The sequence below is a fragment of the Echiichthys vipera genome, assembly GCF_963691815.1.
Source record: "Echiichthys vipera genome assembly, chromosome: 2".
Lineage (NCBI taxonomy): Eukaryota > Metazoa > Chordata > Actinopteri > Perciformes > Trachinidae > Echiichthys > Echiichthys vipera.
Genome location: NC_139827.1, coordinates 23,848,466 through 23,992,644, shown reverse-complemented (window position 1 = coordinate 23,992,644; position 144,179 = coordinate 23,848,466). Strand labels below are relative to the sequence as shown.

The 144,179-nt window shown below is 40.1% G+C and overlaps 12 protein-coding genes across 13 annotated transcripts; 5 read left to right on the top strand and 7 right to left on the bottom strand.

The window, feature by feature from the left end:
- Positions 1–2,352: 2,352 nt before the first annotated feature.
- On the bottom strand, positions 2,353–7,228 carry metrnlb (meteorin like, glial cell differentiation regulator b). The gene is made up of 5 exons (XM_083934460.1): positions 6,962–7,228; positions 5,449–5,632; positions 5,130–5,355; positions 4,102–4,161; positions 2,353–3,273 (listed from the first exon to the last, which is right to left on the bottom strand). The coding sequence occupies exons 1-5, from the start codon at positions 7,051–7,053 to the stop codon at positions 2,957–2,959; spliced, it is 879 nt and encodes a 292-aa protein (XP_083790586.1). The 5' UTR covers positions 7,054–7,228; the 3' UTR covers positions 2,353–2,956.
- A 7,745-nt stretch (positions 7,229–14,973) lies between these two features.
- b3gntl1 (UDP-GlcNAc:betaGal beta-1,3-N-acetylglucosaminyltransferase-like 1) lies at positions 14,974–31,812 on the bottom strand. 2 transcript variants are annotated; one of them, XM_083931877.1, is made up of 13 exons: positions 31,675–31,812; positions 31,389–31,571; positions 30,458–30,574; positions 30,260–30,359; positions 29,424–29,488; positions 28,410–28,475; positions 26,848–26,943; positions 22,880–22,975; positions 22,170–22,294; positions 19,619–19,754; positions 18,960–19,028; positions 16,849–16,923; positions 14,974–15,749 (listed from the first exon to the last, which is right to left on the bottom strand). In XM_083931877.1, the coding sequence occupies exons 2-13, from the start codon at positions 31,476–31,478 to the stop codon at positions 15,669–15,671; spliced, it is 1,116 nt and encodes a 371-aa protein (XP_083788003.1). In that variant the 5' UTR covers positions 31,479–31,571; positions 31,675–31,812; the 3' UTR covers positions 14,974–15,668. The 2 variants fall into 2 exon arrangements, with proteins under 2 accessions (XP_083788003.1, XP_083788002.1); XM_083931876.1 differs by having other exon boundaries at positions 31,389–31,812.
- A 5,722-nt stretch (positions 31,813–37,534) lies between these two features.
- On the bottom strand, positions 37,535–45,431 carry epn3b (epsin 3b; the record flags this gene model as incomplete). Its single annotated transcript, XM_083929277.1, has 11 exons — positions 37,535–37,827; positions 37,920–38,213; positions 38,957–39,052; positions 39,164–39,334; positions 39,432–39,555; positions 40,430–40,516; positions 41,246–41,364; positions 42,898–43,195; positions 43,689–43,772; positions 44,969–45,127; positions 45,363–45,431. The coding sequence occupies 11 exons, from the start codon at positions 45,429–45,431 to the stop codon at positions 37,535–37,537; spliced, it is 1,794 nt and encodes a 597-aa protein (XP_083785403.1).
- A 5,804-nt stretch (positions 45,432–51,235) lies between these two features.
- On the bottom strand, positions 51,236–67,627 carry mycbpap (mycbp associated protein; the record flags this gene model as incomplete). The annotated part of the gene is made up of 19 exons (XM_083926545.1): positions 51,236–51,310; positions 51,790–51,969; positions 53,015–53,154; positions 53,232–53,359; positions 53,480–53,607; positions 56,469–56,567; positions 57,549–57,695; positions 58,439–58,626; positions 58,753–58,945; positions 60,348–60,456; positions 61,027–61,148; positions 63,319–63,437; positions 63,690–63,840; positions 63,944–64,059; positions 65,202–65,373; positions 65,530–65,636; positions 65,758–65,907; positions 66,069–66,185; positions 67,570–67,627. The coding sequence occupies 19 exons, from the start codon at positions 67,625–67,627 to the stop codon at positions 51,236–51,238; spliced, it is 2,499 nt and encodes an 832-aa protein (XP_083782671.1).
- An 852-nt stretch (positions 67,628–68,479) lies between these two features.
- rasd2b (RASD family member 2b) lies at positions 68,480–69,808 on the top strand (the record flags this gene model as incomplete). The annotated part of the gene is made up of 2 exons (XM_083926534.1): positions 68,480–69,092; positions 69,270–69,808. 2 exons carry the CDS (start codon positions 68,480–68,482, stop codon positions 69,806–69,808), a joined length of 1,152 nt encoding a protein of 383 aa, XP_083782660.1.
- Positions 69,809–75,919: 6,111 nt separating this feature from the next.
- Positions 75,920–78,595, top strand: LOC310958384 (GTPase IMAP family member 9-like). The gene is made up of 3 exons (XM_083929303.1): positions 75,920–75,963; positions 76,140–76,252; positions 77,329–78,595. Exons 2-3 carry the CDS (start codon positions 76,168–76,170, stop codon positions 78,126–78,128), a joined length of 885 nt encoding a protein of 294 aa, XP_083785429.1. The 5' UTR covers positions 75,920–75,963; positions 76,140–76,167; the 3' UTR covers positions 78,129–78,595.
- A 2,012-nt stretch (positions 78,596–80,607) lies between these two features.
- On the top strand, positions 80,608–83,360 carry LOC310958376 (GTPase IMAP family member 9-like; the record flags this gene model as incomplete). The annotated part of the gene is made up of 3 exons (XM_083929290.1): positions 80,608–80,673; positions 80,870–80,941; positions 82,429–83,360. Exons 1-3 carry the CDS (start codon positions 80,664–80,666, stop codon positions 83,358–83,360), a joined length of 1,014 nt encoding a protein of 337 aa, XP_083785416.1. The 5' UTR covers positions 80,608–80,663.
- A 2,383-nt stretch (positions 83,361–85,743) lies between these two features.
- On the bottom strand, positions 85,744–90,957 carry LOC310956327 (GTPase IMAP family member 7-like; the record flags this gene model as incomplete). Its single annotated transcript, XM_083926523.1, has 3 exons — positions 90,918–90,957; positions 90,091–90,812; positions 85,744–85,761 (listed from the first exon to the last, which is right to left on the bottom strand). Exons 1-3 carry the CDS (start codon positions 90,937–90,939, stop codon positions 85,744–85,746), a joined length of 762 nt encoding a protein of 253 aa, XP_083782649.1. The 5' UTR covers positions 90,940–90,957.
- Positions 90,958–92,291: 1,334 nt separating this feature from the next.
- On the bottom strand, positions 92,292–93,471 carry LOC310958399 (GTPase IMAP family member 7-like). The gene is made up of 2 exons (XM_083929327.1): positions 93,420–93,471; positions 92,292–93,314 (listed from the first exon to the last, which is right to left on the bottom strand). The coding sequence occupies exons 1-2, from the start codon at positions 93,439–93,441 to the stop codon at positions 92,509–92,511; spliced, it is 828 nt and encodes a 275-aa protein (XP_083785453.1). The 5' UTR covers positions 93,442–93,471; the 3' UTR covers positions 92,292–92,508.
- Positions 93,472–94,730: 1,259 nt separating this feature from the next.
- Positions 94,731–96,055, bottom strand: LOC310958393 (GTPase IMAP family member 7-like). The gene is made up of 2 exons (XM_083929318.1): positions 95,922–96,055; positions 94,731–95,816 (listed from the first exon to the last, which is right to left on the bottom strand). The coding sequence occupies exons 1-2, from the start codon at positions 95,941–95,943 to the stop codon at positions 95,011–95,013; spliced, it is 828 nt and encodes a 275-aa protein (XP_083785444.1). The 5' UTR covers positions 95,944–96,055; the 3' UTR covers positions 94,731–95,010.
- Positions 96,056–97,644: 1,589 nt separating this feature from the next.
- Positions 97,645–101,212, top strand: LOC310958410 (claudin-4-like). Its single transcript, XM_083929338.1, has 2 exons — positions 97,645–97,746; positions 97,952–101,212. The coding sequence occupies exon 2, from the start codon at positions 98,182–98,184 to the stop codon at positions 98,845–98,847; it is 666 nt and encodes a 221-aa protein (XP_083785464.1). The 5' UTR covers positions 97,645–97,746; positions 97,952–98,181; the 3' UTR covers positions 98,848–101,212.
- A 5,771-nt stretch (positions 101,213–106,983) lies between these two features.
- On the top strand, positions 106,984–122,017 carry slc25a10b (solute carrier family 25 member 10b). Its single transcript, XM_083925798.1, has 11 exons — positions 106,984–107,583; positions 112,146–112,265; positions 113,648–113,762; positions 113,996–114,044; positions 114,141–114,182; positions 114,271–114,314; positions 114,404–114,474; positions 118,859–118,951; positions 119,042–119,119; positions 119,230–119,286; positions 120,009–122,017. Exons 1-11 carry the CDS (start codon positions 107,494–107,496, stop codon positions 120,108–120,110), a joined length of 861 nt encoding a protein of 286 aa, XP_083781924.1. The 5' UTR covers positions 106,984–107,493; the 3' UTR covers positions 120,111–122,017.
- Positions 122,018–144,179: the final 22,162 nt, after the last annotated feature.

Sequence of the window (144,179 nt, the reverse complement as noted above, 5' to 3'; positions counted from 1 at the left end):
TAATGTCTCCCTCCACGTCTTATTCTCCTGCCTTCTTTTCTACCCATTCATGTGAATTCGTAAGTTTTATTAGCATTAGAAAAAATCCTTTTAACTCAACAAATTGACTGCTACATCTACTTTTTTATTTTTTTTACATAAAGTGCTCGTGTTACAAAGTGAGGGCACTGAGTTTGAATGATGTTGGGTGTTCACCAGGTTAGAGGTTCTAACAAAATACACAAATTAGTTGCATTATGAGAAGCTCTCTGTTTGAACGCGTGCAGGATGTCTCAGCCTCAGCTCTTTCGATGTTGACCTTGAGCCAAAAAAGCAGCACCAGTTTCACCCACCTGCATGCTGAAAAAGATGCTGGTCAGGTTTTAAAAAACCCTGGTTCTCCTGTTTCAACACCTGCTCCCGCACTCACTTGAAGCTCTTTTATTTAGTCAAAGTTTCAGTCTACTACTGGGTCCTTATGAAGGTCAATAGGCCGAAACGTTGACTAAATAAAAAAGCTTTGAAGTGTGTGTGCGAGCAAGTGTTGCTTTTTTATGTTCCTGTTGTACAGCCATAGACTGTATTAAAGAAGTGGACTAAGTCACCCTGATGTCACCCATTGGTTTGCCGACTACAGTTTTGAAGTGCTATTTTGTATCCCACTGCTTCATTTGGAAAGACAAGCCCACCTGAACTATCGTGACTTTAACCACTTGAGATCAATGCCTAACCTCAACCATCTGCCTAACCGCTCAGCTGCTATACGCAGGGCGTGTCTTGCCAAGAGAGAGATTTATGATAACGTCGTATTTGAAGTTTGGCATTGTGGCCATTGCCCTCTTGTTTATTTGGAGCCAGAAGTGACTGTTGTCATTACAAGATCCATACCAGAAACCCGAAACATTTTTTACCTATCCCCTGACCAATAGGGTAACCTGACCCTAACAATTCAAGGTCAATGCCGAACCTTAACCGGTTTACGGTAAGGATAAACTTCGTATGAGAGGGTGGGACATGGGAGGAAAGGCGTGCTCGCTTAGAAGACTTAGAAGCTGAACCTGACTGAGGACACTCATTTAACTGCTACTCGTCATTCCTATGGTAGTATATCAAAGCATGGGACCCCCTAGAAAACATGAAGGTAAATGTCAAGGTTTTTCTCCTAATAAATACATGTGATCATAATAACTTGCTTCCCCGCAACCAAACCCCGAATAAGCGGTTAAAGATGAGATGAGATCATCTGATTTACTCTGAATGTGATGATTATTTACAAAACAAACATTGTGCTGTATAGACTACAGTCATTTTCGGATTTACTTCTTTATGCAACCAGTGGAGTCGTCCCCTGCTGAACATTAGAAATTATGCAGGTTTAAGGCACTTCCACATTGACTTTACTTTTCAGGCCCGGTTGCTGCTTGAGTAGCCTACAGCAGACATGGTCTGTCGTTTACAGATGGAGGTGTTGGTCTTTGTGTGTGTGTGTGTGTGTGTGTGTGTGGGAGGGGACATTCCATCCATTCTTGTTCTTCCTGAGGAAAGATGGAAAGCATCACACACAACTGCTGACAGCAGACGAGGGAGAGGTACATATACACCCCTCTAAGGTCACTCACACATCTCACTCTTCTTTCAGCTCTCCACAGTAGTTTTCATTTTGACAGCTGAAAATGCCTCCGTGAAAAAAAGAGATGTTGGTCTGAGTCGCATTTATGCTCACAGTTTAAGCTTGTTTGATAATTCAGGCCTCAGGAGTCTACTTCAATGAAAGTCATGGAGGAAAAAAACATAGCACATTAGCTGTTGAATTGGACCTAGTAGGCATAGTTGGAAAATCTAATTGCTCAGATGTGAATGCATCTCACACACACACACGCACGCACGCACACACACACACACACACACACACACACACACACACACACACACACGCACACAATGCCAACCAGAACAGTGGCTCCTCAAAGCCCCACAGGGGTATCTACGTCAGCACTGACGCACTGCTGCTGTCCTGCCAGCTAATGGTCACTGAAGACTCATAATAGTTTTTTCTTTTGGGGAGGATAATATCACTTTGTGTGCAGCAGAGAGGCTGGTAACATTTGCTTCTTTTCCTTTTTTTGTTCCTATTAACTAATAAATTCCCTTCATATCTGTTTTTAATTATCCGCACCTTAACCACACTCAGCCTCAGTGTGCCATACATTATGTGACACAAAGGGACACTTTATAATATAGTGCAGGGTCCCTACATCAGGACATACAAGGTTCACTCAAAGAGAGAAATAGATAGAGCAAATGTATACCTTTAAACAGAAAGACGGTAGGCTGGAACAATGGCTTTTTATTTTTTGTAAAGACAGACCCTCTGAACTCACGCGCGCTCTCACACACACACACACACACACACACACACACACACACACACACACACACACACACACACACACACACACACACACACACACACACACACACACACACACACACACACACACACACACACACAGAGTACATAACTACTCACAGAGCTGCATACTGTACACTTCTGTCAGAAGACTCCTAATTTTTACAGAAAGCTTTTTACAAAGCAAACATTCATTTTTGAGCAGTATCATCACAAGAATAAAAACAATTGACCTGTTAGGCACAAAATTAAGTTAATCTCATCATTCATTCATTTGCTGTCTCACTCACTGCACAAACACAGTATACAGTCCAATGAGGACCTTGGGTTGTAGTTTAGGCAGCACATTAGTTGCTAAAATGTTCAAACTGCCCCACTGTCTTTTCTGCTGCAGGGCAACAATAAGTAGCACAGCATTGCAGAAGTAGCCTTTAATAATGACCATCAGTCTGTTTATCTTTCTGACAGGCTTGAAGGTAATGTTCTAGATCTTGGTCTGCTCCTCTTCGCATCTTCCTCACTGTGTATGAAAAGCACTCCATCCCGTTTGAACCATGAAGAGATCTCTTAGTCCATGTCTATTTCACAGGGGTTTGTTCCCGCTTTCTGTGCTCTGATGTACAGCTTCAGGAAGTCCTTGTAGCGAGGTGCGCAGCCAAGCCAGGCTTCGCCAAAATGGACAGAGCCAGTCAAAAGGTACTCATCCCCTCCAGGATGCACACTGCACTGTGCGGGAATATTGACACGTCCACCCCATCCCCGCCCTCTGGCTCCACCCGAAGCAAACACCCTGCTCTTCTGGTGGAACAGTCGACTCAGAGTCACCGAAACAGGGGATTGGTTCTTAGTACCAAATGCTACACCTCGAAAGATGCCACTGCCAGCTGGACAGAAAGGAACAGGAGAGATAAACAAAAGGAGTTGAGATGAATGAATCAAAGATAGCTAAAATTAAAGTGTGCGCATTAAAGTGGGGCTATGTTGAAAACTGACATAACACTTTCTTCCTCTTACAAACATGAATATGAATATGAATCAATAAGCAATAAAACATACCCTTACTTAGTTCAAAACAATCAAGGATTTTCAAGGATTTTGCTGATACAGCCTTACAGTAGCTAACTGTGGCTAATTTTAGCAAAGTTACGATAGATAAAGTGTTGCCACTGAGTCAGTTTGCTTACGTTCTAACACTACTTGTGCTACCGACGATGTTTTAGCTCTTTCAGAGGACACAATGCTAAAGTCTTTCAATAAATTGACTCAAGAGAGTCTTGATAAATGTAGGAAAATTCAATGGGCCATTATTATCCTGTTTTTGCACAAGTGGCCAGTGTTCACTAAAAGTTCATTATTTTCTTTCTTGTCCACAGTTACAGGAGAAAACACCACTCTCTTGTCTGTATGGTAAAGATGAAGCTAGAGTGAGCCAGTTAGCTTAGCTTAGCATAAAGACTGAACATGGTAACTTGGCCTGGTCCTGGTTCCTGGTCCTGGCCAAGAAATAGTCTGGCAAGACATACCATATAAATACTAATATACGTATATTCCCCATGTTTCCAGTCTACATGCTAAGCTAAGCTAACAGACAGCTTCATATTTACCGCACATAGACGCAAGAGCGGTATTTATCTTTTTTGTCTAATAAGCATATTCCCAAAATCTCAAACTATCCTTAAAATGTGTACGTATGTGTTAGTGTGTATATTTACCAAAGTCGCTGGTACACACCCCCATAAGGACCTCTTCATCTGAACAGGGTTTACAGGTAACTAAAATGGAAAACATGGGAAAAGAAAACATTAGAATGAGCAACCACTAAAGTTCTTATTGTTACAATTCATTTTCTTTCCCCCGTTAGCTTCAACCATCCTGTGAGTTTTTTCAGCCTGTGTCTGTGTTTAGTTTTTCTCTGTATTGGCGGGTGTTTATGAGACAAAAGAGTATGTGAATGAGAACAGCAGGTGAGGGCTGAGACATAATCACAGAACTACCCCTTGACCCTGTCGGCTATAAAACAGCTATAAAAGGGCCAGACACAGACAGATAGGCTTTCTTCCGTCTCATTAGTAAAGCAGCCCAGCCTTCCTCTCCACCCGCCGTCCCTCCCCTCTACCAGACCGTTTTACTCATATGGGTGGGCTACCCAAAATCCTCTGCTTTGCCGGCTGCTTTTGATTGACAGTAGAGAGACGATTGACTGACCCTTGTGCTTGACCCTAGCGTGACCTTTTGATTGGCCTGCTTGTTTTCATAAGTCTGGCTGAGACAAGGGAATGTGGGAGTGAGGAAGTGGGGGGAGGAGAAGGTGTCAGAGAGGGGCAGTGTGTAGGTGAGATGAAGAAACGGGGGTGAAACAGTAACATGGCCTTTTGTCACCTTCACTTAATGTCAGTGAGTAGACACCCTGTGTAAGGCCTGAGGGGTTTGACACACCACTTTAACCAATCAAAGAACCCATATTATAAAAAGTGAGATTTCCATATCTTTTTCATTATAAAGCAGGTGGAGGTGCTGTATAAATACTGTGAAAGTATTAAAACGCTTAATCCACAGAGAAATGCGCACAGACTGAATTCAGAAACTGTGTCCCTAAACCAGCTGTCAGGACTTCTGTACAGTTGTGACGTCCCAACTATTCTATATATAGCATAATATGTCCCCTTTAAAATTGTACCTAAGCACCATACTTGAGCGTAAATGTACATACATTGAAGGATGGGTGCATGCTTTCTCTTACCTAAACCAGGGTTCAGGTATGGGTACATGTGTGCCCCAGGCCCCTGACTGGACACCAGCTCGTATTGGAAAGCTGTGATCCTCCGGCTGATGTCCGTCTGGGGGATGGCCTCCACAAAGAGAGCCCCCTCCACCAGACTGAAACAGTGTACCTTGTCCTGAGCCTGGTCCTTCTCTGCCAGCAGCATCCTCAGATCTCCGTTATGCTCCAGATACACATGAGAACCCTGAACATGAAGGGGCCAGGAAGGACGCATGTAAGCTTTATCCATGTGATACATCAAACTGCGATATTCATATATTCTGGTGTCATACTTTACCTGGGAGTAAGTGTGAGGTTTGATGCACACATGGAGACCTGACACGTGTCCCGAGGAGGGCTCCGTGTTTGGGCGCAGGTTCACAATAATAGCTCCGGTGGGGTAGAGCCACTCCAGAGACCCCTGAGAGCAGCGTAGGTAGACCTGCTCCACATCTCTGCGATGAGACTCATGGCTCAAACCACTGCAAACCAGGAGATAGATTTTCTTTTCACATTTTTTTTGGTCTCTTATCTTTTGAGGAACAAGATCAAATGCCCAAAATGATCAAAAGGACTAACAAAAAGGAAACTTGGACACAGAGTGCTAAACATGTTTCTATAAAAAAAAATCTATAACAACACACTAGAAAGAGCAACTCTGGCGCAGCTGCCTGCCAACAGATCTTTCACTTTGGACGGATGTGGTCGCTTGTCTCTGATGTGCATAAGCTACCTCGACACCAGGAACTGATTGGGCTATTAAGTTGTTAGAAGTTTAAGGCCGGTAAACTTTACAGCACACACTGCAGAGTGTGGGCTTTCATATTTTATGACTTAGGGACTTGGAGGAGTGATCAAAGGGGCCATAAAGCTGTATTTGCTTAAGTTAGGAACTGAAGCAGAGACATTCCTCTGATCATAAGTAATTCTTCACAAATCTTAAAGGGAGCATATTTTAGGTGGACTGTGGAGAACCTCTCAAAGTCACATTAAATCACCTCCTATCGCATTTAATTAGTATTGGTCATGAGTCCTTTTCCTGTGAAATTAGATTCTAATACAGATATGCATATGAATTACTGGGATCTGATATCATAGAGTGTCTGAGTAGTAACCACAAGTGATGGTACACAGAAAAGCATCCTTTAGGCGGATGTGCACCAGGATATGAAAGACACATTTCATTCTGACCCTCTATTATCCTTCCTGAAGATGACATGAAATCTAAATCAAGGCTTAATCAGCATGAACATTCTTCTTTGGGGTGGTGCTGGGAACAGATCCCCAGTCAAGTTCAACATAAAAAATAAACACTTGGTCCCGCACTCACTTGTAGCTCTTTTATTCAGTCTTTGGTCGACGTTTCGGTCCATTGACCTTCATCAAGACCCATTCGAAAGAACGAAGCGTCGACCAAAGACTAAATAAGTGAGTGCAGGATCAAGTGTTTATTTTTTATATTAAATCTTAATCAAACGTCCATAGGTCTGATTACTCCGTTGAGCCCTCTGAAATCCCGAGTAAAGCACAGCAGAGCCACTTCAAAGACAAAACCTCCCTCTCACTGTTCCTTTTATGACTCCTCTGCATTTCCACAGTGTAATATCGGATTAAAGTCAAAAGGACATGAAAGTGGAAGATTAAAAAACGGATAAGGCTATATTTCCTATGGACTAAGAACCCTAATAAATTGATAACATTCCTGAGTTAGGTGTGTTCTCTTTGTTGCCTGTGATATTACAATCGCTGATTCACTGGATTGTAATATCTGGCTGCTCCTAAACCTTTTTTAAATCCAGTTTAATCCTCACCTTCCTCGCCAGCTGCACTGGTCGCTGGAGTACTGTGCCACCGCTTGACACAGGAGCACAGTGATCCAGTGAGCGGTCCACGGCCGAAGCATGGTGGCCTGTCCGCCCCCGGCGGTCACTGAATCCCGCAGACAAGACCAGCAAGCCGCTGGTTGCTCCGCCGATCCCGTAAACCCTTAAGATCCCGTGAAAATGTCCCCCAGAGATCTGTTCGGCGCGCGCACGCTACATGGCCGCGTTCAGTCGAGGCTGAGTTTTCGTCCGTGGCACAAAAAACATTTTTGACAAGAGGTTTGTAAGAGAAGCAGTGGGCAGACTGTTTAAAAAACTTTGGCTCTGCGCGCTCCTCTTCGCGTCACCGCGGGGGCGCATGCCAGCTGCTGACTGCGCTTGAGGCACACGCGAGCGCTTGCTCCAAACCACTCCCACACATTTCCCTTGAAATATGTGTGTGGAGAAGAAAGACCTCGAGCCTCGAGCAAAAAAAACATCGAACTTTTACACAAAATAAATTAGACCTACCGGTAAGTGTACTGTAGATTCACCAGAGCTCGTCCTGGTTGGTGAACACAAAAGAAAATAGCAAATGACCATCGACTACCTACCTGTATAACATTAGAATTGTATTTCTTTTTAGCCAAATCTATGAGCCCAAGCTATCTTAGATCATTTCTATTCCTCCAGGTTCTTAAGATGCCAGAAAGAAACAGAACAAAAATGTGCAAATGTGTGTTGTGAGTTCGCGTTGGCTTTTTGGAAACAGATGGATCATATTATCGCAGTGAAAATGAGAGCAGCATGCAGGTCTGGAACAGGAGCATGTGACTTGTACGACTCCCCCAAACATTCGCCAAGACCTCTGCTGTCAGTGCCAACTCGTTAACACTAAGTATATTTAAGGGTATATACTTGTTTTATTTGTCACATCATTAGTCTTATTGATAGCCTTACTCATAATAATCCCCGTGGCTTGATTATTATGAGTAAGGTGTTGTTTTTTTCACTAGTCTATATACCTCCCTGGGGAAAGAAGCCCTGACCTAACAACAACTCACACATGTACTCTAAACGCCTGTTTATTTCCCGGGCGGTTTTCCCGTGAGAAAACAGACGGAACAGCAAGCATGTTACTGACTCGTCACATTCCCCCACACAGCCAGAGCTATGTAACGCATTTCGAGAAATACCGACACGCACACGCACACACACACACACACACACACACACACACACACACACACACACACACACACACACACACACACACACACACCACACACACACACACACACTGCTAATTGAAGTACCAGGGCTCATTCAAGGAACCATTGATTTTTATATAAACCACAGTTTATAATATTAATCAAACTATATTTTCCACTTCACTTTTTATTGCTATAGATGATGCTCAGTTAAATCCCAACTGACTTAACTGAAATCGTATAACAGAATTACAGAGTAAACTGAGGTACCACTTTCTAATAAGGCATGATTTACAAAGGCTTTATACAATGACTTTATTTATGATTGATAATGCTTTATAGATACCTTGTATACATCATTAAGTCCCTTTCACTTATTGGACCAATTTGGACAAAACACCTAATTTTGCATTGATTTATGACTGCACCACTGCCTGTTTTTTTTCTGCATAACTTTATCCACAACTTAAGTGCAATTATTCAATCTTACTGCTCATTTCTGTCATATACAGTCATACATGTTTTATCTTATACATTTCCTCTACGTCTAACTTATCTGATTTCATTTTCCACAAATTTCATTTTACCTGTATTCTAACATCTACTTCATATATATTTAACTAAGAGTTTATTGTTTACTGTTTATTGTTTTTTTTACACTTTCTGTATTTATTTAGCGAATAGTTTATTGGATATCTTATTCTGTATTTTTTATACCTCTCTTGTGTTTTTGTAAGCTGCTCGAAATTCAATTTCCTTGCGGGAGTCATCCCAAAGGATCAGTAAAGAGAAGTCTAAGTCTAAGTCTAAATAAAGAACAAACCAAAGCAAGAGATTTATTACAACCTTACAGCCCAAAATATGTTCTTATTAATGGCTTGTAGCATATACTCTACTGTATAAAGCATTGGCACTGGATTTAGTAACCATTGCTTTTCCTACTTATAAAGCTTTGTAAAACATGACTTCTTATGAAGTGGTTACCCATGATAATGTTTAGCTTACACTTGTGTATCAGGGCAAATTCTGTTGCTATAAAAATGATGACATCAAGTTCCTATGAGTGAAGCTCCAAAAAACACAATTTCACCATATAGATGCCTGACGCTCACACAGGCTGCAGAGGGAGCGAGTCTAATCCTGTCACCACAGCAGAGGAAGTCTGAGCTGCTGATGTGCTGTTTGACCTCATGTGCTCCTTCACCATGTGAAGTATTTACAGAGCCTCTGACCCCCCCGCTGTCACCTGGCTCCTCTCAAGAGGCCTGACAGGAGGAACGCTCCGTCTGTCCACACACCGCTTCCTCGCAGAGCCACACACACATTCCTCTGATCTCTGATTACAATCTTCATGACCTTTATTTCCCCATTACTTGTGCACAGCACGCTCCTCTCTCTCTCTGTCTTTTAAAAAAACACTTTATTTACATACAGAGGGGCCAACAGAGCAGCTCCACTGGATCTGTTGGGAGGTTGGGTGCCTTGCTCAAGAGCAGCTTGACAGCAGTTGTTAAAAAAGGAGGGAAGAAAATCACTTGCAGCGCTGACACCTTCACACTGTCCTACCATGAAGGGAGCACTAGGAAGCAGAGCAACTGAGATAAATGAAGATGAAAAACAGTTTCCAGGCTGAAGGGTTAATTGTGTAGAGATTGAACCATGCACCTTCATTTTAAACCTGTAATTAAACAGACATAAGACGTAAAGTAAATTTAGACAGCCTTCAGGGATAGACACAGTACTGTATCTACAAACAACTTGTTCTGTGAGCCTTGTTGTCCATTCAAACTAGTCTTAATTGGTTGATAGTCTCCATCTTACTGGCTTCTTTAAATCTGTAGGCAATAGTGAAAATGACGCAAATGACTCCCGGTGGTACTACTGTCTGCTTCTCCAAACTGGTGGGTCGGGCGGGGGGGGGGGGGGGGTACAACCACACTTCAAAAAAGCCAAACTATTCCTTTATGCTGTCGTCTCTCTGTTTATCTATTCACTATTCTTAATTTATATGGCATAATATTTTCTATGTGGTAAAGCAGATACCAAGTGGTAAGATTCTGGTCTTACCATAATTTTGACAAAATATGCAAAATATGTAGTCAATGAACTTTCGCTTTGTAGGGCAACGTAGCAGGGCCCTGTGTTTGAAGTCTCCTTGTCAGTGACAGACACATCTTACTTTAAAGAGAGAGAGATGTTGAAACAAAGGAATGTGGTAAAGCTCCAGGTGAATAAAAAAGCCTTCAGTGTCTGACCTCTGTGAGCTCTCTTCACCCAAACACACCCACTCTTTATCTTTCTCTTATCAGCTGCACTGCCAGAGAACAAACAGCTGCATGAGTGCATATGTGTGTGTGTGTGTTCTCGTTTTGTCTACACACGTGCAGGTTTATTTGACCAGCAGGGCAAGCAGGCTCCAGGGTCAGGGTCATTTATTGTGTGTGTGTGTGTTATCAGGTCTTATGTCTGCAGAGAGATGAAGTGTAAACACTGAGTAAAGCTCTGTTTACTCTCTTTCTGAGTCTCTTTCATAGATTCTCCATTAGAGCGCACTCTGGTCATCTACCAAGTGCTTTATCATTAGGGCAGAGTGGGTAGAGGAGACAGGATGTATTTAGACAAAGCGTGGTCTTACTTAAACAAATCACTTTGGTTCATTACATTATAAAATATATGGCGTCCATTAAGTGGAAATTTATCCAGAGCACCTTGTAGCTCCATGACTGCTTACGCTGTGAATACGAGTAGCCACGAAATAACTGTCAAGTCTTCTGTTTCGCTCTGATATTTAGTAACAGGCCTGGTGAGCAGAGGTACCGTAATACATGTGTTCAGTGGGTCGATAAAAATTCAATTCAATTCAATTTAAATTAAATTTTATTTATAGTGCCAAATCATAACAAAAATTATCTCAGGACACTTTACAGAGCAGGTAAAGACCACACTCTATGACCTATTTATGATTTACATAGACCCAACAATTCCCCCGTAGAGTACAATAGCAACAAAAGCCTTCCAGGCAGGAACAACGGACAGGCCCAGCTCTGTGGAGGACGGCCGGGCTTTGAGCTAAAAGTAAAAATGACAATGCCAACCTGTTAATGTTTGGAAGGTAGAATGTTTCATATGTTTATCACATTCATTGTCTTTTTTAATGTGTTAGCATGCTAACATTTGCTAATTAGTACCAAGCGCAGTACAGCTGAGGCTAATGGGAATATCAGTAGTCAGTAGTTCAGCAGGTAGCCTATTGGGTCATAAAAGAAAATGTATTGTGCGCTATACAATATTTACCTGATAATGGCACTAGAGGAAAGGTCAGGTATTGCAACTTATCCACTGAGAACCTTGAATGTCTGCACTAAATCGTGTGTCAGTTATTCTAGTAGATATTGAGATATTTCCCAGGATGATGGATGACCTGGTGATGGCGCTAAAGGGAAAATCCGAGGGTCACCAAAGTCATTAGGATTCACTGTCTGAGGAACATGAAAATCCACCCAATGGTTGTTGATATGTATCAGTCTGGACAAAGTGATGGACGCCGCCATCTCTAGTCTGCTGGCATAATAAAAAGGGAAAAAAACGAAATTAATTAATTTCAATCCTGCAAAGTGGAGACAAACGTTTAATCGTTGAATTGATTGACCATTTAACTGAAGATTAATTGACCTGATCTTTATTATTCAAGTCGTTTTTCAAGCAAGAAATGCAGATTACTCCCTAGTTTCAAGCTAAATTTGCTGCTTCCATGTGACAGTAAACTTAATATCTTCAAATATACATATATACACACATTTATCTTTTGAGGTTGTTGGTAAGACAAAAAAAGCTATTAGAATGTTTCACCTTGGGTTTTGGGAAAATAAAATGCATTTTGTACTTTTGTCTTTCTTTTTAAAGAGTCCCATCTCTAAAGGAAGACACCTTCTTGTTTAAATGTTTGTGTGCTGAAACAGAGGGAAGAGGGGTCTAGGTGGAGACTGAGTGCTAAGTGGATGTGATATTTTTCTCAGCTACTGCACAGCACTGTACTGTGGCAACAGCGTGGGCTTGCACCTCAAACCCCAGACTGAATCAGGGCCAAACACTCCTGCAATTTCTCAAACGCAATGCATTCAAGCCTAACCTCTAATATGGCCCCGTGATTCTGTGCATTCACACCGCTGTGCAACTGTATGTTCAGTTTATGACAACAAACAAAGGTTGTGAAAATAAAACTTTGGCAGAGCCGAAGACCCCCTTCAGTTGTTTTTACTGCCACTGCTGTGGCCAGATTTACAGTAAGGCAGACCACGTCGCCGACCCAGGAAACACCCGGGGAGATTATTTGGGGAAAGGTCTGTTTACGTTTGGGCAGAAAAACTCCACACTCTGTGAGGTAAAATAAACTTTTTGTGCGTGTTTATGTATCAGGATTTTGCTCTCTTAAAGAGGTTATTGTTCTTTAGATTTCATAAGAGACCGAGGGAAAGAAAAAAACATGTTGTACATTTGTAGAAGCTGTGTGCGTGTATTTGATTTTGCATGGTTGCATCAGAGAAGGCTGTTGAGAAATCTGTGTGATTCCTCTCATAAAACATCACACCCTTAATAAATTGAACCTCCTGTGATGACGAACGGACTCCAATCACTTCCTTTAGCGTCAACACAAGCTCAAGTGTACAGATTGGCAAATACCAATCTTGGTCCACATGGGATTAGAAAACACAATACCATTTTAGTCCTCCAATGGTCAACACTGTCATGTCCTCTTGCGTGATAGATAGCTGTCTTCCAAAATGAAAACATAAGGGCTTAATAGCATTTTCTTTCTTATTCAGTTACTAACTCATCCCTCCAGGTTTTCTTTCTTGTCATCTCTTTTAACTCTAGGTCAGGTTATGGTTAATTCTACTGTTTGAGCCTAAACACCCATGTTTAAACTTGGAATACATTGATATTTTGGGGAATATGCATATTAGCTGTATTGTCTCTAATTTGGCAAACCTTTGAATCATAAGAAAAGGCTTCTAAACCAAAAACTAATCAAACATGTTCCATGAGTAGTTTGATCTAAATTTGGGGGACAATTAACAACATCTGCAACCAAGATTACTACTCTATTATAGCATGTATTATAGCATGGCGAGCTACATATAGTATTGTATGTAAAATGTAAACACTGCAGTAACGTCAGGTACTGTAGTTTTTGTTTTAGAAGCTTTAATTGCCAATTTATCACTGAAGAAGGTGCAGCTATACTTCGTTATAATCAGTGTAACGTGTGTTGAATGGTGTTGGAGCCAAAGGGTTGACGCCTGCACAGTATGGCTGATAGACCATATCAATGTAGACGTCCAGCGGATGAGATCTAACATCTACCCTTTTTCATTAGGGGTCTTCAAGAGGCAGGCACTGAAACGGAGCGTTTCAGACACAGTCTATGGTTTCAGATAGAGGGTGAATACGGGTAAATTCAGACAGACACAGGGCTCTGAATGTCACGCATTGAGTGTGACAGTCACAGATTTTGGTCTTTTATCACGCACTCCTGACACACATTTTTTTATAATAAGCTGCAGCGCATTAGTACTGCTCTCACTATGAAATTGGCAGGAATCAAGCGCGTCTTCTCTGGGGTTCAGTTGAGTGGCCACTTACCAGCCAATCAAAAAAAAAAGGCACAATGGCCAATCAGAAAATAGCATTGTTGTATCTGGGTAAGTTTAACGCAACAACAAATGAATCATGTGATTCAATAATGATAACAATTTGGCTGGAGGTAGTACATATATCATAAATAAAACAAAACACTGAAGTACATAAATCATTACAGATCAAATTAATTACAAATGGTTTTCGTTCTCACAGCTTTGCTGTTGGTGCAGTGCTTTAGTGTGTCCACGTAGGAGTTAAAGTAAGAAATGAAAACAATAAAATTAGGTTTCTGGTTTGCAAATTTGGTGGTGTGTATAAAGAATTTCACTAATAATAAGAAAAGATTAAAAACATACACATTTTTTTAACAGGAAACGTATTTTCAAAAAGACCCCAAAAAATAAAAAGAGGGGAATTTCATGCCACAGTGTTTGACTAAAAGAGCATTCCCAAAAAAAGATGTTATGTTTTTACAACTGTGGTGTGACAAAAGGAGCAGAGAGGATCAACATTGAACAGATATCTTCCAATAACCGAATGAACAGGATGACATCTGTGCAATCATTTCAGAGACACCTCTCACACCTTATTTGAGAAAAAACTTCCTGGGTAATAACCATGGTTTTTTTACATTCTATATCAAAATACTGATTACCCAAAAAAGAAGAAGCAGGTTTACTAATTGTGCATCTTTGTATTAATTGCCTTATACATCTATTATTAGTTTTAGTTTCCTATATAAAGCTCTGGTAGAGAGGTTTGCTGGAAAGTATCTCCGATTGCAGATGAAAGAAGAGAATTTTAAGTAGAATTTTAATACCTAAATGAACTGCATCAAAGACAAGGAAGGAAGCACAGGAATGTTATTCTCTGATAAAAATGCATAAACAAATTACCCTCCTTGTTAAGCGGTTGACAGACAAGGATTATTCCATTTCAACACAATTCTTTAAAAACAATGACTTGCATTTAAAACATACATCTTGGTTATTCCAAATGTAACATCTGTAAGGGTAAAATTATGTCTATACATTAGGAACCAGCTTAAAAGTAACTTTATGGGAATCAGAAACTTTTATGGGGAGCTTTTTTATTTATTTATTTATTTATTTAGTTACATCTTATTAAAAAAATGAAATCCTCTTAAATACAATTCCATAATGAGGTTGGATTAGTTAAATGTCTTTTTAACAAAGGGGGAGAATGTTACTCTTGCCTGTCTTCAAAACTTGAGAGCCCTGCAGACAGGATGAGAAAAATAATGTGTTTTTTTTAACAAAAAAAGAAGCAGAAACCCCAGATACTATCATAAAATCAAAGTATGAACTCAAAAATATGAAGTCAAAGCCAGGAGATGGTGAGCTTAGCTTAGCGTAAAGACTGGAAACAGAGGAAAACTTGCCTGGCTCAATCAAAAGTTAACAAAATCATCCTACCAGCACCTCAAAAGCTCACAAATAACATGTTTTATCTAGTTTGTTTTATTTGTACAAAAAACAAAACCTGCCTGTTGCTTCATATTTAATGAGCAGATATGAGAGTGGTATCGGTTTTCTCATCTAAAAACAATAACTATCCCAGTGCTGTGGGAAAGAGAGGAAACAGGGCTGGGATCTGCTGTTGTGCCTTCATCTTCTGTCAATTTTGCCACCTTTGAAAACTTTCAGTTATGACACTCTTTGCTGCACACAAACCGAGTCATTTAACACTTAATCATTTTCTCTTCCCCTTGTATAGGAATATCATTGACTCTGTCCGAGTGATCAGTTCACTCTTCTGTTATCACCTGCCTATCCCTCAGTCTGTGTTCATTCCTCTGAGCCTGTTAAAGCTGCAGGGCTCCTCTTGTCTTCTCCATCACTCAGTCAGTTGAAATGGTAATAATCTGTTCCTTCCTTTAGCTGCAAAGAGTTGAGGTTTTTCTCCAGAACACCTTCGGTCATGTCCTACAGATGAAGCATAACCACAAGGGAAACAACAGGAATAGAAAACTTGGTATTAGTTTAGAAAAAATAAATCCACACAAAAAAAGCATTATTAGAACAATGATTATTTTACTTTGTATTATTTAATGAAGGTCCTGGTTATGTTTTAACGGCACTGAAAGCCGGCACTGTCAAAGCTTATAAACAAGCATACGAGACCGAGACTAACACACAGCAGCTTAAGTTTAAACCTGGGAAAAAAGTTCAAAAAATATATTATATATAATATTTGTTTATTATAGATAAATGACACAGCTGGGTATAAAAAACAAGAGTGATTGAGTCCAGGTGTTTGTGTGTGTGTGTGTGTGTGTGTGTGTGTGTGTGTGTGTGTGTGTGTGTGTGTGTGTGTGACGAGAGAGGGAGAATGACTGAGTCCAGGTCTCCTTGTCCTCTGACTATGATTACCTCTCCTAATTCCCATAATTGAGCAATTAGTAGCCCCGTAGGTGGGGTCACTCTAGATTTGACGTCTGCATCTGGCTAGGTGACAAATAGGCAATTAGTGATTTGGCTGCCAGAACTGCAGTGTGTGTGTGTGTGTGTGTGTGTGTGTGTGTGTGTGTGTGTGTGTGTGTGTGATTGTATATTAATAAAAAATGAATAAAAAGAGAGTGACGTTATCATAGTAAAAGGCTGAGCAATAGTTATGAATATTGGCAGTACAAAATGTAAAAAACTGAACAGTGACAAAAACAACAGATGTTTGTATAAGCACCATGTGATCAAAGATCAGGCCGCCGTCTCTACCCATTTCCTGACAGCATTCTCTGTGTGTGTGTGTGTGTGTGTGTGTGTGTGTATGTGTGTATTTGTGTGTGTGTGTGTGTGTGTGTGTGTGTGTGTGTGTGTGTGTGTGTGTGTGTGTGTGTGTGTGTGTGTGTGTGTGTGTGTGTGTGTGTGTGTGTGTGTGTGTGTGTGTGTGTGTGTGTGTGTTCATGTTATGTCCTGTGCCGGGCACACGCCCTTGATCATTATGTAGTTAACTTAGATTACAGACCTGAGGGACAGGCGGTCAGAAACAGCAAACATACAACACACAAACACGTTTTCTCCTCACCAGTTTAACACAGATGATGAAGGGGGCGGAGGCATCTTTGTAGTGAAGAACTGGGATTTTTGGCTTAGGCCTTTGCTGGAGGGACATCAAAAGAAAACGAGAGCCACAAACTGCATATCATTAGTGGTCACAGCTTCATAGAAATCCAAATCAGATAGAGAATGACACTAGAATGGCACTGAGAGAACGCAGACATCTGCCAGGGCCAATGGTGCAGTGCCGTGCTTGTTGGATGGTCCCTTTTTCCACACCACATGAAAGCAGCACAAACGCCCTATCTTGCAATGAAAAGTGAATAATAATGTGTATCAGTTTCAAAATGTAATGGGTACTTCTTTGGCCCATACTGCACCCTTCCACCAAGTTTCATGAAAAGCGGGTCAGTGGTTTTTCTGTAACCTTTTCCACGATATACAGTACACCTTGTGGAGGTGCTCCGCCACTGCAAGATTTTATGCGCCGCTTCAGAATTTTATGTGATGTCATGAAGTTGCAATTACACGACTCTGCGAGGGCTTCTAATTTGACAAGACAGTGACGACACATCTGCGCATTGCTGTAGAATCTGGAGGCACGCACCTAAGAGAGGCAGAGGGAGATGAGTAAAACACCGGGGGAGGTTTTTTTCATGAGATTAATTCACAAGTCAATATAGTTTTTCGACTGTTGTTTTATTTACGACTACATTCACGTAGAATGCAATAATTTCACTCGTTTTTTCGGATCAAGGCTGATTTTTCGGAGCTTTCACACCAATCGCGTTGTGTTGTTTACTTATGACGATTATAAGACAACACAAAGGTCTGCCATTAGACCTCATTCATCCATGGACCACTATAAACTATTTCTCTATTTTAACCTTGACAAAGGCAGCGCAGATAGCTCCACGACCTCCATTCCTACCTTTCACAATAAAAGCTGTAGACACACACTACCTGGTTAACTCTTTACCAGAGGGAACTTACATTCTCTCAGAGCACTGAACTGAAAGGAAACTCAATAAAATATTTACAGTTGAATTTTAGCTTTTCCTGCTTCAGCTGCCTGACTGTGGTCAGAAATCACTCATTGTCCTCTGGCCTGAGTCTCCAGAGCTAACCTTCGTCACTCCACTCAGCAGCAGAAACAACCCCGGGGCTTCTCCGCTGGTCTTTATTTGTTCTCAAACTGAAAACTGTAGCTACTGTTTATTCACTTGATATCTTCACAAATATCTTGTTAAACTATCTCTCCCCTGCTCTGAACACATCTCTTTTCACTCTCCTCTCTCTCAGTGTCCCCAGAAGAGGGAAAAAGGTAGATCTAACAAGAAAATTTAAGTTAGATAGTCTTTACAGTTTAAAAGAACCATTAATATTAATCCCTACTGGCCATGAATCTATATATCCATGGCCAACTAATTATAGCCTAGCAGTCTATACAAGTATATAGATATTTGGCAGTAAGATGTAATTGAAGGCGAGCGTGTACTTTCAGAGCCCTCCATCTTGTTATGTTCACGGTTAATATGTGTTGACTAATTATTATTAATTTATTTTTGCTCTTTTGTAAACTTTATTGAAACGCATTTACCTGTCAACTAAAATTCCAGTCCGTTCCCTATATATTACCCTCTAAATCCGTACACACCCACATTCTATTATTACAATTCTGCCCTTACTACAAGCCTGACTCTGATGTTTGAATTTCTGATTACAGGTGAACGCAGCATCACTGACATGGCGCCGTATATACATCTAGAAAGGGAATGTCGCCACAGACACTCTGATGGGAATACTCGGTAAAAAGGCAAGAAGAAGTGCTTTTCATTAGTGGGTCATCAGTCACCCTGGTTTTAAATCGCTCTTTGATAGATAGTAACTTAAAAGACAATTCAATAGATAAAAATCTTATGTAAGTGTAAATATAAGCAAGTAAAATATTATAATAATATATAATATTTTTGTTGTTGTTGTTGTTGTTGTTGACCTGCCCCTGCTGAAAAAAATCCTAGAGGAAACACTTTAGTGGTAGGGTGACTATTCATTTAAATCATAGCTCATATCCTGGACTTGCTTTCATTGAATCCCAATAAATTTTATGTACTTCGTATCCACTGTGTCTGGTCTCACCTTGGATTCCTCATATGTGTAGAAGCCTTTCTGGATCTTGTTCTCATCTACGTCACAGAAAGCCTTCACCTGGTGAATGAATCAGAATGGCGATGAAAGCACTCACATGCCACACCACGACTTTTTCCCACCAGCTCTATGACCCTGTTTACACCTTGTTTTAAAATACGTTTTGGCTGTTCAGATCACAAATGGACATTGCTAAATGCAACCGTATGAGACCACTAAGGCACTTGGTGGGACACATTTGACCACTTTTCTTTTGTAGTGTAAACACGAATACGTCCTCCTGATGCATCCCTGGCAAGGACATTATTTTTTACACAACAGTAAAAAATACGTCATCAATGCAGGACACGGTGGTTGTTTTGCTGACAGCACGTCAACTCTCAATAATTTGCACAACCGGTACATGTGACTTGCGAGAGTGTGGACCTAATAACTGTGCACAGGGGCCTTGACGTTCTCGCTAAAGTGAAGTAGGCAGTACTGAAATCTGAAAACAAATGGTCGGCTGAAGATGCACGATAGACAGAGGTGTAAACGGCAATGGTTTCTCGGCTGTCCACCTGTGTTTGCATCACCGAAAGGCATTTAAAAAAAATGTGTAAACAGTACTGAAGTGTCTCACGTCCCGCTGCATAGCTGGAGGTACATACTTTCGTCTGATTGGTCGGGCTCAGACTTCGGTACAGCTTCCTGCCCTGTTTCCCGGCGTTCCATATGGTGAAGCTCTCCCATTGGCTGAGAACTCTCTCCTGCAGGAAGTCCACTCGAAGCGTCCAAATGGTTTCCCTGGAAACAGAGAAGATGAGTGGAGCATGAGGGATGGACACAGGTAGCGTACAAGCTTAACATTAGAGATGCTGCATGAAGGCCAAAGTAAAGATTGTTTTAGTGTGAAAATGTTTAATTTTGTCTGAATAGAGATACACTGGCAGACACCCATATCATGTTTTGCTTTTTGAGGTAACTCAGATGTAAAAGAGGTCTTAAACTAATCACACTGACATATATTTAAGAAAAGGGCTGCACACTTATATAGTTTAAACCTTTTGACATTTTGGGAAATATGTTTATTTGCTTTCTTGACAAGACTTAGATAAGAATATCGATACCACTCTTACAGTGAAGTTACAGTCAGCAGCCACTTAGCTTGGCATAAAGACATCAAAGCATTGAGAAACACTTAACCTGTCTCTGACCAAAGGTAACTAAATAACCCCAGCAGCACCTGAAGTGTAGAACAGTTGTGGTTTTACTTTGACCGAGAATACTTGCTACAGTATACAGTTTTCCTGTGTATTTCAGGGGCACTTACTTTCAGTCTGTCCTCCAAATGAAGAGGTTTAGATAATTTGGCGGGCTGTTGGTTTATTTACAGTGTGTTATCACAACAGAAAGAAATTAAAGATAAAACTACAAAAAATGGTTATACATCTGAATAATAATATAATATCCCCTTTAATTTTGTTTTCTAAATGCCTTAACTGCATGTTGATATGCATTTTGATAAATAACAGTCTGATTTTTCAGTTAGATGTAATGATTGCGCCTATTTTAAATTAGTGTGTTTTCCTTTGACTGATATGCACAGCTGTGCACGGGCTTCACACACACACACACACACACACACACACACACACACACACACACACACACACACACACACACACACACACACACACACACACACACACACACACACACACACACACACACACACACACACACACACACACACACACACACACACACACACACACACACACATCTTTCCACTCAGATATGCGTCTTCACACTACTCATGTTCTTAACCTCTTCCTCCTCACTCTCTCACACACACACTAAGACATGCACTGATGTTGAGTAATTATAGAGGCATAGTCACAGGAGGTACTCCGCTCTCATCTCCTTATGCGAGCGTCTTACTGGGTCTAACAGCGGGCCTCATATGACAAACAAACCCACCACCATGAGTGAAGTGCGGGTGGTCTCCAGATTACTTTTCCTTGCATTCTTTGATTCTAAGACATGGCAGAGGTTTTCTATACATTGTATCTGTATACACATACTGAAGCTTTCATCCTCCTACTACCCTGCAGATCAAAAGTACACGCTCACATTTGTAAACACAGCCTTTCTGTGTTAAGAAGCCTCTCATCTCAGTTACTCTTTGGCACCATCGGAACTTTTTTAAAACACACTTCTCACCTCACTGACAGACCCTCTACAATTACATTGACAATTACATGATGTGTGTTTGTGCGTGTGTGCATGTGCGTGTGTGTGTGTGTGCGTATCTGTGAGTGAGAGAGAGAGGGAGAGAGAGAGAGAAGGAAGATGATGGTTTAATTTGACTGAAGAGAGGAAGTAGGTAGGCTGTGGATAAGAAGGGGTGAAAAGAAGTGGGGTAGAGTGGAAAGTAGGCAAGGCAAGCTTGAAATAGGCGTCCAAAAATAGACAGATGATAGATGAAGACAGAGAGGAGGATGATCGGTGAAGGAGTGCGTCAACACGGGCAGATATATGAGCGGTGGACAGAGGCAGGGGAGGAAGGAAGGAATGAGGAAAGGAAAGAGGGGATGAAAGGGAGGGAGGGCAGGAAAGACCTTCTACTTTGGTGTGTTTTACCATTTGAGGCACTCACACGCACCTGCAGCCACTACATGACCTTGCTGAAGCAGAGGCAACAGCAGGAGTGTCAGATCACACACACACACACACACACACACACACACACACACACACACACACACACACACACACACACACACACACACACACACACACACACACACACACACACACACACACACACACACACACACACACACACACACACACACACACACACACACACACACACACACACACACACACACACACACACACACACACACACGATTTGCTTCCCTTCCGTCAGCATCAGAGAGACACATTCCACAGAGAGAAGAAAACAGGTTGTAATTTCTGACTTATATGCTGGGAAAGTTTCTTGAATTCCAGAAACACATTCTGAAGTTCTCAAGATTATGAAAACATGCAACTCTGTGCATGTGTGTATTTGTGTGTGAGAGTACTGAGCCTTGACAAAATCTGGGATGCCAGCGGGCAGCTGTGAGTATGTGGAGGATCAACACTGTGTCCAAGTATGTGTGCGTGTGTGTGTGTGTGTAGCCGGGAAAGGAAGTGTGTGGTGAGACTGACTCTGTTACAGAGTGCGTGGCAGCCTTCTCGTGGTAACGGTACACCAGCAGGCACTGGTCGACCCTGGCTGCGCCCCCTCCATGACGAAGACTCTGGTAGAAGAAGAGCAAGTCCTCCGGTACTCCCTGTAAAGATGTGTGACATAAAGGTTGGAGATGTTCAATATAGTGATGGCTGGGCTTATTTAGGTTATGACACGATTTAAATTAAGTGAAATCAAAATGTTGTTGCATTTAAGGGAAACTCAACTAATTTTACATTTAAAGTGTGTTTAAAGGTCTTGTGGAGTACTGCTGCATATTTGCAAAAATGTGTGTAAAGCCTTTGTGTCCCCAGAGGGAGCTGTGTGAAATCTGATAAAGGGTTGGGGCTGAAGACGACACGTTTGAAAATGAAAAAAATCTTGTTCTACATCATGATGACAATTTGCAAGAGAACGAGTTTTAAACGCTTGCTCTCTGAATGGAGTTTGGATTGATCAGGGCCATGCTTTCAAGAAGAATCTCAACGCTGTTAGGCTTTTGTGTCGCAGCGTCACACAAATTTCCTTCCGTAAAAATCAGAATGACACAAATTTCAGAACCAAAAGAGTTGTCTATGTGTTGTTCGCTAGTCAAGTGTGAATGAAACAAACCGCGTCGGCACAGATTGCCTACTGGTTATAGGTGTTATACTAAATCAGTCGAGGATGTTTGGGTTTGAACTCTCACCTTGCCTCCCTCATCAAACGGTCCGACCTTCAGGTACCAGTTCCTTGAGCAGAACCATGTCGGCATGATGACTGTGGGCCCATGAGACGTGTACACCTGGGGCACGCGCACACACACACACACACACACACATGCACGCACGCACGCACGCACACACACACACAAACACACACAACAGCTTTTCGTTTCAGCTCCACTTTATAAATAATGGAACTTTTTGTTGTGGTTAGAAAACATAACATCCATCAGCTGAAACCTGACCAGGGTTTGACGGATTGCTCGGGGAAATTTCACATTTGGCGTAGGGGGATTCTGCAAGACTTCTAATCCTGAAAAACAAAATTGGTCAGGTTGTAGCCGCATGGGCTCTCTGACAGAAGTGCGTGCTTCCTCAAGTGTACAGGGGAAAGATACACACTTCTATCCTCTCGCACGATCTTTGACTAATGACTCGGTTTGGGCCTTTACTTTTCTTTCTAACCACAACCTGTTTAATACACCAGGACCACATTACGCCCCCTATATTTCTTTGTCTTATATTTGTCAAGCATGCTCTATTAAAGAAGGATTTCAAGATGTAGGCCATAAGAACAGTTTCTATTTTCATTTTAAATACTTCTTTCTCTTTTTACCCCCAACTCATTTGCTCCACTGCCGCCCACCCCTCTCTCCAGATTCCTTCGTGTCCCTCCCTTTCCTCTGAATGTGTTTTGTTCAGTGGTGTTTTGAATCAGAGGGTCATTCCAGGTTGAGCTGTTTCTGTTTCTCCAACTATGTCACTGTGTTCCACATGCTGTTTGTTGCTGTTTGTACATGTGTGCGTACATGTGCATGTGAGGGTTGAAGATGAATACTACTGCATATGTGAAACGTGTGGCAGATGAAGAAAATTGGGAAACACATCTGGATTCAGGCAGTTGAACAGCTGGACAGAATCTAGTGTGTGTGTATGTGTGTATGTGTGTCCTCTCCCTTCTGTTGTAATATTGCAACATTTTGCAGATGTAAGCTGTGGCCAAAAGCATGAATAAGAGGTAAAAGAATGAGTTCTGGGAAACAAGGGGACAGAGAGAGAGAGAGAGAGAGAGAGAGAGAGAGAGAGAGAGAGAGAGAGAGAGAGAGAGAGAGAGAGAGAGAGAGAGAGAGTCGGTATGAATGTGAGAAGTCAGGGGGTTGGGAAGGTTCGGGATAACCATATCTAATGTCCTACAGATGAACACTCAGAGTCCACTTCTGGATCAAGTTAAACGAGCCCCAACCCTTGTAAATCTCTGGTTTAACTCAGTTAGACTCTGTTTCTTGACCCAGAAACTGAAAGTAAAGACAGATAACGTGAAGAAAGAAAAAGGGGAGGGAAAGTAGCCTGTGTTAAGCCTGCAGAATCAATGCATGATCTCATTTTCATGCTCCATGAAACTTAATATCACATAAATATCCAGGAATGCCTGCTAAGGAGTTATGCAGACTGTGTGTGTGTGTGTGTGTGTGTGTGTGTGTGTGTGTGTGTGTGTGTGTGTGTGTGTCTGTGTGTGTGTCTGTGTGTGTGTCTCTGTTAGAAAGAGAGTGGGTCCAGGTTATCCTGTAGCCTTGGTGACAGTGTGTTTCAGACAGCAACAGCCGACTTCCAACTTTACATAAATAGAACTACTGCCAGTGGTGTCACATTTATATCACTAATCATTTACTATAGTGATTAATGTGACTATTTAATATGATGAAAGTATTAGCTGTAATAAGGTATGTAAAGACTTTCACACAATAACACCTTTAAGTAGCTACCGCCCTGCCAGTTTATAGCTGGGTTTTTCTGGCATGCCAAACGCCTCAACATTAACGCCAGTATTGCCAGATGCATTGTGATACTGCAGTACGCTGCATAATTACCCTCGTTCCTTCCTTCCTTCCTCCCCTGCCTGACATATTATAGTATCAAGTTAGCAAGCAAACACTATGTCAATGAAGGGTCACTGTTATCAGTTTGGTTGACTTGTGCTGCCATTATTTTTGTAATTCAAGATAGTCTGAGGCGACAATCAATCTCAGAAATCATTACTCATCTTAGGATGGGTAGGTGGAACGTAAGTTATATGATGTAAGGTTGTTAAGAATGGAACCATGAATGAGATACTGCACCAAAAGAGAAACACATTCGTAGCTTTATCTTTTTTTATCTTCATTTGATAAACTTTTTTGGTTTGTTTGTTCCTGTTTTTTGGGTTTGATTATATATTCTATTTTAATAAATGTGTATGTATGTATGTATGTATGTATGTATGTTTGTACATATGTATGTATGTATGTATGTAAATATATAGGGTTTTTGTTGAAGTTCCTTATTTAAAAAAACATGCTAGTACAGCAGTGGTATAGCCACAGCAGATATTCTATCAAATTCTGAACGATAAAAGAATGAGAATAATAAATAAATAAATAATAATCAGAATAAATCAAGAATTAATACTTTGTTCTCTAATTATGATCTCAACTGTATATGCATAGAGCATTGTGTTTTGCACACATTTTTACAAATACAGTATATACTTATGTACTTATTTTAAATGTGCTACAACTCTGCCTTGATGAATGAGTATTGCCACCACTAAGTGAAAAACATTACACAGATTGCTCCACAAAGAATGCTCCCCATACCGAAATCTTGTCCTGTTAACTACAAATTCAGCATTCAAAATGCAAATATCTGTAGAGGTTATAAGGGCTTTGCCTGAAAATTTGACTTTTTGAAAACTCATTCGCTGGGTAGGTATTTGGTGTTTAATATTGGATTTGGACATTATATTTTTTGTCTATTTTCAAAAATGTAGAATAACAGAATCCTTAAAGAATAATGCCTTTAATTTAACCAAAAGACACGAGTTGCAGCACAGTGTTTCCATATAAACTCAGTGTGAAAGTGTGTCATTCACAATCCCGTTTCACTCCTCCCACTTACACTGGGGATGGGTGCGCAGCAGGGAGCTGCGACTCAGCAGTCTGCTAACTTGTTGCTCTGTTGCCAATATTAGCTGCTCTGTCTCAACAAGGTTAGGCTTGAACAGCGGACATGCAGGCAGAAAGTTCTTAGCAGAGGAACTCCAATAGCCGCTAATTAATACACTGAAACATGCAGTGCTGTGTCCATCTTAGCTGAGAACAGGAAAATGTCTCGCTAAGTTACGCTATAACAGTGCAGTCTGATGTGTGTGGAGGTCTGTTTGGTTAAACTGCAACAGCCCGGTTGCAAATGTATGCAATTTAACAAAGATAAACGCAGTCACACCGCTCGCCGAACCCCACCTGCTGGCAAAAAATATCCGAAAAATTCCTGTTGATTAGTACCAAAATTCAAGAAAATGGTGTTCAGGACAGCCCTAAAGATTAGGCGACAATAAAGTCATAAATGTTTGCCATCACTTGAATCCTTACCATTCACAACTTTCCACCTTTATTCACTTAACCATCTACAGCAGGAAACTTTGCTCCGCCCGCTCTGGAGGAACAGCATTCTTCCGTTTTGAGCTATAAAACAACTTCTTATGAAATGCGGTGGAGTGCAGAAGCTGATGGCGAGCTTTTAAATGTTGGTCTTTCACACAGTGGTGCAGTGAAATTAGTGACCTATCAAAATATCTACAGTTGAAACAGAAACTGTCTGCAGTAAGCTCACAGTACTTTTTCCACTGCCAACAGTTTCCACCATGGACTACCCTCAGCAGACAGCTGGCAGTGCGACCTATTTCCTCTGATGGGACTGTGGTGGACAGAGAGGTCAGGAGTGATGCTGCGTCCTACGTCCAGTCTGCTGCCACATTTCCGTGGAAACTGCGGGCAGCAGGTATGCATCCTGTTTCTGTCTGACCTGGCTGCTGCCTGGCATATGACCTCTCGCTTACACACAGAAACACACACGTTCACAGGCATTTAATATGCGCCCGGACACACAGATGCTGTACCAAGATGGGGGTATTTACCTGTGTGATGAGCTGATCCTGAGTGATTGTATTGATCCAGCGAGTGTAACGCTCGGTAGATCCCTCTGGAACCCTCTGAACTTTACAGCCAATCAGCTATCATGAAAACACACATACAGTATGAGCCAGAAAATATTTTCAGGTCAGGAACTTGTGAAAATAGGGATTGTATGAGGTACTTATCAGTGAGTGTATTACCTACAGTAGATGGCGGTCTGCACGCCCCCATTTTGGAGAAGCAGGTATTCACAAAAGCTGTACTGCTGTGGATAGGGGCAGCTAAACATGTTTTAGACATCTGAAAAAAGCTATAAAAAAAACCCCAATCCATTCCATTAACAAAAACAGCACAAAACAGGAGCTGCTGGTCTACCACTGCCTCGATCGGATATTAGTGTGTAATTGTGTGACAAAACTAACAACTTAACCAACCGATCGAGGCAAAACTACTGTTTTTTTCAATGAAGTCTGTTGGCTTTGATGAGAGCATTGATAAAGGTAAGCTTAAACACGGATATCTGACGGCAAAGTAAAACTTTGATAACATTCTACATATGGCATACATAATATACATTTAAAGGTATAGGTTTTTTTTAAATTTGCTGGGCCTTTTTAAGGTGGGTTCAATACGTTTAGCTGCTGCCCTTGTCAACAGCAGTACATCGCCTAGGTTCTGCCGTCTACTAGTTAATACACTGACTACGGATAAGTACCTCATACAACCTCACTTAAAAAAATCCAAACAATCCTTTAAACCTGCAAAGATCCATTCTGGTTTGGGTTGTAAGCCTTCAGAATAAAGGTACTGATGGTGAAACACTTTAAACACTCAATTGATGATCTGTACATCTTTAGACTTTGGACAGTTTTTCAAATAAAACATTTTTTAAGACGTACCCCTTTTTGAGACGTACAGGCCAAAATTCAGAAGACCGAGATTAATGAGAAGTAAATAAGGGACAGGTTGTACACAACTAAAAAAACAAAACAGGGGACCATATTTATCCAGAAGCATAAAATATTACAGCCATAACAGAAAGAGGCAGGTTGTTTGTGCAGGGCAGCAAGCCCGCTGTCTCCATGCTGTCTCCCTCACTTCCCCTCACACACATGACCTTTGACCTCTGACCTGGCAGGCCACAGAAAGCATCAACACCGGATACTCACACTGTTCTGCATGCCAACTGCGCACACACACACACACACACACACACACACACACACACACACACACACACACACACACACACACACACACACACACACACACACACACACACACACACACACACACACACACACACACACACACACACACACACACACACACACACACACACACACACACACACACACACACACACACACACACACACACACACACACACACACACACACACTTTTGGGGAGGGACTGGCCAGATAGATAGACAGATAGTGAGAAAGAGAAGAAAGAGAAAGAGAGGGGGGGGGGAGTGAGAAGAAAAGAAGGAGGGGAGAGGTGAAGGCAGAGTGCGACAGAGGAAAGGAAGTGAGTAAGCAAATACTTGAGGGAGAACTTACAGAGTCTGGGTGGAGGACACATGCTTCATACTGCAGACCAACTCTTTGGGACAACATAACGTCATCCTGTAGTACAAAAGATATCAATTCAAACACATCATGTGACAATAAGTACACACTAGCTTCCTTTAATAAAAGTTTAAATCTATCTATAAAAGTTAAAATCTATCTATCTATCTATTCGGTTCAGAGGTGGAATGTAACTTTACACAAGTGCTGTACTTAAGTACAATTCTGATGTAATTTATTATTAGTAGCATTTCCATTTTCTGCCAACTTATACTTCTACTCGACTACATATCTGAGTAAATATTGTATTTTTACTTCATTCCACTTTATTTGACAGTTCTATATACATTATAGATTTAGATTACTTGTACAATGAATAAAAATCAACTATGAAAACATGATGTATTATTAAAGGTTAATCCAACCAGCAGGATATAAAGTCATTAAAATGAGCTCCATGTTTACCAGCTGCAACATTAAAGTGATGTACACATTCATGCATCAATAGTTATATACATCAGCATATATATTACTCTAAATGGGCTTTCTTTTCTTATCTTATCATATCTTATTCTATTAGCAGCAAGTCTTTGATAAACTGTTTGACTCAAGCAGTTAAAAATTCAATCTGAACAGAGATCTCAAATTCAGATGTTGTGGCTTTTGATTTGAAGTTCTGACAATTCAGCCTTCAGAAGAGACTGCAAAACACTTTTTCAAAGACAAAGCGACCACTCATATGAACATAAACACATAAAACACAAACATATATCAAACGCTGCTCTCAGCTCATTAGTCATGTTTTCTGACAGCTCTGTCAAACAGTCACAGAGGTCTGTGTGTGTCAATGTGTCTATGTACAGCATATATATTTGGACAAACCAATGTGATCTAATTAGTGATGACTCCCTACTGTATGAAATTAAACATGTTACACACACACACACACGCACGCACGCACGCACGCACGCACACACACACACGCGCGCACACACACACACTTACCGCATCCTGAAAGCACAGATATTGCCCACAACTCTGAAATATTGCCTTATTCTTTGCATATCCCACTGAAAGACAAAAGAACAGTTTAGGTGTGTGTGTGTGTGTGTGTGTGTGTGTGTGCGCGCACGCACGTGTTCTTGCATGCCTCTCTGTGTGCTAACTATTTCCATTTTGCCATGTGTAAGTTATTATCATATTCAAACAGTAAACAACATTTTCAGAATGTCATGCATGAGATTGTTTGTGACAGTGATGACCATGCTGTTTCATTTTTGCCAAACATCACTGTTCCCTGGTTAATCAGAAGAATATAATACTAGATAAAACATTTTTAAAAGCTTGCTGATTCAGTGACTGATATTAATAACTTTCTGAACACAGATTATAAACACAATTGTTAGAGACTAGATTAATATGTCACTAGAAAATATATTAACAACCTTTAGGGTTGTATCGTGTCTGTTGAGGTTTTTTAATGAAGCTTTGAATGTGTGTTGTCATATTTTATGACATCATCACCCTAAAAAAAAATCGTAGACCAAAATCCTCTATTTGTTAATATGAATGTAATTTATCGTTCTGCTAGACCGCCCCCAGGTGAGAGCATACCGTTTTTTTTGACCGCAATGAAAACGTTGTTTTTAAAAGGCAAAACACCAACAAATATGTACTGAAGGAAATTTTTCATTAAAATAAGATTTTATGGGTATTTTTTCACTAAGAAATAAAGGTCTGATTTGGTCATCTGGCTTCACATATAAAATAAATGAATTTGACAAAATCATCCAATCAGGACTGGGATTGATTGCTGATCAACAACTTAAAAGTCTGCTGACCTCCTCTGGGCTGGACAGAGTTGTGGCCGGAGATCACAACTGAGATGCCCCTCGCCTCCAGCCTGTCCCTCCAACCCTCCACCACTTCCCTGGAGTCATCCTAAATGACACACACAGAATTTAAATTCAACTAAGCCTTGTATTAAGAGACAAATTGCATATCTGCATGTAAATATGCACAAAAACGGACAAAAGTACAGTGCTTGCGTCGTCAAAGACAGAGAGCTCCATGGTTCCAGTGAAGTCTTGGAGTAATATGGCCTGCAGACATTCATCCAGCCAACAGGATGCATTGTACATTGGTATGACAATACTCTGAGCACAGAAACAAAGAGAGGTTACACAGTCAATGAATCGATTAATGCCTGAACAAGAAGCTATTGCTATTCCATAAAAGATAATACAAACAATCTGTACAGGGAGTAAATCATTTGTAAAAATTAGTAAAACCACTGCAGTGGTTATTTTTTTATGGATTTGTGGGACACATTCTTTACATAAGGTTGCAAATCACCAAGTTATTTTGATAGATCGCTTAAAATGAACAGTATGCCAGTGTTTACAAGAACACCTATTCCTAGTTATAGACTTGTACGGCAAGCCGTTTTACCATTTAATCGAAACACACTCATATCTATAATTACATTTTAGATATCCATAACACCATTTCCATCCATCCTCAACCGCTTGTCCCTATCAGGGTTACGGGTGTGTGTGTGTGTGTGTGTGTGTGTGTGTGGGGGGGGGGTTATTTAGTATATCTTAAATTAAAATTATGACTAGTAACAACTGGATTGTAAATATCTGAAATGGGAGCTTTTCCAAGCAAGGATGACATTACAGATATCCAGAATAATATCGAAAATAGAGTTGTGGATATCTAGAATCGAAAGCCCAATACACATGAATGGCAAAAGTGACGTCATTTGGACTACTAAGAATGCCATTGTGGATATCTGAGATATTATTTTGACCACGAAGAACTGAATTACAGATATCTGCAATACATATCCAGTCGAGCTATTCAATGTTAAAACCAATTGCCATACTCTTAACCCTTCTCGATCTTACCCTTCAGCTCAGTACATCAGTGTTAACTGTTAGCTGTGTGTATGGAAGAGGCACCCACCACATCCACTGCTCCCCTCTCCTCCTCCTGTCCTCCGGTCGGTGTCCCTGCTTCATTTTCTCTGGTGCGGAGCCGCTTCGGTTGGTTCATGCCCCTCTGCCCGGGGAGAGCCCACTACTTATCTGGGCAGCGAAACAGCCGAGAGCCGAAGTCTGACCTCGGTTTATGGGTAATAAGAAAGGGCTGGAAAATACGAAGGTAAACCAAATGGACGTTTAGAAAGACAGTCGGTGACTAGGAGTGACCCATGCGGGCTACACGTGAACAAAAATACAAGTACACGTACATGTTTTCACCGTTTTTTATGTCAAATGTATCCCCTTCAAAGAATGGCATCTCTCGAATGCTGTTCTATGCATTTTAGTAACGCTTAAAGTCACAATATCAGCCAAACGTGTAGTCTAAACTCGCAGCGCGGCAACAACTCCCCCACTTCCGCAAACAAGGAATTCCAGACGCTCATTGGCTCCTGCAAAACACGGACAGACACCGGATTCGCTGTCACTCACCGTCAATCACCTGGAAGAGTGACGTATACGGCAGCGTGTTAGAGAGCTTTAACTAGAAGGAAAAACCCTCTCTAGCAGAGCTTTATATTGGAAATCCAGGTCCTTCTTTTGGTATAAAAACTAATAGTATGTGTAAGGGAATTATTACAAAGATGCTCAGTTAGTAAACCTGCTTCTACATTTTTCTGGAGTAATCGGTATTTTGATATAGAATGGAAAAAAACATGGTTACTACCCAGGAAGTTTAAAAAAAAATCTCCAATAAGGTGCGAGAGCATTATCTGAAATGATTGCACAGATTCTGTTATTGTAAGATATCTGTTAAATGTTGATCCTCTCTGCTCCTCTTGTTGTTGTCTTCCTCTCACAGATGGAACAACACAACATCTTTTTTGGGAATGCTCTTTTAGTCAAACACTGTGGCATGAAATTACCCTCTTTTTTAACAGAAAGTTAGGTTTTCAAACTTGAACTCAAGATTGATTTTTATTTTTTTGGTTTAAAAAAATTTCCTATCAAAAATGTCTATGTTATTAATCGTTTCTTGTAATTATATGTATTATTATTAGTATTATTATACTTATTATTATTAGTATTATTATTATTATTATTATTATTATGTGTTTTGTTTTATTTATGATATATGTGCTACCCGAGTGGCACTGTTATGGTTGCTATTCTTATATTGTTTGTTGATTGAACAGTGATCACTGTTAGTATTTGTTTAAATAAACTTATAATAAACAAAACACCTAGAAGGAAAAGCTTTTTTTGCATTGAATCATTAATTAAAAAAAACCTTTTCCCCCACAATATGTGTAAACGACAGATAAGCAAAACATTAAGCACAATGTGTAGTATTCTCATTTCAAAACTGGTCATCATTTATGTTGAATTAAGATTTCATTTTAAGACCTAATTATTTTATTTCTTTTACCTGATGGTTGTATATGACAACCCCATAATTTGCAAATAAAGTAAACCTTCAGACTTTTGTTTTATAAAACACAGGAAAATTACAGTGTAATGAGAGTCAATCCATCTGCAAATGCTTGTTTGTTTTTTTCTTTTTTAATCTTGAGGTAATGTCAGATCATTTGGGATTTTAAAAAAGAAATGCTAATACTTTCATTGTTTTGTTTGGTCAGCCTTATTTTGACGACATGCAACAGAGCAGCTCTCTCCAGCTTCCCTGTCGACTGTTGAAAGAGAACCCAATCTGTGTGTTTTTTTATGTTAACATTGGCAGCTGCAGCATGGGAGGTTTGTCTTGGTGAGCAGACGGAAAAACAGGATGGGCTGAAATATTGTTTTTGACCATCAATTCATTTTCTCTCAGAAAGGAAAGTAAGTAGAGAGAGAGAGAGAGAGAGCGCGCGCGTGCCGACTGCTCTAACCACTCAGCCACCGGCTGCCCCGAGTCTATCTATTTATTGACATACCTAGGTAGAACCGAGCAGCAAGCTTGCTAGCTAGAGTACGTCCATACACCTAAAGGGAAATTACGTTTTTACAGAAGCTGTTTCACATAAATCAACAAAAGCGCGAGTTAAGTAAAATAATTTTTTTTTTTAAATGGCATACATGAATGAATAAATGAAGAAAAAAGTTAGTGAAAAAAACATTATTTTCCTGTACTTTTGACAAAACAAACATCAATAAACATCACAGCACAATGTTGAAGCAGGGATGATCCCACAGTTGAGAATGGGTAAAATAACAAAACAGGGAGACCTGACTCACAAAATGTTGCTGAAAAAAAACCAAACACAAAACGATCACTAAGAAACAGTGTAAGTTGTCTACGAACAACCTAAAATGACTCCAACCCCTGATTTTGAAACGCAAGCTTTAGAAGATGGGGGTGAACCCACCTTCACCTCCTCCTCCTACACAACTACCTGACGGGACGACCACAGTTTGTTACGGGGGACTGTGTTTCCAGGACAGCGCTGTGCAGTGTCAGGGCCGCACGAAGAACAGTTTTGGTCCCGTTCCTTTTCACCCTATATACTGCAGAATTTAAATATAAGTCGGACACATGCCAAATTCAGAAATACTCTGACAACACAGCGAGCAGAACGTAGCATGTGTGAGTGACTCTAAATTACTGGATATAAAGACAACGAAATCTACACATAAAGACTACACATGAGCACAAAGAGTTGACTACAAATAGATGTATATGTATTTTGTAATAACCACAAAATGACCACTGACGCATCAAAATACATGCAAGCGTTTGCAAAGAGCCGCAAATGACCAAAAAGTGATGTAAATCAGTCCCAGAGATGCAAAAAGACTACAAAAGGATGCAAAATGACTGTCTGGTTCATATACAGAGAGGGTCCTCTTTCATGTCTGTGCCCCGGGCTCATTTTTTCATAATCCACCCATGGTTGAATGCATGATTTGGCCAACACCAGTCCTGGATTATAAAATATCCGAACTCTGTTACCCATTAGATCTAATAGTAATTCCAGTACAGATCTCCACCTATTATCGTCATATAAATCCTAATTTTTTCTTTTTTGTTTGTGTCGTGATAAAACGATTTGTGAGCAATAAAAAGCCCGGAGGAGCATAAGCTACTTAACTTCTTTGTTATTTTTAATGAAGTCCCCAATTTGATTTCTCTCACAGACGCAAAATCCTCCTTAATCAGGGCACCACTCAGACAGGATCTAGTTTAGAGATTACGCTGGAGAATAATTGTTCCCACATTGCAGCAGCATCCTGATCTGACTGGGGGGGGGGGGGGGGGGGTATGCTTGTTGATAAATGGGATCAAGAGAACATTTGCCCTAACTGTACAGATGCTACAGCCCCCCCACACACCTGCTAAAAGAATAGTTGAGGGAACTGTGTATTCTGGTGCACTTTTATGGAAGTAGCTCACAATTATATTACTCAGAAGTTTCACTCTTAGAGGTTCAGGTAGGTACTTTTGCAATAGAAAATATTCTGCGCTCACTTCTCACAACTGTTCTCACAATCCTTCAATTCCTTCCTCCACCAAATCAGCACCACATGGCAATGTTGCAAATCAAAAGTGCACACGAGTTGAGTTACTCGACTGCAGCTGTTTAGGTCTATGAGCAGACTACATTTGATTTTGTTTAGATAGAAATGCCAGACATTAAAGAGAAGTGTGTGTGTGTGTGTGTGTGTGTGTGTGTGTGTAGCTGGGTACGCCAGGCATGATTGGATTTCTTTGATTAATTTAGTTTCACTTGGGGAATTGTGCATATCCGACCTTTTGAGGGAATTTGTGGTTTTGAGAGAGAGAGAGAGAGGAGAGAGAGAGAGAGAGAGAGAGAGAGGAGAGAGAGAGAGAGAGAGAGAGAGAGAGAGAGAGAGAGAGGAGAGAGAGAGAGAGAGAGAGAGAGAGAGAGAGAAGCAGGGCCTAAGGACGGCAATGCCAGTCTTTCTTCCATTTCAGCACTTTGTCAAGGGCAAGATATCGCCACAGCAAATAGCAAGACTGCCGTACGTTAGTCCATGACAAGGTAATTGGAAAACTACAAGCCTAATTTCTAAGATGTCAGAGACCGAAGCATTAGTTTGATGTGGTGATTCAATATATGTCTTAAGAGCAGCGTGAGGTAATTGTACTTCTTTAATATACAAGATACTGGATGATACTGCAGCTGCTGTAGTATTTGTATTTGGCAGTAATTACTGTGGTACAGCTGTTGTTTACAGTATTACTTCTTGGAACTAAAGTCTACTAACTGCTGGTTTGCTGGTCACTAACAGACATGTCATTCTATCCATATTGTATGCCAGGTGTAAAATCATCTCTTAGGACTGAATATCTACAAAGATAACCCGCAGCTATACATTGTGTCAATACAGTACTCCCATCTAGTGGTCAATGAGTAAAATGGAACATCTCAAAATCTCAACATCTTTTCAGCACTAAAATACATTTAATGGCAATTTAAATATTCAACCCGTGATACTGCTTTTGGTAGTGTATGGTCAAAAAAAGAAAGACGGCCAATAGATGTGGCAATTACGCGATAATGCTGAATGGTAAAATGGTGTAAAAGTAGCACAAGTAGAAAGGAGTCATTTCCGTCGCTTTACTCTTCACCATATAAAATGAAGAAATAAGGAATAGCTCACCAATCAATCATATGGACCCTTCAGAAATGATAATGCGAACACAATTCATTTATTGGTATATTGTTCATAATTCTCTATAGGTATCATTCTGTTAAATACATATGTACTACGCCTGTGTGTATCTATAGGCAGGCATTTCACATTCAAGTCCAGGTTCAGTGCAGTGATGACCAAACATCAGAGGTGAACGTGGAACAGAGGAGAGGAGCTACTGCCCAATACATCAGTTTATCATCTGTAATCATTTCACCATATTTCATCATCTGTTTACTCCTCCCTCCTCCTTTATCTGTTCCTGTCATCTCTAACTTTTACTCTTATATCTGAAACAAAATAATTGATTACAGATTTTTGGAGGAGGGACAGAGCGGTCTCCCTGAGGTCCTCCTTTATCGCTCGTGTCTAGATGGTAACCCAAGATTTGCAAGTCTTGCAACGATGGTTAAGATCAGGCATTGACCTCAAATGGTTAAGGTTAGTAGTAGGTCATCATGAAGCGAGTCTGACAGAGAGATTCTTTGAGAATCTAGGGTTACCACCTAGACACTACTATACAAACCAGCCGGGGATACATTGTGGGTCAGCTGTAGACTAGAGAGAGGCACACGGGTCTGATAGGGTACAATCAGTGATCAGTTTAGGTCCAGATTGAGACAGCAAGGTTTAGCTTAGGCTGGTTTAATCCAGTTTTGAATCTACCTGAATCTTTTTTGGGCCACTATGAGAAATAATGAAACTAACTTGGGACCAGATGCTGTTGAGCCTGCAAGGTAACAAGGGGAAAACAAAAATCAAAAATAACTATCATCATGTTGTCAATATGCATGGAGGAATACCTGAGTCAACTAGTTCCTTGAAGCGTACTGAATGCTGTTCTGGGTTTTCTCCTGTGACTCAATTGTGCCAACGAAGCTCAAGGTACTATTTGACTTGTCAGAAAAAGAGGATTTATTTGACGAACTTAGATCTCAGATGCTCAGCAGAATAGACGAGGAGGAGACAAAGGGGCGGGGGTGGGGGTGCATTCATGCTTTCATCGGTGAAGCAGCAGCGGTAAGGATCCTGGTGAATCTTGGTGGACAATCAAAGTGTGGCTTCATCCCGACTTTCTTAAGGAACAGTTCAGTCAAAGGGTGCTCGGAGTTGTCACTGTTGATGGGGGAAAAGGCATCGAAGGGACCTTTAAGATACACCCTGTTCGGTGCTGTGTGCATGTTTGTGTCTATGCACCCTTTAGTGCGCCTGAGTGTGTGTGTGTGTGCGTGAGAGTTAGCTTTTCTTCAAGAGTTCAGGTTATATAGCAGCTGATGTGTCTTAGACAGACACAGATACGTCCCGCCCGTGTTGTATCCGCTTCAAGTGTGCACAATGACATCAGACCAGGATCCGCAGTCCGGTTCAGGCTCATTTAAACAAGTCTCATTGTAGTCAGCATAGATGAATCCAAAAAAAGAGTCCATTCTGTCATCTCCCTCTGCAGACCAGAGCTCGGAAGAAGCAGGAGTCTCAGAGGAAGGGGTTGTGGCTGTGTGTCTGTGACTGAGAGCGCTGCGCTGGTCGTGGAGAAAGGGGGAGCAGGGGCTGCGGGAGATTGGAAGGAAGGTCCAGGAGTCCGGCAGGAGGTTGTGTGAGAGAGGAGGGGAGGATGGGTGGCTGATGGGACAGAGGGAGGGGCAGCGACGGGCTGTAAGAGAGTATGTGGGGGGGCAGTGGTGATGTAGAGGATGGCCGCATTTGGTTGAGGGTGAGGCGAGGCTGGTCGCAGTGGAATGGGTTGGTGGGAGACGGAGCACTCAGACCTGAGAAGACAGAATTGATTGGGTGGAAAAATTTTGAATAATAATACAATAATGTTTCTGTAAGTACAGTACTTGAGTTCTTCAAAAGTTACCTGAGAGGAAGGGGTTGTTGTGCATCTTGCTAGGTGGGTTAGAGGGTATCAGAGCGTCTAAATTGACCAGAGATGCCCCTGTAGCTCCAAGGAAAGCCTCTGGGGTTCGACACACATGTGTAGGTGGGGCGCTGAGCGGGGGTGCTAGCCGGGACAGGTCAAACATCTCTGGGCTGGCTGACTCTCGTCCATTTACCTGGGGTTTCACCGGAGGGTCAGTCCCAAAAGGATCTGGCTTGGAATCTGCTTCTGCAAATGGGTCAGAGTCTGTTTTCACCCCAAACAGCTCTGCATCTGCATTAGAAAAAGTGTTATAAAAGTCCTTCAATATAAAAACACTCAATCCACAGAGAAATGCACACAGTCTGTATTCAGAAACTGTCTTTAAACGAGCCGTCAGGACGTCTGGACGGTTGTGATGTCACAACTATACTATATACAGGTAGAAAGTGCAGAGACACTGAGAGTGCAGATGCAGAATCCACACAAATGCTGACCAATCAGAGCATTCTGGGTTTTTTCAGGAGGGGGTCTTAAAGAGACAGGCGCTAAAACGGGGCGTTTCAGACAGAGAGTAAATAAATTATCAATCATGTGTTGTTTGAACATTTACGCATAAAAACATATTCTAGTAAAAACCCAAATACAAGTATGAACCTGAAAATTATCATGAAAAGGGGGCCTTTAAAAAATTGTATTGATGGGATTGATGCAATATGATAGGTGTTTAATTAAAGGAAAACCGAACATGATGTGTTCTGTGTGCAATACTCACAATAATGTATTAGACAACATAAAAATGCCCTGTGTCCATTCCTGGCACATTAAATGCATTGTAGTACAATACCTAAGCTAAATGTGAATTAATTTACCACCACAGTAGCTTTTTTTGGTCTTACTGTACTGATCTTTCTACAGTAAGTTATCTTGTACGTTTTTTTTCCTTTCCAACTACTAATACGGAAACTTATTGTTTTGGTAAGATCCAAATGTACGGTCAAATCCACAGTACTTCTGGCTGTTTTGTTCTACACTACCTGTGGGACTAGCAGGTCGAGGGGAGGACACTTGAGGAACCTCCTGTTTAGGATTCTCCTCTTCCATTGCAGCAAACGGATATTTCCCATCACCACCTGCTTGTCAAATGGAAAATGGTACAATCTTAGGCAGATTGCAGTGCTTACCTTTTTTGACAGATATTTTAACTTTAAATTTTGATGAGGCTGGCGTTTCTGAAAAGGTACCTTCGTCTGTTGGGCTGTCCCATGCATGATTGACCGGACTGGAGGGGACAGGCGCTGCTTCCCAAGGGTCTGTGTGTGAGTCGGGACATGGAGCCCAAGGATTGGACGCGTTGGAGGATGAGGGAGGGGCTGTCCAAGGGCTACCAATCACAGGAGTGCTGGAGTGGACAGCTGTGACGAGAGATAGACGAAAAACACAAAACTCAGTGTAAAGTATTAAAAAACGCACAAATTCACAGAATGGGTGTGTCTGTGATGTGCCACTCACCTACAGAGTCCCAGGGGTCAGAAGTGAGTTCTCCAGTGGGTTGGGCAGAGTTCCAAGGGTCAGTAGGCTGAGGCGGGGCCTCAGATGAGGAGCCGAACACGTCTACCAAATCCAGCATGGCTGACTTTAGAGGAACACAAAATCTTTCTGTAAATCTGTGCCAAACATTCTCAGGTTTGTGTTGCTGGATGCTTTTTGCTTTTTTTCAACAAAGCAAGACTTTTAAGAGCCAGTCCTATGGGCGCAGATGTGATGAAGTCATTCAAAGCAAGGATCTCTACACTTCCTATTCATTTTTGAATCCTATAGCCCTAAGAAAAAACTCTCTTCTGACACAATGGTTACTGTTCTTTAATTTGCTCAATGTTTTTTTCACAAAATACAGGTTTTTGTAGAAGTGACCTGGTTATTTAAAAACATTCTATTACAGCAGTGGTATAGCCTCAGCGGATATTCTATCAAATCCTGAACAATAAAAACAACAATATTTCAGTTCAGTCTTGTTCTAAATTTTTGATCTCCAGTGTAAATCATTTTTTTCTGCCTGATCTATATGTCCATGCTTTTTCAATGGGGCACCTGAAAGTACACAGATTTCTACGATAACCGCATAATATGACCAAACCATGGGGACCTTTACATACAGACAGCTGCTGACTCTGATTGGCTTGTTGACATGCCACTGAGTGTGCTACAAGATATGCTTTCAGGGAAATGTCATGCTGAGCTCAAGGTTAGACAAGACAAAGTCATTAACATTCAGCAGGCACCTCTTTCTCCTCTCTCAGCTCTCTACCATTTCTCTCTCAAACCTCCTTCATTATGCTGATCCATGTGTTTTAGTCTTGATTCCCTCCCTATCCCACAGTCCAGACTGTAAACTCCACTTTATTTTCTAAACTCCCACAAATGCACCTGCCCACCTCTCCATGCAAACATGTTGCATTCATGCACCCACACACACACTGTACAGTACACACACATTTTTAAAAACTCACCTCCTGTGTTCCTGACTGACTCTCTCTCCTGCTCTCATCCAGGGCCTTCTGTAACAGAGACTCGTCTCCTTGACGACAGCACTGCTCCTGCAGAGGCGGCATAGTGACATCATCAACATTATCGCCACGGCTATGAGTGCGGACGCACACACACACATGCGCGCACATACACACCAGCGTTAGTGAAACAGCCTTTGGTTTGGCCCAGTAAAAGGAAGGCATCGCCGGTGGCTTTTTTGTGCTGTTGAAATATTTAGTTGACAAAGAGCAGAGGCTGGCTTAGAGCAAAGCAGAGGATGCAGATGACGTTTGTCCAGGTTTAAACATTACTTGTGTGATCAAAGAGAGATGTATGTTTGAAAACCAGTGTAAGATACAGCAGAGGTCTTAGGAAGGAGAAGGTTGGAAGACAGTCATTGGATGGCCACGGAGACACATTTTAGTCAAGCTGTATCACACACTTGAGAGTTAATACATTTTAACAATTGAATGGTAAGGAGTGAGGTGTGTGTGTATGTGTGTGTGTACCTGCTCATGCTCCTTTTGGCTAAGGCTTAAAGCAATTTGTAGTTGTGTGTCTTCATCCATCTCTATGGTAACAGGGGAAGGAAGGGCTAGCTAGATGAAGGTGGGCAAATACTCAGAACTTTTGTAACAAAATTTTAATTATTGGAATCATCAAGAGGCAATGAGATGTGTGTGGCTCAAGACGTGAGTGTGTGTGTATGTGTGTTTGGAGGGAGGGTGTGCTGTCACACTACAAACATCATTCACATCACATCATTATAATATGTGTATGTGTGTGTGTTGTTTTACCTTCTGACTCTCTTCCCTGCTCATGGCTAAAGCCAGCTGGAGCTGCAGCTCCTCCTCGCCGCTAGTCTGAGGTCGAGCCTGCTCCAGGTCTGACGCGGCGCGAGGGGACGAGGACGAGGCTGCAGAGGGAAGAAGTCAGGGAGTTTGAGGGAGACAGTGTGTGAGGAGAATTGATCAGATTGATGTGGGGGTGAATAAGCAGACGCAAATGAAGCACAGGAAGTGTTTGGCTGATTTGAATATTTTCAGGCCTACGCTGCAGTATTGATAATCTATGTGGTGGATTTTCCAAAGTGCTAGGCTCCAGCACAAAATGTTATTCATCAGGGATCCGCCAGTTACAAATGTGGACTTTTAACACTTCATCCATGTATTAATTGTTAACACATAAAATAAGATATTCAATGCTCTAGATTGATTCAGACTGTAAAAAGGCTATAAGATATATTTTTTATAATAACATTGTAGCTAATGACAAATGTGAAAGGAGCTGATAATAATGAATCAACAGTGAATTATCACGTGAACCTGCAGCTCCCCTCAGCTTTACACATTCATTGTTTAGCTGTCAACTTTACTGTTGTGCTTCATTTTCACCTCTCTCATTCTCTCATAGCGTCGTTTTCAGCTGCAGCAAAAGCTCAAAAGCTCTTTTTATGGTGGGGGCGATTAACCAGATGTACATTTTACTTTTTTATATTGTAAAAAAAGCGACAGTATGGGTGGACCCATCCTTGCCCCCTGTGGACATCAGGGCACATCAGAGTGCAGTAAAGAGCCTAGCTTAGCACACAAGAACGAAAAAGACACCGCACTAGTAGATTTACATGGACAAGGGTTGTTTTCAAACTGTGTTTTTTTTGTTGTTGTGGTTTTCAACTGTCTCCTACACAGTGGACAGTTACCAATGGAGCTATGAAAACTTACACTACCTGTTCAGCACCAAACAGCAGATAAAGTTGGCGACTAGCTGGTGAACATAGTGGAGCATTTAGCAGCAGGAGCCAGACTTTTCGTTCAAGAGTTGGTGAAGACCAAACACAGAGCTTAAAGAGAGTGGATATACAAGTTTGTCAATTTAATAGGGTGACCAGACGTCCCCGGTTTCAGGGGACAGTCCCCGTTTTCGGAAATGTCCCAGGTTTTCACTGTGATTGAAAGATCCGAAAATGGAATATAGGAAAAAATTAAAAAACGTAAATGTTGACCAAAAGACACGTATAGTTGCGCACCCTACTACTCACAGGGAAAGTGGTTTGAAATCTACAAGTTAAAAGATAAGGGAGCATATTAGATTTAAGTTTTGTATAAAATCATAAATATTCAAAAACAAGCCTTGTGATACATGATAAACATAAATTAGTCTTTACGTTGCACAAGTGGTTTGACATAATTCAATTAAAATGGTTTAAATGCATCATAGTTTTTAATTGTGAATATCAAATGAATGTTGACTATCAAACTGACATGGTCATGTTTTGGAGGTTTTTACGCCTCTGAACCAAAAATGTCCCCGGATTTTGTCTCAGAAACCTGGTCACCTTACAACTTAAAGGTGATATAATGTCAACGGTGTGTTCATGAATCGTTTCTACTGCTGCCAAGTGGCGAAAATATAACATCTTGCAGGTATAAATAGTGATATTACTCACAGTTAAAGGAGGATGGAGAGCCTCTGGAACGGCTGAACTCCTCCCCATACAAAACAGCCATGCTGGGCTGGCTTGTTCGCCTGCCGGGGTGGTAAGACGGGGGTATACCTCCATACACAGCCCCGCCCCCTCCACTGCCTCCCCCAGCCATTCGCTCCTTGGTCTTTAGGGCTTGACTTCTCTCCTGACGGAGCCGCTCTTCGTCCCGGAGGAGACACACCAGTTGGCGTGCTTTTTCTCTCACATTGGCCCCCTGATCTCTGCCATCGCGGTCTACGTACTGGAAGTCACGTAGCGTCTGAACCACACACAGACAAAAAGGCATTTGATGATCTTTTAGAGATCATCATGAAATTTAAGAAAAAAGTGCAATTCATGTCAAGAAGATGATGGATAGCCTCAATAATCTGGTCCTCAGTAATGTGAGAGAAAATAAAACAGACGTTCAGAGTTTATATTAGGACAATTTAGGAAACAATTTTATCTCAAGAATGTAGTATAAAAAGGTAGACCGACAAATAGACATGAAAAAAAGTATTCTGAATTGAGATGGTTATTTTGACTGGCTTTCTATTCAGTGTTTTTTCAATTGTAATTTTGCAGTGTTGGGTTCAGTGAGCTTTTTTTTTTTACTATTAGTGTAACATTTGCTGATTATACTGTTTCAAACACAGACCATGGTAAGAGTAGTGGTTGCCAAGATAACAACCAATGTCAAATTACAAAAAACAATAAAGCAGCTCTGTTCCTGAGGCGTTCAGATTGCTGAGGTTCCCCTCTTGTTGCAGTACCTGAATAGTGAATGCGTTCTCACGGCACTGTTGGGCCACTCTCTCTGATCCTGTCTTCAGCAGGTAATCCAACAGAGTCAGGGCCTGGAGTCAAATGCTGATTATTACACTGATACTAGAACATTCGTAGAACCCCCCCCCCCCCCCATAAATTATTAATTATCTAATAGATATACTGTATAACAGCTCTGTAAAGGCTAGGCTTCAGCTAAATGCTCATGTCAGCATTTTGACATATTAACATTGATAGTGCTAGATGTCGATGTTTAGCAGGTATGTTTACCGTGTTGGTTTAGCCTGTTAGCATGCTATTATTTGCTAATTAGCATTAAACACAAAGTGAAGCTGGAGTTGTTAAGAACATCATCAAGTTAGCTTTGCCCTGATTCCCTTGACAAATAGCCAATGGGATTTTTCCACTGGACTTCAGGTTATTGCAGACATAAGCTCTGTGGCAAAACAGCAGTATACTTACACATTTTATTCAGCAAGATAATCTTCACAAATGAACACCACTTTTATGAAATTTGAAGAGTAAATGCAACTGCCAGAAGAAAAAGGCTAACGTTAGGCTATAAACAAACTAGCCTTCACCACAGTTGCAGGACTATGTCACCGTCACTAGCTTCCGACTGATTTTGCATGTTCAGCGTGACGACATTTGACAACCTCTGCAGTCTCATTTAGCTACTTGTTAGCAACCTTTTCAAAATACGTACAAACTTCAAAATTCACAGGTGGTGAATTTACTGACGTATTTTATGTGGTAGAACAAATCGTTCCAAACCCATTGTAAACACCCATCGACTTTGAGACAAGGGAACAGGAATTGCAAAAATGCTAACTCATTTCCAGGTTTTAGATCTCATTCCTACAGCAATCTATTCAAGACTAAAACATCAAACTCATGGTGGCCCATAGGAAAGGTCATAGGATCACCAGAACCGGTGAGATACATTGTCTGGGCACCATGGATATCTGTACCAAATGTTTTGCCAATAGATCTTGAGGCTCAAGAGGAACGGTCAGAGGACCAGCCAGCAAAATCATTAAAATATAACCTCTTGAGACCTTGTACATCGTTAGAAATTTTATGGCAATCCATTGTCAATATATTTCACTCTGAACCACAAATGTGAGAAGAAAGTTAAGTAAATTATTCAAGCGGAGAAAGAGGAAGGGAGGGAAGTGGTGGTGAGTGGTCAGCGGGCAGCTTAAGAAACAGTTAAAGCTAAAGTAAGCAGAAAGGAAAAGAAAGACAGAGAGGATTTCTAATTCACCTTGTAGACGTGTCTCCAGTTCTTGCCGCTGTCGTTGAGGCGTTTCCATACCATGCCCATGACCTCAGCAAACGCCACCACGTTGAAGGTCAAGTCAGCAATCTCTGACATGAGAGACGAGGATGGACCCCATGGATCATTGGAGGTGGCCTCGCGTACCTATACGTTACCGGGAGAGGAACAATGACTTCCTCATTTCCTTTCATATTTACATGCATAGAATGGTCTTTCTCATCTATCCAACAGTATCATAAAAAGTGTCAAAGCATATTTATAACAGAGAAGTCAAGGAAGAAGAGGCAAGAGAAAGTTTTGATCTGATAAGACTCAGAGTCTAACACATAAAATCGACTGTACAATCACACTTGAGGAGAACGCAGTTCATTTATAATACCTTTATCTCTGCTTCTGAATAGTTGTGAACAATATTCTTCACCTGCCGGCGCAGGGCTGAGGTTGTCATGGTGACAGGTGATGGCAGATGTAGAGAGATAAAAAGCGGGGGGAAATACCACTCAACAGGTGAAGAGAAGGAATGAAAGGGGGAATGTGGACTCGAGAATGAGAGGAGAGGTAGCTATGGCAATGAAGGCTCCTCTTCTCTGTCAGGACTTATAGGACGCCTCTGTAAGAAAGAGATAGAGACAATATATCACAAAAAAATAAAATCTAGAAGTAAGTATGTATGTTCTCACTCTTTTAGGGGTGATCTAATAAGAAAAATCAACATTCGATATATAGGAATAGTAATAATAATAATAAAAAATATTTTTATTATAAATAGTAAAAATAATATGTAAACCAGTTTTTGTTACTAAGGGTGGTTATGAGGCTCCTTTGTGTATGAGTGTGTGTTTATGTATAATTAATAGAGGTGAGAGGAAATACTGAGAAAATAATAATAAATAAATGTACAATATAGAATTTTCCGCTGCTAGGGGTCTCACTATATAAACAATAACAAGAGACGGACTTCCTGATGATGTTCAGTATGAGTTGTAGTATTTATTGACAACCACCAACGCAGTGAAAATCTATCAGATTCAGTCAGAAATAATGTTCACAGATGTATTAAAGTTGTATTCACGTTACTTTTTAGTAATGCTTATTCTCATTAGTCATTAGTCATTCTAAGGAAATTGCCCCAGTGTTTCCCACAAAATCGGATTCTATTTGTGTTGGCAGCTGACCAGTTAGCAAGCAAGCATGATAACGTAAGCTAACAGACAGCTAGCTGCATGGATCTGGCCCTACTTAACCTAACTTGCAAACCAGCCAGATCAGCCCCGGGAATCTAGATGAAATAGGTTGATGTCATCAAATCAAAACAGAATTTTGCTATGCTAGCTAGCAAGGATTTTTCAGCACTAATGGGTTTTGCTGTAATGTTACTCCCATAGACTGTATATGAAGTCAGACAGACCAGAGAGCTTTATTTAGCCGCGGGTAGCACCTCACAGCCAATGCTTAGCCATTAAAAAAAAAAATGTATTCCTTTTACTGAGTATGATTCTGTGACACTGTGATTTACATCACTCTGTAACATAGCAGCTGTCTTTCCAGTTTTCCACCAGGCTTTCTAACAGAAACCCTGAAGGCTCAATTCTCCTGTATGCGAGTTATGCTGGAGCGTCGAGAGGGCTGAAGGTTAAAGGACGCCACTGTCATGCACCAAAACAACCAACATGTTCCATGTCGTTAAATAAAATTATGTATTTCTCTAGGTTTACATATTGTTGGAAACTTTTGGAATAATGTACGTACACAACTAAAGAAAATATATAACATGTATAGTCATTTTTAGACATTTTAAAATGAAAACATTACATATTATACCTTTAAACAATTACAAAAAAAAGATCTCTCTATAAACCCTGTAATAATGAATAATAAAAACGAGGAGAACATGAACGGCATTGACCTCCACGTGAGCATATTGCTAGCATGCATAAAATCAAGTCAAGTTTAGTCTGCATTCATTGATTTATTTATTTGATATTTACGTCAATATGAAAACACTGAGCAATATGAACAATGACTGATGATAGCAACTGAATGAGTGCCTCAAAATTGGTGCGTGCTCAGGAAGTAGGTCATATAAAAGCTCTGGCACTCAGGTGTCTGATGATGCTTCTTGGCAGCTTAATTTATTCAGGCCAACACAGACATGCAGCTGCCTGTGCGCACACACTCACACACTCACACACACACACACACACACAATCAAACATAACCCCATTTTTGTCTTCATATTATAGAGAAGGCACAAGGGAATCAATCATTAAGGGTTTCTGTGATACCTGTCCCTCTGAGGACAACTGCCTTCACTGACACAGAACACTTGACTCACGAAACCAAAGCTGAGAGTGGATGACGTCACTAAACTAAACCTCTTCTCATAAGGCATCAGTTCACTGAACAAAGTTAAAGGTCCCATATTGTGCAAATTATCAGGTTCCTACTTGTATTAGGGGTTTTAAATGCTTAAATTAACTGTTTTCTTCTCATACTGTCTATCTGAATAAACCTGTAGTCACTCTGTCTGAAACTCCACGTTTGAGTGCCTGTCTCTTTAAGACCCCCTCCAGAGAAAGCCCAGTCTGCTCTGACCGGTCAGCCTTTCTATGTGCTCTGCACCGTCATTGCAGCCGGAAATTGAGGGGATACTTTCACATTATATATGTTATATATCCGCTCAACCTGCATTATAACAAAAAAAAAGAATTGTAATGCTTTTTTTTTGTTATTTTGAAGGTTTTTAGATTTCACTATTGGTAATGTCTACCAGAAAAAGCATTGAAAATCTCTATACATTTGTTGAGTACTGTGATGTCTAACTAATTGCTAGATAATAGAGGGACATACACTCTTGTTAAATCAATCATTATTTCATAATTATATGAAATTTATTTGATTATGTAATAATGTGACTAACAACTCACAAGAAAGACAATGAATGTAGACTAAATCCCATGTTGAAGTTATGGTAATGCAATGACATAATACTGGCTACATTTAGTTTATTTCATATGGACATTACAGTGACATTAGAAGTGTATTTTATGCACAAGGACCAGATGCACTGTGCGAAACGCTAATTCACTGTATAGCCCCTGTCCACAGGAGACTTTTGTTTTTAAATTGTGCCCAGTAAGCCCATTCAGTAACCCAACCATGCAGACTTTAATTGTGACGACCAACATTAATGATTACATTAAACAATGACTGACTTTGTAAAGACTCTTGTGCATTATTAATTTTAATGCCACTGCTCACTGGCACTCCACAACAGTTTGCAAAGACTGTCACACTGAAAGTCACAGGATGCCTCATCCAAAGCAAACATCAGCGGAAACACAGAGGAACTGAGATGCACACAGCAGGGACAGCACAGACAGAAAACTCTGAGGGGAGGACGAGTCTGAGAGTGTGCATGTGCAAGACAGATAGATAGAGAGAGAGACAAAGAGAGAGAGAGAGAGAGAGAGAGAGAGAGAGAGAGAGAGAGAGAGAGAGAGAGAGAGAGAGAGAGAGAGAGAGAGAGAGAGAGAGAGAGAGAGAGAGAGAGAGAGAGAGAGAGAGAGAGAGAGAGAGAGAGAGAATGAAGGGCATAAAGAAGAAAGTGAAACTCAGCAACCTGAACCTGTATCATCTTTCTGCAAAATCATCTTTAGCTTCGGACACACACACAAACACACACACAAACACACACACACACACACACACACACACACACACACACACACACACACACACACACACACACACACACACACACACACACACACACACACACACACACACACACACACACACACACACACACACACACACACATGCACACACACAACCTATTCTGCATGAGGTGTTTGAAACTATTGCTCTCTTCTTCCCTTTACCTGACCCTCACACCACAGCATATAATTCACAATGTGGCAGTAATATGATTATCTGTGGGCATGACAACTCTCCAAAAAAACAACAAAAAGAGGTCAAGAGGAATGAATCAAAGGCAATGAAATAAGATTAAAAGGTGTTTGCTGCTATAGAATAAAATAGAAATACTTGAATGATCCCAATCTTGGTATATAATACGTGTAGCTATATAATCCCAAATTCAAAATGCATCCACCCATGTCCAATTGTCTTGTATTTCTGCCTTAGTGTGAGCCCTGGACCAAGACTTCGCTGCTGCCCCCACACTGACAACACTCACTTTTTTACAGTGGTGGGAGAAGTCTTCAAACCACCAACCCAGGTAAAAGCAAAATCACACAAAACAATATTCCCTTACTGAATGTTATGTACAGTATGTAAAAGTATAGAAGCATTGGCAACATAATGTTGTATAAAAAGCAATAGATTAATTATGCTCCCTGCCAATGTTGTGTTATTATTAATCAATACTATGGCTGCATTGAGATGTAAGCTGCACTTAATTTTGTATTGGGTCAGTGTGGAGCTAAATGTACATACACTACTGTGGTTTAACAATGCATCATTTTTCACAAGATTATAGGGTGTTTTATGTAATTTTTTTTATCTGAGGTACTAGCTATCAAGTCAATGTTTTGGAGTAAAAAGTACAATATTTCCCTCTGGAATGTAGTGGTGTTCAAGTATAAAGTAGCATCACATGGGAATACTCAAGTAAAGTAGCCTACGAGTGTCTCAGTGTTGTACGTAATACGATTTTTTAATATTGCTATTTGACTTGTAATACAACCATTCAAGACCACATCCCATCGGACAGACACACTCATTTAATGAGACTTATGGGACTATCCAAGATGTCATACGCTACTTGAGAAAGGTTAATATATTATGACAAATTGTCTTAGTGCAACAATGAATGTTCACAGTTCCACAAACACCAACATGTGTTCTTTAACCAGAAGTAGGCTACAAGTGTAAATCCCATCCTGAAGTATAATTAACAAGACACTTCTGAAACAGCTCTGTTTCAATGTGTTTCATACAGACGTATGCAGCACAGAAACAGACACATTGTGGAGCTGCTCTGCCAGTGATGCAACACTACCCTGGGACACAATGACAGCACCTACTGGGATATTTTCTGATTCACCACTCTGAGCAGCTCTGCATTCAAATGACTCATCTGGGGGGTAATAGCGCTCAGTAATTGACTCAGAGCCACAGTCACTACGCCAAGAAGAGACACCTGATGACATCAACTAAAGTCGTGACGCTCAGACAAGTCTACTATCATAGGAATAGCACATAAGTTTATGAACCGATGCGCCCGAAACGCTCAAACACCGAGAACCTACGTCAGCCCGTCGTCCACATTTCATGACCGCGCATGCGTGCTATGGTAGCAGGTGTACTGTATGTCAGGTGGCGATGGAGAGGAGGATGCGAACGGTGGGGTCTGCATAATGTATACCCCCCCCCCCCCCCCACACACACACACACACACTTGCGGTGGATTCCCTGTGCATGCTGCCATGTGTAGCACGGATTCCTATGCAAGGCCAACTGCCACTGGAGGTGTGTTACATGTAGATTGAGGATAATTGGCACAACAAAGCCACGGTACGGCCATTATAATATGTCGCTTACCTTGCCCATTGTTCATATCTCGCCTTGTCCACTTAGCATCCTCGCATCTCCGCTATCTCCTCTCCAAGTCCCGATAATATCCCCTCGGCTGGGATCGGCTATATGCAGGCCAACCCCGATGATCCCCCGCCCCCCTCCTCCGCTCCTACCCGGCAGACGCGAGAGAGGAGCCGAACAGCGGGTGTTCCCTTGAATGGGAATGTCAGCGTCTAAACCCCGGCCTGTACCCTGGATGATGCGCGCCGCTCGGGGCAGGCAGTCAGTGGTGAAATCCGCAATGGACAAGGATAAGCCACAGCACACGGCTCACACACACACACACACACTCTCTCTCTCTCTCTCTCTCAGGCAGCCCCATCCACACACGCATACAGCACCGGCAGGCCACGCACGCATAGAATACACAATCAACTGCGAGCACAATCAACGGCGAGCGCGAGGGGGTGGAGGGTTGGGATTTGCAAAGTCAGCAGTACTGTTAACCTACTATTATCCACTGATGTGAATGTGACAGTGTGGACGAGATAGAATGAATATTACTCCACATCCGCTGTTGCCGGAAGAACAAAACATTTATTGATTTCACAACATACACTAAAAACAGAGATTCGGAATTGTAACGGTTTTTTCAAATTTGGTATATCAGGTGGGCTCCTGCCTCTCACGTTTTCATAGTGTGCGGGCCTATTCATCTCCTTCGTTGAACTCATCCATCAGGCCACACATGTTGTCCACCAGCTCTTCCATCAGACCATACACCTGCAACAAAGATAAATATGGTAATGCATAGGATGTACATAGGACTGGTAAACCTTAAAATGGTAGGCCTATTATAGAGTTATTTATTGTTGCACTTCCATAAAGTTTGTTCAAAATGAAGACAGCAGATGTTGAAACATCCTGACTTCAGTGTCTATTATGGATCAGTCACTCTATACCCCCCCACCCCCACCTCATCATTGCACATTGCACTTCAACTACTGTATATCTATATATCTATATGTTATATATATTAAAATATATATCTTAAAACTTCTGTCCATATGTCTTCATTTACTGTAAATATACTAGATAGTATGCACCACATTTACAGTTTATTTTGCACTTCTGGTTAGATGCTAACTGCATTTCGTTGTCTCTGTACTTGTACTCTGCACAATAATATGCTCACTTCTTTTAACCCCAAACCTCAAACACGTTTTCCACTTTATACAGTGTAAGATAACTGAAAGACTTGCCTTTTTGTACAGGAAGCTTGTGTAAATGTCCATCACCTCCAGCTCTATATTTTGGTCATCAGAGGGTTGTTGACTGACATTGTCTGGAGAGATGTTAGTCAGTGAGGCCGACTCTTTCCCTGGCTTTTCCCTAGAGCGTCTCCCCACTTCCTCCATTCTTTTCCCCTTCTTTTTGCTGTCCTAGATAGGAGACAGAACTGAGTTACTGCTGAATGACTGAGCACGCAGGAGGGTTGAATACTGAGTTGGCTGGTAATTGATTGTATGCACCTTACGTCATGAAAAACTACCTCACACGTATCTCCTGGTGTTTAATATATTGAATGTCATGTACTGTTTGAATTAACGCATAGCTGCGTGTGCACCGCAGATGGCTTGGACTGGTCCCAGTGCTATTAATTCACACCCTGGGCACACAGTTGGATACCAGGTGCACATTACCACACAGTGTCCTGTTACCATGGTACCCCGGTGAGTAATAGGCTCTACCTCATATATGACTAAACCATCCCACAGAGGAGAAAATCACTCAGCAAAAAACACAGACACACAGACAAGACTGACTCTCTAGTCTATTTTCTAAATGTATGCCTTTTTTTGATGACAATGGAGACACGAACCATTAGGAGAGAAATGTAACCGTTCCCGCAGCAGATTCACGCCCAGAACAGTGTTTATGTGACAACCAACTGAAAAGTTTCTGAATTTCAGATTTGTGAACAGAATGATGCAAAGCAACTGGGTCTAATGAGGATGGGTGCAGGAAAACCATCATCTGCATTACAACGAATTGGAACTAAATTGAATATTTTACTCGTTATCTCACCCGACCAGTCACACTGCAAAAAAATATGAATGGCCATGACCACATTCTATTGCTGAGCTACTATAATGATTTCTCTGGTGGACAAAACACTTGATGAAGAGCATTACTTTCCTACATTTAGTGGAAGCACACACACACACACACACACACACACACACACACACACACACACACACACACACACACACACACACACACACACACACACATTGTATTATTACACAAATGGTTACACAGTTTTATTTGGTGATACTCATGGTTGGGTCTGATATGTCATTCATGCTCATAATTAAAACACTTTTGAATCCGTTGCCTCTTAGTGGCAAAACATCTTAGTCCATCTCTGTATTGACAAAGGCGAGTCAGCTACACAAAATCATATACATCTTCACCTCTCACCTCCACTGATTTTTCAGTAGTTGCTGATTTGAACTCCCCTTTATTGTCGTCTTTAAATCTGGACCTCGCCCCACTCTTTTCCTCTTTAGAAGCTGCTCCCCCCTTTTTCTCTCTCTTTTCATCTTTGTTATCAGCCATATCTGCAATGTAATAACACAGTACTTAGCAGCATGAATTTACACCAATTTAAGTCTGATTCGAAGTCTCTGAGTCTCACCAGCATCAGAGATTTGGGATTCCTCCTTTTTATCGCTCCATGTGTCCCTCTCTGGAAGGCCCAGCAGGTTTCTGAGCCACATGGCCTCACAGACCATACTGTCAAGCAGTTTTCTCCATAGCTGCTGCCTGCAGGGGGCGCCACACACCACCTTAACCTTTAGGCTATGTGGCTCGTGGATGTGTGTATGACAGAGCCCAGATGCTATGATAGAGATGCTACATGACCTATGTGTATTTACTCCTCACCCTATAGCTGCTGCTGTTAGTTGGTGGTGTTTCAGTTGAGAAGGTTCAGAAAGCAGCAGAAGCAGCGAGCTGAGCCGGGACAGGCTCTTTTCCTGAGCTGACTCTTGCTCAGGGAGAGACAGCACAACCTTAAAGAGGACATTTTATGCTCATTTTCAGGTTCATTTTCATAATTTGGGCTTCTACTAGAATATGTTTACATGCTTTATGTTCAAAATCACAGTCTGCTCTGATTGGTCAGCACATTATTTTGTCATGCAGTCTGTCTGAATATACCTGTATTCACCCTCTGTCAGAAACGCTCCGTTTTAGTGCCTGTCTCTTTAAGCCCCCCTCCTGAAAAAGCCCAGTCTGCTCTGATTGGTCAGCATTTCAGGGTCTTCCGACTGAATGACTGTAACAGCACATTCTACATACTGTATAGGGCTGGTAAGTCCCACCCCTGTAATACGGCTTCCGGTCAGTGGCAGCTGCTGGTCTTTCAAGGAGGGGAAGCTCATTTTTCCGGCCTACATCATAAATGTGTTTGTTTATTTATAAACAAAATTCTACCCTTCGGTCCTGTTCAAGAACATGATCTTTGACCTTGTCAGACCAACTAGGCGTCTTTTCCAGGGACTTGACCAGTGTCCTCAATGGCCAGCAGAGCTAGGCTGCTTAAACGGCCTTGGCCCAGCTGGAGCTGCTGCGCCAGGCTACTGTGAAGTGTGACCGCCTGTGAGTGTGAGTGATCGTGACGGGGGGAGAAGCTCCACAGCTGCCGCTGCTCGTTGGGGAAAGAAACCGCAGAGTGACAGAACAAAGTCGCCAAATACAACGCTAGTCGTTTTTAACAAAGACAAAGTCACTGGGGATCGGTAAAGTGTCCGGATCAGTTCAGAACATCGGAATGAAAAAGGAAAATGCTCCGCTGGATGGTTATTCTTTAAGATCGGTGAGTCGCACATTTGAGATGATCATGATGATTGGATGAGCCTCAGACAGCTCATCCAATCATCATGATCGTCCAAGCCAGCCCACTGCCCCATAGACCCCCAGAGACGCTGAGCGTCCGATGGGCGGGACCAAGCCCAGCATTTATCCAATGACCGTCTAGTTTCCACTCTACGCTTCCCCAGTGATGTCAGTAGAAGCTGAGCGTCCGACTGTATAAAGCGCTGTGTGGCTGAAGGAGAAGGAAGTTGCACCGGTTACCTGTGATAAGTAGCTGATTCTGAACAAAAGATGAGGGCTTATAGACGCGTATTTAGTTAATGAAATGTACACATAGAAATGTACACATAGAAGTACATATTTCACCACTTTTTTTTGTTTTGGTGACATTTTAGGGGACACTGATAGCCTACTCACACTGTCCTTTTGGCCGCGGCCAAAACCGTTTTTTTCAGCTAAAGCCTAGTACCTTTAAGCAGTGTGAGTGCACCCGCTCCGCGCTCAACTGCGGCCAGCGGACCGTCCACGGCCCGCTTGAAAGAGGTGGGCTTTAGTGGAGCCGTTTGCACATGTACGAGCACGAGCGTGCGCACGTGTACGAGCAAGAGCACGAGCCCTACGGCAGTAGCGTTATGTCGGACATTTAACAACAATGGCGGTGAAAGGTTCACGTTGGTCTGATGCGGAGGTGGAGTGTTTACTGCAGATTTGGTCGGATGAAAATATTCAAAAACAGTCGACAAGACGCACAAAAACTCCGAGGTCTATGGAAAGATTTGTAAACAAAGCCACACACACGCGATCAATGCGTGTGACGTGTTACGGCGTGATGGCGTATGGACAGCAAGAAGCATTGGCCGGCCCTGGCAGTGTGAGTACAAACGGGGCTGGGGCGCGGGGGGAGAGGGAGGCGGGACAAGTACCCTAAAGTCCCGGTCGTGGTCCGGGAGGACAGTGTGAGTACGCTCTGAGCTTTCCTTGCAGTCTTAGAGCAATCGCCACTGCTTCTAGTAGACCCCATGGGACCTCAGCTCCTGAAAAATTTATGTTGGTGTCTATTGAAATGGAACAATTATTTTCTGGTCCCAGTCATTATCTGTCCTGGATGACAAATACGGTGATTGCGGAATTAAATGATAGATTGTCATGTTAAGAGTTTGACAGTTTATTGTTAGATTGTTCATTGAAAGGCTCTAGTAAAAGCCTAACAAGAATTACTACATTTCATGTCGACTATGTGACGTCACTTCATTACGCTTTCCCTCCTTTTCTCAACTCTGAGTGATGATGCTGCGTCTTCTGCCAAGATTGAGATCAAGATGCCAGTGTGCTTTGTGCCAGAATGTCTTTTTTTCAATTCCCGTCTGACTGTAAGACTAGGAAGCAGCACTCAGAGATGAGAAGTGAAGGGAAAGTGTGAGGATGTGACACACATAGGTGACATGAAATGTAGTCATTGTCATTACGCTTTTTCCAGAGCCTTTCACTGAACAATGTTACAATAAACTGTCAAACTCTTAACATGAAAAATTATCACTTAATTCCACAAACATCATATGTGTAATCCATGACCAAATATTTGTTCCATTTCAATAGACACCAATGTCAATTTTTCAGGAGCTGAGGTATGGGGTCTACCGGAAGCCGTATTACAGGGGCGGGACTTACCAGCCCTAAATAGTATAGTTGTGACATCACAGCTGTACATAAGTCCTGATGGCTCATTTAAGGTCAAAGTTGTAGAAAAGGTCAAAGTTGTGAAAAGAGTGTATTTCCATGTAAATTCAGCGTTTGGATACTTTCACAGTATTTATACAGCACCTTAGCTTAATTCATAACATTAAAATTAAAAAACAGACATATATGTCAAATATGTTATGTTTTGTTTTTGATGCATCATCATGGTACAACATTTCACAGAAGCGTGCACAGTGCATTAAAAAAGGCCCCTGAGACTATAACCTTGGATCAACCAGCTATATCTACTGTTACCTACATTTCTTTGTATGAACCAAGTGTATTAACCACGCACCATAACATCACATAATGTGTCTACCTGTCGGAGTGTATCGACAGAGAGGTCCCAGGTGCGTCCTGGATGCACTTCTTGCCACAGTCTCTTTAAGTCCTCCACTGGCTGATGAAGGTACTGCAACTGAAACAAAAATGGAGCAGTAATTTATCTGAGGAGTATAAAGATGATGTGACCACAAGACCTTGAAGAGAAATTACTGTCACGCTGCAGGATGATAATCGTCACAGATAGTTATTCTCCTCCAATGACCATGATGCTTGTCATCATTTTCAATCACTCCTCAAGGGAAGAGAAGCAATACAGTATGTGTGCCCCGCTTTGTGGTGATAAAATGTGACCATGTGTAAAGGTAGGAGAGCTGGAATCATCGTAATATTTGGTAATGACAAAAGTGACTTTTAGACTTTGTTAATTTAACTCAATTAGTATAATAAGAGATAATATTTCGCCCGTGTGTTTCCCTCCCATGGATGTTCCCATTGTGTATTATAGCTAAGGAGACCATTAAGACACCCATGCTCTATATTCACTAGACCAACATAATTAGCCTCACAATTATCCCAGTTAAAGCCGGATTCCTATTGCAATACCATGGCAAGATAACCTCTTTTCTACAGTACAGGGGCAACAGTGACTGGTTTAAGATATTATCAGTGATTATCTATTATTAGTTATTGAGCTATCATGAACTATGAGGGCAAAAATAGAATTGTGAACTAACAATAGATCCAGATTGGCAAGAGGCAGCCATAATGGGCTCATCACACCCTTGCCTACAGGCAGCGAAATTTCAAAAAAGAAACACTATGAATGGGTCATCTCACAATGAATGAGGTGGTGTGACTAAGACTCAGACTGAACAAAGTGCTCTGTACAGAGAAAAATGATACATGAAAATGGGACCTGATGTTTGATGAGCAATGTGTCTCAAACTATATATCAAACAAAGATGACAAAGATAATGAGTTATATCGAATCATTCTCTGTGGGAAATGCTTAAGTGCTAAGGAGGGTTTGTTCAAAAAATAAACTCCACTGAGTATGAAGGAAAGTGTGAGATACTTAAGAAACTTAAAAGAAAATGACTTTGCTAGGATCTACCTTAGGATTCTTGCTTAAAAACTCTTGCTCTTCAGTGACGTAGAGTTCTGCAGGTGAGCTGGGTCTCTCTGGTGTGCGAACTCCCCGCAGCACCTCATACACAATCGACCGGCACATTTTTACCTTCACTATCTCTTCCAGCTTTGTCTGCTCATGCACACAGAACAGAAGCACAGAAAAAAACATATGGGTTTCTGTTTATCAAAACCTCAGTGCCATGTGTCTGTTTTTCTAGCTCACTTTTCTGTCTCACTAGCCCTTTTTATACAGCACTGCAAACCTAACACTAACATGCAGAGCTGTACGTGAGAGCAACTAACAACTAACCCTATCTCTCTATGTCTCAGTCAGTTGGAAGGGACATTAAACAGACTTTGCCCAGGCTGCTCCCTAGCAAAAAGTCTGTGTAATGTCCAACTGAGCTCATGTGAGAATTCACAGCAAGCCAGTGGGCGTGTCTATGATGTGGCTCATGCAAAACTGGAGAAGTAAACATCCGAGGGTAAATACGAAGGGTGATTTACACAAAAACGCCAATGAAAATGTCTAAATGGAGAGACTCAGAGAGATCCAGGAACTTCTGTTGGTAAGGGCTGACGCCTACATTGCCAGATTAATTCAATGAACGGAAAGAGACTCAGTTGTTTATGACCAAACTGTGAACTGGCTACATGACTGCAATGTAACCAGTGCCTCCTGTACACTTGACCCAGGCACCACCCCCATCGTCTAAGCCAAAAGTATTTCCAGTGAGTGAGAACACGTCTGAAATGGACAATGTCCTATTGTGTGCTACAAGGGGAAACTCCAGACAATTTCCGCACCTGATTGGACATTGTGCAGAGTTTGTATGATAAAACGGATTCAGAAAAAATTCAATGATACACCACCTCTATGAAAAGCCTCTGATCTGCGGTTTTGTCTTGGTACAGAGCAACTCCCCTCAATGTGACCTGCATGGAGGCTCCTTGCAGCAGCACAGGGTGGGTGTTGAGCTGCCACATGTCAGTTTTGATGCCTGGCTTCTCTGACTTAAATATGAACTCGACCCACTGGGTGTCACCTGGACAGATCACACCTGGAGGGGAGGGGAAGCAGGAAGGCGTGTTGAGTAATGGTTGAATAAAACAGAATGGTGGGCTGACACAGGAACAAACAGAATGTTACATATAGGCAGCAGATGTCTGGTTATCTCTGTGTGTACCAGAGGAGGAGTTGAAGTAGAAGTGTAGACTGTTTGTTTGTGATTGCAGGTTAGGAAGGTTGTGTGGCATGGGAAGCTGCTGCCAGCTGTAGAAGATGGCTGTGCTGCCCTCATTGCGCATCTCCAGGTGGGATGAGGCTATTTCTCCAGTCAGGGCTTCAAAGATTATTGTGGCACTGATTCCTACTTCTCCCTGATCAATGAGTGTTGGAAAGCGAGAAGGTGACAGAAATCAAAGCAAAACAGGTCTCAAGTTTCAAAAGCAGAGATGCAAAAAGATATGACCTACCATAAATTCTGAAATTACAGCCAGCATTAACAAATGAAGGCTGGTAAACTAATAGGCCAGTAAGAAGAAATTAACTTTAGCCTTCTACAACTGCCCGCATGGTAAATTTAGTGGAATGTCCATACAGCTCAAATTCCATCAGTACAACAGCAGAATCATGTTATACTCCTCGCTCTGCTGCTCTTTGTTTCATTTTCTTTTATACTGTAGAAATGTTCTCATACTCTAATTGATTCCAGTCGTTTCTTCTTTGCCGTACTCCTGATCAATGCTAAAGTGTAATTCCGGCGCAAAACCATCCCAGGGTCTTTTTCGGCACTTCCATACAACAAATAAGCCATTGAGACAGGTTTTTTCGTGTAACAACTATTATTGGAGAAATCCCGGATAGTCGCTAACAGCCGGAGGTAGCTAACACTGATTAGCTCAGGGCAGTACAGTGAAGGCACTAAAACGTCTTTTCTAACCACTAATACTGCTCAAGATAACATCAAACCTCTGCAGTAGTATGATAAGTGTCCCTACACAGAAAACGAAGCACCAATGGGCTCCTTTCTTTGGATTGCGCTTGGTAATCGACTTGAATGGACTTTACTACGAGAGGAGCTGGTACAGGGGCCTGTTGGTAAGTCTTTCAAAACACTCTTTTGATAAACTCGGGGTTTGCTTATTATGTTATTGGTGCTTCGTTTTATGTGTAGGGCCTCTTATCATGCTACTGTAGATGTTTGGTGTTATTTTGAGCAGTATTAGTAGTTCAGCCATTTCAATGCCTTCACCGTAATGCCCTGAGCTACTCAGTGTTATCCACGTCCAGCCGTTAGCAACTCTACCGGATTTCTCCGTTAATAATAAAAAAAACTGTCTCAATGGCATATTTGATGTATGTAAGTGCCAAAGAAGACCTTAGGATGATTTTGCGCCGGACTTACACTTTAAGCTACTGTCAATAAAACCAAACACTTCTGTTGTTTTTTTCACATTAGAACAGGAACCTCAATGCGAAACTTTGCTATGCAAAAGCATTGAGTTTCATTCCTGCTAGCTAAACATTGTTCAGGGAGAAAGTACAAAGGCAATATACTGATGGAATAAGTGCTGTGGAAAGAGGTGGTAGATGATAGGTAGGAGGACATGTTGAGTTTGCATTAGATCTGGAACAGGAGAAATAAAAAATACAAGTTAAATGTCTTTACTATAAGCCTGGTTTTCTGAGGTAAGTAATAACCCCTGAGAACTTACTGAAGTCATGGTTTGAAGTTCATACACGCCAACTAACCTATGTACAGTGAAGGCCGTTCTGTACCTGGTTAGTGGTAGAGCTCCCAGTCCAGCTTGCGAGCTGACCAAAGAACCTCAAGGCAGGAATGAGCAGAGCATCCGACTGAACATCGTCATACTGTACAAGTGGATCACTGTGGATGACAATGAGACAACACTGTCCTTACTGTCACATGTGTTAGACAATAAGTGAATGTGTCAGTTAGTCATTAGCTGCAGACTGAGCCTTGACCCTCTCTCTAAAGGAGATGGTCTGGCCATTAGATGCCACGATGCATTCAAGTGTTGTTTATTCAACAGGAAGCTGCCAAACGGGTGACAAACTATGAAGACCAATGTGAAGACCAGTGGGAAAGACAGTCCTCAAGAAATGAGTGCATGCTGGGACATTTAACTTTAAAACTTCAACATTGTGGACAACTGAGTCCAACATTAATATAAAATATATCCACATGATTTTCTGTATTATGAATATACTGAAGAAGAAATAGAGTAGTTTATGCCTGGCTTCCAATACCAATTACAGTTTGAATAACATATTTATATGTAGCAGCAATTAATGGCCACACCATGGACAAACCGGTTGTGTTTCTTAGTGTTTGAAATAAAGCAGCATGGCCTGATTTTGACATATTCAGCTTAGAAAAAATTGGACTTTTGTTAGGAAGTCTCGCAAATATCAAAGTCAGTAAAAAGCATCTTACAGGTTCTCCTTTATCTTCTTGTGCTCGGTCTCCTCTTCCTCCTTCTCCAGTAAGGGACCACGGCACACTGTGACAAAAGAGAATGGCTTGCCAGACCCAATCACCTCCAGTCCATTAATCTCCTGCAATCAAAGTGACACAGAGTGGTGGTTGTGAACAAAAGGGGTCAGCTATGTGTGCCCATTCAACATTATGATTCCTGTTATTGAAAAGTAAAACCTAAAGACTTCCTTTGCAGGATACGTACGTCTTGTCCAGTCGCATCCAGAAAGTGCAGCCAGAAGGGACAAAATGAAGTGTGTGTTGAACCCTTCATGACAGGGAGAGGTGTTGGGGAACACACTGTCCATTTGTCAGTAGCTAAAGTAAAGCAGATCATTGGCACATACACTAGGGCTGGGCGATTAATCATATTTTATTTCCAATGACAATTTAAATTTTGTCTTTCAATGTTTATGATGAGAAGATAATTGAGATAAAACAATTATTATCCAGCACACCCTTTCCTTTGCAGCAACGTACTCATCTGTTTTCACTGGGTTACTAACTTTTTAACTTATTGAATATAGTTTACTGAAATGTAGAATACAGTATATAGGAGTTTTTAGGAGGTTGTGGCAGTGCTCCGATGTCACAACATAATTATATTATTTATTTTGATCTAGTTTATTTTTTATTTATGTATTATTTATTTAAATCTATGTATATTTCTATATATTTTTTATCATCTTTTTATTTATTTTTCAAGTTCAATGAAAGCAAGATATTTCCAAAGTCATTGAGTAGTCGTGTTCAATATTCACCCAAATAACCGTGATTAGGATTTTTGCCATAATCAAGCAGACCTAACTAACACTCTTTCAACCTCCTCTGACTCAAATGTTTTAGAGAAACATTGCCATTCATATTTGCTTCATACTGTATTGCAATTGCTTTACCGCCCCTCCCTTTGCACATAATAAGCAGGGTATAACAAACCAATCTATTGTTCTCCCCTCGCTCTTGAAGTTTAAAGTGTATGCATTTTTAAGTAACGCCAGAAGCTTGATTTTCTTCCATGCCTTTTTTGCCTTCCTCCCTTCCTACTTACCTTCCGCTTTCTTCCTTTCTGACTGAAAAAACCCCTCCCTGTCCCCAACTTCTATCTCCTTTCACATGAATGTCACGAAGTCGTTGACAAGTCAGCTCCTGCCAGGACGACCTGTTACTGTCTGTGTGTTTGTCAGGATCCTTCAGACCCCACTGTAACATCAAATGAAACCAACAGCACAACAGAGCTACCATCTTCTCTTTTGTCACAGTCACAGATGTGTGTGTGTGTAATGTGTGCAAGATATCGGGGGAGGAGGATACTAAGTGAAAATAGTTTTTAAAAAACCTTCCCATAATCAGCATGTGTTACTTAGGTCATTATGAATGTGTGTATTTAATGTATATTTTTACAAGAAACTTAAGCATTTCATCAGATATTATATTATGTGTTATGCCTGTCTGCCTGCATGCATGAGTGTGTTTGTGTGGTCTGTACTTGTACATGTCTGTCCTGTATTTTGTTCCTTGTACAGTGAATCCCAGAGTAGTGTGCCCAAAGCTGGATGATCACAGGCTGTTTGTGAAGATACAGTCTGATCATGAACAGCAAGAGACAGAGTGTCCTGTGGGTGTGAGCAGCTTCAGTGGGCTGTGTAGTTGGACAACGAGTGGTCCAATAATTAAGTGCTGTGTATATGGAATGAATTATTGTACATTGTTAGGGAGAACAAAAACAAAGTGTAATGTGAATAATATGTGATTTGGATTGCGGCGTCACAACTTTCCGGTTAGATAATTACTGCAGAAGGTACACTGGAGGCATCCTTCATTACAGATCCACTGGTGTTACGTCAGACAATCACCAGTCTACATAACAGTAATGAATACCTCCAACTTTGACATGTTTTTACATCAGCTTAGGTTCTACAGTACGGAAGCTGGGAACAGCCATCCAATAGTTTTTTTTAATGCCGTTATGTCAAGATCACAAGTAAATTATTTCATTATCTCAAGAAAATTGAGAAAAAAAAGATAATGAACTTCTTATCTCGGGAAAATCGTACCCTCATATTACTTAGTACTTAGTAGTTTATCAACGATCAGGATCTCAAACAACCCTGATCGAGCTATGACTGAGTCCGGTTTTCGTAATAAGGTGCTAACAAACGTGTAAAGAAAATACTGGATACAGTATTCATTTGAAGTGCTACTGAGCCAAAGCAGCATTCCATGTTATAGTTTTTACTGTCACTGTGTTACCGGTTTTTTGTTGTCCATGTCCTGTAGAATCATTCCGAGCTCCTGGCACTGGTGCTGCAGGTATGAGCTCTGGTTCCAAGTCCGAGAGGCAGGACGCAGAGTCTCTGCACAAGTTAGTCCTAGATGATGAAAATACATCTACTCTCAGTTTATAATAGTCCTCCCAAATATTAGAAGAAGCTTATTTGAAGATGTTTTGGAATTGCCCTTGATGTCAAGTATGGTAGTCAAATTTCTCATTAGAAGGAGAAATAGACAGCCTTTGATTGGAATACCATTGGGTTTGAGGTGAATGCACAATCAGAAGGGACTGCTTTGAGAACTAAACTGAGAGGAAAATCGACATCAAGTATATAGGTGTCTGCGTGTACCTGATTCTCTGTGTATGCTGCGTGGTTGTCCTACATGTGTGACAGGCTCCCATCTGCCCTGCTCTGTCTTAGTCAAAGTGGCTGTGATGCCACTCATTTCATCTCCATAACGCTGGGGGAGACTCCAAAACTCACTGCCCACACGGTATCCCTGTAGAAGACACATGAATGAAGAGGCTACAGAGAACATTTTTATTGTAGAAATATAACCAAAAAAGACACAGGAGAAGAGAGAAAGCAAATATGTGTCATACATATCCAGAGTGGATGAGTGGCATGACTTGGTTTAGAAACTCCCTCTGCTCCTGAGTTTCTCTGAAACGGTTAGCTTGGTTCATCAGTAAGTTTTCAACTGGCCTGTCAAGCAAGTCTTAGAGAGAAGAAGAGGAGTAGAAGAAGAGGAAGAAGAAGAAGAAGACGAAGAAGAAGAAGTTAATGCATACTTAGGATATGAAACAGTTGTAGTTAATAAGTGGGGTTGTATGGGGTACTTAATCCATAGTCATTAACTACAGTGGATGGAGGTCAGCATGCCCCCAGTTTGGAGAAGCAGGCAGGAGGACAGGCACAAAAGCTAAGAAATATACTGCTGTTAGCAGCTAAATGTAAGGCCTGCCTGAAGAAAATCAATATCAGTTTAAGTCCATGCTATATTTGAAATATTTTCATCGCTTTTCCTCAAAGCCACCTGCCTAAGTACATCATACAACCCCACTTCAAAGAATCTGAACTATGCCTATAAAATGAGAAACCTCATTTGAGATCATGCATCTATGATATTTGTTAATTCATAAGATCCTGCTGTTATTGTACTTGTCTATTGTCAATGTCTCACATCCTTGCAGTTGAATACAAGTTAAAAGAATACTTCACCATTTGCATTAAGCTTTGCATGGTTAGAAACCCAGCCATATTTTGAATGGCCGTGCATCATTCCCTCATTTTCCCCTGAGACGGGAGAGATAAGATATCTACCTCTAGCACTTTCTGCTTTAAATGCCGTTAAAATAGTCATTTTGCATCATGAAGCAGGAAGTATTAGAGAGAAGGCCTCTGGCGAAAATACAAGCACTAGTTCATAATTTTTCAATCCCGTTTATAGGGGGAGGGACCCACTGACGCTTCAGACCTATTACAGATCAGCGGTTGGGGCTTCACTTGCCGAAACTGACATCTGCCATTTTACTTGGAAGCTACGCTAAACTAAGCTAAGCTAAGCTAAGCTAAGCTAAGTTAAGATAACAGCACTGAGGAGAAAGCTGTTGCTGACGAGCAAGGGTGCATTATGGGAGTTGTTGTTTTCAATCCACAAGCGCCATAAAGTCACTTTCTCCCATTTCTCGGTCAAGAAGGCACCAAATTAGAAATGTATGTTACATTTCGACAACATATATGACCCACTTTCCATACAGATTAATGATTCCACTGGTGATTTAATCCTTTAAGGCTGTAATAATGATACAAATGTGAAGTCTTTATGGCATAGATTGCTGTACTCTCTAGTCTGCTCACCAGATAAGAAGCCCTGCTGCCGTCTGCGCTGCATCATATGTGTATGCCAATGCTGCAGGGCATTACTCTGGATGCTTCTGTAGCCGCACCCACTCTCCACAGTCTCAGAGTGATGCCTCCCTGGAGCCTCAGACGAAGCATATCTTTGGGACTTTGGTATTCGCTTTACCAACTGGATGGTGGAAGGGGGACAGAAGTAAGCGATGACTAGTTAATGTATTTCTATTACATTTGTCAGTTTACAGAATGCAATAAATAAATAAATAATACATTTAAATCTATAAAAATGTATCTATATGTCATAGAATTATATTAAATCTAAATTTACCTCTGCCTCCCCTTTGGCCTCCAGAAAACTTCTGAAATCTTCTAAACTACCCAGGATGCTGTGCGGAAGAACCATCCCTTGTTCATCAAACCGGAGCCCTTCCGGTCCTGAAAAGAGAAGCATATGGACACGACAGGATGCATATTATGACAAGGATAATATCTCTTTTTAACTACAGGCTACTCTACAGTGTGTTAGTATTCATGAGGGGAAAAGAATGCAACTGACCTGTGTAGTCAAGAGGTTGAGAGTCAGGCCCCAGAGTCACTGGATGAGCCACCGGCCCTTGCAAAGCATTTTTAACTTCATCAGCTGTCTTACATACACGAGCCATGAGCACTATTTTTGAATGGCCCTTGGTGACTTTGGCATACGAAGCTTTAATTATTATCACATTGTTCGTTAAATATACAACACAACTGCTTTAAAGTGAGTACCTTGGTGTGACAGTCACACAGATGATTTGTAGATTTATGAAACAAAGTATTTTTCAAACTTATAGTAAATGTATGTATATGGGTGAAGTGGGTTTAATTTACTGAGATCCTGTGGGTGAATGGCCAGAGCCTGGATATGCCCACCTTTAAGAGTAGAGCTCTGGGTGTGGTCGTCACCCAAGATGTACATCTCATTTGATGTTTTTGGCTTCTTGTTTTCTGGATGAAAGGAGAGGAGAGAAATAGACTGTTATATGTTTTGTGCGTGTTTGAGTAATGCAATGTTTTGTGAAACTGGGGGCTACAATACTTAAAAGCATATCTATAATCTTTACACACAAGATCGGGATCAGAATCAAAATGCCTTTATTGTCATTTCCCACCCCACATACAATGAAATGAAGGTGTCTCTTCATTTAAAAGAACTACAAATATTCACATACTTTTACACTTGAACCCTGCCTCCCCAAAACCCGCCCATCCATCCCGTTTATTAGTGATGCCCTAATTCTAACATTTAAAAAAGTGAAAAGATGCTCTACTTCACTGTGCACAAAGTTCTTCAGTGCTCACGCACACACACACACACACATGCAAAGACAAAGAGATGACCTTGGAACCCTGACATGGTTGTGCAACTCTTTTAATTTGTCTTTATCCAGCAGTGCCTGATTATAGTTACCATGGTCACAACAACAATGATTCAGCCACGGTTTTTGTGAGTGGCTCACTTTGCTTCCACTGAGTTTTCCATCAAAGACTCAGTACAGTTTTCAGATAAGTGTTTTGCTTTGCTGGAGGCGAGAGATGCCCTTGGAACTTAAGGGAAGAAAATGCTGAAGTGCTTTAATGACTTTGCAAATGAATCTATCAAAAGCAGATGTTAGAGACCTGTGTGTTTCTTGTGTTTCTCTTTACATTAAATTATTATTTAAGTGCTATATAAATAATTAGAATTTAACAAGTTACTTTGTAGATTAAGATTATTCAAATATAATCAACTAATATGCTATATTTTGATGTATTAAAGGTTAAAATCAGACACAAACATTATTGATCCCTGGAGAGAGATTCACAATCTAGGGAGCAGGACAAGGCTCAACTTAACTCTTGTAGACATCAACTTAATTAAGTTCATGTGACTTAGAAATGTGTTTTATTGTGGCCAAAAGGCGCCTTCACCATACAAACCATTGCTTTGAATTAATGTAATACCGCCAGCAGTTGGCTTAACTTAAAGTCTAGTGGAAAACGTTAACATGTGTTTTTTGTTGACCAGAGTTTTGATAAGTTACTTTAAATAGGCTATATCTTGTTGCTAACAGTGTCCTACATTTACTTAAGAAAGGAATATACTTTTGAAGACAGGACTTATGTAACAGATTGTCTACACTGTGATACTTTTACAAAAGTAAAAAGTCTGAGTACTTCTTCCACCACTGCATGAAAAGAGGTACAATTTCGTGCACGCGGAGGTAGAGTACGTTTAGCTATTGAAGCCCCTATGACAGGTGGAGAGGTCACTTAGCTAGATGACAGTAAGGGAAGAGGTGAAGAGACACAGGTTGAAGAGGAGGCAGAATACTGTAACCCGTTAGCTGACCTGAGTGACTTGACGTTAGATGTCTCAACTCCTTCTCCGGTGACTCGCCGCGGCTCATTTGGTCTAACTGCCGTGAAAGCAACAGTGAAGGACAAGCTAGCAGAGCTAACCGAGATAGCGCTGTGCCTCGGCGTCAAGCAGCCTACGTTGTCTAACGGTAACCATGGCAACGGGCGCCTCTCCGCGGAGCGACGGAAGAGTATTTTCTAGTTAAACAAAACTATTTACAAATAAACAACGACAAAAATAAACACGCAAAAAAATGGATGGAAAAAAAGAAAGTTGCGAGGCAAAAACAAAGAACGAAATCGAACGAAATGTTCTTTATTTTCTTCCATTATTTCTGTCAGGGTCGACTCATGTAAAAGCAAAAGTGCGGAAATAGGGGAGAAAAAAACGGGCCTTTGTAGGCTAGGCCTATAATAAGTTTACTAGATGTAGGCTATATAGGCTATAGTCTGTAGTAGTGATAATGATGATGATGATGATGATAATAATTATAATAATAATAGCAATAATAATATTATTACTATTATTCGTAGTATTATTAATCGTATTATTATTAGTATTATGAGAAGAAGATCATGACAATCATTTATTGCTTATTGACTATAGAATACATTATGCCTTGCTATACGGTTATTCAGTGGGTAGCCTACATCATATCAAAATGTCCGTGCTACATTATGCTTCTTCAACAAACTGTGTTCTCCAGAAGAACAAAAAACCCCTTTCTGTCAATCAGCGTGACGCGGATGAATCACGGGGGTTGAGGATATAAAGAGAGCTGACATCAGCCACCACCACAGACAAGCTTGAGCAGACCTATGAAACTTCTGAACACACATTCTGCACCTACTTTCTGCCCACTTTGTTACGCAGATCCACGGACTGAAACCATATTAAGAAGATGGAAAGAGGCAGCCTCTCCACCGGCTCAGAGACCACTTCCCTCCCTGTGGCGCACCAGCTCAGCTGCTCCACTAAAGATGCTCCCCAGTTTCATGGCACTATGGACGGGCAATGCGCCGGGTCCTCCAAAGTCTTACTGGCTTACAAAAACGCGTCGCAGCACCTGAGTTCATCGGGAATTAAAGCGGGCTTGGGGATACTTAAAGTGGCCTCATCTCAATGGAAACAGGAAAAGAAGACGCGCTCAGAGGGAGCCGTTAGGCAACTGTCCACTGCCAACAGCAGCCATCCATGCAAGAGATCCGTACTGGATCAGCTGGCAGCTCTGGTTCTCCACGGTCAAACCCGGCACCGCCAGATTGTCCAAGAGCAAGCACCGACCAAACCGCAGAACTGTAAGCGCATCGTCGTTCTTGGCGCGCCGCGAGTCGGGAAAACCTCCATTCTAAGAAGATACCTTCGGGACGGATTTGTGGAGGACTATAACCCCACCTCTGAGGATTTCCTCAGGAAACTGTTTCGTATTCGCGGAGAGACCTACCAGATTGACGTTCTGGACGCGTCAAGGGAACGGGATTTCCCAGCCAAGCGGCGGCTGTCTATCCTCACTGGTGCGTATTGACTAAGTAATAATATCTGTCCTGCAAAAACTTGAAGTGCGTGTTAGTATGTGTTGTATGTGTTCATAGCAGAAGAATCATTGCAGGTGATAGGTGCATGCATAAATGCTGGACTCGAATAATGCATGGATGAGCATAATAAAATCAATGTTCTTTCCTATTTTACAGGAGACATTTTTCTTCTAGTATTCAGTCTAGATGACCGGAGCTCGTTCGAAGAGGTGTGCGCCCTGCGAACGGAGATTTTGGCCGCTAAATGCAAGCTGACCAAATCCTCTGTGCCGGAGCGGTGCGCGCAGCTGCTGGTTCCTCTGGTGGTCTGCGCGAACAAGGTGGATCTCCTAGAGTCTGAGAGAGGAGTATCTAAGGCAGAGGTGCTCCAAGCCCTCGGCGATGACTGTGCCTATTTTGAAACGTCTGCAAAGGAAAGCACGAATCTAGAGAAAGTTTTCGAGACTTTAGCAAAGCGAGGCGGGCTTCCGACTGAAACTGGCCCTTCACAGCACCGCAAAGTCTCCCTCCGTTCTTACCAGGCTATGCGGCCAGGCCGTGTGCCGGGGAAGGGCAACCCTGGGAGCGATGATGCCTGTGGCGCCTTGCACCCTCTGGCCCGTAGGCCGAGTTTTAGTACGGACCTCCGACAAGTCATTGGGCCACGCACGGCAAGAAAGCCCGACAAAGCACTGGAAAAATGTCAGATTCAGTGAGAGACAATAAGGGTATAAGACGAAGGGTTACAGAGCGAATAAAACAACCTATTAAGCACTGATATTAATTTACATATAATGCATTATCGTTGTCTAATTACATGCACTTGAGATTATACTTTCAAAATAAAATATATTTAATTGCATAGTGGCTTGCTTATTAATACAGAAAGCTGCGAAATCCATCTATCTTTTTTATCTATATATCTGTTGTGTGTGTGTGCTACCCATTCACACAACTGTGAAGGAGGGAGTGGGAGGATGTTGAGTCAGGAACTTGATTATTATGACTATTGCATAATAATGTGTGTGTGTGTGTGTGTGTGTGTGTGTGTGTGTGTGTGTGTGTGTGTGTGTGTGTGTGTGTGTGTGTGTGTGTGTGTGTGTGTGTGTGTGTGTGTGTGTTAACCTGGGGTCATGATTGCCACAGCCCAAAATCCCAAACAACCTGAACAATCAGATTAAAGGTGATGTTTCCAGTTTGCATATACATTTTCCCATCCTACACAACTCTATAAATTACCAAGTAGACTTGTCACTCAGTGCCCTTCAATTATTATAACATAAGTTATTTAGCTTTCACATCCATGATGGCTATTCTCCCACTCTTGCTTTTCTGAAGCTGAAAGAGCCTCTGTAAAAAAAAGGCTTTGGACACAGTCATGAGGGAGATTGGATGTGAGGCAGGGTGTTGTTTGATTACATCTCTTCCCCCAAAGTGAAGCTTTGTAGCACCAAGACAAAAGGGACGCAACCCCAACTAGGCCACATCAAATATTATGTGAAAAAGTTTCATCGTACTGGTTATTATCAAGATGCTTTAATTGCTTGCTGTTAGTAAAAAAGACACCTTGCACACATCTATGTTTTTGTGAACAAGCTGGATGTGTTTGCTGTGTGTGCTGCACTCAGTGAGGGTTGTTTGTTCCACGTGCTGGAAGTACATCAGATGCGTTTCCATGGCCACTGCTTCTGACTTGGCCACTCTGGTTGGCTTTACACTTACATGCATTTGTAACAAGCAACATAAAATGAAAGAACAACACACGGTCGCCTACAAATTGTAATTAAAGTGCTAACTCTTAAAAAAAAAGAAAAAGAAAATGTGTCTGAGTAGTTTCTTTACTCATAGAGCACAAATTGGGTGCCAAGATGTGTGACGTCCATATGTTAGCGGTTAAGTCCGAGAGCAACTAAATAATACAGGCTGTGCCAAAGTGAGGCAGAGACTCAGAGACAACCCACACAGTCCATTATATGTATGTATGTAAGGAAGAATCAGGTAATATCCACTCAAACGTCACATTTAATGGACCAATGAATTTATTATAAACACCTGAAAACCAGTAACATTTTCTTCTCTTATGCCATTCAAAGGATGAGCGGAGACATGTTGCTCACTCATCATCTGCATCTTCATCTATGTGTATTATCTTTTCTCCTTTCTTATAGTTCACCGGAAACAAAAATAATATATAATCAGAAAGAAATGACAACCGACTGTTAGGTCGCTAGTCCCGTAGCTGCTGTTGTCATGCCTATAAGCTTTCTAGCAGCGTGCAATGATGACAATGATAGAGGCCCACTATACTTGCAGTTTTTAATTTTTTTTTTTTTGTCATTTCAGACAGAGGTAGGCAAAAATAGGCCTCTTGTTTTAGCAGATGACCTACAATTTTTGACGGCTGAAATGACAGCTGTCACTGGCAGATTATATCAACTATAGCTAAAAGGTAATCCTAAAAAAAGTGATCTTAATTATGCTCTTGATGGCTTAATGCATGATATTGTGCTAAAGCTACAATGCCAGAAGTCCTAATCCTTCCTACTTAACAATCCATGTAGAACACATGGAAATAAAATAAGACCATTGTTCTGTAAAGCTTGTTAGTCCTGTAACACAAGGAAAAGTGTATGATCAGACTGTTACTTCATTCTAACATAACTATGCTATTTTTCGTAGATAGTCGCTTTTACAGTCATTTTCACTTTTAAGATTACAAAATAAAGACTTTTAGGATAAAAGTGTGTTTGTCAAACATATGGCGCTATGTCTGATTACGAGTTTGGCTTTAAACTTCCCCAAATGTTAGCCAAGCTATCACATCTCAGGCAGCGCCGATGGAACAAAATGGTAAACACTTCCTGTCTCCTAAGTGGGTGCGGCCTCATTTGAAAGTGTTGTGTGAACATCATGTGAATGGATGAAAAGTCATATGTACGGTACATCATTTATTTATATTTTCTTTTGCTTACATTCAATATTTACTGTTCACAGCTAACCGCCATGTTTAGCAGTGCAAAACGTATTTATCTTGAGCTTTCGCGAGCATTAGTTAAGGTTTATCTTAGCTTTTTTAAACCTTTTGTTTTGTATTGCATGTAGGAAAAAGAAGAGGCGGAATGTCATAGGCTACTGTAGGTAGTGGGCTAGGTAGCTGAACATGCTAACAATTGCAGTTCGAGCTGATAATTAACCTGTTTTGCAAATGGCCAGTTGCTCATTTCTCAATGTATGAAAAATATGTGCTTTATTTTATTTTATGTTTCTAAGTATTATTAATGTTTGTTTATTTGAATAATTCTGATGAGTTAATGGCTTATAGCAATTCTACCTGCATGCAATTTGTATCGTGTCACCATCAAAGGATTGACAGTGAAAGAAGCATGTTGGATATGAAAATATATAAATGGAAAATATTTAGAAAATTGAATTGTTTACAAGTGATCAATATATGTTAAATGTCATTCGGTCCTGTTTTTCCGCCTCCGCAGTGAGACAGTCTGATCTTTGCATTTCTGCTGTCGCATGATGGGAACTTCACATTGCAGGAAATCTGAGCCATTTTCACTCCTGTGTGGCCCAACGACCCTTTTTCCACGTGCGGTGATACACACTTTTAGCCTTGTTCTTTGTTATAGCAATAACTGCACACACACACACACACGCAAACACACACACACAAACACACACACACACACAGGTACACACAGTTAAACACAGATGTTCCTGCCTCTGACTGCACGTGGGGATTCATGTTGTTCTGTCTGTCTTTTTTCTCTGACACACATATAGTTACATACACACGCACACACAGGCTCGTACGCACACACACACACACACACACACACACACACACACACACACACACACACACACACACACACACACACACACACACACACACACACACACACACAAGGACACACATAGGATAAGAGGCTTGCTTCTAAGCATGGACTGCTGTAACGTGATGCTGTTTTTCTACTTGGCCTTGTCCTTCACTGGACAAATTGTTTATCTGCTGAGACCGCTCACGATCACAAGCGCTTACTTCTACAAACCTTCTACAAATCTCCCCATTTCCCTCATGGTCTAAGGTGTTTTGAGTTTTCATTGTTTTGTCGCAGCCAACTGAGACACATACAGTATAATGAGATATAAAAATAAACTTGACTTGTCTGACTGATTTGTAAAGGTCATCTCAGACAAGGCCTTCAATATCATTTCAGATCTCCCAATGCACACAGCCAGACGCATCAAAACATCAACTGCTGCTGTCATCACATCATTTCTTGGGCTTTCTATGACTTCAAACATGGGATGGGAATGTGAGCATGTCTACACCTAGTGTACGGAGAGTTTGTCAGCAGTCCAATCAGTCACTATGGTCACACACAGCAGCTGAGACGAGATTGTGCCATAGAGATAGAGATGGAAGGACGCAGCTTGTCAAGCAATTAGATGATAGAGAACACACACACACACACACACACACACACACACACACACACACACACACACACACACACACACACACACACACACACACACACACACACACACAAACAGCAGCAGCACCTGCCACACGCTTTTGGCTCCCTACTCTCTTCTGGTTTGTCCTGTTCAGTGGGTCTTTGCCCTATTTGCTTTAGGAGTACTAAAGTACTTTTAAGTAATTTTAAGTAAAAAACTTAATGTGGTGATGCAAAAGTGAAACCTGAAACCAAAATAGTTCAGCAGCATTGTTATTAGACACCTATTGTTGTGCTATAAAAGAATCTCTCCACCTGCCAACATTTCACAGAGCTGAGAAAACACCTGTTGTACAGGTATAGGTTCAATATGTATATTACTGTATATGGTGTGATAAATTGCTGGCAATATTTTATTTGTATTTAAAATTAAAGTTAATTTATTTTTGTAGCTTTTAAGGTTTTGACAGAGATCACAGATTGCTGGGAGAACAAGCTTGTTTCCCAGTTTGCATCAAGCTCGTGCTGGTCACATTATGCCATCAAATCATCAGTGCTCACATTCAAAATCAACACAAAGGGACAGTACTTCGATAAAAATGAAGTAAACAAAGTGACACGAAACCAGGACCAATAGATAGGACAGGGGAGAGTGAATGAGTGAGTGTTGCTGGTTCATGCTGTCATGCTTCCCAATGACCACAGGAGGGCCGACCGGGTATACAGAGTAAAGTTCTGCATTAAATGACAGTAAAAAAAAGTTAATCGCTTTATCTTTTTGGGGATTCTGAAATTGAAAAAATGTAAATTATTGTTCTCCCAGTTTTTTTTCAATGGTCCACAGAGAAGGCAACAGACATTTAAAATCTGCTTATTTTCCTTATTCTTCAAGGATGGGTTTTTGTATAAACTGAGCTTGGTTTTTGCCTTTTTATTTTTCAATACATCAGTTTTGACAGCTTTTTCTATGTTCACAGATGAGACGGGTTCAGATGAAATTTACAGTCATAAATGTGATTTTATATTAAACATAAAATGTACTCATAGGGACTTTGCTTTTCTTTAAAAATCTTAATGACCATAAAAAATATAAGAAGCATCACTGTTCTTTTTAATTTCATTGAGAAAAATAGAAAAATGCTTATATTAAAAAAGAGATTGAAAGGTGGCAAGTTAATGTTTTTATATGGATTAAGCAAACTCGATTTGCCAAGTTGATAATTGAGCTTTAGAGGTGTTGATAGATTTTGTTTTGGACAAAGCCAGGTTGTCTCCCCGTTTCCATTTGTCTTAAACTAAACTAAAGTAACCGCCCACAGACCTTCTCATCTAACTCTCTACCAGAAAGCAAATAACTGTTTTTCCAAATGTCAAACTTTGCCCTTAAACTGATGGTGTCACAAAATGTTATGCAGGCCAATTGTATAGTGTATACACACACAACACACACACACACACACACACACACACACACACACACACACACACACACACACACACACACACACACACACACACACACACACACACACACACACACACACATACACACACACACACACACACACACACACACACACACACACACACACACACACACATACACCCACACACACACACACACACATACACCCACACACACACACACAGTATATTGCACAAATATATTGGGCAAAAAAGAAAATGGAGAGTAATCTGTCCCTGTTAAGGAAATTATTTTACTATTATTATTTTTTTTTCTCTCCTCATTGCTCCTAAAATCTGAAAAAGATACTTATTTCCCCATCAAGCAGGATGTAGCCTGAGGTGCACAAATTAGTAAAGTTAAAGTTATAAGTAAATTTTGCAATGGAAATGTTGAAAAAAATCATCACCAATCAGTTCTTTTCTCGTGCTGTAAAGTTGTGTCACACTAAAACATCTGCATTAAGACTAAAATGTATTGTCGGCAATAGCAGAACGTGCACGCACGCACGCGCGCACGCACGCACGCACGCACGCACACACGCACACGCACACGCACACACGCACGCACACACACACACACACACACACACACACACACACACACACACACACACACACACACACACACACACACACACACACACACACACACACACACACACACACACACACACACACACACACACACACACACACACACACACACACACACACATTTTTGCAGCTATGCCGTTCCTCCTGCCACCAATAGATGGCTCCCTCCTCTTCTCCCTTTCTTTGTTGAACTACTGTTTTCCAGAGAAATGAAACTTAAACAGTTCAGCACCATCTTTAGATGACAGTCGGGTGGGTGGGTTCTTATATAGTTCTGTGCTATAAAACAATCTCTCCAGCTGCTGACATATCAGTCAACTGAAGGAACTTGTGTACAGGTAAGCTAAAATACCTGTTTTATTGTAATGTAAGACTAGTGCTCTGCCTGCATTGTTTTGCTTATGGCCAAACAATTGAGGGCACAATTTCTTTTATAATTTCTATTTCAAAACAACCTTAATGTTGTTCTTGTTCTTGCTTTGAATAGACTTTTCATCTTTTTTAATTTTGTTAGGTTTTCAACAGAGATCACTGTTACAGAGATGTTGAGGGGAAAGGTTTGGATCCCATGTTGCAGCCTTCTTGTGCTGGCCATGTTATGTGGTGAAACTGCTCACTGCAAAAAAGGTATGTGATTTACAATAAGAAAAAACAATGTCACTGGCACTGCAGGTTTGTCATGAGAGGAGAGTAAAAAATATGGATCTCTTACACTTTGTTAAAATGCTTACACCCTGCTGGCAAAACTGTTAACCACACATTCACAACAGAACGGACTTCAGCCTGGTGCATTTCAAGCACTGCCGATTGCAATTCCAGCTGAAAGCTTAAGTAGGTGTCTTGTTTTAGAATTGTCAGTGAACACATACAGTGAAAATGGAAAGTATTCAGACCCCCTTAAATTTTTCAGTCTTTGTTAATTTGCAGCCATTTGCTAAAATACTTTAAATAGATTTTTCCCCGTCATTAATTTACACACAACACCCCATTTGAACAGAAACCACAGAATTGTAGAGAGGGTCTGATTACTTACGTTTTTGTTTTTGCAAACATTTTGTGGCTAAATATATGAGAGAAATAAGAGCCCTCACAGTACTGTACAGTATGCAAACATTTAGAATGAATAAAGGACATTAATGCACATTGCTGCATTTCTAATTCAGTCTTGTTACACATACACACATAGTACAGTTGGTTAAGTTTTTGGAGGTGATAATCATTGTTTGGAAAAATGCATGGTGCTAACCACCACACCACCGTGCCCCCCTAGGACACTGTATAAACTCTTAACTGAGGCTAACTTGGTAGCTTTTGCTTGCCAGCTAAAACGCTTTAACTACTGTTACCTTCATCTCTATATACTGTATATGCTGCGGCAGTATGCAGAGCAGTATGTGAGCTAGGGATGGGAACTGAGAACCGGTTCTAGCTAAGAACTTGTGACAAATTGGAATCAGAATTGGTATCATATGGCTCCAAGTTTATGAAGTATCAATAAAATCTTATTAAATCCCGTCCACAATGTGAACATGCACTGGCAGGTGTAGTTTTTGTGATGGAAGTTAGCTTCAACAAGGCTGGTGCTCAGTGTGTTAAGCAATCATTGTTTGAACAGTTAAAGCTAGCAGTGTATCAGGGCTCCCAGTGACTGTGAATGGGTTTACATACACATATTAACTCCATGTTTTATCAATTGTCCACAGGTTCAACACATCTGACTGACATGAGACTCATTCTGGTTGGAAAAACTGGATCAGGAAAGAGTGCTTCTGGAAACACCATCCTGGGGAGAGAAGATGTCTTTAAAGAGGGAATGTCACCTGAATCTGTGACTGAAGACTGTCACCGAGAAGAGGTATATGATGGTGACAGGAACATTGTTGTCATCGACAGCCCAGGGATGTTTGACACAAACAAAACAGAAGAGGAGGTGAAAGAAAAGATTGATGAGTGTGTCAAACAGTCAGTTCCTGGACCCCATGCGTTTCTGTTAGTGATCAGTCTGAAATCGAGATTTACTGATGAGGAGAAGGCAGCAGTGAAGTGGATCCAGGATAATTTTGGCACAGATTCTCCCATGTATACCATAGTCCTGTTTACACATGCTGACTTCTTAAAGAGTAAATCTGTCGAAGACTATGTGGCAGAGAGCGAACATTTACAGAGACTGATAAACCAGTGCGGAGGAAGATACCATTCACTCATCAATGACAAGAGACGAAGCAGAAGCCAAGTCACAGAACTTCTAGATAAGGTAGAGAAAATGGTGAAGTTCAATAGTGGAAAACACTATACCAATAAGATGTACCAGAAAGCCCAGGAGAAACTTAATGAGGAGAGGAATAAGGGGGACGAGAGTAGTGATTCGTGTAAAAAGATGGTTTATGCTTTCATCGGGACTGTTACAGCAGGAATGCTTTACCCCTCAAATTTTCTCACGGCAGTTGGTGGAGCACTTGCACTCATTCAAGGTTATGATTGCACAGCAGACTTTTTTAAGTAGTTAACGCCAAAAAAGTCAAGAAGCATAGCAACTGTGAACATGACATGATGGAGGGCTCCTACAGAACAGGCTCGTCTGCAATTACATCTTACCACAAAAGAGTCCGCTAGAAATAAAGTATCTCAAATCTTATGGATTATACATTTAAATTTGTTGATAATAGTGTGTATCAGTAATCTGAATATGTTAAGCAACTAGCAAGTAAAGTTACCAAATAAATGTAGTGGAGTAAAAGTATAAAGTAGCATAAAATGAAATTACTCAAGTAAAGAACAAGTACCTAAAAAGTGTACTTTAGTACAGTACTTACACCACTGCAGAGGCAATTAATAATGGCTAAGCCTGAAACAAATACTTAGCCGTAAGATCCTGTTAACTAAATCCTACATTGAAATATCAGTTGGCATACTTTATATGTTATTGTGTTGGCTCAAAAATGTTTTCAATAAAGTCTGATGTTCAGTTCATTTCTCCTGGCATTCATTACTGATCTCACTTGTTTTTTTTGTTTTCAGCTGACACTCACTGCACACACCACCACCAAATATAAGCCGTATTCGTTTTGGGATCTGCATCAGTGATTGCAAATAGGTGTACCTATTTCTAAAAGTTAATCATTGATTTCAGTATGTTTGATGGAACAGATATATTTAAGATATTTTGTTTTGATAGGTGATGTCAACAACGGTAGAATGTAAAGGTTTTCTCCGGGGGGGTTGTATTCTCAAGTCTTAGTATATGGTTATAGTAAGATACCCTATAATGTATTACAAAAGACGGACTTTGATGACGTAGCGGAGTAGCGTGGGATCATGGGAGTTGTTGTCTTCATTGTTAAACAACCACCAATGCCGATGAATCTATCTATCTGACGTGACTCGAATCATGTTCAGTTAATTTATTAAACTTTTACTCACGTTATCTAGCTTTATTATAATGAAATAGCTGCAGTGTGTAACGCAGATTACATTTATGGTAGTAGCTGACGGGTTATTTAGCTGCTGTAGCAACTCAGATTGAACCTTTTAGTAAACTGTGTTACCGGAGCAGTTCACTGTGACCCCAAGAACTGGGGATTCTCTGAATTTGAGTTTGCTTACTGAAGATTTGTCTCCGGAGCAGCTGTCTAGTCTTCTCCCGGCGAAGTCTCGGTGGAGAGTGAGGCAGAAAGAGAAACAAATTAAATTGTGGGGTAGCCTAGAACTGTTATCCATGTTCAAAACAATCATACTAAAAATAGTTTTATGAATGTGTTGAACATTGTTGTAAGGTTATAATGTAAAAGTTGTTGTAATATTATAATGTTACCTTATGGTTTAGCCACCAAGCGTTAGCATGAGCCACTTGTCGTAGCATATAGCATTTAGCTTGTCATAGCCATAGACTGTGTAAAAAATGATGAAATAACAAAGCATATCCGTCGGGGTCCGTTCTCCTAACTTGATCCAATCATACTGGCCTACGGGAGTCACCATCTTGTCTGTCTTTCCGCCTCGTTTCCTCTTACCAAGAAATGGCATGTATGTGACGTATGGGGGAGGAAGATACGTCTGTCTGGCTGACGTATACCTCCGAGGAGAAGTGAAGGCCAGGGGCTAGCTGTCACTCAAGAGGCCGCGCCCCTAATTATTCATAAACATTAACCAAAAAAAATAAAAACTAGCCTGGTACAAAAAAAATTCACCCCCCTCAGTGTTGTCATAGAGATATGATCTAAACATACAGACTAGAATGCTGTTTTATAAACAGGCCTTAAATAGATTTAATCATGTTGTGAAAACGGCCTGTTTTACATGGGGGTCAATGAGAAATTGCTCCATTGTGCAAACTACTCCTAGTGGACACATAGCACATTGTAGTAAGCTGCATATTGAATCATAACAATAAGTTAGGTCTCTCATGGATTTTTGTGTTGCATAATGGTATAATTAATGAAACTATTACTGTTAATGAGTATCATTGTGTGACATTGTATGATTTACAATTACTCTGATGTATCAGTAAATTAAAACTGTGTTGAGTTCCTGGGTTTCGCCCTTTTAGAGCAACTAGAGGGGCTAAAGGTTATATGTTGCCATTGACAAGCTAAACCTAACAGACTGTTTTCTGGAATAAGTTTACAAACTTCTCTGGTTTTGAATTTTGTTGGAAATAATAAACAATGTAAAAACACATTTTGACAAGACATAGAACATAGGTCTTCAGACATTTTTAGACATTTTATTGTGGAAATGTTACATATTTCTCTTTCAGAGAGCTTGAGTGATGTTGTGATTGAACTTTCTAAAACAGCCATGCCAATACACAAACCTATTCAGCATATTCACAGAGCTGTGGACAGCCTCTTTGGGATGCAGATGTAAACTAAAGACAATACAAGGAAATAGGAAGCCCCCTGTGCATAGGCCAGGCTTCCAGAAGTTTTCCAGAAAACCAATGACTAAAGTCAAGCCACAGAACTGATCTAAGTTCACAACCGAGGCCTGGAACAACGCATTTGGCCACCTGGGAACTGGAAAAGTTGAATCTGAAGTAATGGCTGAAGGTAAGATATTCGATCTGACTTGTGTTTAACTACGAAACAAAACAGGACTGGTCTATTAATTACTCTGAGATGTTAAACGTACTGTGAAACTGTGACGCTGGAAAGGGGAAATCGTAAAAACGTAGACTTTGAAAATGATGCAGTGAGTGATAGCCTTTTTTCTTTTGTGTCTCAATGGTATAATTTCATATCACAGCAATACCACTGCGAGAAAAGAAGCAGAAAACTCTACCACGGTCTGATGGGTGTGGTCTGAATAACTTTGACGGTAGGCTCATTCATTGTCTCTCTCATGAAATCTCTGTGTAATTAGAAGTACCTTTACAACTCTCTATTGAGGAACATTTTATAATGGCTTTAAACTAATGATGTTATTTATTGAAATACACAGTTTATTATTGCTTTTAGATAATTGACAAGTTTGGGTGTCCAGGTTGTGAAAAATGTCTTTGTCTGGTGTTAATTCTTCTTTGGTATTTCTAGCTCTGTCTTCATAACTGCTGTATTTTGATGGCATATCAGGAAAAAATGCACAATCCTTTATTAATGACTTATTAACTTATTAGTTTTTGCACCTTATAATAAGAGTGGAGAGCCGACCATTAATAAAAGAGTTCTTCCACTACCATAAAACACGAGTCTGTGGTTGTAAATGTAATACATTATTTATGAACAGATCGTTATTGGATGAATGAGCTTCCTGAGAGACTAAATTAAAATAAAGCTATTTCTACATTCAGTGTTTCTCACCAAAACACACTGTGCATGTCCTAGAGGTCTAGCAGATGTGTTGAATGTGTTTTTTTACTCATAAAACACTTGCAATGCTGATTTTTAATAATATTTTGAATTGTGAAATGTTTACATGTATTATAAGAATTGGACACTGGACTGCAGGATCGTGCCCATTCATTTGAATAAAAATCACTAAGCCATGCACATGCGCTTTAGTGTTTCTTCAGGTGGCCCCGCCCGCATAGTCACACATGGCCAATAGACTTTGCATTGGGATAACATCCCAGACATAAAAATACCTTTTCTAGGCCAAACTTTTACACATTTATTACTTATTATTATTATATGTCTCTTTTACAATACTTTTTGGCTCACTGTTTGGACCACAGTTGGCCACCTTTGGCAGTAAAGCTGACTGGTGGTGTTGTATCCAGCGTTTTTATTACATCCCTAGTTTACATCTCTCACTACCCAATCTGTACTGGAAACCTATGGTGTTCAGATCTTATTTCCTGACTAATGAGCTGTCCTGACCCTAACCGTTTGAGGTCAATACCATTTCATCATTTAAAATTTTTTTTGTTGGGTTATGCAGACAGGTACGCAAGAAAAAGTATAATAACTTTACAGTGTGTCTGCTTAACCTCATCTTTGCACGAGTGGAACAAATTGGGTTTACGGTACTGATTGCGCAGTGACAACATCCATGTTTGCAACCATTTTCCTTGTCTTTGTTGCTACATATGGTTAACTTATTTACGCATTACTGCCACCAACTGCAAAAAAACCCAAAACACTCGTAATGGCATGGTGTTACGAGTGACCAAAAACTCAACCCCTTTAAAGACACAGCTCAAAACACAAAACAAGTTACTACAGGGAGAAACAAACCATTCAAATAGTTCTTTCACAACCTAAACAACCCAAGTGGTACCCATAAATCCAAACAGTCACTGCCAATAAAAGAAAGGATTCACTTTTGCCTTGTGCTCAACATTAATTTTGCCTCTGCTGTTACAGCTCTGGATTTGTCTGGAGGCTTGAGGATAGTCCTGGTGGGCAAGACTGGATCAGGGAAGAGTGCGACAGGAAACACTATCCTTGGGAGAGCTGCTTTTAAAGAGGACCCGAGCCCTGTGTCTGTGACCAAACACTGTGAGACGCAGACCGGGGAAGTGGATGGGACTGTGGTCCAGGTGATTGACACTCCAGGTCTCTTTGATACAGCCATCACAGAGGAAGAATTAAAAATCAGAATAGAGGAGTGCGTCAAGATGTCGGTGCCCGGCCCTCACGCCTTCCTACTGGTGATCAGGCTCGGAGTAAGGTTCACCGAGGAGGAACGGAACGCTGTGAAGTGGATCCAGGATAACTTTGGAGACGACGCCTCCATGTACACTATCATGCTGTTTACGTGCAAAGATCAGGCCAAAGCTGACAATGCTCTGAAGGAGTGCAAAGAGCTCCGGAGACTATCTATTACATTTGGACGCAGGTACCATGCCTTCAACAACAATGACAAAGGGGACCAAGTACAGGTCAAAGAGCTGATCACCATGGTCAAGGAAATGATACAGGATAACGGGGGAAAACACTACACCAATGAAATGTATGAGAAAGCCCAGAGGAAGCTGAAAGAGGAGGAGGAGCGACGGAAACAAGAGGAGGAAGAGAAGAAAGAGGAGGAGAGGAAAATGTGGGACGCAGAGAGGGAGAAGAAAGAAAAGGAAAGAGAAAAGGAGAAAAAGGTTAAAAGAAAGAATATACACGTGATCTCGGCTGCTGCCGTTGTGTTGGTGGTAGCTGGGGTGTCTATAGCAGTGGGAGCCAACACCACGGTGGCTTTGGCTCTAGGAGCTCCAGTGCTCATCCTGGGAGTTTTATGTGGTTTAGCTGCCTTTTGCATATGGAAGGGCATAAGATGCCAAGCCAAAGCAAATGTTCCAGTATAACGCATCGGAGGCTTGTGACAAGGACATATTAATGCATCTGCAGTATGTGACATTGAATATAATGTACAAGTATTGTACACATTGCTATTTACTGTTTAGAAATAATCAGTGAATGATGTTTTTTTGGCCTTTTCCGCATTCTGCTTCCAAAATGATTAAGTTTGCAATAAAATATGTGAATTTAATACTGACAGTAAACAAATGTTATGAAATGCAATACTTGTTTTCTTTTGTTTTCTTTGTTTTCTTTTCACACATTTATTGTTTGGAGCTTATATATAAAACCCACATCATGAGTTATACTTTAACAGATATGTCGTCCTCTTATCTTTTGAGAAACAGTCCTAATAAATTATGTTTGAATGTATCGACATTTTGAGCCATACTGTATCCCATAAAGTTTGTATATACTACATATACATATACAATTTATTCTTTCGTAGCTTAAAAATGTCAATGAAAGTTAATCACTGTTCTTTGTTTTTTGAACAGCGATGTGCTGTTTCCCCCTCTGTATTATTAGTAACATGACGAGCTCACTTCCCTGAAGGAAATGAGAGACAATGGTTAGTGATCACATTTCAGTGAGGAAGCATTCCTAACGCCTAACTATATACTGCCCCCATACTCCTGCCAGCACAAACCATCAACAACAAAACGACCAAGAAAGGCCGTAATATAGTGAACTGTGGGCCAGTCTGCATCAGCCACACATCCAAGCAAGCACACCATATAGTGATTAAGCTGAATTACATTTCTTCTGTAATGTTCAAACTGTACAATGAAAAAAACAAACTTCCATTATCAGATTTTTTAGTAAGGTTGTTTGAACAATAAAATGCTGATACCTTTAATACAACCCTGTCTTGCCCCTATACAATGAAACTGCTTTCTCATTTATGAGGCATATTTATTTTCTTTTTTGCTGTTAGGTCTTCAGGACTTTCTGACCGGCACACATGAAATGGCTGCAGCAATTGTTACGTAATTTAAGTACATTAAACAAGAACACAACTTTGACTTTCAGTTTCACATGGGGAAAGAACAGTTGTCTCCTGGGTGAAAGTTCTGCTCGTTTGGACCCATCCGTCCACTCCGACCAACCTCCATATGCAGAATGCTGATAAGAGACATATTTGTGATAGGCCAAAGACAACAGTAATCTGGGACAGAACCTTTCCCCAAAACATAATTGTAAATGCGGTTTTATGAGAACGTAATTTTTAGGAGACGGGCTGCTTCCTTGATTTGAAATGGTTGTGAAGTGAAATGTGTAGCCTTTTCTTTACTCTCTCCTTAGACTCACTGTAGAAATGGAAAAAAAGAATCTTGCGGTATTTATTTTGAATCTCCTGTCTAGATTCAATGATGCCCTGAAACCAAGTGTATAATTCTTTCCAGTATTTCATACTATGACGTAGGGGGATAGACTTTCTGTGTAGTGTAGTTTATACCTGCTCCAAAATGTGTTCCCTCTCTATAATAAACCAACTTTGTTTTTTTGACATATTCTCAAAAATTCACAAAATAAAACTATTGCTGGTAAGGCGAAGTTTGTCAATTTTGGAGCAGGGAAACATTTCATATCAGGTTGAGACTGCACTGGGCATAATCTGAAATACTGGAAAAATAACATTTTCTCCTCTCAATTTCCTCTCTTTTTATATCTTTATATGTTTTTATATCTTTGTGGCTTTTATCTAAATGCAACTCCTCCCCTCTGACTTTCTCCTGTCTTCTTTGTCAATACTTAATTTTCTGTTTTATAATAACAAAAAATGTAACATTTACATTTTGCGACATGTAGTATGTAGGTTTCCTCCCACAGTCCAAAGACATGCATGTGTTAGGTTAATTGATGAGTCTAAAATTGCCCGTAGGTGTGAATGGTTGTCTGTCTCTGTACGTCTCTATGTGCCCTGTGATAGACTGGCGTCCTGTCGAGGGTGTACCCCGCCTCACGCCCGATGTCAGCTGGGATCGGCTCCAGCACCCCCGCGACCCCGACCCCGGGATAAGCGGTTGAAGATGAATGGATTATATTATCAAATCAAGCTTCTGGAATATACAAAGGAACAGAGGAAAATAGAAAGGATAATCTTGGAAGAATGTCCATCTTCAGCACTTCCGCTAAGATGGACCAACGTTTAAACTCTTTCTTTATAGACTGCAATAAAGGTTGTGCATTTAAATCACATATAAGCGGGATAAGCGGTTGAAGATGAATGAATGAATGAATGACATGTAGTATTTATGCTTCTGCATTTAAGTTTAAACTATTTAATAGAATTTACAGGTTGGACACTCACGCAAGGTAATTAATGATTTTTATTCCTAAAGTTTTAACAGGATAATCACCACGGGACAATTCTCAGGTCTCTGACTACTGGAGAGCTGCAGTCTGTGGACAAAAAGACAGAGATAAGGAGTGCTGAAAAGCTGCATGTATGCTACAGTTAAAACACTCGCCTTCAGTTGAGCTTAAACCCATCTTGTTGTAAGAAACACAATTTACAAAACAACCTGTCTGTTTCTTTTAACCTTTTATTCAGTTCACAGTCTGTACTTCTGTGTGCTAGTCATTCACCCCCCCTCTCTCTCTCTTTCTCTCTCTCTCTCTCTCTCTCTCTCTCTCTCTCTCTCTCTCTCTCTCTCTCTCTCTCTCTCTCTCTCTCTCTCTCTCTCTCTCTCTCTCTCAGTGGTTTCCCAGAAAGTGAAACTTTCAGAAAGCTGTTGACATGCTTCTGATTCTTACATGCTAAAGCAGGTGACTCCCTAATTCAGGTGTGGCACAAACTCTTAAAGGAGCCGTGGCATCATATCTCATTTGCATCGTCTTTGTGAAGACAGAAACCAGAGATCTAGTTGACTTACTTTTCTATTGATGTTTCCCTTTCATTGATAATCGAAGTTCAAGGTTCAACATCTTTTTTTGGCATTTCACAAAACAGAATTACACAATGAAATGCAGGCGTCGCTCCTTCACATTGCACGCTGAGAAACTGGGGGAAAAATTGTATGAAAAGAAACAGAATAAGGTAAAATAAAGAAATAAAAGCAAATAACACTAACTTTACAAAAAGGTGTCTACAAAGTATACACACCTACTGTACTCAGCCCCACAATATAAGTATTATATAACTATAGTGCAAGGGAGTGATAAGTGGATGTGTCAAAGGAACAAATAAAATTAACAATAACAGAGCAGGACATTGCAAATTCACAGAGTCAATGCCTGTATTTCTGTGTAAAATGTTCCCTGCATTGAAAAAAAGCACTTTAAACAAATATAGCACTTTTAAATGCCTTTATTCTAATCAACCTCCCTGTTTCTGTGTCTCATCAACACAATGTGCTGTCAAGAGTTTTCACTGGAAGTATTTTCTACTGAAGAAATGGTTTCTATGAAAAGAGTTGGAAGTGATGCATGTGGTTAGCTGCTGGAGTTCCAGATTATGGAACTGAGGAATACGTTTCAACAATTAAAAAGAGTCCATTGTCGCTTATCCTATCTGCTACAAATGAGCTGGAAGTGACTAAAATTATATCAAAATGTAAAAGCAAGACATCTACTGACTGTCACGATATCAGCATGATGCTGGTTAAGAAGGTTGTGTTCAATATTGTAAAACCCCTAACTTATATCTGCAACTTATCCTTCCAGGCTGGTTGTTTTCCACAAAAAATGAAAATTTGCAAAAGTAGTACCACTCTTCAAAAATGATAACAAACACAGTTGCACAAACTATAGACCAATCTCTTTATTGCCTCAATTTTCAAAACTTCTTGAAAAACTTTTTTAACTCTCGGCTTGAAAAGTTTCTTGAGAAACACCAGACAATACATGAAGGTCAATGTGGTTTCAGAGCCAACAGAACCACATCAATGGCAATAATGGAAGCAATTGAAGAAATCACAAACGCATTTGATCAAAAAAAGTTTGCAGTGGGTATCTTTATAGATCTCAAAAAAGCCTTCGATACTATTAATCACTCGATTCTACTCAGTAAGATGGGGAAATATGGAATTCATGGGGTAGCTGGGGATTGGCTGAAAAGTTACTTGACTGGAAGGATACAGTATGTTAAAATGGGGCATTACATATCTAGAGAACTTGGCATAGCTTGTGGTGTGCCCCAGGGGTCCGTGCCAAGACCTAAATTATTTAATGTTTATATAAATTACATTTTCAATGTATCTCGAGTATTAAAACTTATTTTTTTTGCTGATGACACTAATATATTTTACTGTAGCAATAATTATGATGAACTGGTGAATACTGTGAACAAGGAACTAAATATAATTAAAAAGTGAATGGACATGAACAAACTATCCCTCAATATAGAAAAAACAAAATCAATGATGTTCGGCAGTCTAAAATGTAATTCCGACACTCAAATTATTATCGAAGGTATCAAAATTGAAAATGTGAATGAAAATAAATTCTTGGGAATTATAATTGATAATAAATTGTCCTGGAAACCCCACGTCAGATACATAAAAACTAAAATCTTTAAAAGCCTCTCGATTTTAAATAAATTAAAACCATACCTTGATCACAATTTACTCCGTACATTATACTGTACCTTGGTACTCCCATACTTTAACTATTGTGTTGAAGTGTGGGGAAACACGTACCAGAGTACTATTAACCCTTTGGTCATATTGCAGAAATGAGCAGTGCGTATCATTCATAAGGTTGGGTTTCTAGATCACACTCATGAATTTTTTATCCAGTCCAAGTTACTAAAATTTAATGATCTTGTAAAATGTAATACAACTATTATCCTATATAAAAAATTCGAACTACTCGTAAAAGCTTTTGTGTATCTGTACAAGGTGTGAAACTATGGAACAGTCTGGACACACACCACAAGCAATGCCAAAATATTCACAGATTCAAACATGTATACAAACATCTGGTCTGGTCACAATATATAGAGAGAGGGTCTTAATTGTTCTGTACTTCTAGTGTTTATGTTATGTATTTGTCATTTCCTTACCATTGCTGGTATTGTCTCTTACCATTATTGGTGTTTGTCTCTCATTGTTGGTAATTGTTGTTACTATGTAACTCTAATGAGTTACCTATGGTAACTCCAATATGTGAATACTCAAACTGTTACTTTCTATGTTTAATATAGTGCACAACTTTGTATGAAATTAGTTGAAAGTTGTTGATAGCCCTGTGTCACAATGAAGCTGATTTTTTGTTTAATATGTATTATGGGGTAGGATTAAATACGTTTTCTTCTTCCTACTCTTATTTAGGCAACTATTTTGGTTTATTTATTTTTTTTTTCCTCTTATGAATGTTAGCAATATTTTATTTATTTTTTTGTTGGAAACTATGATGGACAAGAGGTGACTTGTGACCAATGTTTAATGTGTGCCTGAAATTAATAAATAAACAAACAAACTATGAGAGAGTGGAGAGCGGTTAACAATAAGTGATGCCATGCCTGTGTTCCCGTAGAACCAGTTGTCCCACCTTGACCCACCCATCTTCTTTAACAAGGCTCTGGGTGTGTGTCTTCTTTGCTGCACCTCTCCCTTTAAATATATTTACATACCAAGTATATTAAATATAGATGTGGTTAGACTTAACTGTAATTAGTATGTTCCCTTTGCTTGAATCAAACTATGAGCCATCATGAAGGCAGCTTTCCATTCTGCTAAGAAATATAGCACAATAATAAAAAAAAACATATGACCTTTAATGTCAAAACCGGTAAAGTGTCAAAAGCATGGTTGTTATGCTGTCTGAGTGTTGTCAATTGTTTGCCATCATAATATATTATTTATAATGCATGATGTAGGCATATTATTAATGTTTCTTATAATCTTAAAGGTACAATTTATTTTTGGGGAAAATACTTGTATTCACGTCCTTGCCGAAAGTTAATTGAGAAGATGATGAATACAGCAGTAAACATGCCTACGTTTTCATTTCTGATCAGTTAAAAAAATGGATCATTTCATTACTTAATAGACATTTTTAATGGAATTCCATTGCTAGGCAACAACTTTGGTCCTTGCTAACTTCCTGTCAGCTGATGTCATTCACATTAACTGCAACAGGAAACAAACTTTAGACACATTTAGAATGTTTATATTTACATCTTTGAAAAGGTCTATAGAGAAGAAGAGTTTACACTTGACACCGATGGCTGCTAACTGTGGTGTCAAACTAATTTAAGTTGCTAACTATGTTTTTGAGCTTACATTATCCCACAAGATATTTTTGTTTTTACGCAAGACCAACAGTGTAGAGCCCTAGGAGCTTTTGTGGGAATTCCTGCTTTCATAACTGGGATTTTCATGCAAGAAAGAATATGGTACAACTACAAATGACACTGTTTGAAATTGTTTTCACATTGTTTAATTGTATTCTTACCAATCAAACAGAAATATTACAATAGTGTTCTCTACACAAAATGATATTGTGTACAGCATAAGTATTTAAAAGATTTGTCATAAAAGGTTCATTTATAGTGTAAAGGCGGCAAACTGTGACTATGTAAGCATGTGCATTAATGAAATAAATACAAAAAGTAACATATGAATTTGCGCTCATGTATAACAATTACATCAAGAGAATAACCTAAAGTTTGCTTCACAAGGACCATGGCTTGACATGACTCAGCTATGTAGATTGCATCCACTTCCAGATCACACCTGCGATTAAAGAATAAAAAAAAACAACCCCTAAGGATGCAGCTTCCTGTACCAGTGCAACAGGACCAAGGGTCAAGACTGTGGCTACTGCTGCTGCGCTAATAACGAGACCACCTGCAGTCTTCATAGTATTCCCCCATTCCTTCGAAGTCTTCCTTCTCTGGGCCTCTTCATACATGCTTATAGTATAATAGTTATTGCACTGCACTATGTTGTCTATCTTCTCAAACAGATCAGCCACCTGAGTGCGATTTTCCATGCGTGTGTTGTCAAACACAATGTAACCAGCTGTATAACCACTGATGAACTTCTTGAGTTCAGAACTTTGGTCTAAATAATCATCAATGGACTCCCCCTTGAGCTCATCTCCTCTAGTGAAAAGCACCAATGTGTAATTGGAGGCTTCTACACCAAAGTTGTCCTTGACCCATGTAACAGTATTCTTCTCCTCTTCTGTGAACTGTACATCCAGTCTGACCACGAGCAGGAATACATGGGGTCCTGGGAAAGACAGCATGATACATTTCTCTATTTCTCTCTTCAGCTGCTCTTCCCTAATCGATGTGTCAAAGACACCAGGGGTGTCGACCACACTCACGGTTCTTTCGTTTAAACGGCCGATTTGTTTTTTACATGTTTTTGTCACAGAACATGCAGAAATCTTCGAGGTAAAAGCTTGTCGTCTGAGGATGGTGTTCCCTGTTGCACTCTTTCCTGATCCAGTCTTCCCCAGCAGGACAATCCTCAGGTCTCTGACGACTTGAGAGCTGCAGTCTGTGGACAAAAAGACAAAGAGAATTTTTTTAAATTCATTAATTTTGGATCAGCTCACATAAGGAGTGCAAAAAAGCTGCATATATGCTAGATTTGAACACCCACCTTCAGTTGAGCTTAAAAACATCTTGCTTTAGAGAAAGTCAAACCCAATATGTGAATACTCAAACTGTTACTTTCTATGTTTAATATAGTGCACAACTTTGTATGAAATTAGTTGAAAGTTGTTGATAGCCCTGTGTCACAATGAAGCTGATTTTTTGTTTAATATGTATTATGGGGTAGGATTAAATACGTTTTCTTCTTCCTACTCTTATTCAGGCAACTATTTTGGTTTATTTATTTATTTTTTCCTCTTATGAATGTTAGCAATATCTTATTTATTTTTTTGTTGGAAACTATGATGGACAAGAGGTGACTTGTGACCAATGTTTAATGTATGCCTGAAATGAATAAATAAACAAACAAACTATGAGAGAGTGGAGAGCGGTTAACAATAAGTGATGCCATGCCTGTGTTCCCGTAGAACCAGTTGTCCCACCTTGACCCACCCATCTTCTTTAACAAGGCTCTGGGTGTGTGTCTTCTTTGCTGCACCTCTCCCTTTAAATATATTTACATACCAAGTATATTAAATATAGATGTGGTTAGACTTAACTGTAATTAGTATGTGCCCTTTGCTTGAATCAAACTATGAGCCATCATGAAGGCAGCTTTCCATTCTGCTAACAAATATAGCACAATAATAAAAAAAAACATGGGACCTTTAATGTCAAAACCGGTAAAGTGTCAAAAGCATGGTTGTTATGCTGTCTGAGTGTTGTCAATTGTTTGGCATCATAATATATTATTTATAATGCATGATGTAGGCATATTATTAATGTTTCTTATAATCTTAAAGGTACAATTTATTTTTTGGGAAAATACTCGTATTCACGTCCTTGCCGAAAGTTAATTGAGAAGATGATGAATACAGCAGTAAACATGCCTACGTTTTCATTTCTGATCAGTTAAAAAAATGGATCATTTCATTACTTAATAGACATTTTTAATGGAATTCCATTGCTAGGCAACAACTTTGGTCCTTGCTAACTTCCTGTCAGCTGATGTCATTCACATTAACTGCAACAGGAAACAAACTTTAGACACATTTAGAATGTTTATATTTACATCTTTGAAAAGGTCTATACAGAAGAAGAGTTTACACTTGACACCGATGGCTGCTAACTGTGGTGTCAAACTACTTTAAGTTGCTAACTATGTTTTTGAGCTTATATTATCCCACAAGATATTTTTGTTTTTACGCAAGACCAACAGTGTAGAGCCCTAGGAGCTTTTGTGGGAATTCCTGCTTTCATAACTGGGATTTTCATGCAAGAAAGAATATGGTACAACTACAAATGACACTGTTTGAAATTGTTTTCACATTGTTTAATTGTATTCTTACCAATCAAACAGAAATATTACAATAGTGTTCTCTACACAAAATGATAGTGTGTACAGCATAAGTATTTCAAAGATTTGTCATAAAAGGTTCATTTATAGTGTAAAGGCGGCAAACTGTGACTATGTAAGCATGTGCATTAATGAAATAAATACAAAAAGTAACATATGAATTTGCGCTCATGTATAACAATTAAATCAAGAGAATAACCTAAAGTTTGCTTCACAAGGACCATGGCTTGACATGACTCAGCTATGTAGATTGCATCCACTTCCAGATCATAACTGCGATTAAAGAATATAAAAAAACAACCCCTAAGGATGCAGCTTCCTGTACCAGTGCAACAGGACCAAGGGTCAAGACTGTGGCTACTGCTGCTGCGCTAATCACGAGACCACCTGCAGTCTTCATAGTATTCCCCCATTCCTTCGAAGTCTTCCTTCTCTGGGCCTCTTCATACATGCTTATAGTATAATAGTTATTGCACTGCACTATGTTGTCTATCTTCTCAAACAGATCAGCCACCTGAGTGCGATTTTCCATGCGTGTGTTGTCAAACACAATGTAACCAGCTGTATAACCACTGATGAACTTCTTGAGTTCAGAACTTTGGTCTAAATAATCATCAATGGACTCCCCCTTGAGCTCATCTCCTCTAGTGAAAAGCACCAGTGTGTAAGTGGAGGCTTCTACACCAAAGTTGTCCTTGACCCATGTAACAGTATTCTTCTCCTCTTCTGTGAACTGTACATCCAGTCTGACCACGAGCAGGAATACATGGGGTCCTGGGAAAGACAGCATGATACATTTCTCTATTTCTCTCTTCAGCTGCTCTTCCCTAATCGATGTGTCAAAGACACCAGGGGTGTCGACCACACTCACGGTTCTTTCGTTTAAACGGCCGATTTGTTTTTTACATGTTTTTGTCACAGAACATGCAGAAATCTTCGAGGTAAAAGCTTGTCGTCTGAGGATGGTGTTCCCTGTTGCACTCTTTTCTGATCCAGTCTTCCCCAGCAGGACAATCCTCAGGTCTCTGACGACTTGAGAGCTGCAGTCTGTGGACAAAAAGACAAAGAGAATTTTTTAAAATTCATTAATTTTGGATCAGCTCACATAAGGAGTGCAAAAAAGCTGCATATATGCTAGATTTAAACACCCACCTTCAGTTGAGCTTAAAAACATCTTGCTCTAGAGAAAGTCAAACCCAATATGTGAATACTCAAACTGTTACTTTCTATGTTTAATATAGTGCACAACTTTGTATGAAATTAGTTGAAAGTTGTTGATAGCCCTGTGTCACAATGACGCTGATTTTTTGTTTAATATGTATTATGGGGTAGGATTAAATACGTTTTCTTCTTCCTACTCTTATTCAGGCAACTATTTTGGTTTATTTATTTTTTTTTTCCTCTTATGAATGTTAGCAATATCTTATTTATTTTTTTGTTGGAAACTATGATGGACAAGAGGTGACTTGTGACCAATGTTTAATGTATGCCTGAAATGAATAAATAAACAAACAAACTATGAGAGAGTGGAGAGCGGTTAACAATAAGTGATGCCATGCCTGTGTTCCCGTAGAACCAGTTGTCCCACCTTGACCCACCCATCTTCTTTAACAAGGCTCTGGGTGTGTGTCTTCTTTGCTGCACCTCTCCCTTTAAATATATTTACATACCAAGTATATTAAATATAGATGTGGTTAGACTTAACTGTAATTAGTATGTGCCCTTTGCTTGAATCAAACTATGAGCCATCATGAAGGCAGCTTTCCATTCTGCTAACAAATATAGCACAATAATAAAAAAAAACATGTGACCTTTAATGTCAAAACCGGTAAAGTGTCAAAAGCATGGTTGTTATGCTGTCTGAGTGTTGTCAATTGTTTGGCATCATAATATATTATTTATAATGCATGATGTAGGCATATTATTAATGTTTCTTATAATCTTAAAGGTACAATTTATTTTTTGGGAAAATACTCGTATTCACGTCCTTGCCGAGAGTTAATTGAGAAGATGATGAATACAGCAGTAAACATGCCTACGTTTTCATTTCTGATCAGTTAAAAAAATGAATCATTTCATTACTTAATAGACATTTTTAATGGAATTCCATTGCTAGGCAACAACTTTGGTCCTTGCTAACTTCCTGTCAGCTGATGTCATTCACATTAACTGCAACAGGAAACAAACTTTAGACACATTTAGAATATTTATATTTACATCTTTGAAAAGGTCTATAGAGAAGAAGAGTTTACACTTGACACCGATGGCTGCTAACTGTGGTGTCAAACTAATTTAAGTTGCTAACTATGTTTTTGAGCTTACATTATCCCACAAGATATTTTTGTTTTTACGCAAGACCAACAGTGTAGAGCCCTAGGAGCTTTTGTGGGAATTCCTGCTTTCATAACTGGGATTTTCATGCAAGAAAGAATATGGTACAACTACAAATGACACTGTTTGAAATTGTTTTCACATTGTTTAATTGTATTCTTACCAATCAAACAGAAATATTACAATAGTATTCTCTACACAAAATGATAGTGTGTACAGCATAAGTATTTAAAAGATTTGTCATAAAAGGTTCATTTATAGTGTAAAGGCGGCAAACTGTGACTATGTAAGCATGTGCATTAATGAAATAAATACAAAAAGTAACATATGAATTTGCGCTCATGTATAACAATTAAATCAAGAGAATAACCTAAAGTTTGCTTCACAAGGACCATGGCTTGACATGACTCAGCTATGTAGATTGCATCCACTTCCAGATCACAACTGCGATTAAAGAATAAAAAAAAAAAAACCCTAAGGATGCAGCTTCCTGTACCAGTGCAACAGGACCAAGGGTCAAGACTGTGGCTACTGCTGCTGCGCTAATCACGAGACCACCTGCAGTCTTCATAGTATTCCCCCATTCCTTCGAAGTCTTCCTTCTCTGGGCCTCTTCATACATGCTTATAGTATAATAGTTATTGCACTGCACTATGTTGTCTATCTTCTCAAACAGATCAGCCACCTGAGTGCGATTTTCCATGCGTGTGTTGTCAAACACAATGTAACCAGCTGTATAACCACTGATGAACTTCTTGAGTTCAGAACTTTGGTCTAAATAATCATCAATGGACTCCCCCTTGAGCTCATCTCCTCTAGTGAAAAGCACCAGTGTGTAATTGGAGGCTTCTACACCAAAGTTGTCCTTGACCCATGTAACAGTATTCTTCTCCTCTTCTGTGAACTGTACATCCAGTCTGACCACGAGCAGGAATACATGGGGTCCTGGGAAAGACAGCATGATACATTTCTCTATTTCTCTCTTCAGCTGCTCTTCCCTAATCGATGTGTCAAAGACACCAGGGGTGTCGACCACACTCACGGTTCTTTCGTTTAAACGGCCGATTTGTTTTTTACATGTTTTTGTCACAGAACATGCAGAAATCTTCGAGGTAAAAGCTTGTCGTCTGAGGATGGTGTTCCCTGTTGCACTCTTTCCTGATCCAGTCTTCCCCAGCAGGACAATCCTCAGGTCTCTGACGACTTGAGAGCTGCAGTCTGTGGACAAAAAGACAAAGAGAATTTTTTTAAATTCATTAATTTTGGATCAGCTCACATAAGGAGTGCAAAAAAGCTGCATATATGCTAGATTTAAACACCCACCTTCAGTTGAGCTTAAAAACATCTTGCTTTAGAGAAAGTCAAACCCAATTTGAACCACAAAATCTGTCTGTGGTTCTCTCTGTCTCTGTCTCTCTCTCTCTCTGTCTCTCTCTCTCTCTGTCTCTCTCTCTCTCTCTCTCTCTCTCTCTCTCTCTCTCTCTCTCTCTCTCTCTGTCTCTATCTCTCTCTCTGTCTCTCTCTCTCTCTCTCTCTTCTCTCCTCCTCCTCAGCTGTTTCCTGGAAAGTGAAACTCCAACGCCTTCAAAACTAAGATGGAAACTTCTTACAAGCTATCACCTAATCACCTAATCTGACACACTCTTAAAGGAGACATGGCATAATTTGCATCACCTTTTTGCAGACTGAAAACAGAGATCTAGTTGACTTACTTTTCTATTGATCCTTGATCTATTGGTCCTGTGCATTGATAATCAAGGTTCAATATGCATCTTTATATGCATTACAAAATAATACAGAATACGTCAATCCATGTTGCACATACAGAACTTGTTTAAGCATTAAATTAAAATTGAATCACACCTGCATTGACTGATTTGTTGGCCCCCTTGGGTAGAGGGTAAATAAACACGTCGTGCAAAAATGTCAAGTTTGGTCAGCCTGTATTGCAGCACTCAAAGCCAAATGTACTTTGCTTCACTTTGATTCACTCTGCTGCCAGCTTCAGTACTGTTGGGCATTTTACCAGGCAGCTGCTTACCAGCATGCCTCTTTTTGCAATGAGTAAAATGAAAACTATGAGAACACTGCACCCAAGCGCCTTTAGGGGATATTGAAACCAGTGAATGGTGACAGTCCCTCTAATACCATCTAGTGGTTAACAGAGCAACTTTTAAATTGTCACTATAGCCAATGCTTTTTTTCCTACCAAAAAGAAAGATTTGAGAGGCCACTTCCACTTTGTCTGTCATCTAACAGTAAGTGTTAAACAAGAACGGATTCTGAGGTGAAGAGAGGGACTCATCCTAACAACTCACAATCACAGAATATCTTCCTTTTGAAGATGAATGACCCAGAATATACTGTGGGAAGACCGAGTGAAAAAGACAAGAAAAGATCTGGACTAAGATTGTTCTAAGGAACATATTTCTTACATTGAAATATCTCTTAAGAGTGGCCATGGCATTGACAGGTCTTCAGCTGTTTGGCTTGGTGTTGGCAGTGCTGGGTTAGATGTGTGGGACAAACTGCCTGTTTCAGAACAAAGTCAATAATCCAGAAGACCTATGACTCCACCTTGGCCCTGCCAATTTCTGCCCAAGCCACCAGAAGTTTCACTATTCTCGCCCTGCTCCTCTGCCTTCTTCAACTAATGCTCGAGGTGGCAGGGGCCAAGTGTACTCACTGCATAGCTGACGGTAACAAGGCCACCAAGGCTCGGCTTGGCCACTTCCACTTTGTTTGGTAGTATTGCACTATACTATGGCACAGGGGTTGCTTTATTTTGCGCTTGTCAGGTCTAATAAATGCACCAGAATTAGCTTTCCTCAGCTCCATAATTGGCTCAATATGGCCACTCCAACTCCAAGAAATGACAACATCGAAGCAATCAACAATGTCTGAAACAAAGTGTCCTTGTGCTGTCATGTTTTGCATAACATGCTGTGTGTGCGTGTATTAAGTAGGCAGTATTATACACTGCCGCCATCCTACACCCGTGTATGACATCCAGAGAAACAAGCTGGCCAGTCATAACAGAAGAAAGACACAAACTACTCACATCACGCGACTATACCACCAAGAAACACACAAAGGACCATCAACTCGCCATCTGTGGACATCTGCTCACTGGATTAGTGATTGAAAGGTAGGTTTTAGAGAGCTTTATGTAGATGGAGTGCTGATTTGCCTGAACCAAAGTTAACAGGTTCAGCTGGAGAAAATGTAATGCTGTTATCATTACTTACTGTTATATGGTACAATGGTATGCCTTTTCTTACAAAACTGTCATGCAATCAGCTACAAATGTATTTAAAATGTGCTTCTTTGATTTAAATTTGTCATCTTAACAGTGGGTGTTAAACAAGAACGGGTACTGAGGAGAAGAAGAGGACTCATTCCAACAATCTTACAATCACTGGACATCTTTTTGACTTACTGAGAATATACTGTGGGAAGACTTAAATTTCATATAGTGCTCAGTAACCTCTTACTGAGAAAGACAAGAAAAAAACCTGCACTGAAATTGTTCTAAGGAGCATATTTGTTACACTGAGAGTGCTCTAAAGTTTCTTCAACCACCATGGCATCGACAGGTCTTCAGCTGCTGGGCTTGGTGTTGGCTGTGCTGGGTTGGGTGTGCGGGGCGCTGGTGTGTGCCGCTCCTCTGTGGCGTGTGTCTGCCTTCGTGGGTGGAGAGCTGGTGATTGCCCAGGTGTTGTGGGAGGGACTGTGGATGAACTGCCTGTCTCAGACCACAGGCCAGATCCAGTGCAAGACCTATGACTCCACCCTGGCCTTGCCCAGGTCCGCCCAAGCCGCAAGGGGGCTCACTGTTCTCTCCCTGCTCCTCTGTCTTCTGGCACTTATGCTCGGGGTAGCAGGGGCCAAGTGTACTCACTGCATGGGTGACGGTAACCAGGCCTCCAAGGCTCGGCTTGGTAGGATAGCAGCGGTGCTCTTCCTTGTGGCTGGTTTGGCCTTCTTGATACCCATCTGTTGGACCGCCCATGCAATCATCAGGGACTTCTATGATCCAAATGTCGCAGCGCCTTTAAAGAGAGAGCTGGGACCGGCATTGTACCTGGGTTGGGGGGCCAGCTTGCTGCTCCTGGTGGGGGGCTCTTTGTTGCATGTGGGCTCCTCTCCATCAGGAGAAACAATGCTGCCGGTTTTTGGCAGAGCAGCGAAGGACAACCCACATAAGACAGTAGAAGATGTGAAGCAACAGGAAAAATCTTTTGTATGAAATTATTTTATTGGACATGACAGGTACAAACAAAGTCAAGAACCTCATCAGAAAAGCTTCTGGAAACTACAAGGTCACTGCCTATTAGAAGATATTACGTCCATATTGTTTTTATCTAACTATAAAACAGGACATTTATGTTTTTGTCCTTTGCATATCTCAAGAACTGGATTTCCGGTCTACTTATTACTTGGTGGGTGTTTTGCTGGGAATGCAATGACCTGCTTCCTGTGCAATTTGGCCAGGTGGTGGCAATATAATGATGAAAGGGTAATTCCTGCATATTTGCATTCCATGGTCTTTTTCGGCTTGAATATATATCAAATAAGCCATCGAGACAGTTTTTTTCATTGATCACCTATAAACAGAGAAATCCCAGACAGTCGCTAACAGCCAGACATGGCTAACACTGAGTAGCTGGGGGTGGAACGTATCATTTACTCATGCACAATACATTTTTGTGCTGCATTCAATAACAATATTACTAACACTGAGTAGCTGGGGGTGGAACGCTGAACCATCCAAAACGGCTTTTTTTAACCACTAATATTGCTCAGAATTGCACCAAACTTCTGCAGTAGCATGACAAGAGTCCATACACATAAAACGAAGCACCAACAATGTAGTTAGAGAACCCAGAGTTTATTAAAAGAGATCGTTTTACAATGTTACAGTACAAGCCTTAGCAGCAGGCTACGTCTATATTGAGAGGCAGTCCAGTCGATTACTGAATGCACTGGAGTTCAGTTCAATACTTTTCTGTCTTGAATGGTTGGATGGTTCAGCGCTCCGCCCAAGCTACTCAACTCTTGGGTTTTTTTCTGTTAATAGGTGATTAATGAAAAAAAACTCTCTTGATGGCTTATTTGATGTATATTCATGCTGAAAAAGACATCTTAGCCACTAACTGAACCATGATTCCCATGGTTGTAAAATTTTTGACAAGATGGTAACCGAGGATTTGCGAAAGACTGCCTCCCAGGATGATGCTGGTTAGATTGTTAAGGTTAACGTTAACCTTGAGTGGTTAACCCTAGAACACTAACGTTACAATTAGTAACACCATCACTGACTTCGGATATATTACCTAATATCCAATTATATTGGGTATGATATATTATACCCAATATAAAATACCAGATAAAAAGTACTTCTCATCAAAGTATATTAATGTACACATTACATGGCAAGTTGAAGTGCTCTTCTTTCATTTCACCCGTAAAACATTTCATTAAACAAAAAAAAAGGTATCGTTTGGGGATCCTATAAACATTTGTGGAAAAAAAACAAAAACAATGACGCCGGGAACTTGTCTTTCCGCCCACCCGTTCCTGGGACACGTGAGCCTTGTTTGGTGAAGGAATATGGAAAAGCAGTTTTTCTGCATCACTTACAATGGACATAATATTTTACCCTGACATCAGTGAGCAGACTGAAGCTATTGAAGTGGCAACACAATGAAAATCACATGACAGCGATCGTGCAGGTAAATATCACCCGACGTTAGTGTTCTAGGTCATCAGGAAGTCAATCTCACAAGAGTTTTTATAATGTTTCTTTTACAAATCTAGGGTTATCATCTAAACATGACCCATTTATATCTAGTTTGATTTTCCACCATTTTAGATTAATTTGAAATTTTTTTCCAAATCATTTTTTCCCCTTACTACACCTACAAAAGTTAAGCAATCATCAACAAATTTGGTTCAGAACATGTCTGGACCAAGCCGGAAAAAAGATGCTTTACTAATTTGTTTTCCACACATTTTTGCAATAGCTGGCCCTGAAACCTCGCTCAAATGCTGTGGGTAGGGATTATATTAAAAACGATGCCAAACACTTTGCGCTATGGCAACCACATTTGGTGAACATGTGTAGATATGATGTCTGAGTGGATTTGACAAATTTGTTGCCATGTGGTCAATAGGTGGCGCTGAAGTAGCATCATCTAATAAAGAAAGGAATATCGTCTGTGTATGTACAGTATTAGTATATGAGACTGTCCTCCCCATTTGTCAAGTAACTTGGCAGGTGTATGGCTGAGGACCCACCAAGGGAGTAGCGTCAAGAGTGAGGTCCGTCAGATGAGTGGATCTCGGGAAAATTGCAAGTAGCACTGCACCGCCAAGCAATTGCTTCTCCCTGAAAGGGCTCTGCAGTAGCCTAGTATTCTAGAAAGCAGAGTTTGTATGTTTCTTTCAAATATACTGCAGATTTCATTACACTTTGGTAAAGGTTCTTTTAGATGTATTAATGCAGTTACATGGTAAACTAAATAGCAAAGGGTTTCTAATAGAATTTACATTATTTAATAGCTTTCTGTCAGAGTGGGAGTGGGCATGAAGTGTAGGAGGATTTAAATGTTTAGAGGTTTACTAATGCATGTGACTTAAATTTCTTAAATTCCACTCTGCCTCTGCTTGTGTTTGTGTGTTTGTCAGTGGGCGGTCTGTGTACAGAAGGCCAGTGTGCATAATAAATCTGTGTATGTCATGTGTTCACTGAAAATATGCGTGGGCTTGTTTATTTACCTTTTATTAATGTTTCTGAGTATTTGGAACTTTGAGCAAATTTACTCTTTGTGTTTTATCTTTTACTTTTTAATTTATTTCTTGATTTATATGTATTCTTACTGTGGTTCTGCAATATATATTTCTACTGTACCTTTTTAGGGATATCAGTTCAAACACCCCTAGCGCTTGTTTCTTCTGCCTTCATATGAGAACAAATATTAACATTTATGTAATGTCAGTCCCTCTATTATAACTTTTTTATTAAATAACTGGCTTAATGTTTGACCCTTGTGTTCTCAGACTTAGTGTGTAGTTTAGTAATTCTCACTTTACACGTTATGGTTATTCATAAAAAAATAATCCTACTTTGGGGGAGAAAAGGGCTCTCTAAATATTCTATAAGAATCAGAATTGTCACAAAAAACCCCAAAGGTACATCCTGGTTTTTTTTGTTTGTTAACGTAAGGCCTGCCTTTAATTCTTCCAATAACTTTCTGATACATCAGCTCCTTCAAAAAGAAAATATTTGAGTATTACAATGTACAAAATATTATCATTTGTAGTGTCACACTTTTTCCTACTCCTTACTTCCAATGTACGTGGATGCTTATACTGTATGATGCAGATTATACTATACATTACATTATAGTATTTCAAGAGTAATACATTGGGAGTATACAGTCATTTTTCTGCCTCAAACCACTTTCAGGTTGTAATTCCTCCTCACTGCCACTTCCCTCAAACTCACTGTCCTTATTATTATATAAGTAGATGTGTGATCCTGTTGGATTAGGCCCATATAATGTCCCCATGTGCATTGCATGTTGATTACAGTGGACATGTTCATTAAAAAAAAAAAGTAAGTCCGTGAAAGACCTTTTTACATCCCAATCACAAGTCCTTCGTTGAGCATAATACTGTGCTGTACCATGGCGTGGCCTAATTGCACGTTGCCTTGAGGCAGTGATTTATTTTTTCTTCCTCAAAATTCTAGCAAATCATTTTTTTAACGGTTCATGCGTATGTACATCTTTTTTTATTTAAGTTATCTCTATGTACACATGCAAAACAGTTTAATGTATCTAAGCTATCAACATGGGGCCACCTCACTTGTCTTCCTGAAAGGAGGCCCTCAACGTGAACCATACCCACTCCTGCACTACATTGGATTGTTTACAGATGTGTCATGTCATGTTTTCAAGTGTAGGAATACAAAAAGAAATTGGGGTAAAGGGTTGAGGGACTAAAATGTGTTGTGTTGCCTGAAGGAAACAGTATGCAGGGTTAAATTACATGCACATACTGTATGTAACCAGGAGCTGGAGAGGACTCAATATCATGCAGTACATTATTACATAAAAGTGACATTGCATTGACCTTCTTTAATTTTGTATTGACTGTATCATTTACTCATGCACAATACATTTTTGTGTTGCATTCAATAATATTATTAATTATACATTACATTAGATGTAAGCCTCCCTGTATGATTTGAAGGACTACAGGATTATTACTTTTTGTTCTTATATCTACCATAGAGGTTTGCTACCCTTTTTTTGTGAGGTTAGGGAAGTGATTGCACAAAGGCCACTTTACAGTCGTGGAGGACTGAGTAAGAATCAATAAATGACCATAAGTTGGTTGCAAGGCTATTGGAAATCAGCAACTCGTGCACACTCACTCCAAACCACATATTTATTTAAATGTGCAACAATTCAATTCCAAACCACTATTTAACCACCATGAGCGGTGATAGTTGGCATAATACACCTGGGGGCAGTAAACACTCAGTAACTGATTTTCTTTCATCAACTGATTATTTATACAGGCAGAGAACAGGGCAATGTGAACACTACAGACAGAGAGGTAAACATTATACTCTACTTTAGCAAATTGTTTAAGTGTCAGTTTACAACGTTAGTCAAACTCTTACTGCGTGCCTCACACAATATTTGATATCAGTTTGTCTTTCTGCTGTTTTCTCTTAATTATACAAGTACATTTTGCTTTCACCTATACTTGGTTCCTTAGAGCACCATAAGTTACCTTCTTAAGATTAAGATTTGTCTTTTAAGGTGAGAGTTGTGCATTTTCAATAAAAAGATGCAATGAATTTAAGATACAACTTTATTGGAAACATTTCAGTAACAAACACGGCAGGGTGGAAACAGCCAAGGATAGGAAACAGGTTTACAACAGAGCCTTTACGTAGTCTCACCTGCATGCTGCCCAGCTCAGAAGATCAGGGTTTAGACTTGTTTTTAGGGGAAAAGGGCAAAGGGGCTGCATACACAGACTGCTCTGATCTCTGGACTGTGTCAAACGTTCCTCTTTATTGGAAAACAACAAACAAGTCTGTAACTTTCCTGATCAGCGTCTTTGTAATTTAAACACTGCAAGTATATTTTCAGTGTGTGGATATTCTTCCACCTTATAGTTAAAGTGAACATATTTCTGACCAACCAGCCTCACTGCTAACGGGTAAAATGACATGTGCCTCAGAAACAATAATAAAAATCAAGTTATATAAATCTGTTTTTTTCTTTAAAAGAGATAAAATACTAACAGATAAATGAGTCCCTGGTCAAACCTCTGATTTAAGCCATTTATCAATAACAGCAATGATTTTATTAACTTTCTTTGAAAATTAGCATGTAGGCCCCTTTATTTTTGTCTCGTGTGTTAAGATATAGTTCTGATTTTTTCAAGTGGGGTTGTGTGAGGTACAAATCAAACTACAGAAAATAATAGTTTGCACACTGCAGGGCTCCAATTATGATTGCATGGAGGTGGTGATGTTTTGAGTAGAACAGTGATCTTCTTCAAACTAATGTGAACATTGAACAACTCAATCACAGCTGTCAATCAACTTAGCTTCCCACAGGACCGTGATGCTCGGAGATGAACACGAAGGCACATACAAACCGAACTTCTAATCATCTGTTGCATGCAACCCATATTGTTTGCGTTGAGATACGTTGCAGTATGTCTACTTCAGTCTTTGGTGAGTTTTCACGTAACACTCTAGGGGCTAGCAAACATGCCAAATGAAACATGAGCTTGGCAGATTCGTCTGGTTCCCAGCCCAGATGTACTATACCACATAGTGTTAATTGCATATTTACACATACAGTTTCAGTAAATTTGCTATACAAATGTTTGTTTAAATATAAGTAATCAACTAGGGATGTCATTTTAGTTTTAACAATTTAACCTTGTTAGTTTATCAAAATGTTATTGATTTCATTTTATAATCAGTATCTTTAAAGGTTTTCTTCTCATTCTGAGACAGAAATCTCCACATCAGACATTTTACAGGGGGCTTTGTTCAGATAGAGTACCTATACAAAGACATGATACCCCTTTGAAATAGTCACTTTTTTGTTTTACAGCCTGAAATGATAATACATAAAAAAGAAATTTCCAGCGTGATTTACACATTTTGCCTTACAACATTAAAGTGAAATCTTTTTCAAAATTTCTGAAAATGAATTAAAAAAATGAAAAACTAGAATAGTATGGTTAGAAAAGTGATGAGTCCCCAGATCTAATACTTTGTGGAGGCTCCTTTTGCTTTAATTACAACATCAGTCTGTTTGGATCTGTCTCCACCAGCTTTGTGCACCTAGACTGGGAAATATTTCCCCATTCTTCCTGCAGAACTGTTCAAGTTCAGTCAGATTCTGTGCTGAGCGGCGATGGACTGCACTCTTCAAGTCAATCCACAGATGTTCTGTAAGATTCAGGTCAGGGCTCTGACTGGACCACTCTAGCACATTCACCTTCCTGACCTTAAGCCACTGTGTTGTTTTTATGGAGGTGTGTTTTGGGTCGTTGTCATGCTGAAGGTGAACAACCTGCCCATTTTCAAGTGTCTAACAGGGCTGCAGGTTTTCCTCAAGAATTTGGGTGGACTTGGCAGCATCTTCAGTCCCTGCTGAAGAGAAACAAGCCCACAACATAATGCTGCCACCACCATGCTTCTCTGTAGGGATGGTGTGTTTTGGACTTTGACATTTTTTCAGACGAGGCTTCTTTCTCTCCACCCTGTCAAACATGTAGAACTTCTGAAATTGTTGTCACATGCACAGATCGACCAACCTCTGCCATCAAGACTTGTAACTCCTTAAAGGTCACCTTGGTGGCTTCCCTGATCAATCTTTTCCTGACTCAGTCTCCAGTTTGGAGGGGCGGCCCGATCTACGCAAGGTCTGGTTGGTGCCATATGCCTCCACTTACAATACCCTGAACGGTCCTCAGAGGGAGAGTTAAAGCCTTTGAAATGTTTTAATATCCTTCTCCGAACTTGTGCTGATCCACAACTTTATTCCGGACCCCTTTTGAAGCAGCTTTCCAACCATGGTGAATTATTAGTGGTACCATGCTTTATCTCATCTCATCTCATCTCATCTTCAACAGCTTATCCGGGGTCGGGTCGCGGGGTCAGGCCACATTAACCGAGGCGTTCCCAGGCCAGTGTGGAGATATAATCTCTCCACCCAGTCCTGGGTCTTCCCCGAGGCCTCCTCCCAGCTGGGCTTGCCTGGAACACCTCCCTATGGAGGCGCCCAGGGGGCATCCCTACCAGATGATCCTGAACCACCTCAACTGGCTCCTTTCAACGCAAAGGAGCAGCGGCTCTATTCCGAGTTCCTCACAGATGGCTGAACTTCTCACCCTATCTCTAAGGGAGACTCAAGCCACCCTCCTGAGAAAACCCATTTCGGCCACTTAAATTATCTTATTGTCTTATAAGCAACCAACATAATGTTATGAGACAGTTTTCTACAGAAGGACGACAAATGAATGGAAAACTACCTTGACTAACACTGCCCTACAAAGTACAGTAACTAAAGAAAAATTTAGCCAAAAAATTGCTTTAAAATTGGTTAACTGTCCAAACAAATGAATATTTGGCAAATTGATGATGGATTATGGTTTATAAGTTTACTGTTTAATATATTTTATCCAAATCAATCCTAGCCTCCAAACTTTCAGGCCCAAATATTGTGCAGAAATTATGTTATTAGTGATTTTGTAGTTACTGCACTTAGCCTTTGTAAGGCAGAATATATCTACAGGAATATAATCACCTATAATAATATTTTTTTATTAATATTGTTATTAATAATAACAACAACCTATAATAATAAACTATTCTGATAATCTGTTAATCGTCAAAAGTCAGTTTTCACACAAAAAATCTCAGAAAATCCTGTTTTCAGTCTCTCAAATATGAAGATCTTCTTTTCTCTGTTATATCATAGATGCCATCCCATATAACATAACATTTCAAGCACTTTATTCAAAATGTCAAGGGTTTCCAACACCAGTACTAACCCTGTAACTTTGCCCACTACCCATTTGTGATCTAGCCCGTGGACTATTTTTTAGTCGACATTTAACTCACCTGCCCAACAACCCCAGTGTGTGAGCCTCGTACACAAAGTGACACGCACATGTTAGAAACCACCTCACCCAGACGGGTTTCTCCCTGTTCACTCTCTGAAGTCTCTACTTGCTGGAGAATGCCGTGAAGTTCTGCACTGTTCCTCTTAAAGAGACAGTGCGGAGATTTCAGCTCTGTGCAGCTGCAGGAAAGATGCGTGTCGCTTTAAAAAAAAACGCATGACAGTTGGTAGAGGTGAAAGTGATGTTCGTGTGTGTGTGTGTGTGGTTTTGTACTGTTCGGGGTTTTTACCATTACCATACCCCCGCTGTCGACCTTTGGATCTCGGGGCGGGTAGGCAGTTCCGCAGTTCCGCAGTCCACGGTGGCAATTGGCTGCTCTCATCTCCGCTGCTGCGTGCAGCCGCTTCCTGCTGCACATCGTGGCGCAAACACACACGTTTTTGTTTTTTTTAAACATGCATACGCGCACATTATGTGGCCTGGGTTCACGCGATGCTGCTGGAGTCTAAAGTCCCCTTTCGGTCCGTGCCGCAGTCTCTTATCGGAATGTTTGAAGATTAACGAGGTTTGCTGTGTCCTTTAGACCGCGAGATAGTGCCAGCTGAACCCTGCAGCTCGGGAAGCAGAGCAGGCAGACAACGTGTCAGAAGACGGCGGACTGGGAGGAAGGAAGCCTCCCGCTGTAGTCAGCGTCGGACAACGTCAACTAGAGCACGGAGCCATGACCGAGAAACGGATGTCGCGGTGGTATTTCGGTGGGCTTGCGTCATGCGGTGCCGCCTGCTGCACGCATCCTCTGGATCTGCTCAAGGTGAGGCTGGAGAAGGGGACAGTCGGCATGTAACCTTCCGCTGGTTTGCAGGGGGGTGCAGGCCTGAACAGCTGTTTCCAGCAGAAGTAGTCCTGCATGTCAGGCTAGACTGTAGTGATTTACCACCCGCCCCGACTCCCCAGATATCCGTGTGTACGTGCTATAGCTGCAGTGAGCTTTCAGTGGACATGCCATACTCTGAGGTATCGCATGTCTTCTAATGGCATCACTGTTATGTCTGTCGGGATGTGCAAGGCTGTTCAAATATAGGGCACAGATGAGCAGGAGTGAAAGCTGACATTAAAGGGGAACACCGCCTAAAATCTTTCCAGTTCCAGTTTGTTATTTCCATGGCCCAGGGAAGTTCAATCAATATTTATTTGTGAACATGAGCGGCTCTCTCTTACACTCAGAAACCAGGCTCAAACTTGTGGTGTCATCATTCTTGATGGGACTTGTTAAGTTTTGTTTGATACAAAATCAGTCAGGGTCATCCCTATGTTCCTCGGGTCCTAGGGGAACATAGGACCCCTTTAACCTTAAAAGGGTCCTATGTTCCCTGGTCGCATAAGCCTAGGCCTTGGCTGATTTAAATCAGCATTTTGTTAGGATTAGGGATAGGGTCTACATAGGATTATTTGCCAGGCAATTGGGCACTGATTATGGAAAAAATAACATACCAGGAACATCAGACGCTTTCCTAAAGTGGTCTATTGTTCCCTGGTCACATTCAAACTGGGAAGCACAGGATCTGGAACATAGGCATGCTCCCAATCAGTCAATTTATTCTGCTTTTTTTGGTCTGTTTCTTAATTGATTCCTTTACTGTTTCCTGCTCAGTTTTCTGTGTGGAAAAAAACAGTAGGGTCTACACAAGTGTTTTTCCGCATCAGTGCAACTTTTTTTTTTTGTTAAGGTTTTCAGGTTGTCTGATGCTAATGTTATTATAACACCATGTGTGGACCATTTACTCAATGACACCTTCTTGTTGCAAATCTCCAGCAGTTTATGAGTTTGGAGTTATTATATATATATATATATATATATATATATATATATATATATATATATATATATATATATATATATATATATATATATATATATATATCTCAACGCCAAACTGTCAGAAAAACATTCCTCCATCGATAAAAGCAACTGATAAGCCCAGAGGCGTACATTTCTGGTTCTGATTACAATTAGTTACCGGTTATCAAGTTTTCAAGAAAATGTTTCCATATCCTCAGAACATTCCCCTGGTGCTCTCAGTGTCTTCTATAACATCCTTCTCAATTCATATTGTGTGTGTCTGTGTCTGTGTGTGTGTGTGTGTGTGTGTGTGTGTGTGTGTGTGTGTGTGTGTGTGTGTGTGTGTGTGTGTGTGTGTGTGTGTGTGTGTGTGTGTGTGTGTGTGTGTGTGTGTGTGTGTGTGTGTGTGTGTGTGTGTGTGTGTGTGTGTGTGTGTGTGTGCGTGTGTTTCGTTTCTTTCTGTCAGTGGGGTTATGCATGTTCACTCCTGTTAGTCTTTGCCTCGTTGTTCATTTCCTAATTCCAAAATCCCTCGTAGTTTTACCTGCACCTCCCTTTTGGTTGAATTGAAGACAGCAGCACATGACCCTAATGACTAACTGCTCTTCAGACAGTCATGCTGTGTGTAATTATGAAGACACTGCCGGTAATCACCGCTGCAGTTAAACTGTCCTCTGGAGTGTTTCATTTCCGCCCTAACTTGCTTGTTTGTGAACCCATAGTAGTAACTCAGGAATAAAAAAAAAATGCTCATGAAGTCCTTTAAAGTTTTTTTTAAAATTTGACTTCATACATAATTTTGTCTACACATGTAGTCGTTTTCAGTGTGGATTTATTACTCTCTACTTGCTGTTTTGAGAACAATCTTTGTTCTCTTCCACCTGAGGCAAATGTTTCATCGACTGGGTCAAATAGTTGTTAAAGATGACCACATCCTCTTGTGTATTAAAGTTGTACTCAATAAGATTTTTCATCTATTTAATTGCCTTTTAAGTTACTATCTATCAAAGAGTGAGTTAAAACATTGCTGACTGATCATATGACCCAATAATGAAAGCACTTCTACTTGCCTTTTTGCTGAGTATTCCAATATATGTGTCTGTGGCAACATTCCCTAGATGTAAACACACCGCCATGTTGGTAATGCTGCTGACTGTTGGCCCAGATTGTCACTTACAGCTATGCTGCGTTCACTTGTAATCTGGAATCTCAATTTCTGAGTCAGGCTTGTAGTAAGGACAGAAATATATTGTGTGTGTGTGTGTGTATGGATTTAAGAGAGTAACATATAGGGGACGGACTGGACTGGAAGTAGAGAGGTGAATGTGTTTAAATAAAGTTATAGTTACTGTTATAAGTTATTGAGTACAACTTTAACTTGGATGTGCCTTGAACGCTCTAGTTTGTTCGCAGCTGGCCTGGGGCAGGGCGATATGGCCAAAATCTTCTGTCCCGACATATAGGCCATTTCATATCTTGATAAAGATACAGTATATATCGGGGAAATAGCAGGTATTCTATTATATAGTCTATGTAAAATAACCACATGGTATACTTCTGTGATTTAAATCCTTGTACAATAACAGGTACTGAATATTTATCTATATATTCAAACTTTAATAAGAAATTCAGTGCGAAATATAAACTCACAATATTTACACAGATTGTCCGAGAAATATGAATGAGTAATTAGTATGTGCTTGTCATTATCAATTTAGATGACATAATTGTGTATTTTGATATATGAATTCATCATCATACGATTCAATTATAAGACAATAAATGATCCTGCGTGGGCCTCGCATTTGTCCTGCGGCCGTAGTTTGGCCAGCCCCGGCATAGACAATAATCCAAGTGATATGTGCTTGGCTAATACACATGAGACCGAACCGATGTTTAAAAACAAAAAACAATTACTTACTTATTTTGTTAATGCTTAATTATAGTTTGCTCTTAATGATTCAGAGATCTGTAAAATGATAACGTGACAAGATTCAATCATCACAAGATGAGTCTGCAGAAAGTTCAATAAATGATCGACCTATTCTTGAAGCACATCCTAAATAGCACATTTGTGGTTTACTATTGTGTAATTTGTCCTTAGATGATACAAAATGTTCTCTGTCAACACATGGGGACTGAACTTAAAAAGTGAATGGCTTCATAATGGTGCACCCTTACCGCATTCCTGTTGAACTTGTTAACAGCAGGGTATCTAAGAACTGAAGTATATATACTGTATGTGAGAGTTGTTTCAGCAGGGCTTAACCACATGACAAAGATTGCCTAGTCATGTTCTATTGATTTAGATAGAAAATTACTTCATTCATACCTGAAGGGAAGTTATTTTGTTGCAGCAATCTGGTACAACTGATTTCCTCTATTGTGTTAACCCTGACATCCATTACACCCCTGGCTACGCTGCTCTTTTGTTGTTCTGAACAGGATTTGTCTGACCTCAACTTTAAGGATAATAATCCTTTAGTACACTTATCAACTTGTGTGTGTGTGTGTGTGTGTGTGTGTGTGTGTGTGTGTGTGTGTGTGTGTGTGTGTGTGTGTGTGTGTGTGTGTGTGTGTGTGTGTGTGTGTGTGTGTGTGTGTGTGTGTGTGTGTGTGTGTGTGTGTGTGTGTGTGTGTGTGTGTGTGTGTGTGTGTGTGTGTGTGTGTGTGTGTGTGTGTGTGTGTGTGTGTGTGAGCTTTGTGGTGGCCTAACATATGTTTGCACAACACTTTATTGTTCCCTTTAAAAGAGCTTTAAGGCAAACACCAGAGTTACAATCAATATGCGGAGATCATATTCCCTGAACCTACTGTGCAAGTATTTTGATTTGTTTTCCACAGTGAGAAGGGATTATGTCCTTTTATCAAAGACAATTTTAGACGAGTTAAAGGGGACATGGCATGCTCATTTCCACTTTCAAAACATAATTCTTCCCTCCTTTCTCTTTCACAACTGATTCAACAGAGGCATCATGTTAAGCTAGGTCTAATACTCAATAATCAATGTTTTTATTTCCAAACTGATGAAAAGGTTATTATGCTTTGAAGGGCTTATAGTGGCCTTAGAACAAGGAGGACAAAGGCCATATTGTAGAGCTGCTGACAAACTCTGACAAAGATAACACACAGACAGACAGACAGAAAGACAGACGCACACACACACACACACACACACACACACAATGGTTAAGACATTCAGAGAACTTGTGTGTGGGGGTCATATCTCGCCTGTGTGACACATTACTCCGTCTGCGAAAACAGTTGATGTCCTTGTGTTTTTTCATTTCTGTGAAAATAACTATGATGTCCTGTATAGCAGAAAGCCTGCATTCTGCAGACTTGATGTGTGGAATTTGAAAGACTTGTTTACCAGACCGCAAGGGTCTGATTAAATATGGTATTGAGTTTAAGGTTTCAAGAAAGAACATAATGAAAAAGTTGCAGAGGTTGCTGTGTCTGTGGTTTCTTTTATTATTGCACTACTTGGAATTGAAGTGACACTAACTGCTTATACATTGCTGTGTTTCCAGGTACACCTGCAGACACAGCAGGAGGTGAAGAAGAGGATGGTAGGGATGGCCATTCATGTAGTGAAGAGCGATGGTGTGCTGGCTCTTTACAATGGCCTCTCTGCCTCTCTTTGTAGACAGGTACAGTCTGTCTGTCTGCGTTCATGTGTTCAATAATTTGCAATTATTTTTGTAAGGGTGAAAACCACTTTTGCAAGGGAGACCTGGCAAAGATAGTAGCGATACAAAACCAGATACAACTATGCTGAAACATAATAACAAATAAAACAAATAATACTAAAATAAGGCTAAATGTAACATCATTAATCACCACAGAGTTGACAATTGAATTCTACTAGACATCTACTTGATAGAAATTTGTTTGGAAGGTTTATCAGCATTATAAGAGGACTGTTGCTCTTTTCTATTTAGGTTGACCATAGCTATATTTATCCTATTTCCTTTTTAATACTAATATTAATACACTTTATACAGCAATTTTAAAAGCTTTTCAATACTTCAATGAGGCAAAATCCTACAAAAATATCTAAATATAGAATTGAATCAAATCACCAGCCATAATAACAAAAACATTTATGATGCCAAACAAAAATGAATATGTTGAAAAGCAGGAAAGGGGAGTGATTTCATTTATGACACATCTTTACTTTCTTCCATGTGCACAGGACTTTTTGAATTTCTCAGTTGTTTCTCTAACTGAAATGAAATTTGAGAATAACGAATTCACAGACGTGGCGTGTTTCTGGTTCTGGAAGAGAGACTTTGACACATGAGCACATTAGAAAAGGTTTTTGGGTCAAGTGCACTCTAATGAGATTCATATCCTGGTGCCTCAGTGGGTTTGCTCTTAAAACACAGCATGTGGCAATACTAACTTCATTTGCAGTTACTGTTAGCACCAAGGTTGTCTAAAGAATTGATACTTTAATACTTTTCAATGCCATGCGTTTCTAAACGGTACTACATCCACATTTGTATCAAAAGTTACAGCTATCAAAAAAGCAGATCCACAATCAGATTTTAACTCCAAAGGCAACACAGATAAAACAACGGCGATGAAAATGTATGTGTTGGTATATGTTCAGTGACTTTGTCTATACCTGTTATGTGTAGGTTGTTAATAAAAAAAAAGTAAAAAATAAATATTTTTTCAGGGCATTTTTTACTCTTTTCGCCGCTGTTTTGAAAGAGGTAGTGAGTATCCTTTTACACTATTACGGTGTCGAAGTTTAAAATTCTCATGAAAACCTTAATATTGGCACATGGCCTAAACGTTGGTTGTGGCTGCAGGATACTATTATTAGATCAATGGGTTCACTTTATAAAGCAGGAGTACGTTCCTTTAACAGGTTGGTACATGTTGTTTCAATATGACAGGAGGGAGAAGGACAAGTTTGAATCACAGACCCCTCCTAGTGGTTGAAAGCAAATATTGTATATAAAGTAAATGCTGTAATTGTGAGGAGAGCATTCTCACACCCTCTCCTCTTCTTTCCTCTCAGATGTCCTATTCCCTCACCAGATTTGCCATCTATGAGACAGTGAGGGACATGCTGGGGAGCACAAGCCAGGGCCCCATGCCCTTTTACCAGAAGGTTCTCCTGGGAGCCTTCGGAGGTGGACACACACACACACACACACACACACACACACACACACACACACACACACACACACACACACACACACACACACACACACACACACACACACACACACACACACACACACACACACACACACACACACACACACACACACACACACACACACACACACACACACACACACACACACACACAGTGTCACCCAAAAAGGATTGTGTGCCAACAAGATTTCTCTACCATCAGGTTTCACTGGGGGGTTTGTCGGCACGCCAGCAGACATGGTGAACGTCAGGTAACATGCCTCTCCAATGAAAGTTCTCATTGTTGTGTCCACAATTGAAATGATTCTAAACGAGCCAATCAATCTGATATCTTTTTTTGCTGCTAGGATGCAGAATGACATGAAACTACCACCAGAACTGAGGAGAAAGTGAGTGTTGCTTGCTTACTGTAAGTGCAGTTTACACATTTGAAACGTCTTATTGATATTTAACCCTGGATTTTTTTTATGCTTTCAGCTACAAACATGCCATCGATGGGCTCTTTAGAGTCTTCAGAGAAGGTAAATCCCAAACGATAGAGTGTATGTAACTTCATGTAAAGCACACAGTGGCATCATGTCTGACCTACGACCTGTGTCCTGTCCCACAGAGGGTGTGAGGAAACTGTTCTCAGGAGCCACCATGGCCTCTAGCAGAGGAGCGATGGTCACTGTGGGACAGGCAAGTCACAGATACGATATGTTACTTTAGAACTTATTTTTTAAATGTCTTCGTTTATTCAAAAGATCCCACGGATTCCTTAACACAGTATAGAGCAGGGGTGTCAAAGTGATCCAGTATAGGGCCACTGTGGCTGCAGGTTTTCATTCCAACCAAGCAAAAACACACCTGACTTGAGTCATGCAATCACCTTAATTGTCTTCACACAGTTGATTTGTTGGATCAGGTGTGTTTTTTCTTGGTTGGAATGAAAACCTGCAGCCACAGTGGCCCTTTACTGGATCACTTTGACACCCCTTGTATAGAGCAACGTCTCTTTCTTCATTTTTTTTAAACTTTATGCCACCTCGACTGAAACAGTCACAGCTCAGATACATTTTACTCTTTAAATAAATTACGAAGATCATGTTCAATAATACGTCAAACTTTATGGATTCTTTTTAATAAGATAATGGAGTTGAATTGAGGAACATTAACCTATCAGTGCCAAATAATTTCCCTAGATGAATATGCTGCTTGCTCAGATTGGTTCTACTTTAACAATGCATAATGCATTATGCATTAATCCATGTAACCTCAGCATCATTTAATTTAGTTAAGTCTGTGATGGCAAGTATATCCAGAGAGAACCTACTTCAGACTTCAGCACTGATACAACTGTTCGCATCTAATTAGAACAAATGTCAGAGTATCTAAATGGATTAGCTTTAGACCACACAATAAGGTACCTTATAGAACACATTGCATGTCAATCCCAGAACCCTTCGGCTACTTGTCTGATGGAAGATGAGCCTTTGGGAGCAATGGCTGATATTTGGGGCTGTCCGGTGCAGCCAGAGGTTGTCCGCGCCAAGACTTCCTTTTCCGAGCGCTGTTCATTGTTTGTGGTCCGATTAGCAACTTGAGACGCGATAATGGAGTTGGAGTTGACACAATGCGTCTCTGTAAACAGATATGTGGGTATGAATGCAGATTAAATAATAACAAAAAGCAAATGAAAAGCAGGGTTTTGTGATTGCATTTCGGCCGATGTGTTCCAGACTTTTTCCACTACCTATATCTTGTTCAGTTGCCTACAGATTCTGCACATCTGTTCATAGAGATTAATTGTATGTTAGATTGACACTGGGAATGCTCTAAATATACTTCAACTTGATTCTTGAATGCTGCCTGCAGCTAAATGTATAACAGCATTCCTGTTTATGGTTTTAGAGACTCTGCTGAGTTTAATGTTACAATACAAATGCAACAAAGCCATTAGTCTCATCTCCTTCATTATGTTCACCACAAGACCATCAAATATCCCCGTCTTTGATTTGATTTGGAGATGTTTCTTCTTCAAATAACTTCTTCAACGAGTTAAGTTTTAGTTATAGAAAAATTAGACAATTGCAACAGTGTATTTCTGTCTGACTAATATTACCACTGGGGGGGCCAATGTCTGACATTTTCAAGAAGTGCTTTAAAATCCACAGGCCAACCCACTTAAAGGAATACTTTACTCTCAAAATAGCAGTTTGTTTATTGATTATTCATGTGTTGCCTTAAATTCTTAATGAACACTTTGTTATTGGCTGCCCTGAAGAAGACTCTTTGGGTCAAAACACAGGCAGCATATCCATGATTTAATAAAGGATTTGTTAGTCTCACTTACAATCGGAGTGCCTCTGATTTTTTACCTGACTGCCATTATACATCTCCAACTTTCATCAGACTGTTTGAGCTGGACAGTCATTGTGCTTTTTGTGTTAAAACTTGTTCCTTGCCTCCACAGTGACTGGAAAATCAACATTGATTTACAAACTCTCACACAACTCGTGTAGTACAATCAAAGTCGTGTTTATCCAGTCGTATGCTCCGTACTGACAAAACACAGGGGTTGTGGTTAAAACATTACTATTTATAACACTTCCGCATTAACGGTCTGCTGTTGACTTTTTCATGTTTTTTAATCCTTCATTCACCGTGAAGGCATGCAGGAAAGGATTTGATAAGATTTTATTTCGATACCAATGCCGGTATTGATTCGGTATCGGTCTGATTCCTGATCAGACTTTATTTCTGTGTGGAATAACGTCGTCCTACACAGGTTTTCAGCATCAGCACAACAGTTTTATTACCTCTGAGTCTGAACAAACTTAAGATTAATTGAGTGTTCTTTTTTTATTTTATTTTAGGCTTTTCAGAGAAAATAAATCTGCTGAGCCTTCCTGCGTTATTATAGTTGTACTAACTAAGTTTAATATGTAGCATCTTAAGCACTTTGAGTGAATTATTTGAATACTGATTAAGTTTACCTGAAGGGGTATTTGGATTAGATGCATTTAAATGTGCATAATTGCATTATAACATGTGGTGAATACTGTAATTTGACAAGCAGTGAGTTCATGAGTTAAAAGTAACTACGTTACCCCATAATCCATTGCGGGTTCACTTCCTGTTTCGACTACGTGACTTTAGAGAGAGAGAGAGTTTTTGTGATGTTACTGTGAGATTTTTCTGCAAAGAAAAAGTTAGTTTTTTTACCCAGTCAAGTCTCCATTTTATTTTCCCGCTAGTTAAATTTACAGAACAGTGAAAATGCCACACTTTGTACTCCTCTCTGAAGTTTTCCGCAGTGTAGATGCAGGAGTTTGACAGCATTGTTGTGCAACACCCAAGTCAGAAAAACATGCTGACATTGATAAAAGGAATGATAAGGTCGGAGGCGTACGATTCCGATTCTGTTTCCAATTTGTTACCGGTACTCAGCTGGAAATGGTTCTCGATTCCCATCCCTAGAGGCATGTGACTAACAGTGTTAATATACATCTACTAATGCCTCTGGTCACATCCTCAAGGATGTTCCTGGAGTCATTGGAGGTTTCGGGTCTTTCAACATCATACCCCTCATCCAGGTGACCCAGTCGGGGTTGATTAGTCCCCCGCTTGTGACCAGATGGCAAACTAGCTACCATGCCTCCATGGTTCTCCTCTCTTGAGCCATAGCCATCTTGAGGCTTGCTCTGCCGCTTTGGTGGCTCTGCGGATGGCTCTCTTCCTTCCCTCTCCTTCGATGCCTAGAACGCTGGGTCATCAGAACCAAGTCTGGGTGGTGGCAGTGATGTGGCTGGGAAACTTCAGCTGCTGCTCAAGATCCATGAGCAGTTGGGAGTCCCTAGCGGAGGTAAGGATGCCTGCGGGAGATCTTTTAGCTGGGGTCACTCGCTCCCCACCTCTGACAAAGGCAATCATTTCCCTGGGGGGACAGAACTGCTTAGCCCACTCTAGTCCAGTGCTGATGGCTTCAGCGATGGCCTTAAGGACCTGGTCTGCCTCCAGCGGTACCGTCCTTGTCCAAGTGCCACAGTGCAGCAGCTGAGGATGTGTCCAAGGGTTCCTCGCTTCAAACACATTGGGCAAGCTGGTGACTCTGCTAGGCCCCATGTGTGCAGGTTAGATGGGCTTGGGAGCACATCATAGACTTCTTGGATAAGGAATTTAATGCGCAGAGGCTCAGCTCTCCAGATCTCAGCCCAGGTCACCTTCCTCTCATCGGCATTCTCCCACCTTGTCCAAGCCTCCTGTTGTTTTATCCCAACAGCCTTAGTTGTTCTTGTCTCCTCCACTACAGCTCTCACCTCCTCTTGAACCTGCTGTTCAGTTTTCTTTGATAATTCAAGGCAACACTTGAAGTATTCCTGTAATTTATTTAAAAAGCCATTACTCCAGCCTGTGACACCAATATACATAACATTTCAGTGGATTTCAAATGCCATGAGTGAAGGATTGTGAGTTTTGTCACCTAGTGGGTTTAATTCAGTCTCAGAGCTGATACCATGTGTCGTGATTCTGGACAGTCTCTCGTTCTCCTCTTTAGTCGTTGTTTTTGTCTCCCTCTGTCCGTGTTCTTCTGTATGTGCTTTCCTTCTGGTGTTGAGTTTGTTTTCCTCGCAGGTGATCCTTGTTTGCATTGATCACCTGCCACTCTGTATATAATCCGGTACTGAGCCTCACTCAGGATCATACCTTCTACCTACCCTGATGTCTCCCTGTGTACCTTCTTGTTCCGCTTGTGTCCATTCATCGTGTGAGTTTGTATCTAGTTCTTTGTGTTTTTCCTTTGCGTTAGTGCACCTTTTTGTAAAATAAGTTTTATTAAATTTGTTAATACCGTCTCCTGAGTTCTGTGTCTGCATTTGGGTCTCCTCCGTGTATTCTCCGTCGCCAATCATGACACCATGTGTAATATGAGGCCGGCTGTTTGCTTTATTTTGGAAGTCGAGCAGTAATGAGAATGAGAGACGCGGCTTCAGTCAGCGTCAGGTAGTACAGAGAGAAATAAGCACATCTATCTGTCATTAAAATGACAAAAAATATTTCTCATCTTATTTTTCCTATCTAGTTGGCGTGTTACGACCAGGCCAAACAGCTCGTGCTGGGAACTGGTGTGATGGGAGATAACATACTCACACACTTTCTTTCGAGCTTCATTGCTGTAAGTATCAGGTTTTATTTGTGTACCCTTTGCGCCTGATTGAGTCTAGTTTTACAGGCCTCTGGGAACTGATTCTCCGTTCCTCTGCAGGGAGGCTGTGCTACATTCTTGTGTCAACCTCTGGACGTACTAAAGACGAGGCTGATGAGCTCAAAGGGAGAGTACACAGTGAGTGGATCCCCCATTATTGTCTCCTCTAATCCTTTCATTCCTGTGTTTGTTTGTCTCGTCGTCCTTATTCCTCAGTGTTCATTCTAATCCAGCGTGTCTCTCTTTAGGGGGTGACTCATTGCTTACGAGAAACTGCCAAGCTTGGTCCGCTGGCATTTTACAAGGTAACAGACACATCCACACACTATACATTAACACCACTGTGGTTATTTAGTACCACTTTCAATCAGAGGTTAAACTACAAGGGCAATACATCATATTAGGATTCGGGCTGTTGAAGTTTACGCAATAGTAACGCATTAACGTAAATTCCCCCTAAATGGCACTAATTTCTTTGACACGCGATTATTACTTGCACGTTCTGTGACGGCAAGTTCAGCTTTAAAGCCCTGCCCGCATTTACTATCGATGTGAATTAAGTAACCACCGGTAGTATCCCATGTTGATAGGAGTATTAAAAACTTTAAAAACATCCCTTTACAATACCTTTAGAACAGATAAAATAAATGAACTATGGACAATCATGCGATTTTATTGCAATTAATTATTTTAGTCGATTGACAGCCCTAACTAGGGCACTACTGTATTATTGATCCTATAGAATCTGCTCAAACACGCTATTGCATATCGTGATGCTCTAAAATGTAAATGTGTTGAGAGATGAATACTGATCTGAGCCAAACTGGCTATGACACAACACAACCACCATTCAGGCCTTCATGCCTGTCCCCCTGTCTGCCTCTCCAAACTGGGGTTCTTTATCACACTTGACATGTAGCCAGCTTGCTTTAAAAGCCAACATGTACAACCCCACGTCAGTACTCATAAGGTACAGTAGCTTGACATTGTTTGATGTATGGTAACCTAATGGCAATTTTTGTTGCAGGGTCTCGTCCCAGCAGGGATCCGCTTGATCCCTCACACAGTGCTCACCTTCATCTTCCTTGAGCAGCTCAAGCAAAACTTTGGCATCCGTATCATCTCCTGAGCGCGCTCTGTGACCAGCTGCTCCTCAACCTCCCCCATCAAACACTGCCGCACAACACGCCATCATCGCTCTCCTCTTGGCATTAACAAGAAAGGAAGGGGAAAACGGGGTAGATTATTACGGCCTTGTTTATGTTTTCCTTCTCCGTTTGCTCTACCCCAATCTCAAAGCTAGCGATATAGATTATTATGAGCACCAACTACTAGAAGGGACAAATATTAGGACTAATGTACAATGTAGGCATAGATTATAAATACGATGTTAAGAAAGAGCATGCAAAATATAAAGGCGCTTCAAATTGGGTTATAAGAATGACCTGTCATATTTAGAGAGAAGGTTAAACTTGGCTCTAGCGGATGTTTAGAGTAGTTGTCCAGTGTAATTTCAGATGGGGTTAGTTACATGACGGGATAAGATGTATTGAGATTAAGCGTTAATTTTGAGTTAAGGAGCAGTTCATCTGTCCCGTTGACAGACTGACTAAATGTCATCTTTAACTAATTCCTGATTAGATTTTGTGATTTACATTTGAATTTCAGCAGTAGCCTCACAAAAGTGTGCAACAATTGTGGCTTAAAACGCCTGTGTCAGGAATGTGGTTCCTTTTTAGTCCTCTGCAACTTGAATTGTTGTCAAATTAGGCCAGGACACAGTTCATGATATAGCAGATATACACAATGCAAACAAACGCATTGTGGCCTTGTCATCAGTGCCATTCTTTCACAACTTCATTTCCCAAAAGCCATTGCTAAAAACATGACTGAACAAACTGTTATGTAATTACATAGTAATCATTCCCAGCAGCGGTGACCAAATGTGATGCACCCTGAATTTAACAGTTCATTTATCTGCTTTTTCTTCACTGAATTAATGTTTTACAACTGTAAATCAACTACCAGGTTCAGTGTCTTTAGCTTTGACATGATTGTCCTTTACTCCATTCCTCTGTCACTGTTTCACTCTCAAGAGGACCAAGCTTGTTTGTCTCATTTTTTTTTTAAAGTAAGCAGGGAGCATGTGGGGAAACTGTGAAGCAGAGAGAGCAGACTATTAAAATCCTGATGAAGGTACCATTAGGCATTGGCTCTTCTTAGTTTTCCAGTCCCAGTGAAGTTCTGTATGACCACTTGATCTCTTTATTATTTCTCTCTGAACAGAGATGCCTGTAGAGGACTGCTGGACTGTAAAAGTGTATGCAAAGTACATGTAGCATTTCCATACGTGATGTTACTGTTTTGTTTAGCTGAATGAATGTCAGACTTAATGACTCAGGATGCTACTCTGTTTTATAAGGCACTTTATTAGAATCCCTGGACTCGTACTGACTAACCTGCTGTATAGAAACATGCTGCATAACATATTCTCAAAGTCAAAATGTTTTCAGATGTGAATGGTTACATTTGAGGCCAATCTTTAATGTCTTTTGACTTTTGCCAGTGTCCGATGGTACGTTTGGCCTCGATTCAGTGATATAATAATGTGTTCTGTGTGCTGTGTGTGCTCTGTTGAAAGAGACCTCGTCAAGTCATGTTGCCTTACAGTATGTGGCCTTCAGGGGGCAGTATAGTAACGTGTGAATGATATTGACACAGACAACAGATCCTCTCTTGAGCATCCTGTGAAGCCCTGTACTTTCATCCAAACATGCGTTTTTGAAAAAGGAGCTCCACAAAGTTCAGAGCAACCTGAGATAATAACTGCAAATGCTGAGGTAGGCTACTGTAGATCAGCCATAGTAGGTAATGTTAACCCCAGCTTTATTCATGTGCACAGAAATGAAACTGGAGGGACCCGCAGGACTTCTGGGATTTGTGAATTTATATTTTGTAGATTACTAACTAATGATTTTGGAATTAAAGTACTAATGAAAAATATGTGGATTTGTGTTGTTTTGTATGTCAGGCTATAAACTTTTATTCTGCTCATGAATCATATTTGCTGTAAATCACTCCACATGTTTGTCCTTTACGATTTTTGTCATTTCATGAATCAGCAGCAGCCCCCGTGGTTAAATCCACGTCATAAAGCAAACAAAGGTGATCTTTGTGTTTGTGTTTCCTACTGCGACACGACGACGATGATGCTGTCAGTGACTGTGAATGAAGCTTCATCCTCTGGGATTTGTCCTCATCAGAGCAAGGACATCCTTTAATGTTTGCTACAGCCCACAGACCTAAGATCGGTTTCTTATTTTGCAGAATTACAGCGAGACCATCCACAGTTAAGTGGTGATATTCAGTTGTACTGATAAATGGCCGCAGTGTGACTCTGTTCCTTCACCCAGATGAATATGGCTGTTATTGCTTCATTAATACTATCCATCACATGCAAAGCATTAATGACTGCGCTCACCTCTATCTTCATGTGGACATTTGTGAGCCTTACGCCTGCCTGCCTGTGTGAGCAGTGAAAAGGAGGATCAGGCTGCAGGCCTATACGTATTGGGATGTTCTTATTTCAGAAATGTGCTTTGACTTTGAAGGATCAACCACAGTCATTGACAATCAAGCAATTCCAGGTTCTATGTGTGTAAATATCTGAGGGTTCCATAGACCTCAATCCATCTGCCATCTGCAACCACTTATCCCAGTCTGGGTTGTGGGGGACTTGAGCATATCCCAGTAAACATTTGGTGTGAGGCGAGGTACACCCTGGCAGTCATATAGAGACAGACAACCATTCAAGCTCATACACACCACAGACAATGTAGAGTCATCAATTAACCTAACACCTGCATGTCTCTGGACAGTGGGAGGAAGATGGAGAACCTGATGGAAAACCCACGCAGACTTGAGAGAAACTCCACACCCCCACTTGCTGTATTGTGACAGTGCTTAGTACTACAGTAGACTTCACCGCTGTTACAGACAATCAAGAATAATTAAGTTCACTCTGGTACTCTGGTTTAGTTCATTTCTGCTAGTCTAAAAAAAAGAGAAAAAACATGTTGAACAGGAAAACCAAATATTGTCAGTAGGCCTTACATTCAGAGATGGGGTGTAAAATGCTCCACCCTCTGTGATACATCGACCCCTGAAAAGAAAAACCATGCCAAAGTTGATTTCTTCCTCTCAGGGAGACAATTAAGTGCAGCGACTTTTGAACCCAGACACAAAACCCACATCAGGGTCCTGTTTCAGAAAGCGCTCTTTAGCTTGTTAACCCTGAGATTTCCAGTTCCAAAGAGAAAGATAACTTAAACTCTGGGTGAAATACAGTAACTTTTGAATTACTATGGTAACAGTTACTAAGGTAACTGACTCTGAACCTAACTTGCTCACCCGCAGGCTTTCTTAAACGAGCCCTGAGTTTCTCTGTGTATCCTTCCTCGTACAGAGCCAGATAGGCTGTTTCATTTGCTCATTCAGTTAGTGTGTAAAAAAAAAATCTGAATAATTCTGTAGATTTAAAATGCTAACACTAGTTTGTATTCTGTGTTTTCTTACTTTACATCTATGCACAATCTACTGCTGCTTTTTTATATCACCAAGTACCTGACCCTAAGGGATATTCAAATATTAAAAACCATAACCAGTATCAAATCACAACAAAGAATGGCAGGAGCTGCTATTTTAATACTAAGCAGCACAGATACAGAAAAAAGGCTGAATTCAATATCTGCAAAGAAGGTCAGAAAGAAAAGCCTACAATTGAATTTCTTCAGGCCAAGGCTGGGTTACAACTACACTTGGAGAGCATCTTCTTTTTTGACTGTTGAGTGTCAAGTTATGTTAATAAGGTATAAGAAAACATTTGACTTCACGATTTTCCCATTTGTATTCTCTGCTACATGTTCCAGCTAAAGGGACGTCACATATCCAAATGTTCAAATTCCTGTTCTGTAACATCATCCTTCAGCCTTTAATGATACACTGAGTTGAGAGGAAGGAAAAGGAGAGCAAAAACCTTCAGCTTTCTCTTTTATAAGATGTGTTTGAGTTCCAGTAAAGGACCTTGCCACTGGAACAAGCATTTGTTTCATTCATATGGTTAAAAGGCAACACTGATTACCGGAGACACAATCCTTGAGGTTTTGACTTGTGTGAGTAGGAGTAAAATGTGAAATAGAAAGCAAGTGGGAGCAGATGTGAAGGTGTTTTTAAAGTGGCAACAGACAGGGTTTTTTGCTGTAACCTATCATTAAGCAGTACATGTTTACAGCACAGTATAATGGCTGTAGAATGACACCATCACGAAATTATGTCTGCCAGAAAATATGAGTCAAAGTTTTTCAAAAACCATGCCAGCAGCGATCGGAGGAGCTTGACTCAAAAAAATGTTTTATGTCTGGAGGGAGTGACATATGCTCTGAAGAGGACTTTCAATTGTACAACTCTGCATGTTGAGATCTGATAAGGAATTCAGCAACAGCTTACAGACCTGAGACAATACCTCTGTTTGATATTAAGGTCTTCAATTGTTTTTCTGTCTCTTTTCTTTGGGAAATTTTGAGAACATTTATTTTAATTGGGCACACTGGGAAAAAAAACAACATTAATATTTAAGTGCATCTCCTTCTAAGCTCCTCAAAGGATGTGATATCCTCATTCTCTACAATTTGGGAATTCTACAATATTATGTTGCTGCCATTCATTATTCGACAAGTTATTCCCTGCTTTAAAGGTTGTATACTGCTATATTGGACAGGATGCTAAAGCAGTTCTTGTGATGCCTATTATCTTATGAATTTTATCAATAAATTCACACAAGAACTCGATAATACCATTATGTCACTTTACTATACTTCTCCAGCCAACCCCAGCTCCCTCTATCTCTCTCCTTTTTACAGCCCCAAATTAGAGGACATCTGGCATTAGATGCAAGATAATACAGATACACATCTGGAATTACAAGTTCCCCTCTGTCTCTTGGTACTACTAGGTTTCTCCTATTAGTTCGAGGCATTTTGTCTTTTGACAAAAAAGAGAAAAACATTATATATTATATATTATATTTATATTACATATTATATTATCAAATCAAGCTTCTGGAATATACAAAGGAACAGACGAAAATAGAAAGGATAATCTTGGAAGAATGTCCATCTTCAGCACTTCCGCTAAGATGGACCAACGTTTAAACTCTTTCTTTATAGACTGCAATAAAGGTTGTGCATTTAAATCACATATTTTTTAAATAGGTGTTCTAATCATTACACTCAGATATTTTGTCCCCTCGCCTTTCCAGATAACGGGAGCTGGTCCAAGATCAGTAAAGCATGTGCCGTGGTTAAAAGGTGTAGCTTTTACTTTTGGTCCAATTTATTTTATAGCCTGAGAGACTGCCAAATGATTGGATAATTTCTAAGGCTTCTTGTATAGAATGTGATGGATTGGACAAGGTTAACAAAATATAAAATGCATACATACTTAGTTTGAAATCCTGAACACCAATCAAAACATCAGTAACATCTCTGTCCCTTCGGACTGTGCCTGCTAATGGCTCCAAAGCTAATATAAACAATAATGGCGATAGGGGACAGCCTTGTCTGGTACAGCAGTAGAGCTGAGATCCAGCCATTGCTACCCTCATATTGTTGGATAAAACTGGCCCCCTGGTATAAAACTTACTTAATCCAGGTCATTTAGATTGGATACAACTTTTGTAAACGTGTTGCTAATATTTTTGCGAAAAGCTTGAAATCATTATTAAGCAGGCTTGAAGGCCTGTAGTTGTTTACATCGAAATGGTCTTTTCCAGGTTTGGGCAACAATGATGTGACTGCTGTCTGCTTTGTTAGTGGCAGATCTTTTTTCTGTACACATTATTATATAAGCAAGGTAATATCGGGGGATTTCTTTGGAAAAAACATTTATAAAAGTCTGTGGCGTAACCATCGCATCCTCGTGATTTATAATTTGATAAACATTAAAAGAAATTCTTACTTTTCTGGTATTTTTACACTTTTCTTTTCTTTTCTTTGAGGCAGTAATTGAGAGCTTCTGCTCAGGTTTTCTCGGTTTGTATGCAAGTATTTTACCTAATGTTTCCTTTTCTATTTGTATAGTGCAAAAGCCGACTCTTCATGAATCATTGCTTGTGCATCAGCCCTTTCCAAAATCAGTTCCAGTTTCAGAACACGTGTTGTTTCACCTCTAGATCTTTCAGTTTGGATACCAACTCATCTTTCCTCTGTATGAAGAAAAAGTTATGATCCAACCCTACAAGTTGCCTTAAAGGCCGCCCAGACTGTCTCGATGGAGGTACCATGAGTGCAATAAATTCTTTAATATTTTTGCTGTATTAAGGTCACAAAGTGGTTATCCCTTAACAGAGAATTACTATTATTAATACATTATCTTTTCTATTTTACCAGTGGGGCAAAAAGTTATTGAGACTGGGGCACTGTCGGAAATGATGATACTAGGAATAAAGGAGTCAACAATGATTTCCAGTAAAGAGTTTGACAGAAGGAGATTCTGGAGTAGGAGTTATGTGTCTTCGAATAGAACGTATACTCATGTATTAATAAGACACCACAAATCAGTTTGATTGTATTAGATTGTATTATTGTATGGATTGTATTTATCAGCTGGTTAAGGGTGACCAGGTCAATCTACTGAGCATTTTTCACTCAAATAAAATTGCCATCAACAAGGAGTGGAGTGTTTTGGAATTGTGCTAGTAGTATATTTAATGAGGATAAAAAGGTCACTTTTGGTGCATAAAGATTTACTAATTATTTTATTGTTCTGCAATTCTCCCAAGACACTCACCCATGTTCATTCCTTGTCTGTGATCACTGATCTGAGCCGTAAGATTAAAAAAAAAAAAAAAAAGCACAGTGCTTTAGAGGTCTGGAGACAAAAATATTTGTCCAACCCATTGTTATGTCAAAAATCAAACCATTTTAAATGAGATAAAACTTTGAATCTTTTTTTAATTAGATTTTAAACTTAATTTATTTTTCAAGTGATTACTTTAATTACACTCAAAAACATTAAATGTGGTTAAAAAACAAACAAACAAACATAACTTCTGTTTTCTATTTTGGTGGACGGGGGATCGAATGTAAAACGGTGCAAAAATAACACATGAACTCAAAAAACTGAAAAAACTACTTTTCTTCTCGACTGCAAAATGACCTTTTATTCAGGCCACCTTTCTTGCAGTAGCCAAATTAGATCATCCGCCTCCGTGTTTTCTCACAGTCCAATTATTCTGATGTTATTTCCTCTGCTGCCCAACTCAAGGTCCTCGACCTGGCAGCGGAGGGATGACACTTGCTTGGATAAACTCCATGACCAATGTGTTTTCTTTAACGACCATGTGCTTCGCTGGTGTGCTTCCTTATCCTTGGATAAGGTTTGAATCGATGAGCTAATCTCTTCAAGTTTAGCTTTCAGGGATTCTCGATTAGTTTTGAACGTAAAAGTCAAACATTTCGCCCACGTTGGAGCCACCTTATATGTGTCACCTCCATGCAGCTGAGTCTTCTCTCTTCCTGTGTCCTTGAAGAGTTCATAACTTTGATTCTTTATCCAGTAACTCTGTCTTGAGACATCCAGTTGATAAACCTGTCCCTTGCATATTCCTCTGCTTATCTTAATATTAAATTGACTGGTCTCGTGAGAAGGAGATCATACTGACGTGATGTGCACCTGTCTGTAGTCACATGATCTGACAAACCTGCCACTTTAGCCGAGCTGAACCACACTCTACATAATAGCGATGTCCCAGTATGAAATTTCGATATCACGGTTATTGTCATAGGAAATAAAATGGAATTATCTCAAAAATGCTGGAAAGTACTCAGTGTGTTGGACCCTTTGCAGTCAGTTTTTGACGGCATGCTTTGCAAATTGGATATCCATCTTCTACAACATCTCTCTGGTCATTTTGTAGATATCGAAAATGCTCCCACACGATTTATAGCACTTTTTTTGGCATTTGGGCACGGTGGAGGTAGAACATTAGAAGAAGAGAGCTAAGTGTGATAATGTAGCCGCAAAGAGGAAATAATGTCCTGACTAAACCCAAGAATAACAATGACAATTGATATAGAGTAAAAAGATCAGGGCCAAAAGTGGGAGATGAGTTTCCCTCGGCAACTTTAATCTGCAAAACAGTTCAGATCAGATATTTCCTCTTCTTTCTCTTACGCACAGAGACCCTCCCCACAGTTAACAGTGTAATGACGCTATCTTATCACAATCAACCCAAATAAGTCGGCAAAGACTATCCTCTACTCGACATCCATGCATCACTTGCGTCTACTGGATTGTCTGTAACACTTAAAGTATGATGAGCCTCAACATGGCTGCCAGCCATTAGTTGTAGTCAGTGACGTCCAGGTGTCGGATTCAACATGGTCAGATGACACACACGCACGCACGCACGCACGCACGCACGCACGCACGCACGCACGCACACTGTTTTGCATTTTTATTGCACAAAAGAGAGGCGGGTCAATAAAATACCCAACTGCACCAGTAGATCAGTCCTCTGATGTACTGTACTGCATCGTAATGAAGTAACTGACCCATGGATGGAGAACAACAGAGTTAAAATCTACATTTTGAATTAAAATGTGCACTTAGATCCAGAACTTTCTTCTAATCATTTCTGTTTTTATCCTAATTAATTTAGCTTAATCTATTTTTAAATAGTTACAAGCCTTTAAATTTGTCTTGCAATGTGAAGTATTTGTAGGTACGGAAGCCAAGAACAGCAAAACTTGCATTTATTTTTTTTAATGCTGTTATCTCAAGAACACAGGCAAATGATTTAGCAATTGCAAATCAGCCAACGCTATAACTGTATCAGTCATTGTCATGAATGATTTATTCAATTTATTTTCCAGCAACACAAAAAAGACATTAAGTGGTCATTTCTTTTTAACTTAGGTTATGTGATTTATACTTCTTTTGAATATAATTCAAATTATCTTGTTTCCATATATTTTGTATATACCTTTGTTCTATCTTAGTCACATGTGTATCCTTAGTCTAACTTCCCCAAGTCTTGTTTGAACTTCTGATCTCTGAAAAAACATTATAAGTAATAAAAGGAAGCACACATTTATCATGTTAAACAGTTAATTTTCTCATGATCTTGAAATAAAGAAGCTTGTTTTCTTGACTTAACAAAATAATAAACTTGTGATCTGGTGTTAACAGCATTTTTTAAATTTCAATGGTACTCTTGTAGACCGTTTGTACACAGATGAAGCGTGTTTTATTGTGTTTCCTTTCCGTGTTTCCCAGTGATCAGGAAGTGGGATCAAGCACCTTTCCCTTAAAAAAGCAAACAAACAATAATGCCCACTAACATCAGGCGTTTGTCTTAAGTAGGAAAAGAGTCCAGCTCAAATCATGTGATCAGACATCGCTGGAAGTTGGCACCGAATTTTAAAAAGAGTGTGAAGTGACAGATATTAAGACAGTTACACTGTCATTGGTGTACATGCTATTTTCCATTGTTTACTAACGTTTTTTTTTGGTACAAATGTGATGTTGACCTGAAACAGAAAGGCATATTTATGTACTGGCAATGGTAATGGAGTCTATTGTCCAATTTAGGCAGGTTTTTTCCTATTTTTTTTAAAAACCTGCATTTACACACTACTTTTGGTGGAAATAATCTTAATCAGAAAGCTTAACCTCTTCTTCCCTGAGACCCCGTCGGCGGGGGCAATCAGATAGTATAACAACATCCCCCTCTGCAGCAACATGTAGCTTGCATACAGACACACATGCTGCATACCCACAGAAAGCTAAGAATCTCTTCTACACGCTCATATAAACCATTTGTATGACCAACAAACACAGTTACAACAGCGAGCAATCAAACAATATGAGGCGAAAAAACAGAAATAAGAGCAACACAGACAAATAAAGCTGGCACAGTGGCTGCTCTGATATCAGCAAGATTTCACTGCATCCACTCCATAGCAGAGTCTCCACACGTTCCAAAAATACTATTTTTATCACTCTACGACCAAGTTTCACTGATCCAGCAGCCAAATATGACAGAAAACAACAAGCGCATTTGAAAACCAAAACCAGAAATGCTGTCTTACCTTTGCAGTATCACAGTGAAAAGTTTAATCCACAGAAATAAAAACCGCTGAAATGGAAGGACAACATCTCCCAGCATGCTTTGGAGGTTTTTCCGGCTTCTTTGACCTGCTAAGCCCGCTTTTCAAAGGCTCTGATTGGGTCATAGCGCCTGTCCGTCATGTAGTGTAGCTCGTCCTTATCCCTTTGTGATTCGCTAGTCGTGTGGTTTAAGTGAAAAAAACGCCCAGAACTTGATTCTATTGGTTCTTACGATTCCAACGAGGTGTCATGCTTCAAGATTGACCAATGTGGACGGAAGATATAGCCCCGCGTAAGGGCAAAGGGACTCTGTCGCGCTAACGGCGCTAGCGCGCTAGCGACGTTAGCGCTGTGACGCACGGTGACGGACTGAGGCTGGCGTGAATACACGGACTGACACTCGCTGTTCTGCTGCTTTTATGCACTTTATCTTCCTGTGGCTGTGCAAGCCACGGATCTGTGTCTTGTAATAGTTGTTTGCAGAATATTTTGGCCAGCACTTTGCTATTGCACTTTGTAGTGGCACATTGTTGTTGTTGCTGTTGCTGATTTCCATCATTATTGTTACTATTTTAATTACTATGTCCCTACTATTATTATATCATTACAGTTATTGTTGTACTATAGTGAATACAGTAATCTGACCCTTTTGGAGACAAATGTAGTTCTTTTGTAGGGTTTATGTGTGTTTGTGTGTAGGGGGGGGGGGGGCGGGGGTCCTATTTTTTTTTTTTATTTTTTTTTTCAAAAACTGTTTTCTCTTAGATCCAAAATGACATTTAAATTAAATTAAATTAATTTTACAACGTGGTACCTAAGAAATCTCAAATGGCACTAATGGTGCCAAGTTGTGCCAAATCGTGCCAAATATGCCAAACATGAGGACGCCTATATATTTCTTCAATAAAACCTCTATAATTGTTCCTCTGCTTTATTTCAGCAGCATCAAAATCTCACAGGTGATGTCCAGATGTTGTTCCATGGCTTTAATGAGTTTTTTGGCTACTGTGGCATTATTTTCAAAGGAATATTTATATAAAATGACAATTTTTTTTTGGCGAGGGAAGAAATTCTTCCATTTTTGCTTTGTTCCATCTGCATTTACTCTGACACACTTGCATTAATAGTGCTGCTTACACTTCTGATGCCATCTCACATGTGTAACCTTTATTGTAATACCAAGATAATGCACATAAAGCTTGTAATTACAGAGATATACCCTATTTATTCTGAGCATGTCATTTTCGAGCAGGAACCTCAAAAACGGACTCAGGGAAGAAGAGGTTAACATGAGGAAGAAAACAAAGTAACACCACTGGAATGGCAGTGTATCAGAGTTATTTACTGTTAGAAAAGAGTATGAGAAATGCCAGAGGGCAGTCTGCAACTGGGTTGTTTCTCTATTTCTCTCTCCTGTGCACACAAACCAGAACACATAGTTCCCATTACACTTTCATGATTTCATCAACCAATAAGACTGATGCCTCTGCCAAAGAACAGTGTTATAAATTGGGTGTACAACAGGGACAAAATTCTCTCTCTGACACACTCACATTACATTTCTGCTGGGAGGAATAAGTGAATGATCATAACTCACCCTCTGACTGGCTGCGGGACAAACGGGGGAGCTGCAGATGTTTGCCGGCACTAAGTGTGTCTTGTGTATGTATGTAGGCAGGGGATAGTCGTTACTGTGGATCAGAATGAGTTTTTCTCTGATGAGCAGTGTCAATACAAATATCAGGCTTTGTGGTTTATGACCCAGGAGATAATCCCTCTTGACTCACAGCCTCACACACAGATTGATTGCCCGTTACCACATTAAAAACAACTGACAAAGGGCTTTGAGACAAATAGTCTGTGTGTGGTGTAATTACCCGTTTCCTCTTGAGTGAGCGTGTGTGTTTGTGGTGAATTAGTGTGTTCAAGTTGTGGGTGAGTGAGAGCGTCAGGAAGGATTAGAGGGATTGGGAGAAAACACGGATAAAGCAAATTTATACCTTTGTGGGTTTGATACATATATGTGCACACATGTCTGTACTCGTGTGAATGGATAGCCAGGCCTGATCTATGAATGCAAGCTGACTTCAATTAGGTTTATGTCTTAAGTGTAATTAATCTGATGTGTTTCTGCTTTCCTTTACCTCCTGCTGTATTTTACTCCCATTTTGTCTATGTTTACATTTCCACTTTTATTTCCATTTTGTCTGTGTGATAGTAAGACTGTGTTTCGGGAAAATGTGGACTTGTCTCACAGGACATAAGTGTACATGCACAGGAAATAGCTATTGAAACCATAGTTCTTAGAAATGTGGGGGGAGGGGGAAAAATTCACAAGCTGGAAAAAGACAAGCACAGATAATTTGCATATGTGCACATAATGATACCCATTTATGGCTGTTTTCTTTCAGATTCAGTTGATTAACAAGATGGAATTCATTGAAACTCTGTTAACCTGCATGGCAACATCCTGAAATAATGGTTTAAAAACCCCATTTGACGTCCTGAGGGGATTCCTCGGATGCACAGTTGCTTTTTAATCCTATTTTAGTGCTCGCTCGCCTGTGCTCCTGTGACCACATCCAGTGACACAGCACATAAATCTGGGCTCCTTATACGCAGCCTCAATGGGCTCCCTACACCCTTTACTACATTGAAGTTTGAAGTTTATTTCAGACTGACTTTCAACAACAACAATAGCACAGATCAACAACAACAACATATGCATCTGTTGTGGTTATTACTGTAATCAGTAGGTGTTTATAAAGCATTTAAGAATGTCGGACCAACCTGAAATCTCTGCATATCTACCCTTTTTTCTCAGCATACTTTAATTACTATGTTATTTTTTTACGACAAAGCATAACAACGTAATTGAACATACTCATCACGTCTTTTTTAAGGTCTTCATTATACCCTGATCATGAGACAATGGTGGAAAGCCGTGTTACTCTGGCGTATTACTATAATAAGACAACTGAATGAGACTTCACTAGAATCATTTATAGAATTAAAGAACACTTTGTCCTTTTACAGCTAAACAGTAAACTAAAATATGTTTCTGAAATACATTATGCATCTTATATACAATACAGTAAGAGAATATTGATTCATATTTGATCAGCACTGCTAAGTTTCACAGTTTGAGCAGAGTGGATGTGCATTTATTGTCACTGCGTCAGCTACTCCTCGCCTCTGCCTCTTACTTGCACACCTTTATATTTATGAACACTAGCTGAATATAGGCCGCTCAAGGGCAAATACTTGAGTATCATACCTAATACTGAATCAGGTATGTCTTATAGAGATAAAGCTCTCTTTTTCAAGAGAGATTTGTGTTTCAACAACAATAAGCATACAAGAAATACGCGTTGAACGCCAGGCAACCAACACTCAAGTAACAAAGAGAACTGATTAAAATGAATAGAGTCATGAAAAACATCAATTAAAAGTGTCTATTAAGACCTGGGTGAAAATAGCCGCTCATTATAAAGAGTGACAAAGTCTAGCATTGTGTAAGCTGACTGTGGGTGAGTGGTTAAGCATCTGACTTTTAACCAGGAGCCCATGGTTAGAATCCAGCCTGGGACATATCCCAATTCTTCGGTTACTTTGGAGATTTAAGCATCGTTAGATTTAGTCAACAAAACTACTTGGTTAGGGTTTGGCAAAAAAAAAAAAAGAAAATGGGGGAAAATAGCATAGTTGGCTATGGTGCAAATAGCATACACTGATATTTGTACCAGGATGAAAATAGCCTTCGCCTTAAAATATTCAAGGCAAATAAGAAAAACTTGTTTGAGGGCAGTTTTCAGTTGATTCCATTTGAAAGGTGCATTCTGAATTCTTTCAAGGGAAGTATCCATTAGCTCCTTGACCTTATATAAGGTCTGTGGTTGCATGAAGGAAAGTGAAAGCACTAACCATTTTCTTTACCTGTCTGGAGATGGTCTTTAGCTGGAAAAAACATCACTCTAATTAAACGTCTTTGTTTATGGAAGATTCCCAGCTCTGGAGATAGCACAAGGAGGTTATTAAAGGCACTGTACGCAACATTCAGAGCATTTGCAGCAATTACTGTGTAAAGATAGAGCAGAGAATGAAGTCACTCTCCCTCTGTATGATGCTCTGCAAGGCGCAGTGTATCTTGAGTTTGAGGATCCATTTTATAGCACAACTAGCCACAGCTTTAGGGGCAGGGCCAGACAAGCTTTTGCTTCTCCCCCTTTCGGTCATGTGAATTGTAAACCAAGATCATGTGTGATGAGGAGTTATCTGACTGACATGCCCGGACAAACAAATAAAATAAATAAGTCTAAAGCTGTATGTTGCGTAGCTTCAAATTGTTGACACAATTTGGAGATGAGCAAACTCGAACTATTGTTTTATTCAAAATCTTTAGGTAACACAAAGCTACACTTCACAACAAAACCTTCTCTCTCTGAAGTTCTACTCCTGAGTCTTCCAGCAATTCTGCAAGTCTTGAGGAGATTTCAGAACAAGATTTCACCATATTTTCATAGTGTCGTCAGGTACGTATAATAACAATCGGAGTCTGTCAGTGGGGAAGAAAAAGCACTTTTAGTTTTAGTATACGTTCGCGGCTCATGTGCAACTCACTGTTAGCTCCATAAATAAGTTCAGCTACATTGTATACTTACTGAAACTATATTCACAAGCTGTTTTAGGTCAGAATATCAATACATACACATATATATACATATACACATATATATACATATATACATATATTCGTACAACTTCTGAATCATTAACACGGCCCTTTACGGATGGAACAGCCCCATCTAGCAAACTAGATTATTTTTTCCTCGCAACGGTAAAAGCACTTTCTGCGACATTCTGAAGAACCAGATCGCAGACAACTTGTTGGGGGCTGAGAGGTTAAAAAGACTAAGAGTTTTGTCCTGAAGCAGTAGAGGAGCCGCAACCGGGAGGATGCGACAGTGTGCCTGTAGCAGGGACGACTATTTATGGAAAACTGGCACAGACTCATGTCAGTCCGAGCCCAGAGTAGAAAGAAAAATTAAAAAACGGAGCATTGAGGAAATCAAATCTGAGGTTTTTGCTCACAGGCATTACTTTTGTGTACATTTACCTCATTATCTGTAACCTGGAAAAGCACAATAGTTCTCCTTAAATGTTGCCCTGGCAAATACTTCAGATCAACTTGCTGTTTTTAATTATTATTATTATTTTATTTAATAAACGTGGGGCATTGATTAAGATGACTTATTTTTCTTTTTTAACCCAACTCTCTTACACACACATTCATAGAATAAGACAAAAAATTAAAACAGATTTTCGTGCAATTGAGACAAATTAAAAATGGAAAAAAATTATTCAAATGGAGCAGATGGTAACAAAGAGTCTTATTATTGTGAAGATCTGGAGTTGCCATCTGCACGAGGTTTACAACTTAGAAACATCTTTATAAACTTGAAGCATAATAGCCAACTTCAGATCAGAGCTGTCACAGCAGGTGTAAAGAATGACTGAATCAATCGGATGAATCAGTAACATATCATAGAAAAGTTAGCTATACAAACTTTAATTCATGTGAAGCAGCGCTGACATCAATGGGCCTTTGCTTTTCTCCTTATTAAGGCTCGTAAGTAGATCAATTATACTTTTAAATATGTATAGATGTGTATATTATAAAATAATGTATCCTCTTTTAACCTTTACTATGTGTTCATTTGTGTGTGTGGGTTTGGGTGTGTGTGGGTGTGTGTGTTTGTGTGTGAGAGAGAGAGAGAGAGAGAGAGAGAGAGAGAGAGAGATAGAGCAAAGTAAATTAATTCTTTGTTCGTTCAACAAAATACTGACAATCAGCTGACTGGATTCTTTCAGCTTTCAACTCTCTCTGAACCTTGAACTTAAATCACAGATGGTCACATTGTAAAGTTATTTAACGTATTTTCATCAACCAGGGTTCGTATGATACATGATGTTCTATTTAACACTGTGAAACGGTGACCGGTATGTGACCATGGTGGTTATGTTTCAGCACCAAAATGACACCAAAAATGTTATGGTTTGGCTGAGTACTTCTGAGTTATGACATAGAATTAATCATGTCGATTGACTCAGCAAAAATGCATATGTTTTTACATTTGTACTTAAATGACACTGTTACTTTGTATGATCCTCACAAAGTCTGACTAGGGCTGGAATACAGAAATAGTATTAGAAACATGTTTACAGGGTTTTTAAATTTAAATAAACCGCCATGTTAACTCCAGTATCAAGAACCACTGTCTGTGAAAGCAACGGTTATAAGCATTTGTTGCATTGGAAAACTGTGTTTTTTGTGTTACTTTAGAAAAGTAATCAGTTACAGCTACTAGTTACTTCTTCCAAATAGTAACTGAATTACTTACTGAGTTACAAATTATAAAATGAACTAGTTACTATGGAAAGTAACTATTGCGCTATTTTCAAATGTGTCAAAGAATTTGGACCCCACGTCCACCCCTCTTTGACGGAACTTAAAATACATGTGCATGTTTGTTACATGTGCAATTATTCATGATAAATCTTAATATTTTAATGAAATTAACACTTAATACAATGCATTATTAACAGAAACAGTATATAAACTATTTGAATGTTGCTGTGGGACAAAGTGAGACTGGTCTACAATCAATGTTTATGTATTATAGTAGATGTTATAATTACTATGTTTACATATCAATAAAAATAACACAATGCTATATGTATTTATTATATTATATTGACAGTTGTCGCATTGGAATTGCATGAAAAACGGACATGCAGAAGCGCTGGCATTACAGGGCATAATGTGCATTTCATGTCACATTTGTTCCTTTAATTTGATGTAAGGAAAAGTAATGGCAATACTTCCAGTTCAAGAAAGCTACTTTGGGATTTCCTGGGCTCGCTCTTCCTATTGTTGCTCTGTTGACTCTGGCCTCGTCCACACGAAAACAGATTGTACGAAAATGATCTGTTTCCTACCACCTGTTCTTAAAAAGTTTTCAGTCCAAACGGCCTCGGTCCAAGGAATATTTGCGTCCACTCGAAATCATCGAAACCACTGTAGTACACATGCCAGGCCTGTATGTGGCGCTGTAACTTTGCCTCAGAAATACATTAACAACGGAGAAGAAAATACACTTTTGTCGTTGTGTGTGCAGCCAGTGCAACCATACATGCTTTCAATTTTGTGTCAACACCCTCCTAGCTCTACTTCTGATTACAGAAGCTTACCATGAAATTTTACTCTCCCTCTCCCCTCAGCCAATCATCATTTATGCGGTGTCTCGTCCCCCCTCACCAAGGAAGAACAGTCTTTTCCGCCCAGATTTGAGATCTAATTGTTCTGATGAAAACAGCTTCAATGAGCCAATAATTTATGTTATAACAATGTTATAACTATACATCTGATACACACATGTCTTTCTACATCTCACGCCGACGATGTTCTCCGTATCTAACCTGTACTAACACACTAACATCCTGATAGTTATTCTACCTGTGCTAACACACTAACATCCTGACACTTATTCTACCTGTACTAACACACTAACATCCTGACACTTATTCTACCTGTACTAACACACTAACATCCTGACACTTATTCTACCTGTACTAACACACTAACATCCTAACACTTGTTCTACCTGTACTAACACACTAACATCCTGACACTTATTCTACCTGTACTAACACACTAACATCCTGACACTTATTCTAACCTGTACTAACACACTAACATCCTGACACTTACTCTAACCTGTACTAACACACTAACATCCTGACACTTATTCTACCTGTACTAACACACTAACATCCTGACACTTATTCTAACCTGTACTAACACACTAACATCCTGACACTTACTCTACCTGTACTAACACACTAACATCCTGACACTTATTCTAACCTGTACTAACACACTAACATCCTGACACTTATTCTAACCTGTACTAACACACTAACATCCTGACACTTATTCTAACCTGTACTAACACACTAACATCCTGACACTTATTCTACCTGTACTAACACACTAACATCCTGACACTTATTCTAACCTGTACTAACACACTAACATCCTGACACTTATTCTTACCTGTACTAACACACTAACATCCTGACACTTATTCTACCTGTACTAACACACTAACATCCTGACACTTATTCTACCTGTACTAACACACTAACATCCTGACACTTATTCTACCTGTACTAACACACTAACATCCTGACACTTATTCTAACCTGTACTAACACACTAACATCCTGACACTTATTCTAACCTGTACTAACACACTAACATCCTGACACTTATTCTACCTGTACTAACACACTAACATCCTGACACTTATTCTGACCTGTACTAACACACTAACATCCTGACACTTATTCTACCTGTACTAACACACTAACATCCTGACACTTATTCTAACCTGTACTAACACACTAACATCCTGACACTTACTCTACCTGTACTAACACACTAACATCCTGACACTTATTCTAACCTGTACTAACACACTAACATCCTGACACTTATTCTAACCTGTACTAACACACTAACATCCTGACACTTATTCTAACCTGTACTAACACACTAACATCCTGACACTTATTCTACCTGTACTAACACACTAACATCCTGACACTTATTCTGACCTGTACTAACACACTAACATCCTGACACTTATTCTACCTGTACTAACACACTAACATCCTGACACTTATTCTACCTGTACTAACACACTAACATCCTGACACTTATTCTACCTGTACTAACACACTAACATCCTGACACTTATTCTAACCTGTACTAACACACTAACATCCTGACACTTATTCTACCTGTACTAACACACTAACATCCTGACACTTATTCTAACCTGTACTAACACACTAACATCCTGACACTTATTCTACCTGTACTAACACACTAACATCCTGACACTTATTCTACCTGTACTAACACACTAACATCCTGACACTTACTCTACCTGTACTAACACACTAACATCCTGACACTTATTCTAACCTGTACTAACACACTAACATCCTGACACTTATTCTACCTGTACTAACACACTAACATCCTGACACTTATTCTAACCTGTACTAACACACTAACATCCTGACACTTATTCTACCTGTACTAACACACTAACATCCTGACACTTATTCTACCTGTACTAACACACTAACATCCTGACACTTATTCTACCTGTACTAACACACTAACATCCTGACACTTATTCTACCTGTACTAACACACTAACATCCTGACAGTTATTCTACCTGTACTAACACACCAACATCCTGACACTTACTCTACCTGTACTAACACACTAACATCCTGACACTTATTCTACCTGTACTAACACACTAACATCCTGACACTTATTCTAACCTGTACTAACACACTAACATCCTGACACTTACTCTACCTGTACTAACACACTAACATCCTGATAGTTATTCTAACCTGTACTAACACACTAACATCCTGACACTTACTCTACCTGTACTATCACACTAACATCCTGATAGTTATTCTAACCTGTACTAACACACTAACATCCTGACACTTATTCTACCTGTACTAACACACTAACATCCTGACACTTATTCTAACCTGTACTAACACACTAACATCCTGACACTTATTCTACCTGTACTAACACACTAACATCCTGACACTTATTCTAACCGGTACTAACACACTAACATCCTGATAGTTATTCTACCTGTACTAACACACTAACATCCTGATAGTTATTCTAACCTGTACTAACACACTAACATCCTGACACTTACTCTAACCTGTACTAACACACTAACATCCTGACACTTATTCTACCTGTACTAACACACTAACATCCTGACACTTATTCTAACCTGTACTAACACACTAACATCCTGACACTTATTCTAACCTGTACTAACACACTAACATCCTGACACTTATTCTACCTGTACTAACACACTAACATCCTGACACTTATTCTAACCTGTACTAACACACTAACATCCTGACACTTATTCTACCTGTACTAACACACTAACATCCTGACACTTATTCTACCTATACTAACACACTAACATCCTGACACTTATTCTACCTGTACTAACACACTAACATCCTGACACTTATTCTAACCTGTACTAACACACTAACATCCTGACACTTATTCTAACCTGTACTAACACACTAACATCCTGACACTTATTCTACCTGTACTAACACACTAACATCCTGACACTTATTCTAACCTGTACTAACACACTAACATCCTGACACTTATTCTACCTGTACTAACACACTAACATCCTGACACTTATTCTAACCTGTACTAACACACTAACATCCTGACACTTATTCTAACCTGTACTAACACACTAACATCCTGACACTTATTCTAACCTGTACTAACACACTAACATCCTGACACTTACTCTACCTGTACTAACACACTAACATCCTGACACTTATTCTAACCTGTACTAACACACTAACATCCTGACACTTATTCTAACCTGTACTAACACACTAACATCCTGACACTTATTCTACCTGTACTAACACACTAACATCCTGACACTTATTCTAACCTGTACTAACACACTAACATCCTGACACTTATTCTAACCTGTACTAACACACTAACATCCTGACACTTATTCTAACCTGTACTAACACACTAACATCCTGACACTTATTCTAACCTGTACTAACACACTAACATCCTGATAGTTATTCTAACCTGTACTAACACACTAACATCCTGACACTTATTCTAACCTGTACTAACACACTAACATCCTGACACTCATTCTACCTGTGCTAACACACTAACATCCTGACACTTATTCTAACCTGTACTATCACACTAACATCCTGACACTTATTCTAACCGTACTAACACACTAACATCCTGACACTTATTCTACCTGTACTATCACACTAACATCTTGACACTTACTCTTCTCCTACACTTTATTCTTGTGTTAGGTCAAAATGTTTTTGTATAGTTGCACTGTCGTTATTTGCTGCTCTGTGTGCCCTGAATTGCCCCCCGGGGACGAATAAAGTTTTTTGAATTTAATTTAATTGAATGGGAAGAGTAATCAATTTGATGACTCGTTACTGAAACAAGTACCGCAGTTATTTTTTAACACCGTTATTTTTTAACTGCTTTATGACCATGAGTGGTTTTATATAATAACTTTAGTTTAAAATTAAGTTTTGCAAGAGTTCACTCTGTCTATTGCTAGATTCATCATTCCAGTCAAACTGTGTCCCATGGCTCTTTTGCATTAAATTTTCCCTCCATCCTTCTATTTATCTCATCAGTTCCTCCTGACCATCATCCCTGATGCCAACATACAGACACCACCATTAAGACTCAGATTACTGACGATCAGTGAGGTTATGCTGCCTATTATATGGCACTGACCCTGGAGCAAATCTGTCTGAGCAATGATGGATATTATTGTCATTAATGCAGAGTAGCATAAAAATGGAACTTCATACGGGGGCATGGATTCTTGTTAAATATTAAAATAACTCAACTCCATCAAAAAAAAATAAAAACAGACATGTGGCAATGGTTTAGTTTTTTTTTCTTTCCTTTTTTATCAAACATAAGGGCTTTTTCCACTGCATACTCTGGACATTGCATTTTTACGTAAAGAGAGTTGACCCTGGGCTAACTCAGCTCCTTATCAAACACACATTGTTAATCCAGGGTTAACTTAAAGTTATAATCCGTATGATTTTCATCTAGTTAATTGTCTGTTAAATTACTATCTATCAAAGAGGGAATTAAAACAATGGTGATCGATCATTTGACCCACTCATGAAAGCACTTGTACTAGCCTCTTTGCCGAGCAATACCATCTGAGTGTCTGTGGCGACATTCCTTTGCTATATTAAAATGTGCAGCAAGGTTAGTGACACTTTTTACGTTAGTCAGCAGCTCAGCCACCTGGTCTGCCCAGGTGGAGCCTGCCTCTGACCATTATGCTGCATTCCATTATACACGGAAATTGGGAACTTTCAGCTTCTGACAAATAAAAGTGCCATGAATCTTAACATGTGAATTGAGAACTGAGGGTAGCTCGCTCATAAGTGTCTGACCAGTGCAGTAAAACTTCATTACTGCTGACTCAGAATGGAGGATCAACAGACATATGGTGCATATGAAGGCATCCCGCCACATCACAGAGGTGAGAGCTGCCAATCTACTGACGTCATGCAGTCGACACTGTTTGGAACTCGGGTAGATGACGTCCCAGAGGCTCTCCTGCAGTTACATTTAACCGCCAAAGCGGGCGCTATCAACAATGTATCTCAATTCTTATGGATTACAACTTTAAGCCCAGGGCTATACAATTAACTTCTACTGGCTCTGATTAAATGTCTGTTGGATCCCAATACCATTGTTTACTTCGCCTGTTCCACACTGACAACATAGAGGGCACTTCTGCTCAGTTATAAGGGTTTTGTCAGTTTTCAAACTCAGGGCTAACCTTTCTCCAGAGCAGGGACAGCAAGCCCTGGATGTGACAGGATGTGCTAGTGTGCACGCTTGTTTAAGGCCTTTACACACCGTAGCATCCCTAAACCTCCATACAGTGTAATGTATATATTCCTTTTTGTATTCGCCGAGCATCCTGTTAAATACTGACATGGTGTCAGTTTCCAGAGCTGAAGTCATGAGACTGTCAGAGAATAGATAAGTGTATATATCATTCCTCTCACAAGTCTTATTGCTTTATCAGCATGTGTGTCACGGATAGCCCAGGTAATAGGATTGAGGACCCAAATGCAGACAATGAGACAGAACAGGTAAAAGAAAAAGAATGAAACCAATGTTTAAATTAAAAGGCTTACAGTCGGACACAAGAAGGCGGTCCAGAGAAGCACACAAATGCAGCCGGGCAGCTAAGCAGCAGGTTTAAACATGGACAGCAGATATCAGGAACATCAGAAACAGGAAAACAGAATGTCAGGTCTGGTCTGAAACATGTTTTACTGGCAGGTACTCTGCTTGTGCTGCCTGCAGACCACACACTGGATGTAACTTTCTAGTGCCCCCTGCTCTTCCTCCTACCTCTCCTACATCTTCTTCCCATACAGACACCATCGTTGAGCAATCTTTCTACCAGCATTTCTTAAAAACACAATAAACACAGAATGAGAGACCCCATCTATTCCTATAACATTTATTTGGACTGTGAGGAGTCTAACGTTGCCTATCATGAGTCAGAAAGGGGAACTACTTAATTACTGATCCACATTCAATTAGGAACACTGGACGTAACAGACCTGGATAAAGCTAACCATATTTAAGAATATTTTTACCGGAAAATCGAAGGGCTGGATTTCAAAATAAAGGTAGTCTATTAAAGCAAACATGACCATGACAGGTAACAGATGTTTTATTCGTCCAAGGCTGCAAAGGAGCTAAGAATGACGGCGACTTTCTTCATTAAAGACCAATTTCACAGACGAGCTATAGTTTTTTGACTTTCGGTATATCACATCATGCTGTGACATTTACAAAAACAAAGGAGAATCAATGATGGTAATTATGCCTCCGCTTTGATGTTCCCATATAACTAAACACATTCGACTGTATGTATACTCAAAACACCCGACCACACCCAGGCACAATGCATACCCTCTACAGATCTATTTGTATGCATTATTGATGATATGATACATGATATGGCCCTCTAATGCTTCATTCTGCTTCAAGTGAAGCCAGCTCTCAGCAGCTAAGCTAAATGACCCCAAATCACAAAAATAAAAATCACCTATTGTATACTCAATTTTTTACACTGTGTCTGGTTATTGGCATAGCCATAAAACAACACAAAGTCAGTCTAATTAGCCTATTTATTATCCTAAGTAATACATACAAGTAGAATTGACATAATGACAAGAGCCGTATGAATTAATAAAACACAATTAAAAACAAGGAACCCAAAGTAAAAGAATAACTCATTC

Excerpts from the sequence above, each read along its gene's own strand:
- metrnlb (XM_083934460.1), bottom strand. The coding sequence starts at position 7,053 with ATGCTTCGGCCGTGGACCGCTCACTGGATCACTGTGCTCCTGTGTCAA. Across the intron at positions 5,356-5,448 it reads AACCTCACACTTACTCCCAG|GGTTCTCATGTGTATCTGGA; the intron begins GTAAAGTATGAC and ends CTTCATGTTCAG. Across the intron at positions 3,274-4,101 it reads GGTGTGTACCAGCGACTTTG|CTGGCAGTGGCATCTTTCGA; the intron begins GTAAATATACAC and ends CTTTCTGTCCAG.
- b3gntl1 (XM_083931876.1), bottom strand. The coding sequence starts at position 31,478 with ATGAACCAACCGAAGCGGCTCCGCACCAGAGAAAATGAAGCAGGGACA. Across the intron at positions 26,944-28,409 it reads GTGTCCTCCACCCAGACTCT|CTGATTGGCTGTAAAGTTCA; the intron begins GTAAGTTCTCCC and ends TTTTCATGATAG. Across the intron at positions 22,976-26,847 it reads AGGATCAGCTCATCACACAG|GTGTACACGTCTCATGGGCC; the intron begins GTAAATACCCCC and ends CGCGTGCCCCAG.
- LOC310958384 (XM_083929303.1), top strand. The coding sequence starts at position 76,168 with ATGTTGAGGGGAAAGGTTTGGATCCCATGTTGCAGCCTTCTTGTGCTG. Across the intron at positions 76,253-77,328 it reads AACTGCTCACTGCAAAAAAG|GTTCAACACATCTGACTGAC; the intron begins GTATGTGATTTA and ends AATTGTCCACAG.
- LOC310958399 (XM_083929327.1), bottom strand. The coding sequence starts at position 93,441 with ATGTTTTTAAGCTCAACTGAAG. Across the intron at positions 93,315-93,419 it reads GTTTTTAAGCTCAACTGAAG|ACTGCAGCTCTCAAGTCGTC; the intron begins GTGGGTGTTTAA and ends TTTTGTCCACAG.
- LOC310958393 (XM_083929318.1), bottom strand. The coding sequence starts at position 95,943 with ATGTTTTTAAGCTCAACTGAAG. Across the intron at positions 95,817-95,921 it reads GTTTTTAAGCTCAACTGAAG|ACTGCAGCTCTCAAGTCGTC; the intron begins GTGGGTGTTTAA and ends TTTTGTCCACAG.
- LOC310958410 (XM_083929338.1), top strand. The coding sequence starts at position 98,182 with ATGGCATCGACAGGTCTTCAGCTGCTGGGCTTGGTGTTGGCTGTGCTG.
- slc25a10b (XM_083925798.1), top strand. The coding sequence starts at position 107,494 with ATGACCGAGAAACGGATGTCGCGGTGGTATTTCGGTGGGCTTGCGTCA. Across the intron at positions 113,763-113,995 it reads TCTCCTGGGAGCCTTCGGAG|GTTTCACTGGGGGGTTTGTC; the intron begins GTGGACACACAC and ends CTCTACCATCAG. Across the intron at positions 114,315-114,403 it reads CTTTAGAGTCTTCAGAGAAG|AGGGTGTGAGGAAACTGTTC; the intron begins GTAAATCCCAAA and ends CCTGTCCCACAG.